The following is a 144,179-nucleotide window of genomic DNA, read 5'->3' as shown; positions in this document are numbered from 1 at the left end:
CATTTACAAGGCAATGCTTTGCTACCTTTTGGCAACAGAAGAATTTCCCATGTTTTCTTATTTGCAATACTGGACAACTCCCGTTTCATAGCATGTTCCCTCTGAACCTTATCATTGGCTAGCATAGACTCTTTGTAACAAGAAGCTCACCACTATCTGTCAGCAAAACAAAATCCACACCTGGCCGGAACAAAACCTTCTGGTGGATGTGAAACTCTTTGAGATCTCCGTGGCTGATAAGAACTTGTACTAACCTGTGTAGTAAGTGGCTCAGGAGCTGTCTCGATAGGAGGTGATACACACTTTCCAGAATTCAACCCCTTTCCTTGGTTGTCTATGCATCTTAGTCTCATTAAAGACAATATCACTGCTATGGATCACTGATCAACTTTTTGGATCCCATAAACGATAGCCAAATTGATCATCTACACCATAGCCAATGAAGATGCATTTCCTAGACTTAGGATCTAGCTTAGCACGCAACTCCTTGGGTACATGTGCATAAGCTTCATAGCCAAATGTGTGGGGTTTTTCATAAGACAATTTATGTCCTGACCATAACTCCAAAGGTACACGAAACTGTAATGAAGCATGTGGTGATCTATCGATCAAGTACACGGCTGTGTATAATGCTTCAGCCCAAAACACTTGCATTAAATTAGCCTATGATAGCATAGACATAATCTGCTCTTGGATGGTCATATTCATTCATTCCGCAACACCATTTTTTGCAAGGCTATAAGGAGCTGTAAACTCACACTTAATTCCCCTACTTGAACAAAAGTCTGTAAACTCTTTGGAGACAAATTCTCCACCATTGTCTAATCGCAAAGCTTTCAACTTATGTTCAGACTAAGTTTCGACACTAGATAAGAACTTCTTGAAGCAATCTTTCGACTTCATGGCGTAGACCCAAACATGCCGTGTTGCGTTGTCAATGCATGTAACATAATAGGATGCACCACCATGGGATTTAGAAGGCATAGGCCCACATAAATCACTGTGTGCAAGCTCTAAGGGTTTTCTTTCTTTGTCAAAATAATGTGTACGATGTGTCCATGTTTGCTTTCCATATTGACAGTACTCACAAAAGGGAAAATAAAAAAATGGCATAGACGGTAAGTAGCCCAAATGAGAGAGTGTCTCCATTCCCTTCTTTGCCATATGTCCTAACCGGCTATGCCACAAAGCAATGGTTGGCAGCTCAATTACATAAAGAACATTGTTTTTATCAGATACATATAAAGAGGATAAAGTGAACCAACTTTAGAACCATGGGCTACAATAAGATGACCCTTCGCAACACGCCAAGACTGCTGATGAATGTTGGAATTAGGGTTGCAAAGAAACACACACAGCTTGGAGAAGACGAAGGAAGCTCAAGGCACACAATAGAGAGTGTTTTACTTAGTGTGCATTGGAAAGATAGATAGCCCTAGAGTGATGGGCGTATATACAATGCACGGGGGAAAAAACCTCCTAAAGAGGGAAAAAATGCCCCGGCGGTCCTAGTGTGTTCACACACATCACTACCACATGTATATGGTAACAAATCCCCCTTGGAGTGATGCGGTGAACGAGAGCTGGCACATTAGTAAAGGGAAGTGCCATGCCCTGAGGACAGGATCAGTCCACAAAGGGGAGTAAGCCCAAAGCTTTGCGGAAAGCTTCAAGATTCTCACGAGACAATGCCTTTGTGAAAAGATCTGCAAGGTTGTCCTGTGTTGGCACATAAGCCAAGCTGATCTCTCCTGCTAAGAGCCTCTCCCTGACATAGTGGTAATGCACTTCAGTGTGCTTTGTGCGAGCATGAAAAACTGGGTTCCTCGCAACTGCCAATGCGCTCTGACTGTCAGTGTAGATAGTGTTGGCAGTGTCCTGTCCAACACCCAAATCAGCCATAAGGCGTCTGAGCCATACACACTCAACCGTAGCTGTGAAGACTGCCCTGTACTCAGCCTCACAACTCGAAGTGGCCACAGTAGGTTGCTTCTTGCTCAACCATGATATACATGAACTTCCAAGCATGAAACCAAAACCACTTGTGGACACTCGCGTGTCAAAACAACCAACCCAATCTGAGTCCGAAAAAGCATGTAGGTCTGGCAGCAATGATCCCCCCTTGGGATAAAACAAGCCAAGATGTAAAGTGCCACTAAGGTAGCGGAAAATCCTCTTGACAGCCTGCCAATGCTTAGACCCTGGGCTATGCATAAATCTGCTGACCTGTGATACTCCAAACTGAATATCCAGCCTCGTGTTGCATACATAAATGAGGCAGCCAATAGCAATTTGGTAAAGAGTGACATCAGCAGGATCACCAGCATCATGTAGACTAAACATCAAACCTGTTTCCATGGGAGTGGCAATAGGTTTGCAATCCTCAAGTCCAAACTTACATAGCAATATCTCTATGTAACTTTTCTGACACAAGGCAATACCACCATCACACTACTTAAACTGTATACCCAAATAATGATGCAACAGCCCCAAATCTTTCATCTTGAAAGTAGCATTCAAATCAGCCTTAAATTCAGCAATATGTCTCTCATTTGGTCCAGTGACCGGCAAATCATCAACATAAAGAACCACAATGAGAAGTGCATCACCCTCACGCTTTACATACAATGTGCTTTCTGTTGGACTATTACGAAAGCCCTGTTTGACCAAATGAGTGTCGGCTTTCTCATACCAAGCACGAGGAGATTGCTTCAACCCATACAAAGCCTTGTTACATTTGCACACTTTGTCCTCTTGTCCTTTTATGACAAAACCGCGAGGCTGCGTTACATAAACTTCCTCAAATATGTCACCATTCAAGAAAGCAGTAATAATGTCTGATTGATGTACATCCCAACCAAAATGAGCTGCCAATGCACATAGAAAATGCACAGTAGTCATACGACAAGTGGGAGCAAAAGTCTCTTCGTAATCTATGCCTTTTTGCTGTGCATAACCCTTTGCAACAAGTCGAGCCTTATGGCGATCAATCTCACCATCCGGCTTGCGTTTCAACTTGTAAACCCACTTCGTACCAATGGCCTTTTTGCCAGGAGGCAAATCACATAAAGTCCATGTGTCATTTTCTATAAGTGCATCATATTCTGATTGCATGGTAGCCATCCAATTTTCTTAATTTTGTGCTTCATCAAAAGACAGAGGCTCCTCAACATCACGTAAACTAGACACAGCCAAAGCATAACAATCTGATGCATAAGATGCATGGCGAGAGCCTGAACGAGTACGACTAGACAAAGGTGCATCCAATTTACTGTCACGCAAAGTGTGCACCAGCCATTTTGGCATACCTCTAGCCTGCTCATTTTCAGCCTTTTCCTCATCAAGTACATCATGTACATCTGCATCAGTAATAGGCTGATCTAAAACATTTTCAGAAACCCCCATAGGCTGTACATTTGCCTCATTGGAACTTACATTCGTATTTCCACCACTGAAAAGAGGCAAGAAAGTGTCATAAATGTCCTGTGAGCTTACATTACTGTCTCTAGTACATGACAACAAGGGCTGAACAGAATCTTCCACAAACACTACATCCCGTGAAACCAGAATACGTTTTGTTTACGGATGATACAACCTGTAACCTTTGCTTTCATCACTATAACCAACAAAATACATTTGACAGCCTTATCATCCAATTTTCTGCGCTGCACTTGTGGCACCAAAGCATATGCCAAACAACCAAAAACACGCATGTGCTCAATAGAAGGCTTTCTATCATGCCATGCTTCATATGGAGTAATAGATTGCAAAGCTTTCGTAGGACACCTGTTAAGTACATAAGTGGCACACATAATGGCCTCAAGCCAAAAAGAATGCGGCAAAGCTTGACTTTTGACCATACATCGTGCCATTTCCATCAGTGACCTGTTTTTCCTCTCAGCAACACCATTTTGCTGAGGTGTATAAGGCACTGTACATTGGTGTTTTATCCCACGACTAGCCAGAAATGCATTAAATTCATGAGACATATACTCCCCCCCTCGATCTGAACGGAGGGTGCCCATAGTACATTTCGAGACATTTTTAGCCACAGCCAGAAATTGTTTGAAGCACATAAAAACTTCGGACTTCGCTTTAAGCGGAAATACCCATGCATGCCTGGAGTAATCATCAATGAAAGTCACGAAGTACAGGTAATTGCCCAAGGACGGAGTTTGCATGGGCCCACAAACATCACTATGCACAAGCTGCAACCTGCATGTGGCCCGAACTGAACCATCCTTTGGAAATTTAGAACGCTGCATCTTACCCAAAATACAACCTTCACAAACATGTTTGACAGGTGCTTCAAGAGGCGGCAAAGAAGCAACCATATCAGATTTCTGCAAACGTAGCAAACTGGCAAAATTCAGATGACCAAAATGTGCATGCCAAAGTTTTGCATCTGAAATAGCCCTTGAATCTGCAACAGCATTTGCAAAATTTTGTCCACACTTGTCATACAAAGTGAGCTTATACAGCCCACGGCACAAAAGGCCATATACAACAATTTCATCACCAAAACTGAGATCATGAATTGTACATCTGTCATCCACAAATTTGACTACAAGTCCAACTCTAGCAAGTGCGGATACAGACAAGAGATTCTTCTTGATCCCAGGTACATAAAGTGCATCAACAAGTGTGAAGGAACTGCCATTAGCAGCAGTGAGCACAATCTTTCCAACTCCTTGAACTGGATAAGAGGCGTTGTTGGCACAAGTGACTGAATTCCCATGAGGGACAGACTCCAGAGAGGTAAACAATTCACGATGTGAGGTAATGTGCTTTGTAGCACCACTGTCGAAATACCACACATGTGAATCTGCAGCCAACTGACAAGCATGCATCATGGACAGTAGGATTGTAAGTGCACTCTGCGCTAAAAGCCTATTCTACATCAACATCAGCATTACAGTCTCCTTTCACTGAAGACTCAACAATGGCTGCATTTGTAGTGGAACCACCCTCTTTCTTCTTAGCCTCTTTGGCCTTCAACTTAGGACACGACTTGATCAAGTGATCATTGGCTTTACAATAATGGCAACGCATCTTCTTTTTGCCCTTATCACCAGAATTGCCAGACGAAGTGTTGCCAGTAGAAGCATTATGAACATAATTTTTGCCACTCGCAGCAGAACCATAAGAAGTGGTTGCATTACTGTTACCACCCTTTTTTTGAGAAGCAATAAAAGCCTGTTCAACTGCACGCTGCCTAGTCCTGTTTTTTCTGGAAAGTGACTCTTGCAATAGCAATGTGCATAATGCATCAAACTTGACAACTTCAGGATTTCCTTGGGTCATAAGTCTCCAAGTACTAGCAAAAGTCTGGTAGGAATCTGGTAAGGCATCAAGAACAGTCTGCACAAGGGAACTATCTGAAATGACTTCACCTGCACAAATAAGCTTCTCATTGATATCCTTGATACTAGCAAGGAAAGTGTCCATATCATCTTCCTTATGCATAATCTTCGACTCCATCTCTTTACGTAGCAAAGCAATTTTAGCCTCATTGCGGCTTGCATAAAGACCTGCTAAAATATCCCAAGCCTGTTTTGCAGATTTTGCTGAACGGATGTGAGGAACAATAGTGCGCTTCACAGACAACGCAATCAATGCATGAGCCTGCGCATCCTTAACATCCCAACGAGCTTGTTCTGCTGTAGGCAAAACAACTCTAACAGCTGCAATCCTTGCAGCAAGACCTGCAACATCCTCAACATCGCCTACATCCTCAGAACTAGGACGTACATCAATGCCCTGCACAATGTTCCAGACACCCTTTGACACAAGAACATGTTGCATCATATAAGCCCACATAGGGTAGTTGTCCCCATCCAACATGTCCTCAGCAGCAAACGTCTTGAACACATCTATGTTGTTGTTGTCAGCCATGGTAAATGCTGCACTTGATGTGAAAACTGCCCAAAAATAGGAGAAACGGAGCGGGAACAACCTGTGCTATATAGCACAAACCGTAGAAGACTATAAGGCACCTGTAATGCAGAAAATGGCATTGACAGAAATTCTGCACAAAATGACGAAATAGCCTGTGCAGTACGGCCTGTAGTGGAAACGGAGGCCGAAATGAGCCCAAATCAAAATTCTGAGCAGACCTAGCTCTTTGAGCTATCCCAAAATATTTTTCGACCTTCGAACGCTCACCAAAGCTCACTGAAATCGGAGAAAGTGAGCAGGCGTGTGCTGGAGCAGCTGGCGACTAAGCCCGGGAGGACGCGACCTTCTCTCATACCAATTGTTGGAATTAGGGTTGCAAAGAAACACACACAGCTTGGAAAAGATGAAGGAAGCTCAAGGCACACAATAGAGAGTGTTTTACTTAGTGTGCAATGGAAAGATAGATAGCCCTAGAGTGATGGGCGTATATACAATGCACGGGGGGAAAAACCTCCTAAAGAGGGAAAAAATGCCCCGGCGGTCCTAGTGTGTTCACACACATCACTACCACATGTATATGGTAACAATGAAAAGTGATATTGTAACCCAAGTCATCAAGTCAGATTGCATGTCAAGGCTATAACATGACGCACATTATGGATGATAAACTTCACCCCATTTGCCATAACCATGGTAATATCACCTATGCCAACAATGTCACAAGAGTAACTGTCACCAAGTGTAACAGAGCCAATGGTTTCCTCGTATGTAGTAAACCAATGCCTATGAGGTGTGACATGCAACGAAACACCCGAATCAACAATCCATGTATGGGATACTTCATCGCTATCAAGGAGTCCAGCTAGCATAGAACTCTACAAAGATAGAGTTTCATGTGCATCATAAAAGACATCATTATTTTCAGTCAACATATTAATGTCTTGCGCATCATTGTCATCCTGAACTATGTTCAGTTCTTCAATCTTAACCGAACTCTTTGGTTTCTCCTCTTTATCATCGTGATCTTTGCCTTTACCTTTGCGCTTCTCTTTGTCACGCTTCCAAGCATAACAATCCTTCTTTTTGTGACCAAACTTATCACAATAATTACATTGAACATTGCGGCGACCACAAGACTTTGATCTACCCTTTGATGCATCTCTATTGCCCTCTTTCTTGGACTCACATTGCAAAGAATGGCCCTTACGTTGCTTATCATCTCTTTGCACATAATGAGCTACGCCATAATGCGAGCTAGTCATGGTCTTCCGAAGCATCTCCTCTGACAAAAGTGCACTAGTAACATCATCGTATTTTAGCGTATCATTAGGAGCAGAGTTACTAATAGCTATGCAAAAGATATCCCAAGAGAGTGGCAACGAACAAAGAAAAAGGATTGCTTTCATCTCATCATCAATGGTCATGCACTATACACGAATCTGTAAAAAAACAGAATCAAAATCATTGATATGGCTGACAATGCTAGCTGACTCCTGCATAAGAAGGTTGAAAAGTTTTTGCATCATGAAAACCTTATTGCTAGTCGTATCCTTTTCGTAAGTGTCGCATAATTTTTGTCATAAAGCATGAGCAATCTGACATTCTAACATTGAAAAGTATACCGATTCACCAAGGTGTTGTCTAATTGTAGACCTGCATAGCTCATCAAGCTCCTCCCACTGAAATTGAGACATGTGCATATCTTCAGTTCCAGTCGCATAGGCAATAGGAAACTTTTGCTTCTTTTGGACAAGCACATCATGCATTTGGTTCTTCCAAAGCTGATAATTAGTGCCATCAAACTTCTTTATGTCATAAATGTCATGGTCTTTGCTAGTAGACATGGTAAGAAAACTACCAAAAGATTTTGGGAAAATTTCGATAGAGTCTCCTTTGTATTTGGGACTATGTCAACCAAAATACGAGACAAAATGACCAAGTATGTCACTTACAAAGCATGAAAGAGGGCAATGCCTCTCAAAACCACATTGTATAGAGACCAACTGAGGCGCATAAACTGTCAAACTGACCATAGACCGCCAACTCGGCATCAAAAGGACATATACCACTCTATACATGTCCTATGGCGAGGCCTCGTAAGGAATGCTCCAGCTACCTGTATCACCGAAGGTATCTCCACATTTGATAATACCCCAGCTCAATGAAAACCTCATGCTCTTGACCCTCAACAATGTAGGTTATGCAGAAAAACGTATAGCCAAGTCTCAGAAATGGCTATCATCCGTACCAAGTCTCAGAAATGGTCGGGATTGCCATACTAGCCAAAAGATGGCTCCACAAAAGCGTACAATGGCAGTATCCACAAAGACTTAAAAGTCTGTCACGATGCTCAAACAGGCACCAAAAGCATGTGCATGCAAAGAAATATCCTTGCGGAGAGTCAAACTGCTCTCAAAAGAGCTCAAACACTGTCAAAAGTGCCAACATATGCATGTATGCATAAAAAATTGCTCCCAATGGAACCAAAATATCTCAAGCACCCAAACCTGTAGCCTGTGAGTCAATGTCGATGCCATAGCCAAAGCCAAAATCGAGGCCAAGAAGCACAGAGTGAGCTTACTAAGCCGATCTATGTACCTGTACCTGTACCTGTATCTGTACATGTAGTCAAAGAAGACAATGCCATCAAACTCCCACTCTATGTGTGTGTATGAGGCCACTCCGAAAGAGGCTACACACTCCCGAATGAGTCGTGGGCTCTCGTAAATGGAAGAGACTACAACAATGGTACTTGAATGGCTATGGAATCTCTACAGCACAAACTACCAAAAGAGAGCTGAAAATTGCAGCTCCTAAACCGTAGCTCAAATGAGGTTTCTAATGGCACGAATGGCTCCGAAAGGGGGGTAAACCTTAAGGACACCTGGTGGAAACAATCTCGGAATGCTGAATTTGCCGATGCCGAAGTCGGAACCCTGTTTGCACGCGCAGAAGCCATTTCATGAATGAAACAGCTTTGATACCAGATGAACGAGAGGAACCGGGAGCACATCAGAAGAGGAAGATGAATACGCATACACACTCACACACACACCATCATAGCCACACACAGGCTGGAGGGGGAGAGTCGACACACACCGTGTGCCCCCTTTCTTTCTTCTCTATCTTATGCACTTAGGCACAATAAACACTCTACTTTGTGTTAGTGGCTCACACATGTGTATAGTTATACACTTAGGGTTAGTAGCAGTTACTGATGGGCGATCGGCCACATTAAAACACAATGCCCCCATAATCAAGCCAAGATTGAAGTTTAAACAGTAATTTATTCAAAACCAAAGTCAGGCTGAGTAAGCCAAAAAATTTATCCACTAGTAAGGATTGTCTTTTAGAGGTTTAAAGGAGAGCCCCCACAAGATAAAATTATATTAGGCGACATGTGTGTGTGTGTGTGTGTGTGTGTGTGTGTGTGTGTGTGTGTGTGTGTGTGTGTGTGTGTGTGTGTGTGTGTGTGCATTGGATATACACACACACACACACACACACACAAAAGAGATTTTGATGGAAAAGGGTTCAAAATTTGAATTGAACATTTTAAAAGGAAGAAAATAAATAGAAAACAAACTAGAGTATATAGCCTATCGCTTATATTATCCCAATAGGCATGCCTTCCCTCTCCCAACATTTTGAAGAAATATCGAGAGACTTCTTAAAGTAGGATGGGAGTGACGATCGCATGGGTACACATGTTATCCACTCAGTGCTTGACATTGGTGTCAACCTGTAGCACAGCATGGTTGTCATGACCTTTGGTCACTCACGTGTGACACTTTTGATGCAAAATCTATGTGCAATCAAATATACACATTTGTGGTGTGCAGGTTACATGGTTTGTGATATTGTTGAGCATTTGGCTACTAAACTTCAAGATGCAATGGAGGAAGGCAATGGAAGGGAGAAGAGGAGGGAGGGGAGAGGGAGGGAAAGAGGAGAGGAAGAGAGTTAGGGGAGAGGAGAGGAGAGGGAGAGGGAGAGGTAGGGGAGGGAGAGAGGGAGAGCAAAGGGGGGGGGGGAGGGAGAGAGAGAGAGAGAGAGAGAGAGAGAGAGAGAGTTATTGGTTTGGAGGGAAAAGAAAAATTCAAAAATTGGCAAGCTAAGGTTTTTAAAAAAAAGAATTTGATATGTATGCAGGTTGAGAGGAACTTTTAAGTAGAAAATATGTGAAAATGGGCTTTTTGAAAAAAAACATTTTTTAGCTTGGGTTTATGCACGTTTTTTATGATGTGGCATGGAAAAGGGATGGAAGTAGGTAGTTAATGCCATAGTACCTTTTTCCCTTCACTTTCAAAGAGCTAGAGAGAAAAAGGGACCTCTAGAAGGACACAACCTATATGGCTGTAAAAACAAGCCTAGGGAATCCTACTCAAAAGTAGCCTATTGAATGCACTTGTCCCCCAAAGTCCACACAAAATTAGTCTTAATCCCTTAAAATTAGGTTACAAGGCCCATGCAATATTCATATTTTTCCTAATGGACCCTTAGGAGGCAAAAGCAATGGCATCGTCTTTGTTTATTTGTCACTGCTCTCTTATGGATTATCACAATAAATCTAAATATAATGAGGGTGGTAGATAATTATTAAGCTCCACGTCATCTGCCTCATCATTGGTAGCCTTGAACTCTAAAGGGTCTCTTTGTCACTCTCTCTCAATATTTGATCCTCGTTGTCCTCCTTGCCAGAGGGTTCTTCCACCACTTTTTCCTTCCCTTTGAGTGATCGTAGATGTTTACCCTACAAGAGCATTATTTTAAGCAACTTCTTGACTTGCTAACACTAAATCAACAACATATCAAAAAAGGTATGCATTGGCATTACCTCTTGTTGTTTTCTTGTGGCTCTTCATGCCTTAGCATCTTGAAAACCTCTTGCTCTTTGGGAGGAAAAGTATCTTTGGGAAAATCAAGGAACAATGGGTAGACTTTGTATACATCTTTGTGCCATAATGTAGCTTGTTGCTCCTCGATATAGATGCGGGCACTATGCTTCATATTTAATTAGTCTTTTACAACCACTATCTTCCCAATCCATTGCAAGCTCTTTGCCTACATATGGTAATGAAAAATCAATTGATTAATTGACCTCTTTGTTCAACATTACTTAGTTTAATGCATGTAGGCTTCACCTACCTATGGAAAGCTCATTTTGCTGCCATAGTTGAGCCCTCCTTTTGTTTTTACTTGCTCACCTTATATCCACCCTTCAACCGTTCAACTCCACCTCGCACATCTTGTTGTTGTGCCATCATTGCCATTCTTGTATCGTGCTATGTAGGGTTAGGTTATGCTTGAGGTGACAGGAGACCTTCAGCACTGCATAATGTCTCTCAAACTCATTGATAAGATGATTCCACCATGTCTCACATCATATTGACCCCCAAAAGAGAGCTACATCATCTAAACATCATGTAGAGGTTTAAAAGTAATATCCAAATTAACAGTGACTTTATAAAGATATTGTTTGTATTTGAGTATTAATTACTACATGCTTTATGATCGGACAAATAGATGATGAGTCAACACTTGTTAGTGCCTTGAGCACATTGCCTCACTAGGTTTTGGGAAGGTATGCACAAGTGAGTGTGTCTAGTTTGTCATCCGTCAGCCACTTTGGCATCTTGCTCCAGTCTATACCCACATGACCAAGCTGCAATAAATTCATTATTTTGTTAGAAATATGTTACTATTCATAGCATGTGGTGACATGGTCCTTTACATAAGGATGCTTAATTCCACTTCTCCTCTCCAAGAGTGTGATCTACTATTGCCACCACCCGTTAAGTGTTCTTTTGACCTTTCTTGACCACAATGTAGAATGCATTGCAATATTCAACTGTGAACTCGTCTCACAAAACAATTTGCAAGGTCTTTGTGTACTTTACATAAGTGGGCTCCTTGGACCTAGCAATGTTTGGTGATACATAAATGGGCTTCTTGGACTTAGAAATGTTTGGTGATGCATAGCATAGGTGCATGTATTGAAAGGAAAAAGACATGAAAAAACTCACTGAATACAAGAGCTGGGATAGGACAATCAATGGTACCTTGTACCATCACCAAAAAATCCCACCATGCTTGTTCATATCAAACTCAAGTTCTTGTTGAATCCAACTCGAAACCTCGTCCTCCAATCCTCTCGAGAGTGTCTCCATGTTGGTAGTACCCATTGCTCTTATCATGCATAGCATATCTATATAAGGGCTCCTCACATACCCTTTGTTGTTGATTCTACAATATTGCAAATACACCATCACTAATAGGCCCTCTCCTTACTTGGCTGTAAAGTGCTACAATAAATATAGTGAAATCTACCAATTTAGTCGTGCAACCACCATGAGTACTTGTCCTTCATTTTCTTCTATGATGTGAAGCATGGATGCTTCTACACAATAGTGGTACTTTGGGTCATCCTTTGTGAGCTGATATGCAACATTTGATGTGAATAAAATCACATTCACTTATCAAACATGAAACCAATAGCATTGGGAGAAATGCATACCTTTGTTAATATATGCATTCCATGCTTGCAGTCAATGGTTATCGTCCCATGTGTACAACATTTTCCCATTTATGTGTGTTCACACGAAGTCCTCCAGTTTTCTTTAGAATTTTTCAGTGATCTGCATCTAGATTGGATCCTAGGTGTTGCTAATCTTTTTGGTTATGTCAATGGTGGGCAATTATCATCCCATGTGTGCAAGATTTTCCCTTTTACATTTTTCCACACAAAGTCCTCCGATTTTCTTTAGAATTTTCCATTGGCTTGCATCTAGAATGGATCCCAAGTGTTGTTGATCTTTTTGGTTATGTCAATGGAAGGCAAATTGAGGGTTTGCAAGAAAACCATGAATTTGTCCCTATGCCATTCCTTCCAAACTCAAGGGCAAGATTATTAATTCTATCCAATATTGGCCTCACAGCTAGATGTGGCATCAATCAACAAAGTGGGATAGGGGGTAGAGATTTGACATGCATAATCTATGACATTCATAAAGTGTGAACATGTATGTGCTATCAATTTTTACATGAGAAACAATTTTGGCATCGATACTAAACTCCAAGTGAGGCATCGTATCATTCACAAGGCCCCATTTGAGGGTAAACTTTGCCATTATTGTGAACAAGCCATGATACTCATTAATTATCCAGGAAAGGATGTTAATTATAACATGAGAAACATTTATGTAGAGAAAATAATTGAAGTAGTGTTTGGAAGAGCCACTCTACCTCTACAAATTTCTTGTGAGCAAGGGCCTTCCTTGCATCTTCGCTTCTTAGTGTTGTATGCAAGCTCAAAGATTGTGCCATGTTAGCACCTTTGCCAACAATCTACTTAGAGGGTCTTGGTAATACCTTGGCTTTACCCTTTGGCCACCACAAACTTCTAAGTAATCAAAGATTGTTTGTTCAAAATTCATACACTACATATTAGTCATGTGCACTATACAAATTGAACACCTTAGGAATCACTCGTGCCTGAGAACAAGATACTGACGTACTTGGATCTTTTGCCTATGGCACAATTGTAGAGAATAACTAAGTTCGATATGGAAAAATTGTAATAGAGTAATGAACCACATAAACAAGGGATTACTCTTACCGGGCTTTGTATGGGCCATGCGCAATAGTGCCTACCATTGCACCAAGCGTGTCAATCTCATCGCCTCAATAGGTAGCACATGTGACAATAGTAGATCTTGCATTGATGCAAATTTGATGGATATCCCTAAAGTACCACTAGTAAGATCTCTCCCATGTAACCTCTCAGGGGGCATTGATTGCACAATCACTCCTTTCCCAGCCTCCTTGCCCTTGCTAAGAAGAAATATGGATTCATGCTTGTGTTGGGAAGCACGGAAGAGTGCTCCCTAATCAGCAATGATTTAGCATGAGGCTATGGAGGGTGAAGCCTTATCTTAACCATGGTGTTAGGGTTAGGGTTAGAGATATGGAGGTTAGGGCTAGGCTATACCAAATGCAAGAACATAGAAAGAGAGAGAGAGAGTATAGACATAATGATGCTACTCAAAGTGCAATTGATGATTAATATATAGCCTCTTAAATAAGCTTAGTGCTTTACAATCATTGGCTAGAGAACTTGCATCCCCTTGCTAGTGGACCATGTCATCATTTATCTCTTGCTAGGTGGCTAGAGAGCTTTCCCATATGGTGCCACAAGTTGGGCTTATCCTAACAAATTCCCCCTTAAGCCAAACTTGGGGTTTACAAAGATTTCATGTGTTTTTAGTTTCTTTCATGTGTTTATGTCATGGTGCACATCACCCGTGAAATTTCTAAAGTTTGCTTTTATACTCTAGGTGATCCCAGAGGAAGTTTTCGGACAATACTTCTAAGCATTGAGGTTTTAACCTAATTTAGGTCACCTCATCCCCCCGATAACGACGCAAAAATGTGGGGCTTTCCAAATGCCAAGCCTCACTATCTTATTATAGTGATAGTGAGAAGCACGACCATAAATGTCAAACCGTGAGACAGAGTCAACTGGACTAGTGCATGAAAGCTACGAGAGGTTTTCAAGCTCTCAATAAACACACTCAATCCCTCTTCTACTCAAAACCACTCAACTACATGTCAAAGGCAACAAACACTAACTACAACACTCCAAGTAAATCTTGTGGATTCACTACGCGAACAAGACAAAACTTATAGGATGGATAGGAAACATCTAATGACACATGCCCATGCCCTCAAATCCCCATTTTGACCACTTTTCAACATCACATTTATTATCTACAAGGCAGATTTGACCTAACTATTTTTGGCCCCAAATGCAACGTAGAGCTTAGGAATGATGTCCTAACACCCCACCTATGTATAAAATGCAGTTTTGCCATGTTGCTCTTGAGTTATAAGCACATTTACAAGGAGGTTAGCTACAACAAGAACATGGTTTTACCACAAGAGAAGCACAATGTCGCAAAGATCTTTCACCTGTGCATGCGATGAAGCAAACGACACTTCAAACGAAAACTTCACGAGGGAGTTATGAGCTTGAGAAAGAAGAAATAGAGTACATAGTGCTCTGGCAAAACATCGTAACACTTATTATCCAAAAGAAACTCCCCTAGGTTTTACAAAAAGTGGCTTTTATACCTTAGCCAAACGTTTTGGTTCAAAAATGAGAAGAGTCTTTAACTCTGTTACAACCTAAGATTTAACTATTCGTGATGGTCCCATCAACACATGTCTCTATGTGATAAAATTTTACATATAAAAGTTTGAGTCAAATGCATAAAATTATGCACCCTAATTTTCAATCCGTTCAAATCAAACAAAGGGCCTTGTATGCTAAAATGGCATGGTACAACTTCTCCTATAACTCCCACATGCACCAATAACTGAGAACTTTCCATATGAGTGTATATGAGGGATGGGAGTAGTGAAATGGACTCTATGCAGATAGAGGCGAATGAAGGGTGAGAGGGATGAGAGAAGTAGAGGGTAGAGGGATGAAGGTTGAGAGGGATAAGAGAAGCAGAGGTTGGAGAGAGGGGATGTATAGAGGGTATAAAGACGAGTGGAGAGAAAAAGTGTATTAGGGAGGAGATAAGTAGAGGATAGAGGGATGAAGGGTGTGAGGAACAAGCAAGGTAGAGGGTAGAGAGAGGAGGTAGAGGGTGGAGAGAAGAAGATATAGAGCGTATATGGAGGAGAGGTATAGAGGGGATAGTGATATAGTAGAGGGTAGGGGAAAGAGAGGTGGGGAATTGGGGTTGATGGGAGGGACAAGAGGCAATGATACATAAAAGGGATAAAAGAAAGATGGTTAGGCAATTGCTATAAAAAGAGATACTAGTAATAGTAAGCAAGTGGTAAGTAGCAAATGATCCCTTTATATATACAAGATATATACTAACAAGTCTACCTACATCATTAAATATCCTACCATCAATAAATGCACATAGTTTTTGTGTCTATACTGATGAGCAATATTTTAGAAATAGAGAAAGCTAGAGCGAGTGAGAGAGATGTGCTCTCTCTCTCTCCCCCCCCTGTGATTTCTCTCCCTCTCCTCTCATGCTCCCTCTTACTCTCGTGTTCTCTCTCTCTCTCTCTCTCTCTCTCTCTCTCTCTCTCTCTCTCTCTCTCTCTCTCTCTCTCTCTCTCTCTCTCTCTCTTGTTGCAAATGTTTGTTTTGCATAGTTTTTGAGTGTTGTGGACTTGCAATGTTTTTCAATGAAATTGTGGTGACCATAATTTTATTTTTGTGACATCTATCTAAGGTATTTTAAAATGTAATTCTCTTTTGTATCTACATTGAAATTCAAATTTATGTTTTTTTGGTAATCTTTTATCCAGGTATGCTCTCTCTCTCTCTCTCTCTCTCTCTCTCTCTCTCTCTCTCTCTCTCTCCCCCCCCCCCCCCCCCCCCCTCTTGTGCTCTCACATTCTTTACTTGTCTCCGAATTTCTTATCCTTTCTTGACAAAACCACTAGGCTACATTACATGTACTTCCTCAAATATGTCACCATTCAAGAAAGTAGTAACAATGCCTTATTGATATACATTCCAACCAAATTAAGCTACCAATGCACATAGAAAATGAATAGTAGTCATACAACAATTGGGAGAAAAATTCTCTTCATAGTCAATGCATTTCTCCTATGCATAACCTTTGCAAAAAGTCTAGCCTTATAACAATCAATCTCACCAACCGGCTTATAATTCAACTTTGTAAGCCCAATTTGTACCAATGGCCTTTTTGCCAGAATCATTTTCTATAAGTGCATCATATTCTGATTGCATTGCAGCCAACCAATTTTTTCAATTATGTGCTTCATCAAAAGAAAGAGGTTCCTCTTCATCACATAAACTAGAAACAACCAAAGCAGAACAATCTAACACATATGATGCATATCAAGAACCTGAATGAGTACGATTAGATATAGGTGCATCTAATTTATTATCATGAAAAAAATGCACCAGTCATTTAGGCATATCACTAGCCTCTTCATTCTCAACCTTTTCCACATCAAATACATCATGTGCATCTGCATCGGTAATAGGTTGATCTATACCATTTTCAAAAACCTAATAGGCTATACATTTGCCTCATTTGAACTTACATGCAAGTTTCCACCATTAAAAAGAGGCAACAATGTCATAAATATCCTATGAGCTTACATTACTATCTTTGATACATGATGACAAAGGTTGATGCATTCCTAGAGTAATCATCAATGTCTGGAGTAATTACCCAAGGGTGGAGTTTGCATAGGCCCACAAACATCACCATGCATAAGTTGTAGCCTCCATATAGCCCTTATTAAACCATCCTTTGGAAATTTTGAGTGTTGCATCTGACCCAAAATACAACCTTCACAAACATGCTTAGAAGGTGCCTCAATAGGGGGCAAGGAAGCGACCATATCAAATTTATGCAAATGTAGCAGATTGGAAAAAATCAGATACCCAAAACATGCATGCCAAACTCTATGATCTAAAATGGTCTTTAAATTCACAATTGCATTTGCACAATTATGCCCACACTTGTTAGACAAAGTGAGCTTATACATCCCATGACACAAAATGCTAGATGAAACAATTCCATCATTGAAATTGAGATCATGAATTATACATCTATCATCCACAAATTTGACAAAAAGACTTAAGTCTTGCAAGTGCAGATGTAGACAAAAGGTTCTTTTTGATCCATGGTACATACAGTGCATCAACAAGTGTGAAATATCTGCCATTCGCAACAATTAGCACAATCTTTTTGACTCTCTTGACCGGATAAGAGGCATTGTTGGCACAAGTGACCATATTCTTGTGAGAAACGACCTCAAGAGACACAAACAAGTCACGATGCAAAGTAATGTGCTTTGTAGTGTCACTATCAAAATACCAAACATGTGACTCTGCAGCAACTAACATACATGCATCATGGGCAAAACGATCATAAGTACACTATGCACTAAACGCCCACTCTACAAAACGAATCACGATGCAAAGTAATGTGCTTTGTAGCACCACTATCAAAGTACCAAACATGTGACTCTACAGGAACTGGTATACATGCATCATGGGCAAAAGGATCGTAAGTACACTATGCATTAAATGCCCACTCTCCATCTACATCAATGTGACAATCTCCATTTACAAAAGATTGACAACCTCTTTCTTCTTGGCTTCTTTTGCTTTCAACTTAGGACATTACTTTATCAAGTGATCATTAGCCTTGCAATAATGGAAACACGTCTTCTTCTTGCCTTTTTCACCAAAATATTTGGACGAGTTGCTACAAGCAGGAGCACTAGACATAGGTGATTTTTCACTCACAAAAGAAACCTTGGGAACTGGTTGCATTGCTATTACCACCTTCTCTTTGAGAAACAAAAAAAATCCTATTCAATTGCATGCTATTTTGCCCTGTTCTTTCTTGAAAGTGACTCCTATATCAGAAATGTGTATAATGCACCAAAAATTGAGCTTAAGAGTTTCCTTGGGTTATAAGTCTCCAAGTACTAGCAAAAGTCTGGGAAGAGTATGGCAATGCATCTAGGATAGTCTATACAAGTGAATTGTCAAAAATAAGTTCACTGCAAAATTGAGTTGTTCATTGATATCCTTGATACGAGTAAGAAAAGTGTCCATGTCATCTTCCTCTCTTGCATAATTTTTGACTCCAGCTCTTTACGCAGCTGAATGCAATTTTAGCCTCATTTTGTGAGTTGCATATAGAGTATGCAAAGCCTGTTTTGCTGATTTTGATGAGCAAATGTGAGGAGTAATATTGAGCTTCACAAATAATGCAATCAATGCATGAACATAGGCATCTCTAACATCCCAACAAGATTGCTCAACTATAGGAAAAACAACTCTAGTAGCAATATATCTGTTAGAACCTGCAACATCCTCAATAGAGCTTGTATCCTCATAAGGCGGACGTAAATCAACGTCCTACACAACATTCTAGATGCCCTTTGATACAAGAACATTTGTCATCATGTAAACCTACATGGGCTCATCCAATTTGTCCTTAGTAGCAAACATCTTGTAAGCATCTGTGTTGTTGTTAACCATGGTGAGTGAATGCACTCAATGTGAAAATTGCCCTGAACAAAGAAAAATAAATTAGGACTAACATGTGACATATATAACACAATACAAAGAAGACTATAAGGACCTGTTCTGCAAAAAATCTCACTAACAAATATCCTGCACAAGAGGACAAAATTGCATGTGCAATATTGCATGTAGTGGAAATAGAGGTCGAGATAAACTTAAGTCTAAATTTTGAGCTCTACAAGCTTTCCCAAAGTATGACTCGACATAGTGAAGCTCACCAAATTTGGAGAAAGTGAGCAGGGGGTCCTAACGGCTATTCCTAGGAGGACACAACCTTCTCTGCTGATACCAATTGTTGGATTTGGGTTGCAGGGATGCAAACAAAGTTTGGAGAAGTTGAAGAAGCTCAAGGTACATAACATAGAGTGTATTGATTAGTGTGCAAATAGAAAGATAAGTTATCCCTAGAGTGATGGGCATATATACAATGCAAAGGGGAAAAAGCCTCGCGGTGAGGGAAAAAGTGCCCGGATGATCCTAAGTGTGTTCACACACTCCTTTTTATCTAAAGAAATAAATCTCTATGCTACAAATGCTTTCTTTCAATGATCGGGTCATAATCCTAGCTACACTTGACAAGGATACAAAGGAAGGATGCACTATGCTCTTAGAATTAATTAACCAACTTTCGATCTTAGCTGAGAAATATATACACGAGCTTGCTCACTTTTCTTCCTCTACAACTGAACTTGCCAAATTTTTGAAGAAATTATTTGCGCTTAATCAAGCTTTTGTCACTATACTAGCTACACGTGTTGTGCCCCAGTCTAGGGGTCTCTTGTGTAGGGATACGACAAGTCGGGGATGAATTCCAAAACAATCTTTGCATCCTTAGTGAAATCTCTTTGTTTGTAGTGGTTTCAAAAGTTTCTAAAGTTTTTCCCTTTCTTCCCATTAAGCAATTTGAAGTAGAGACCTTTGGAGTTGATCACCAACTCTTGGTTCTTCCAAACAAGGCTTTCTTTGCATCCATCCTTAATGAAACTTGGGTCTATTTGGCTACTCTACCTATAGTCAATGTAGAAGGGAACGGACTAAAAAGAATAGAGATACAAAAGCGAGGACAACATCTTGGTGAGGATGAGCTCATTAAAGCACCGTTCAATCTTAACTTTGTGGATCGCTCCAAATGTGCATCCAATGTAGGTCTTCATATTTGCACAAAGGGTGTCATGGGATTTGCAAAAATTAACCCCAATTACTACATTGAATTGGTATGGAACGTTTACATGCCTTACTTCAAATGTGCTTGCAAGTTTCTTGACCCATAGGCTTCTTGTGAATCAAGCATCGTGTGATTTGACCATGCTATTTGGTACATTTTTAACCATTCGGAGCTCCTCTTTCTGGATAAACCTATCGACTTCCATCTCTTTTCTGCTATTGACTCAAAGGAAAAACTTGGGCCCTAGTGGTTGCTCAAATTGCTTTTAATCACTTCATACGTTTAATGCTTGACACTCTTAAGGAACCAAAATTAGACAACCTGGGACCTACTTGACCACCTATGCATATTACAAAGGTGTCAAGCTTGTCACTAGTCTTCTTAAGCCTTGTATTGAGGAGGAAGCTACTCTCTCTCTCTCTCTCTCTCTCTCTCTCTCTCTCTCTCTCTCTCTCTCTCTCTCTCTCTCTCTCTCTCTCTCTCTCTCTCTCTCTCTCTCTCTCTCTCTCTCTCTCAGAAGCCAAATTCTCTTACCACACCAAAGAGGTCCTTCACTTCTTTCTTAACCCCTGGCTCTACTTCTAGTCTAGTTATAGTAGAGGGAAAGCTAGAAGCTTCACTAGAAGTCCAAGGGAGGAATGCCCTTGCTTGATACCTTTTTGACATGTAATTGATATGATTGCATGAACTTTTTGGCCATTGTGGAAGGATAAGGATGCTTAAGGAGGTTCATGTCAAAAAAATGCCCTATGTACATTGTTTATACCACAATGAGATTTTGGATCCTCCCCCCCCCCCCCCCCCCCCCCCTCTTAATTCTATCTTCTGTAAAAGTTTTGGGCACCATGATCTACTTAACAATGTTATGATTGGTTGGTCCTATCACCATCCTATTAAGAGTTTATTTTACAATACCGATTTTCTTACAAAGTATTCAATTTCTTATTGTAACTGCACACAATTTAGTGAATTTTGTAGAACGTTCGAAGGTCTAGGAGAGAAGGTTTGCATTTGTGATTTAAAGATCAATGATAATATGAAGGTTCAAAAGATTATTGCTAAAGGACCGAATCATATTCTTGTTTTCCCTAGGAGTCCTCAGTTTGCCCTCTCGAGCGTACTTGGTTGCTTGATTGATTCCGATCAATACACTCTTGTTGGAGTTGACAGTCCAACTAGACTTAACTATACTTGTGAACAAATTCTTTCTTCAAAAAATTGCTCTCTTGCCATCACAATGGCTATCTTCTAAAAGTTCTTGGATTACTCCAAAAATAGGCAGTTTCTTCCAAGATCTCTCACAAAAGTGGTTTATTGTTGGACTTGATAAAGCATCCAATAGCTCTACTATTATGTGCAAGAGGCTTGCTTGCTTGGCATCACATAAGAGACTCATGGGAATGGAATTTGTCCCTCACTCTTTCACCCCTACTTCCAAGACAATACCCCTGCTGCATACATGCTATATTATATCATCGATGTCTTTCAAAACCACCCCTACAAATATGTACATAAAGTGTAACCTTTTGGAGTATGTATATCCCTCTTCTGCCAATTCATGTGATATGGTATGTGTTATGAGAGTCATTTTCCCTAGAAAACACACACACACACACACACACATATTTTTTGTAAACCGATTTGATTAATGTACTAGTGGGAAACCTCGAAGCGAGGAAAACCCACCGAAAGAGTAATATACAAGGGGAAGAACACATCACTACTCAGCTGTATAGAGTAGCTAGAAACATTCATAGGAAAGCCGATGTATCTCTATGGTGATATCACCGACTTCCAAAGCAAACCGTAACGATTGCCTAAGAGAAAGCTTGAATAGTGGGAATGGGTCTACATGAGTACGATGGAACATGTAAGCGCGCGTACGCGTGCGCACACACACACACACACATTGCATTGTGTACCTGTTTACTAGCATGCACTTGTAAAAGTGCAAATAATTGTATGTAAGAGTAGATATGCACATAAGTACAAGGATCTACTTATATGTGAGCACAAACATACACACAAAAACTCTACAATTTTCACCATTTAATTCCTCACAACTTTGGAAGGGATTTAATGGTTGAGAGCCTCTCAGCCATAAATATTCCTCAACCTTATTTCCTTTTTTTCTTATGAACATAAAAATGTGAGTGTGGTGAAATGCAACTATGTATAGATGGGGAAGTAGGTAGTAGAGAAATCGCTTTCCCTTCCTTCCTCTCTTTGTCTCTCTCATTGCATTTTCTAAACTTTGCTTCATGGCCTGAGCTCTAGCCTATTATAATCACTCCGTTCTTGCTCTCCGGCTCTACCAAACTTTGTTCTAGGTGCTATGTTTTGAAAAAATAGCAGCAAGGCATTCAAGTTTCAGTTTTTTGAAGGTAGAACTTTGTTGGCACTGCCGTAAGGCAAGGTCTATGGGGAGGAAATTTGCTAGCTTGGCCATAGGGGGTCTGGCCAATGGAGAGGTTCCACGCAAGGGTGTGTTTTATAGGTGGACGACATGCATGGGTTAGCTATTTTTGTCTCTCTATCTCTCTCGTAGGCACTGTCGCTTGCCCCAAATGGGACGACCTTTGTAATAGGAGAACAGCTGAGAGGGAAGATGGCAACGGAAATAAGTGTTGTTGCCTAAGTCTCGTGCTATTTGCAACAATTATCATTGCCAATTGTTGATTGCACAGCTGTTTGCGAGCGTCCCTGAGGTGTTTCCGCCTCTTGCGTCGCACTGCGCTGTAGCAGATGGGCTGCTCTCCGCCTTGCTTCACTTCAGTTCAATCCTCCCTCTAGATTTTCCCATCTAGATATAGCCTCGGTTATTCAGAGATGTACTTTCTTTTAAAACAATGCTGGCTACCAGTTTTTCATGTTTCGTAGTGCAAATTTAATTGCTTTTGGGGTTGTTATCGAGGTGCCCATTTGTGGTTTTCTTGCCTCAAGGATAGCAAGAAAGACCTTTGGTTCATTTAGCTAGCTTCTAGTGAGGTCATTGAAAGAGCAGCGAAGCATTCCGTTCCATTAGGTCCATACATCTCATATGCATTTTTTGACATGGAAAATTCATGAAGTAGTAATTCTTTGTCTCAAGCTTGTTGCCTTCGAGATACTGTGAGTTGCTACCATGACACTGTCTGACGTATTAGGGTCCCTTGTTTCTTGGCAGGCACTTCAACAATGCATTCTATGCCAGAGTAGAGGGAATAAGCAATGCTGAATTGAACAAGCTGGAGCTCAATTTGCTATTTTTGTCTTAATTTTTGAGTTCAAGTTACGTTGTATGTGTTTGAGAGCTATTGTTCGCATATGGAAAAAGAGCTTCACAGTGTTGTCTATGTACCAGTGCAGCGCAGTTTGCCAGTTTTTGGTGACTCACAAGATTCGGAGAGTGCCGAACAACTTGTGAAGGATGGCTTAGATCATGAATGAGATGAGGTCATGTTTCTTCTTCCTGTTAGAGTGGCCCAGTCATTTCCACCTGATCAAGCACTTGGGTTCTAAGTGGTTCTCTTCATGACTGTATATTATAGCGCTTTCACAACAGTTTTTCGTCAAATCTGTACTCTGGTAACTTCCTGGATTGGCTGCCAATTTTGAGTCCACCTGTGGACACTTTGTACCTTTACACTGATGAACTATGCCAAATATATGAGAATCTTGTACTATGTCCCACTTTCCACGCTACACTCTTTTTCTCATATGGACTGGCCGCCGCACTACCCAATTTGCAAACCTGTCCAGATCGGCAGCCTCAGTTTTCTCCATATGTGATGAGGATCTCATGGTCCCATGGACTGCTAACTCTTATCACCCGTGCTAAGACACGATAATAGTCTGCAGCATACAGTGATATAGATATTTTTCCATGTGGTCGAAGAGACCCACCAGCAAATCTTCCAGCTGCCATTTCCCAGACAGGGATGCGATTTGGTAGATGCATGTCAACCAGTGGACTTGCCAAAGGTGTCTTTATCCAGCCACTGACTTTCTATAGCACTCGTGCAGCATGGCTCTCATTTCCTCATTTGAAATGAGGAGTTTGAGAATGGAGCACTTCACTATTGTTGCTCCACACAGAAGGCAATCAAGACTGCCTTGCGCAGGCCAATGAGAGACGAGGTGCAAGTTTCTATATTGATATAACGTACTATTGAACTTGTAAAGAGGAAATGGAAATTGTATCGTTTCCATTGCTTAGGTTTACAGACCTACAAACATAGAAACCCACTTATCTTGCTGCAGAATTTTATCCCTGCATTCCTAATGAGATTGAGAATCAAGTCTTTGACAACTTGTCTCATGGTTTTCACATAGCGAGTCGAAAATGGTGCCTAGTTGCGCATGCATACTCGCATGGAAGACAAAATACTGGGGCCACCCAAAGTTTTGGCAGCCCCCTACTTCTGTTCGAGTCATATTCCAATTACCATCCAAAGGCTTTGAATTTCGGACCTGCATGAGGGTGTTTATTTACCTTTATACCACCACTCAGCCCCATGCCATGATGGGCAGGGCAATGGCTACACATAGAGCGCCTGGCTATTTCAGCAAGCAAAAAGTAGATAGCCAACACGAAGAGCATATGCCATGATTGGCCACAAAAATGGGGTTTCATCATCTGCACTTCGGGAGATTTTTACCAAGTGCCGCTTAAATGTGATGCACGCGACCGTCATACATTTCAATCATGATTTATCTTCGATTGTGATAAAAATTAAAGTGCATTCAAACAATTATTTCTTTTGCAGGCCCTGGAACTCTGCTTAGAGCTCACTCCAGTCACCCTTGAATCCCCTAAACCCTGTTGAGATAGCAGTAGTCCCAATCATAGGCTTCTTCTGGTATACAGATTGACCATAGATCAGAGATTTGATGCACATGTATTTGCTGCATGTTTATGCTTGAGGGCTGAGATCCCTTCTTCCTGTCTTATGTCTGGTTGTTGTGAAAGCTTCATGCTCATTATCTATGCATGCTGCGGAGCCTATTATGGTTGTGACTCATTGGTCGTATTGCATTTCACAAATATCTCGTACACTTGCAAGCAAACCAAAGTCAGCATATGTATTAACCAAGGTAGTTCCAATGGTAGCACTTTATGATAGCCCTATACGTTCAATTTCTGCATGTATGTTTTCACCCTTTTGTAATGCCCATACAATGCAACATGCTTTCAAGCTCCAACCAAATGTCAAGACATTGGGAAAGATACTCTCTGATTCCATTTTGTCAAAATCTTGCATAGTGAGAGTGATCAAACCATGATGAGCATATGCTAATACTATCGCAATGCATGCAACCGCTGCTTCAAATTCATCCATCTACTAAGGAGGGGATATACTTTATTAAGAGCTTTGTACCTGCTGTACAGATTAAGAAGAGCATTTTTAAGAGAAGCTTTAGATTCAAAGCTGGTGTTTACAATAGAAGTATGCACTCTCATGTCCGCAATTAGGTATCCTTGAGTCCCTGACTAGCACATGCAGAAAGAGCACTAAGAAATGTCACATGATCGGGGCCATTACCACTGTATTCTACTTTGCTACATATGATCAATGCACTTTTTGGGAGCTTGCGCTGCACATAGACATTCATCACAACAATCAAAAGCACGGTATCTTTGTCAATTGTGGAATCGAACACTTCACTTGCACATTCAACCGGGTCATGTTTTTCAAATAGTTTGAAATATGATGTGCCCACTACCAAATTCACTTTATTGCTGCTGACCACAAGTCTAACGAGCATTTTGAGGCTTTCTACTACATTGGTGCAGGCAAGGAGTACGTTTATCAGCAAAATTATATCCGACAAGATGCTCTCTTACTACATTTGGCTGAACAATTCGTAAAGTCCTGTTGAAAATATCTAAAGACATTTTGCTTGTGCATGCCTGCAAAAACGTAGAATATTGTTTCTAGCTCGCCACAATTTCCATACATGATAAGAACACCAATACGTAAGAAGATGCTCGATGGAAAGTCCCTATTTTGAGAACCGGCATGGAGGGTATGTCTGATTTGAAGAGGCATCAGTTCTGATGTGCATCGATTCAAAATGAAACATTCTTGCTTCTCTCTTATGGTTCCACATGCCTTCAAGGTGCTAACCTAGATGATTTAATTTGGAGAGAAGCCCTCATGTCCCATTTTATCATAAATCTATTGTGCTTCCTTTGCCAAGTTCATGAGTAGCATAGCTTGAAATATCACAACATCCCGATTTTGAATCTTGTTAAAAATATCCTAGGCTTTTTCCACCTGACCACACTGTGTATATATCAATCACAGCACTACCAGCTACAACAATTGATTTTAATGATTCAAGCTCTGCAGTCTCCTCACACACTTCTTTGCCCTTGTATTTTTCTTTAATACTCCCATAAGCTTTCAAACTACACAAATATGAGATAGAATCTAGTGTGATTTCTTCAAGCTACATTTTTTCAAAACAGTTAACGGCTTGTTCACCTTCTCCATTTGCAGCACATATGCTGCTACAAGCTTGCAAGCTGCACACAAGTACAGATAAATCATGTGGAGCACCCTCATGCATAGGTAGTTGTGCAAGTGTCAGATCTTTGCATACATCTACACTTTTCACTAGGGTTTCATGCTCCTCTTTCTCACCATACCTCTCAAAAGCTTGCCCAACCCTTTGCTCTGATTGATGATCCAACACAATCTGATGCAAATTTTCATGCATAAGCTCAATGGCAGGCCTACCTTTCTCCTAGCACTCCTCCTTGAGGATAGATTGCTCTCCATGGCTAGCAAGCATGTCATCTTCATTTTGCAATAGACTACTAGTGGTGTCTTCCTCCCCATTACCAACTACAAGCAAAACTCCAACTTGTAGAGCTCTTTCAAGGCTTCCATGAACTACCTTATAGTTGAGGCTATGGCACAAGATACATGTACTTTACTGCCGATCTAAAAGCCAATGTCTTGATGCTATATCTCCGATTGGCTAGTTGGAATTACACAAAGGTGTCTGCTATGAGCTGCTTCCAAGCCCTCAAAATGCATTGTGGACCTGTGTCTTGAAATACACAAGGTTCTTTGCAAAGGAGAAAAAATTGCAGTAGACTTTGATCGGCTCTCTCTTAGCTTGGAAACACTGAGTTGTAGGTGTTTGTACGATCTTATTTATTGCATATAATAGCAACATGATTTACATTGAGCAGCTCCATAGTTCGGGCCAGTTTTGGCTAAAACTCTGGAATATGCAAACCACAGCTATCAATATCAAGAGTTATGAACGTGAAATAAACAAGCAAAATAATTGATGCCTATGCTTTGAAAATCATGATTCTCCTTATAGTACACTTGAGCAGTTTGAACAAAAAAGGCTCATTTTATGCAATAACCTGAAGGCTTAGCTGACTATAACTTGTGTACGAATTCCAAAGTGGGCAAAGATTAGAAAGATGGCGTGTGTTAGAATGAAGATACCAATTGTTGTAGCCCTTGGAGACCCATATTGTTCCTGTATTCAATGTGCTAGAAAATCTTGATATTGGTACTGGCTGTAGCACCCTCAGGTTCTATCGAGCGAGTTGGGCCTTTTATCAAGGTGAAATAACTCATGGTGTAACGTAGTTGGGAAGCTGCATCTCTGTTGTAACCCAAGAGAGCAAAGAAGTTGGGAAAGCCTTGTTTGGTGGTTTCTGAGAGAGGAATATTCCTCTTGATTGAACTCTAGGTTAGAGATGACCATTAAGTAGCGAGAAGAGCCGATTGAGATTGTAAATCTTGATATTGGTACTAGCTATAGCATCATGAGGCTCTATTCAATAAATTGGGCCCCTCATCAAAGTGAGAACCCATGGTGTGGCGCACTTGATCCTCAATTTCGATGAGTTGGGAAGCTGCACTTCTATAATAGTCCAAGAGAGTAAAAAACTTGGGGAAGCCTTGTTAGGTGGTTTCTAAAAGGAATATTCTTTTTGATTGAATTGTAAGCCAGAGGTACCTACAATACAAAGTAGCAAGAAGAGATTGAAACTTGTTGCATAGATGATGATGTCACTCTAAAGAGAGTGCGTCTCGTTGACGAAGATGCTGTTTTCATGCATTTCTAGAATGTGGTTGGTGATCCTTTGTACGTTGAAGCGTGTGAGAACACGGTGGAAGGAGCTACAAAAGAGGACTTCCTTGTATTCAAGTTTATATCTGGGCTCTAACTTATGTCTCATGCCTCTGCCTTTGATTACACCATGCATGTCTCAAACTAGCACTTTGGGTAATTTGAGGCCAGAAGCAAACACTTTAGCATTTCATGTGTTAGGAAGAACAACAAAGAGAGAGGGGTTCACTCCTTTACAATGTGAGCGATCTCTAGCGCAATTCATATGGGACTAGCATCAATGCCAACCACAACGACAGTCTTGCCCTGCATCTAAATTCCATTTCCTCAAGATGGAACGGCAACATACGATTTGATTATACTACAGTTATAATACCTAAAAAATGTTGCATATATCTGAGTCATAGACCTTATCTTTAAAGTGATGCTACTATTCCACCAAATGGAGTGAAGTGAAGGGCTTGCAACTTGTCTATGTCCTTGCTCAAACTAGAGATTGAGGCTTCAAGAGCCACCCACAATTCAAAGATTCCACTTAGTACTTGAGTTTTACCAATTCAAAGATTCCACTTAGAACTTGAGTTTTAGCTTAACCATCCAAAATAGCAAACTACAAGAGCAAAGAAATCAAAACCGAAAACAAGATGAAATTTTCTAGAGATTTTAGACATTCTTTATGTAAGAAACTCTGACTCCTTAGCTTCGGCTTGGACAACATGCCCCCCCTCCCCCCATCAACATGGTGATCCTTTGCCCCAACATTGTTTTAGGCCATAGCCTATGATGTATGAAAAGAAAATGTATATACAAATTTGTGATGCATAGTTAGGACTTGATAATTATTTTACTCAACCACAAGCAACAAGTTGTCAAAGGCAACAAGGCTCACGCTATAGTTCAAGGCACATGCAACAAGTTGCCAAAGGCAACAAGTCTTGAGCTATAATTCGAGCAAGCTCGAGGAACCACGGAGGAATTGCATACACTAACTAATTCTGTTAAAGTTAACAACAAGGTTAGATACCTCCATCAAATTTGAAATGGAACATTAGTTTTAAAATTTGAAAGTAATGGTGGAGAACTGTTGATGTGTCAGGCGTGCCCTCTCACTGATGTGCCATGAGCTGGCCGTGAATTGTGGCATGATATGCTAAGCTTTGAGCCCTCCATGAAGTGCGGCATGAACATCGTTTTGAGGAGTTGGATCCCAATCGAAAGTTGTCACGGTATGATTCCCAAGATGTAGCAAATGCTACAATGTTTCAAAAAGTGGTCGGTCCTCTCATTTGGGTACTCAACACCTGGTTTGATGTCATTTTGCAAGTGGGACTTCTTAGTTCTTTCATGCAAAAACCCATCAAGTCACATTTGAAGCAGACTCTTTGGACTCTGTGGTATAAGAAGGCGACCAAGTCATTAAGTATTCACTATGCAGCTAGAGGTATAGACTCCTAGATCATTCTATGAGAATGGAGTGATTCCGATTGGGGTGGAGATCCAGATGGTCAACTATCGACTATAGGGTACACCTTTTCAACCCTCTTTAATTTCCAAATCCGAAACTTCTGTCAAAAAAATACTTCAATGATGCTTTTAGCAGACCTACAGCCACTATACATTTCCTCTATAGATAGAATCAGAATACAGGTATAAAGAAAGTCATAAATTCTTGTAGATAAGTTTATGATAGAAGCATAAGAAAAATTATATATTCCTGCTTGAAATACACTAAAATTGATATTGTAAAGTACACACTCTGTTGCACACTCTAATCTCCCATTATTCATCCGGCTCTAAGGGCCTTATACTACATGGCTGGTCCAGTATCAAGAAAGGGTGACACCTGGCATCTTGTGCCGTTACAACTGTTGTTTACTAGGCACACTGGGATGTATGGGCTGGTATACTGACTGGGCTTGACTGCGCTTGCATGTCACACCTCCCCCCCACGGAAGTGGAGTGGACTGGGGATGAGGAGGAAAAATAGGGCTTGATTCGAGATACATGTGCCGTCGTGGTGGACTGATTGGAAAGGCGCTGGAGTCGGTATGTGGTGGGGCTGAGCTTCTGAATAACTGTGTATGGGCCAATCCAACAGTGCAGGAAGGATTCACTGAGGCCTGGGCGGCGGATAGGGTAATACAAGCTGACCTGTGAACTTACGGCATAGTCTCTCAGTTGACGGCCTTCGTCATACTGACGCTTCTGTTTCTTCTGGGCTTGTTGAATTTTGGTGGAGATGGCACTGCGGAGAAGTGGGAGAGTGGTGGAGAGGTAAGCCAGGCAATCCACTGCATCATGTTTGGTGGTTGTGACCTTGTTGCTCCATGGGTCAGGTGGAAATCATGGGTCTCGGCCGTAGAGGGCTCGAAAGGGGCTGACCTATGTGGATGCCTGTACTGAGGTGTTGTAGGCATGTGCTACATATGGAAGCATCTCGTCCCAGTTTTGATGTAAGGGGTCGATGTAGGCAGAGAGTGATTGCTTGAGGGTGCGGTTGAGACATTCCGTCAGGCCATTCGTATGAGGGTGGTATGGCGAGGAAAATCGTTGCTTGATGCCGAGACTTTGGGTAAGCACTCATAACACTTCCCCTTTGAATTGCACGCCTTGGTCGCATAGAATGTGTTGTGGGCAGTTGTGTCGAAAGATTATGTTGTGCATGAGGGCAGCCGCAACTGTGGAAGTTGTGCAATTTGGGATGGCTTGAACCTCACACCACCTTGTGAGGTATTCCATCATGACGAGGATGTATCGATTGCCACCCATTGATGTCGGAAAAGGGCCCATGAGGTCCTAGCCAACTAGCTCAAAGGGTTCCGAGACAAAAATGGGAGTTAAGTGCCCTACCTGCTGACTTGGTGTTTTGATTTCTTGGCAAGTTGTGCATTCTTGTAGTTGTTGGGAAATTGTCTGGCACATCCTAGGCCAATAGTGTGACTGCCTGATCTTTTCGATGACCTTGTGAAAACCTTGTTGGAATTAGGGTTGCAGAGAAACACACACAGCTTGGAGAAGACTAAGGAAGCTCAAGGCACACAATAGAGAGTATGTTACTTAGTGTGCAATGAAAAGATAGATAGCCCTAGAGTGATGGGCGTATATACAATGCACGGGGGGAAAAAACCTCCTAAAGAGGGAAAAAATGCCCCGGCGGTCCTAGTGTGTTCACACACATCACTACCACATGTATATGGTAACAAATCCCCCTTGGAGTGATGCGGTGAACAAGAGCTAGCACATGAGTAAAGGGAAGTGCCATGCCCTGAGGACAGGATCAGTCCACAAAGGGGAGTAAGCCCAAAGCTTTGCGGAAAGCTTCAAGCTTCTCACGAGACAATGCCTTTGTGAAAAGATCTGCAAGGTTGTCCTGTGTTGGCACATAAGCCAAGCTGATCTCTCCTGCTAAGAGCCTCTCCCTGACATAGTGGTAATGCACCTCAATGTGCTTTGTGCGAGCATGAAAAACTGGGTTCCTCGCAACTGCCAATGCGCTCTGACTGTCAGTGTAGATAGTGTTGGCAGTGTCCTGTCCAACACCCAAATCAGCCATAAGGCGTCTGAGCCATACACACTCAATCGTAGGTGTGAAGACTGCCTTGTACTCAGCCTCACAACTCTAAGTGGCCACAGTAGGTTGCTTCTTGCTCAACCATGATATACATGAACTGCCAAGCATGAAACAAAAACCACTTGTGGACACTCGCGTGTCAAAACAACCAGCCCAATCTGAGTCCGAAAAAGCATGTAAGTCTAGCGGCAATGATCCCCCCTTGGGATAAAACAAGCCAAGATGTAAAGTGCCACTAAGGTAGCGGAAAATCCTCTTAACAGCCTGCCAATGCTTAGACCCTGGGCTATGCATAAATCTGCTGACCTGTGAGACTGCAAACTGAATATCTGGCCTCGTGTTGCATACATAAATGAGGCAGCCAACAACAGTTTGGTAAAGAGTGACATCAGCAAGATCACCAGCATCATGTAGACTCAACTTCAAAGCTGTTTCCATGGGAGTGGCAATAGGTTTGCAATCCTCAAGTCCAAACCTACATAGCAATGTCTCTATGTAACTTTTCTGACACAAGGCAATACCACCATCACACTGCTTAAACTGTATACCCAAGTAATGATGCAACAGCCCCAAATCTTTCATCTTGAAAGTAGCATTTAAATCAGCCTTAAATTCAGCAATATGTCTCTCATTTGGTCCAGTGATCAGCAAATCATCAACACAAAGAACCACGATGAGAAATACATCACCCTCACGCTTTACATATAATGTGCTTTCTGTTGGACTGTTACGAAAGCCTTGTTTGACCAAATGAGTGTCAGCTTTGTCATACCAAGCACGAGGAGATTGCTTCAACCCATACAAAGCCTTGTTACATTTGCACACTTTGTCCTCTTGTCCTTTTATGACAAACCGCGAGGCTGCGTTACATAAACTTCCTCAAATATGTCACCATTCAAGAAAGCAGTAACAATGTCTGATTGATGTACATCCCAACCAAAATGAGTTGCCAATGCACATAGAAAATGCACAGTAGTCATGCGACAAGTGGGAGCAAAAGTTTCTTCATAATCTATGCCTTTTTGCTGTGCATAACCCTTTGTAACAAGTCGAGCCTTATGGCGATCAATCTCACCATCCGGCTTACGTTTCAACTTGTAAACCCACTTTGTACCAATGGCCTTTTTGCCAGGAGGCAAATCACATAAAGTCCATGTGTCATTTTCTATAAGTGCATCATATTTTCATTGCATGGCAGCCATCCAATTTTCTGAATTCTGTGCTTCATCAAAAGACAGAGGCTCCTCAACATCACGTAAACTAGACACAGCCAAAGCATAACAATCTGATGCATAAGATGCATGGCGAGAGCCTGAACGAGTACGACTAGACAAAGGTGCATCCAATTTACTGTCACGCAAAGTGTGCACCAGCCATTTTGGCATACCTCTAGCCTGCTCATTTTCAGCCTTTTCCTCATCAAGTACATCATGTACATCTGCATCAGTAATAGGCTGATCTAAAACATTTTCAGAAACCCCCATAGGCTGTACATTTGCCTCATTGGAACTTACATTCGTATTTCCACCACTGAAAAGAGGCAAGAAAGTGTCATAAATGTCCTGTGAGCTTACATTACTGTCTCTAGTACATGACAACAAGGGCTGAACAGAATCTTCCACAAACACTACATCCCGTGAAACCAGAATACGTTTTGTTTACGGATGATACAACCTGTAACCTTTGCTTTCATCACTATAACCAACAGAAATACATTTGACAGCCTTATCATCCAATTTTCTGCGCTGCACTTGTGGCACCAAAGCATATGCCAAACAACCAAAAACACGCATGTGCTCAATAGAAGGCTTTCTATCATGCCATGCTTCATATGGAGTAATAGATTGCAAAGCTTTCGTAGGACACCTGTTAAGTACATAAGTGGCACACATAATGGCCTCAAGCCAAAAAGAATGCGGCAAAGCTTGACTTTTGACCATACATCGTGCCATTTCCGTCAGTGACCTGTTTTTCCTCTCAGCAACACCATTTTGCTGAGGTGTATAAGGCACTGTACATTGGTGTTTTATCCCACGACTAGCCAGAAATGCATTAAATTCATGAGACATATACTCCCCCCCTCGATCTGAACGGAGGGTGCCCATAGTACATTTCGAGACATTTTTAGCCACAGCCAGAAATTGTTTGAAGCACATAAAAACTTCGGACTTCGCTTTAAGCGGAAATACCCATGCATGCCTGGAGTAATCATCAATGAAAGTCACGAAGTACAGGTAATTGCCCAAGGACGGAGTTTGCATGGGCCCACAAACATCACTATGCACAAGCTGCAACCTGCATGTGGCCCGAACTGAACCATCCTTTGGAAATTTAGAACGCTGCATCTTACCCAAAATACAACCTTCACAAACATGTTTGACAGGTGCTTCAAGAGGCGGCAAAGAAGCAACCATATCAGATTTCTGCAAACGTAGCAAACTGGCAAAATTCAGATGACCAAAATGTGCATGCCAAAGTTTTGCATCTGAAATAGCCCTTGAATCTGCAACAGCATTTGCAAAATTTTGTCCACACTTGTCATACAAAGTGAGCTTATACAGCCCACGGCACAAAAGGCCAGATGCAACAATGTCATCACCAAAACTGAGATCATGAACTGTACATCTGTCATCCACAAATTTGACTACAAGTCCAAGTCTAGCAAGTGCGGATACAGACAAGAGATTCTTCTTGATCCCAGGTACATAAAGTGCATCAACAAGTGTGAAGGAACTGCCATTAGCAGCAGTGAGCACAATCTTTCCAACTCCCTGAACTGGATAAGAGGCGTTGTTGGCACAAGTGACTGAATTCCCATGAGGGACAGAGTCGAGAGAGGTAAACAATTCACGATGTGAGGTAATGTGCTTTGTAGCACCATTGTCGAAATACCACACATGTGAATCTGCAGCAACTGACAAGCATGCATCATGGACAGTAGGATTGTAAGTGCACTCTGCGCTAAAAGCCCATTCTGCGTCAACATCAGCAACACAACTCCTTTCACAGAAGACTCAACAATGGCTGCATTTGTAGTGGAACCAACATTTGCAGTGGAACCACCCTCTTTCTTCTTAGCCTCTTTGGCCTTCTACTTAGGACACGACTTCATCAAGTGATCATTGGCTTTACAATAATGGCAACGCATCTTCTTTTTGCCCTTATCACCAGAATTTCCAGACGAAGTACTGCCAGCAGAAGCATTAGGAACATAATTTTTGCCACTCGCAGCAAAACCATAAGAAGTGGTTGCATTACTGTTACCACCCTTTCTTTGAGAAGCAATAAAAGCATGTTCAACTGCACGCTGCCTAGTCCTGTTTTTTCTAGAAAGCGACTCTTGCAACAGCAATGTGCATAATGCATCAAACTTGACAACTTCAGGATTTCCTTGGGTCATCAGTCTCCAAGTACTAGCAAAAGTCTGGTAGGAATCTGGTAAGGCATCAAGAACAGTCTGCACAAGGGAACTGTCAGAAATGACTTCACCTGCAGAAATAAGCTGCTCATTGATATCCTTGACACTAGCAAGGAAAGTGTCCATATCATCTCCCTCATGCATAATCTTCGACTCCAGCTCTTTACGCAGTAAAGCAATTTTAGCCTCATTGCGGTTGCATAAAGACCTGCTAAAATATCCCAAGCCTGTTTTGCAGATTTTGCTGAACGGATGTGAGGAACAATAGTGCGCTTCACAGACAACGCAATCAATGCATGAGCCTGCGCATCCTTAACATCCCAACGAGCTTGTTCTGCTTTAGGCAAAACAACTCTAACAGCTACAATGCTTGCAGCAAGACCTGCAACATCCTCAACATCGCCTACATCCTCAGAACCAGGACGTACATCAATGCCCTGCACAATGTTCCGGACACCCTTTGACACAAGAACATGTTGCATCATATAAGCCCACATAGGGTAGTTGTCCCCATCCAACATGTCCTCAGCAGCAAACGTCTTGAACACATCTATGTTGTTGTTGTCAGCCATGGTAAATGCTGCACTTGATGTGAAAACTGCCCAAAAATAGGAGAAACGGAGCGGGAACAACCTGTGCTATATAGCACAAACCGTAGAAGACTATAAGGCACCTGTTATGCAGAAATTGGCACTGACAAAAATTTTGCACAAAATGACGAAATAGCCTGTGCAGTACTGCCTGTAATGGAAATGAAGGCCGAAATGAGCCCAAATCAAAATTCTGAGCAGGCCAAGCTCTTCGAGCTTACCCAAAATATTTCTCGACATGCGAACTCTCACGAAAGCTCACTGAAATCGGAGAAAGTGAGCAGGGGTGTACTGGAGCAGCTGGTGACTAAGCCCGGGAGGACGTGACCTGCTCTGATACCAATTGTTGGAATTAGGGTTGCAGAGAAACACACACAGCTTGGAGAAGACGAAGGAAGCTCAAGGCACACAATAGAGAGTATGTTACTTAGTGTGCAATGAATAGATAGATATCCCTAGAGTGATGGGCGTACATACAATGCACGGGGGAAAAAAACCTCCTAAAGAGGGAAAAAATGCCCCGGCGGTCCTAGTGTGTTCACACACATCACTACCACATGTATATGGTAACAAATCTAGGTGACCCGACAATGGGTGGGCATGAAAGTACTGGATGTACAACCGTTGTAAGGCTTGAGGGATGTATAGCCGAGGATTGTGACCGAGCTTACTGAGGTAAAGCAAGTCATCAATGATGATGAACTGGCGATGGTGTGGGTGATCTTTGTAAGAGTTCAGATTGTGTATTATCTGTCGGATGGATGGGTTCGCCTGTTGAAGGGTGGGGAGTTGAGCCATGGGTACTAGTAATTGTGAAGATTCTACCTGCGCCTGCTGAATTTCTGCACGTGACAATCCATCAGCCAACAAGTTGGTTGATCCTTTTCTGAATTTGATTTGGAAATTGTATTCTTGTAGGGCTAGGACCAATCTGAGTAAGCGACAAGGAGGGTGAGACTTTTGTAGCAGAGGAATGATTGGCTAGTGGTCGGTTTCGACGAGGGTATCAGGCCCATGAAGGTATGGATGGAATTTGGCAAATGCCCAAACTATTGCTAATAATTGTAAAGAATGAGGATGCAAGAGAGCTACACAAGACAAGCACAAAGCACACAGAGATGGAAAGCTTCTTCTTCTTCTTTACAGAAAAGAGAGTACAAAATGACTAAGTGTTAAAGCTGAAAAGTAGCACATATGTACATGCAGTCACTAAGTGTGAACTCGCTAGAAGCGTACTAGGCTGGCACTATAAGTGTAGTCCAACTGTAGAATCACTGGCAGAGATCCTCCATGTCGGTCACCTAACGCGCCAGTGAGTAAATGCCGTAAGCGGACAAGACCCGTAGTGGATGCCAGCTCAAGGTGTAGAGCTCGACATCTCAACACTCCCCCTCGAGCTCTGCATGTCGCAGAGTCCAAGCATAGTCCGGAAACGTCGAAGCTTCTCAGCTCCGAGGGCCTTGGTAAAGATATCCGCTATCTGCTCCTCTGTGCTGACGTAGACCAAGTCGATGTCGCCCGCCAACACTTCGCTCTCGAACGTAGTGGTAATGGACCTCTATGTGTTTGGTCCTGGCATGGAACACTGGGTTCCTAGCCAACTGCATGCTGTTGAGGTTGTCACAATGGATGAAAATCTGCTGCTCCACCTGCACTCCCAAGTCCTCAAGTAATGTGCGTAGCCAAGCTACCTCGCACGCTGCAACTGCTGCACCTCTGTACTTGGCCTCTGTGCTCGATAAAGCAACCGTAGGCTGCTTTTTGCTGCTCCAAGTAACAGCAGCACTCCCAAAAGAGAACATGAAGCCACTCGTAGATCTCCTATCAAGAATGCTACCTGCCCAATCTGCATCTGTATACCCATACAATGCTAATGGTGCATCTGCTGCATAGAACAATGCGTAGTCAAGAGTACCTTGCACATACCTAAGTGTGCGTCGTACTCCATCCAAATGTGGCTTCCTCGGAAGCTGCATGAACTGACTCTCCAAGCCTACTGCGTAGCTCAAGTCTGGCCTCGTGATAGTCAAGTAGATTAGACTACCCACAATCTTCCTATACATGTTGACATCCTCAACAACATCACCCTTCTCTGCACTCAGCTTTGCATTCACATCCAAGGGAATAGAAATTGGCTTACAATCAGCCATACCATACTTTGACAACATGTGCAAAGCATACTGTCTCTGTGACAGCCATACACCCTCTGGAGTCCTGATCACCTCAATGCCAAGAAAGTAGCGCAACTCGCCTAAATCTTTCATTTCAAACTCCTGTTTGAGAAGACCCTTCACATGGTCAATCTCCATAGCATTGTCACCAACAATAATAAGGTCATCTACATATATGGTAATGACCACAATCCCCACATCACTCTCACGTACATAGAGTGAATGATCAGCATGAGCTCTCCTAAAACCAATACTGACAAGATACTTGGCAATCCTGTCATACCATGCTCTAGAGCCCTGCTTCAAACCATACAAAGCTTTGAGAAGTCTGCATACATAATCTGGGTAACGTGGATCGACATAACCAGGTGGCTGATCCATATACACTTCCTCTTGCAACTCACCATTCAAGAAGGCATTCTTTACATCCATTTGATGCATAATCCATCCTCTAGATGCAGCCACTGCTATGACAGCTCTCACAGTCGTCATCTTTGCCACTGGAGCAAAGGTCTCCTCATAGTCTATGCCATACGTCTGTGCATAACCCTTTGTGACCAGCCTTGCCTTGTGACGCTCAATGTTACCATCAGCCTTATGCTTGGGTTTATACACCCATTTACAGCCAATAGCTTTCTTGCCACTTGGCAATGGCACCAACTCCCATGTGTCGTTTGCTTCCAATGCAGCCATCTCTTCATTCATTGCATCATCCCAATGCACATTTCCAACTGCATCCTCAAAACATGTGGGCTCCACATCCTGTATCACCTTAGCCATGTAGGCTTGGTGATGCGCTAGATACCCATCATAAGTCAATTTCTGAACTGGATTTCTGACTCTATTAGATCTGCGCGGTCCTGGGTCACTCCTTTGCCCTCTAGCATCTTCTTGTACTTTTCTTACACCAGGTGTCCTGACAGCCGGAATTCCAAATTCCTTATCAAGACTTTGTTCAGAACCATCTGAATCCATGTCTACATGTGAAAAACCTGATGATGCATCAGCCATAAAGGGAGGTTCATCAACCTTTTCCTTTCCTTTTCATGATACATTCCCTGTACCTGTTGGTGGAGTAACCTGCGTACGTAGTCTACCATTCCATGGTTTCTCAACAGAGCCACGAGAAGAGGACTCTTGTGGTCCACTCAAAACCTGTGACTGTGGCCTCACATTTTGTACAACCACATCATCTTTTACATCAGCCCCAATAGTGCCATGTGCATTACTGTACCAGCTGCTCATCTCATCAAAGACTACATCTCTGCTCACTCGTAATTCTTGTGTAGTAGGATTGTAGCACCTGTACGCCTTTTGTTCAAGGGAATATCCCACAAGAATACATTTCTCTGCTTTAGGATCCAATTTCCTACGCAACTCATCTGGTACATGCACGTAAGCTATGCAGCCAAACACTTTCAAGTGTGCCAAATTAGGCTTTGTACCTGTAAACTTTTCCTCAGGTGTTACATCATGCACCGCAGCTGTAGGTGTCCTGTTCATAATGTACACAGCTGTATTTACGGCTTCAGCCCAGAAATGATGAGGCATGTTCTTCTCATTCGTCAATGCACGTGCAACCTCTGCAATGTGCCTGTTTTTCCTTTCTGCGACCCCATTCTGTTGTGGAGTATATTTGCATGTAAACTGCCTGCATATACCATGCATTCGCAGAAAATCTGAAAAATCATTGGAGAAGTACTCTCCCCCTCCATCTGACCTCAATGTCTTGATTTGCATATCTGTCTCCTTCTCAATCATGACTTTGAAGTCTTGAAAGTGACCAAACACTTCACTTTTGTTACGCATGAAGTAGACCCATACTTTCCTTGTATGGTCATCAATGAAAGAGACATAATACCTGCAACCATGTATACTTGCAGTATCGGTTGGACCCCAAACATCTGTGTGCACCACCTCAAGTGGCTTTTTACATGCATTGCGCTTATGTGGAAATGAGCCCTTTGACTATTTTCCAAACTGGCATGCTGCACACACTTTATGCATACCATCCACCTTGAATTTGGGCAAACCTTTTACAATCTGTTTTGATTGCATGCTGCGCAATCTCTGCTCATTGACATGGCCAATGCGTTTTGTGCCAAATGTCAACATCAGCCACAACACCTGTGCCCTGTGCAAATAATGCAGCTTTTACCTCAGGCATGTCTACATTCAGCGTAAACATTCTGCCCACACATTTGCCCTCTGTGATCAGCTTACAGCCATTCTGGAAATCTTCTACATAACAGCCATTTGGATTGAAGCGAACCTACAAACCCTGCTCAACCATTTGTCCAACAGAAAAAAGATTCTTTGTAATGTTTGGGACATGAAGTACATCTGCTAAGTACTTTGATTTCCCACTCTTCATATTTAGAGGTATGTCCCCTACATGAGTAATGGGGTGAGCTCTGTCATCTCCTGTCTGCACATAGCCTGACACATCTGGTTTGCGCATATCTCTAAACCACTCTCCACGAGACGTCATGTGATTAGAGGCACCTGAATCCCCATACCAAACATCATCTTGGGTGGAGTTCTCTGCAGTCATTGTATTCATTACATGCTGCATAACAAACATGCGCTCGTTTTTGCTGTCATCTGCATCTCTGCTAGTAGATGCATAGTTACCCTGTTCTCTCTTTCCACTTGCTTTTCCCTTTGGACAGTCACGTGACATGTGACCTCTTTCACCACAAGTCCAACATTCTCTGCTATCTGGAGTATGTTGTTGCCTGCTTGATCCTGCACCACGACCTCTTTGACTCCCCCTGCCTTGAGAATGGTTTCCCCTGCCACCTGTATTGTTTTGATTTGATTGACCTTCTGAAATTGGCCCCTACAACCCCTTGGGCCTCGACCACGACCTCTACCTCTACCTCTGTTGGAGTTATAATAGAAGGCCTGTTCAGAATTATTTCTGCCATGAGAAGAAGATGTGTCAAGGTTCTTCTCCTCAAGAATAAGCATAGAAATCAAATCTTGGAACACGGGGATGTCGTCTCTTGTATTCATGGAAGACCTAAAATGTACATACTCATCTCCTAGACCATCCAAGCATGCATGGACAATGTCATCGTCTTCCACTGAGACTTTAATAGATCCAAGAGCCTCAATGATACTCTTGATCTTCAAGGCATAATCATTGATTGAGAGGTTGTTCCTCTTAACCTGATTTAGCTCCGACTTTAGTTGAAGCTTCCTGGCCTTGGTGTTCACCTCGAACACTCTGCCTAATTTTCTCCATGCAATGGCGGGGGTTTCAGCATCCTGTAGATAGCCCATCATGCCATCTGTGATGCTCATAGAAAGCCAATACATCACTTTGCTCTGGCCTTGTTGCCAGTCCCTCAAAGCTTTCCTTTGTTTTGCTGTAGCATTTGTCTCGGGAATCTCTGGTTCCTTTTCATTGTCTCCTTCTACATAGTCCCAATAACCTTTTCCTTTTAGGAAATTTGTTATTCTAAACTTCCATGCAGGGTAGTTATTTTTCTCAAGCTTCTCAGTAACAATCTGACTGAAACCGTCAGACATCTTGAAGCACTAAGACAAAATAGCTGCAATCTGCAAAAACCTACAAATCTGATGAACCTGCTATCGTGGTACCTGTAACGCTTTCTACACTCAACGAGTGTCCACAATCAAGCGTACATACAACCACTGTACTTGTACAGTAAATCTCTGTATACTGCACTTTGGAGACCTGTTCAGAAACTTGTGCGAAAAATCCCTAAAATTTTCCCCCCTACGCGAGGCACCTTCGGCATCTGGTCGTGGATTGCGAACGAAGGGATTGTGATGCTCTTGCTCTCTTAGCCTCTCTTGCCTGCACCAGGCTCTGATACCATGTAAAGAATGAGGATGCAAGAGAGCTACACAAGACAAGCACAAAGCACACAGAGATGGAAAGCTTCTTCTTCTTCTTTACAGAAAAGAGAGTACAAAATGACTAAGTGCTAAAGCTGAAAAGTAGCACATATGTACATGCGGTCACTAAGTGTGAACTTGCTAGAAGCGTACTAGGCTGGCACTATAAGTGTAGTCCAGCTGTAGAATCACTGGTAGAGATCCTCCATGTTGGTCACCTAACGCGCTAGTGAGTAAATGCCGTAAGCGGCCAAGACCCGTAGTGGATGCCAGCTCAAGGTGTAGAGCTCGACATCTCAACAATAATTCCTTCTCTGTTGTGGAGTAATTGAGCTTGGGTTTTGATAGGGCTCGGCTGATGAAAGAAATAGAACACCATCGACCCAAGTCATCTTGTTGGAGCAGTGCAGCGCCCAGACCTAAATTAGAAGCATCAGTTTGTAAGAGAAATGGCTTTTGAAAATCCGGGTGTGCTAACATTGCTGAGTTCTGTATAGCGGCCTTCAGTTGATTGAAACTTCGTGTACAGGCCTCATCCCATGAGTATGGAACATCCTTTTTGAGTAGATGCCGAAGAGGGTGGGTGATGGTAGCTAAGTTGGGTATAAACCTTAATAAAAAAGTAGCCATGCCGAGGAAGCTTTGTAAGTTCTTGACATTAGTGGGAGGAGGGTAAGAACTGATGGCTTTTACCTTTGATGGGTCAATTTGAATGCCATCTACAGAAATTAGAAAACCCAGGAACTTGAGGCTTGTGGCTCCCCACTTACACTTTCGTAACTGGAGCTGAAGATTGAATTTATGTATTCGTTGAAGCACCTCCTGTAGAATGACTAGGTGTTGTTGCCAAGTTGTGGTATGAATCAGAATGTCATCTAAGTATACCAGCACATATCTTTGGTCTATCAAGTCTTGAAAGATGAGATTTGTTGTGCGCTGGAAAGTGCTCCCCGCATCAGAAAGACCAAAGGGCATCCTGGTGAACTCAAATAAACCACTTGGCGTTCTAAATGCGGTTTTGTGAGCATCTTTGGGGTCAAGGGGAATTTGCCAATAGCCGGACGTTAGATCTAGTGACGTGAAGTATCGAGATTTTCCAAGCTGGTCCAGGAGATCATCTAGTCGCGTGAGAGGGTACAAGTCATGTTGAGTGACTTTATTAAGGGGTCGGAAATCTATACAGAATCTGTAAGACCCGTCGTCTTTCTTAACCAGGTGGGGCTCGGATGCCCAATCACTATTGGAAGGGATGATTATCCCTTGCTGAAGCATACTTGCGACTGCCTAGTTTATGTTGTGTGTGTCTTTTGGCGATCTCCTTCTACTGGCCATCTTAATTGGGGGAGAATCACCTGTGCGGATGGTATGATAGATGGGAAGGTTGATGACTTTTGGCTGACTGGTTTTGGTGAATAAAGAGGGGAACTTGGCCAAAATTGACCGGACATCTTGAGTGCGATGGGTTGTGTCTGTGATTGTGTGCTGAGTGTTGACGAAATTTGGGCCTTTGCTAGAATAGATGAAAAGGATGGGTAGTTTGCTTGGAAGGACAAGTGTATGGTGTTCAAAATTAAGTCGTGCTCGTGTCTTGATGAACCAATCACATCCCAGTGTTAGTGGGAATAATTGATGTGGTAGAACATAGAAATCATGTACAAATGTGGATGGACCCAGATGGAAAGTGCAACGTGCTACTGTCTTGGAATGATAGATTTTCTTATTATCTCCAAATAGTACAGAAATAGGGGTAGAGATGAAAGTTTCGATGCCTAACTTAGTGACCAAATCTTGACTAATTGATGAAATGGTGCTGCCTGTGTCTAAAAGTGCTTCTTGTGATGTGTTGTGAATGAGGGGGACAACTGAACACACCATGCGGCTGGAAGTAGCCGTGGCTTGAATGTGAGAATGGGTGTCTTCCACCATCCATTTGCTCAGATGTTTTCCGGAAGAGCAGCAAGGGAGGTGGCATCAGCCAATTGTACCTGACTGTTCTGGATTTGTTGTCTCGCCTGCAGCTTCCGACAGTGTTTGCGGACATGCCCATAGTTGTTGCAAAAGAAACACTTCGGTCTCCCTTGTGCATCCCGCTCTGGCAAGCTCCTTCTGGAATGGTATTGACTGTTTTGGACATCAATATCCATTGGGGTAGGGGGTTCAGGTATGGCTCTTGTTGACAAGGTCGGAGAGAGGGTTGGTATCGATGTTGAAAACTCTGTGTCCATGCTGCTTTCTATACGCTGGGCTATTTGAATGGCGTCATGGAAGGAGGTTGGGCCTTGGTCACGGACTCGACGGGCGATGTCATGTTGAAGGCGTGGCCACAGAAAATAGAGCTTCATTTCTTCATACATGGTAGGGTTAGCGCGTAAAAACAGTTGATTGAGCTTAACAGCAAACTGAGCAATGGGTTCTTTATGTTGTCGGCGCAAAGCATTTAATTGTTGAAGAGCTGTTTGTGTGACATTTTGATGTGCAAAACTTTGTATTAATAGCCGTTTTAAAAGTGACCAATTACACTTGACCTGATCATGTTGCTGGACAAACCAGGTGGCGGCTACCCCATCCAAGAGTGTTCGCAATTCCAAGGCCTTGCGATCGTCATTCCAGTTATGGTAGCTTGCAACATTGTCGAAGTGATCAATCCATGTCAAGACATCCTCCGTTGGTAGCCCAGAAAAACTCTTGGGCCGTACCTTCGCATCTGTATGCGTAGTGTTTGCCTGTTGATTAGTTAAGAAGCCTACCAAAGATTGGTTTGTGTGGTTGAGCTGTAGCAGCATGTTGGAGACCGCTGAGAACATGTGCTGTAGAGGAGCTTGTGCAGGGTCGTTTGTGAACTCGGGATGCATCGAGGCATCGTCATATTGTGGCGAGCTAGGGGCTGGTCTAGGTGAACTGACGCGGCTCATGGTTGTGAATGCGTGCAAGGAGTGTGTACTCTACTGTGCAATAAGGAGATTCGCTCTGTGTAGTGTTTGCAGAAGAACTGAGGGAAAGAAAAGTCTGGGCAAAGAAAAGGTTAAATTGGAGCGGGGGTTGAGTGCCCGCCGCCTCCACCAATGTAAAGTACACACTCTGTTGCACACTCTGATCTCCCATTATTCATCCGGCTCTAAGGGCCTTATACTACATGGCTGGTCCAATATCAAGAAAGGGTGACACCTGGCATATTGTGCCGTTACAAGTGCTGTTTACTAGGCAGACTGGGATGTCTGGGCTGGTATGCTGACTGGGCTTGACTGCGCCTACATGTCACAATATCCTCTAATTTAGTTATGTTTTACAGTTATGATTTGTTGTTTTCCTGTACTATAGTTTACATGGTTCTCTACTGCTTGTTTCTTGGGATATAATCAAAATCATTGCATATTCTTACTTAGAATACACACCTAACAATATTCTCTAATCTAATTACTTTCACATATCAAAGTTTAGTATTTCCCCATACCACAATTTATATTATTTGCTATTGCGAATCGCTAATCATAAAGTACATCTTTATGATTTCTCACACATACAGTTCAATAACATTTCTAACCAAGAATTCCAATTTTTAACCGGAGGCAGTGCCCTTGTCTACTGTAGACGACCTTGTTTTATTAATGCAACATCTGCTCCCTAAGTTGAGTGATCTTTAGTTTCCTCTTATGTATTCAAACTTGTAAGAGACCACATTACAAACCTATGGAATAAACATGTCCTCTCTCTTCAAAAGAGAATTGGGCGCTCACTCGCTCGCTCTTCAAAAATATACGCTGCCACCCTTTCCACGAGGGGACACAACGCGCATTTGGCGAATTCGGTACTCATCTCCCATTATGGATCGCACAGGAACAGGAAAAGCAAAGCTCTAGATCACACCGAAGGCCAACATTATCATGGCCTCCATGGATTCTGCGAGATCACGACATAAAGCTCTTTCTAGCAGAGCCGATCCTCAGCCTCAAGCTTCTCAGCATTCTTACAACCCTGCAGACTTTGCACCTTCTGCACCAGTAATTTTGGAACCCATAACTGCATTTGATTCTCTGTGTTCACCACTCTCCATGTTGTGTTTAAAATCCTCAAGCTTTTTTCCTCTCATGTTGCTTTCTTCATGCAGGATGGTGATGCATTCGTGCGCACCACAGATGCCTACGATGGAACTGGTAAGTTTTGTTTTTTCCTCCAACACCCATCACAACAGCACACCAGAAACATTCAGAGCAAATGCTCTATTACATCAACTCCATATCAATGGATTATAGTTTGTAACCTGTGATTCAGACAGTGGGCTCGCCATCTATTATGAAATCACATGATCCAATAAAAATGAGGGACCTGGAGTTAAAGAACAAAAGTTCCCTTAGCTCAAAATCTTCAAGTGATAAAATGTTAAAGACAGAAAAGCTGCCTTAAAAGTATTGGGTCCAAAAGTTGCGGATTCAGGATTGATTTTTTCTAAAGGTTTGTTTTTTTTCCACAGATGCTCGGCAAGTTCTTCTAGCGATTACAGTAGAGATAGAGGAGGGTCGTATGGAGGTAATTTCAGTGCGAGAGGGAGATCGTGCCGAGGAAGTAGCAACAAAGTTTTGCAAAGACCATGCAATTCCAGACCGATATGTGACTCCTTTGACAGAACATATCGTCAATAAACTTCAAGATATTGGGTATGCCGAATTCTTTGGAAAAAGTGATTTTTAGGAGTATTTTGTTTCAGAACTGTGCATTTGGTTTTCATGTTTTTTTGGGTCCTATTGGGCTCTTTTGATTGTTTGTATCTGAAATTGGGGTGCATTCTCTTCTTTTTAATGTTTCTTCTGTTGATGAAAGGAATACCTGTAGTAAGGTGCCCCTGTAATGAAATTGCATTGCAAAAGTTTATTCAGCCAGATGCGAAAGGCTTCTGAGATATAAAAAATGGAGTTTCATGGGCTAGTACTCAATTGTCAACTTGTAAGGCTGGGCCATGAATCGATATTTGTTATTGTGCAAGCATGTGCACCTATAGTTTTCATTGTGACTTGCACATAAGGTTCTAGGGAATCTAGGTGTTTTTTTAACCCTATTTTGGTTATCTTCAATGTCAAATGGTTATAGAAGGTTATCAAACAGAGCTTTTAAAAGGTATAATCATAGCTCACTGTCATTATGAGACTAAATGTTGTATATCTTTCAAACTCTAAGAACGTATAATGTATATAAACATGTTTTGCAGTAGTTTGGATGATAATAATATTGATCGCGATATGAGTAACTCAATGGTTGATGAAGCTAGACCTCAAAATAACTTTGCTGAAAGTCGGGGGGAGGACATTTCCCCTACCAGCATTTCACAAAGGAATAACCAGACTCATTCTTTGTTTGCAAAGTCAAATCCAAAGTTGTGTGATCACAAGCTATGTTCTCTCAAGTCTTTGCTTGAACAAGAGATTCCCAGAGTGAAAACAAGGAAACCAAGTGGTCACCACGAGTTACCTTCTTTTGCAAGTTTGGCCAAGTTTCAAAAGATTGAGCCCCTGTTTGAAAAGAAGTTGGAGGCACAAAGGTCTCCACAGCTTTCTCCAAAATCGGTAAATTGTGCTAAAAATGAAACATTTGAAATATTACGAGTGCATGCGCTGTAGCATAGACACACTTTTTCTCTTTTAACAATCCAGTCCCTTCCCTTATCATTTTGGATTGGATTTGTAAGGATTCTGAATGCTAGCTGCTCTTGCATAGTTGGGCTTTGTCATAAATAAACCTATCTCCTAGAAAATTATTATGCAAGATGATGACAATCATGTGGGCTCTTTACAGAAGGCTGTGTATACAAGACTTTATGTTGAGTTCTTGCGACACAAGCAGCGAATGGAAGAAGAGAAGAAGGTGTGCCTGGAACAATACCATGAGAGGTTGGAACGAGACAAACCCACCTACACAAAGGTGTGAAATTATTGTGGTTTCTGTCTGCTCTGGACTGACTCTAATTTAAAGACTCATATGTAGGGAGGGAACATTTTCTTGTGTTGGAGTCAATATATACTGCACACATTATTTGCTATTGTTGACTGCTTTTCTTTAGCAAAAAACCGAAAAAGGCAAAGCTTTGTGTAGATTCCTCTCTTAGGATTTTTTTTTTTTTTGGGATTCTTGACTTGATGACAGCATTGCGTGCATCTAGTGAAGGAGAAATCATAGGAAGAGAATAAGTTTTTTCCTCACCTATTGAGAGAAAGTAACTTATCTTACAATTTCGAGAGTATACACCTGAAAGATTTGCCACACTTAATAAATACTGGGGCTATTTAGACAATTTGGGCCTTGCTCAACTCAATAAAAGGTGCTTAGCACATATGTCCAGGCATCCCGTAATGCAATTTCACAAAGGTCTTGCACAAGCATTCTTAAACACAATTAATGGTCAAACATCTATGTGTTGGCAGTCCAAGGACCTCATCTGCATTCATGTGCTTGTTACTAGTGTGTGCTCTACCACTGAGTCCACAAGGAATATTCCCTTTGTGATGCTTCAATCAATGATCACGTGATGCGTCCAGGATTATCCATACGTGGTAGATTGTTATGCAGGACTTTTACCAATAGTTCCCTTTTTGATGCTCTATGTATCTATCTCATGATGCACTAGGAATGCTCCTTCTAACTTTTGGACATTGGAGCCATAAATCTCACAGATAATTTTGTTCTGCATGTATTGAGAATAGCATTTATTAGTAAATAGTTAATGCTCGTAATTTCTTGTCTTTAAGCTGATGAGTTGAATTGTGCATTTTAAGACCATCTGATATGTTGATCATCTATCTAGGACGAGATGAATCCATCCTCAGTGGGACATAGAAAATGATCTCTACTTACGACACAGTACCGCACGAGGGGCTGTTCTTGAAGCTCGTTGCGGCTTGCTTGCAAGGTCGAGCGCTTAGATTTTATCAAGCGCTCTACAGGTCCACCTCTGTTAAAGTCCGACACATGTAGTAGCTATCGGATTCGATTCCGGTGTGACGGGGAGTCCGTCAAGGTTGCCCGGGATCGCGCTGTCTCTTTAACATATATGTAAATGATATTTTGGATGCAGATGGGGAAACACGGGGCGTGGAAGTACCTAACTTCCTCAAGAGAATTAAGGGACTCCTTTTTGCCGACGACCTGGTTCCGCTTGCTGACTCTCCTGAAAGCCTACAAATGAGCCTGGACAAGGTAAGTGAATGGGCCAAGACCTGGGGCACGACCTTTGGAATTGACAATGCATGGTCACGGTGTTCCACGGAGACCTGCAAGACCTCCTTATGAGGATCTTTCTTCTGGGGGGGGGGAGATGGTTGTAGTAGGTGAAACGTACAAGTACCTTGGCATCGATGTAGACTCGACCTTCTCCATTGAACGCATCGTCAAGGAGCAAGCGGACAAGGATAGGAAAAGCCTATTCGCATGCCAGCACCTGCTGGCAAATCGAGCCATCCCCATCTGGTCTCGACTAACTGTTTTTAAGGCGTGCGTGTACCTAGTGATTTGTTATGGCGCGGAATTATGGGGGCCCACGATCAACGCGTCCTTCAATCTCTGCAGCGCCTCGTCGCCATCGGGATGTGAATGTTACTCGGGAAGGGAGCAAGGTCGACCTCTGTAGGGACGGCAACTCTCCACCCCGAGTTTAACATCCCACCCGTACCTGCTTTTTGTGGGGGACAACGAGCAAGGGCATTTGACAAGTATTGCTCGGTTTCATCCACCTGGAAAGGCTCCTTGGTAAACAAGAAGCCTAAGAACCAACTGTTCAAGAAGTGGACTTGGACGACCAGAACCCAGAACTGGATGAATAAGTATATCCTAGTGGCTGACTTTAGCTCAGTCTGCTACCACGCATGGGACAAGTGGGACAAGAGGCATTCGTGCATGGCGTTGGAGCCCTATAAGACTGCCGACTTTGAACAAACACGTGGATAGAGAGTGCTGGCTCTCGCGAGAGTAGGCGGACTCAAACTGGCGGATAATTGGAGACGCGGATACAGTATTTTGCTCGCTGTGCTCCCAATTAGAGGGTCATTCGCTTTCGCATCTGCTAGTGTCTTGCTCGGCGATTGATGATTCTAGGGGGCGTTGGCTAAACCGATTCAACTCCACCTTCAACGATATCGACCTGCCGTTGAAAGGACCGTTATCCTCATGCCCTCCTGGGTACGCCGTGATCCGCACTCGAGGAATGGAACTGCAGGGCACGTCCCTGTGGCGAAGTTCCTTGGTGAGGTTGTACCCCGGCACTTGGGTGCTCTGCATAGGTGGATGGAGGGATAATGCCCTCCTTCCTATAATCCGATCCCTCCCGAGGGAAATGACGGTATTCTCCCCAAGCGAAGCCAAATGAGCTACAAGAGCGCCCAAGTGCCTTGCCCCCACGGGGGGTTCAACCTCGCCAAAAAGGGGTTGGGAGGTGCTCAGGGAGACACCACCAACCTCAGCGTACGCCACATGTGAGCCGACGCCCTTCCAAGCGGGTATGGAATTTCCTAGGGGAAAACCATCGGGGTACAAGGGCAGTTTAGCGTGGTGAGCGATAAGTTACTTGGAGGAGGAAACTCCGAAGGGAAGACCGAAGCAAGTCCCGTAGTACCCGGGCCTTTGAACAAAGGTACTTGGTCGCTGTCACGTCCATAACTAGTCAGTGAGATGGGTCTCTCAAGGGCACTTCCCTAAGAGTGTAGATAATTTTGGCCTCTTGGGAAAGCAAAGCCTCACGTAGTCTAGTGACAAAAGCGTCTGTCCTAGGAGTCTGGGTGCATAGTCTCGGTCGTTCTTCTTGTGCACTTTTTTGGTGTATGAGGATAACGACCGGGAGTGCCCAACCCGACTCCAAAAATAAAATAAAATAAGTATTCAAACTTGGCCATGTCCTAATTCTAATTGCTTCAACCTTAGCAGGATTCATTTGGACACCATCCGTTGACACTATGTGGCAAAGAAAGTGGATCTCCTCCTAGAAGAGTTCACTTTTCTTAGGATTGACAAGTAGCCTGTGATTGAGTAGCTCTTCGAACACAATGGTCAAGTGATGCTTATATTCCTCTTCATTCTTTGAATAGACTATCATGTCATCAAAGAATGTGCCGACAAACTTTTGGTGTGGGCGGAAGATCCGATCCATCATCCTATTTGAACGTAGCAGGAGCATTTGTAAGACTGAACGACATCACTAAGATCTCAAGTCAAGTAGCGTGTGACTGAGTAGCTCTTCAAACACAATGGTCAAGTGACGCCTATGCTCCTCTTCATCATTTGAATAGACTATCATGTCATCAAAGAATGTGTTGAAAAACTTTTGATGTGGGTGGAAGATCCGATCCATCATCCTATTGAACTTAGCAGGATCATTTGTAAGATTGAACGGCATCACTAAGAACTCATACAGACCAAATGTCGTCCTAAACGCAGTCTTGTGCACATCCTCTGGCTTGATACGAATCTGATGGTACCCACTCGTAAGGTCTATCCTGCTAAAATTGTAGCACCCTCTAATCGGTCAAGAATATCATCAATCCTTGGAATAGGAAACGTGTTCTTGATGATATTCTTATTCAACGCACGGTTATCAATACACATGCGCCAAGAGCCATCCTTCTTATGCACTAGAAGCATTGGGGAGCAAAAGGGTGAAGAACTAGGTTGAATCAGCCCTTTCTCTAGCAGCTCCTCTACTTGGCCGCTAATCTCTTTCTGCTGAGCCACACTAACCTTGTAGGGAGGCATATTTGGTGGGCTACAACTTGGCACCAAATCTATCGCATGATCCTCATGCCTCTCAAGCAGCAACTGAGACGGTAATGAATCAGAAAAACAATCACTAAACTCTAGCAAAAATGTTGACCTTTCTTTATCCAAAACATAGAAATTTGACTGACAATTATCTAAAACATCACGTGCAAAAATTAAGTACGCAGAAAGATGATTCTTAATTACAGAAATGATAGTTGAAGCAGATACAATAGGGACAGACTTCCCTTTAAGCTTTACATCAAGGATGTGAGTTTTGCCCCTATGTTGAAGGGTGATCTTTTTGTTGAAAGACATTGAGCACTTCATGTATACGGAACATCCACGGGATTCCCAACAGCGCATTGCACCGTTCCAGTGGCATGATATAGAATTCCTCTGTGTCTAAATATGACTGAATATGCAAACGCAACTTTCCAATGACAGACGTAACACACTTTGAATAATCAGGACATGCCAACTCTGCCTCTTTTGTGTACCTCATCTCTTCAGCTTTGATGCCCAATTTGATGGCCAATTCTGGTGAGATAAAGTTTGCTTTAGCACCAGGATCAAAGAAGATAAGTGATGTCTGGTCTTTGACTTTACCCCACGCTCTGCATAACTCACTGGCATTTGAGTTTGGCCTATCACCCACCATATCTAGCACTAACCCAGCCGTGGGTTTGGGCTTCTTTGTTTTCCTGTCATATTTGTCCTTTGAGTCAGCTGGCCTCCTCCTCTGGGGACAATCTGCAGCAAAATGGCCAGGCTGCTCGCATATAAAGCATTTGTTCTCAGCCATTAAAGCCTTCTTCGCTTCAAACGACTTGCACACAAAAGGCTTCCTTTTCATTTTCTTGGCCTTAGCTTTCCCTGTCTTTTCTTCTCGGGGCTGAGCACTTAGCTTTCCCTGTCTTTTCTGACCCTGGGACGCTTCAGGAGTCACTTTCACAACGGGCTTCTATGCTGAAATTTTCTTTTGCTGACCCCCTTTCACGTTGCCCTGAAATCCACTGTCCTCCCTTCAACAAGGCATGACCAATGTTGGCAACTTCAAGTGAGGGTAGTGTTCTTTGTACAATAGTCTTGAAGCCCTTTAGGCAGCCCACAACAATACTTCTCAATCTGCTATGTCAGTGGCACAAACCTGTAGGAGGTTATTGAGAGCAACGCTTTACAAAACCTCAGATTGTACTTCTTGTAGGCTCTTGCAAGTAGCCGCAGTAAGTTGGTTCCAATCCGTCATGACATCGGCTTCAAATTCATTTGACAGCCAATGTAGATGCAAACATTTTCTTGAAGTATACCCATGTGGTGGGTGACTTTCCACCATGTAAGCGCATTACCTTTCAAGAAAGTGGCAGCTTTCCTGACCTTGAAGGCCTTTGTAAAATCCCCCCCTGCATAAGCTGTATCAAACTGATGGAGGAAAGTAAGAGCCTTTGTCTTATCCTCAAAGCCGTTGAAAGTATCAAACTTCAGAATTGCACCACCTTCTTTGTCTGCTTTTGGCTTTTCCAGAGCTCCCAAATTGTCATAGGGAATTGTCTGCGACATGGGCACTGTGATAGGGATCATCGGCGCCCCTTGGCCATTGACATTTTGCGTCACTGGTGCCATATGTGCTTGTTGGTCGAAAAAACAAGCCATGCCAAAATTGCCCAATGGAACCCCAAACTGGCCTTGATTGTACTGAAACCCTTGTTGCATGCCGATGTTACCATACATAGGGTTTGGCATCATGCCTTGCTTACCCCCAAAGATTGTTCCTGGCATAAATTGTTGGTTTCCAGGCGCATAACTTGCCATGCTTTGAGACACAGATCCACCCCCGAAATACCGAGGATGTATCGTGGATGGTGGAAAAACCTATTGCATAGCCTGGAAACTGGTTCCTTGTCCATTGAATGCAACATTGTCTTGGAGCCCCAATTGACTCTGCAACATGTGAATGCTCCTTGCCCTATGAAGACGCACAAGGGGCCTGTGCTTGAGCCTCAACAAGCTGTAACTGGCCTGTTAACTTCAAAAAGGGCGGTAGACTATACTTCAAACCTTGATTTAGCTTTCACCCATTATTAGTCATCTATTCTACCTGTGCTATAATGACACAAGAGAGGGGAATGGGATACAGATGCTAGAATGCATCTGTATGCGAGTCAGACACTAGATTGGCCCCTAAATAGGCGTCCCTTTCGGTATTTCTTTATTCTTCTACAGTTAAGAGGAAGTACAAAGAGTGCTTATAGCACTAAATCTGTATCCCGCAGTTCTTAACCTGTATCCCGCAGTTTCTATTCTGTTTGGAGGAATTTGGGCAGCATAACGGCGTAGAACCCTGCCTAAAACAGTCTGTAAGTAGGGAATCCTAAGGAGACCACTGTCCTTGTCCTGATTCCACCTTTAATTGACCAAAACAGAGCATAACGCCTCTGTAATTTCTGGTTATTGACTGGTTTTTCTCTGTTTTCAGCTCCTTGTAGCCCCTGCACTGTTCCCTGCACCTTGGGCTAGTTGCCCCTTGAATTTGGAAGGATTTAGGGTATCGAAGCAGCCCCAAACCTGCAAAAATCAGAGTTCCGGGAATCCTAATCTGTATCCAGCAATACAACACCTGTTTTGGCTAAATTTTGGCAGCACAACGGCTCCAAAATTGACCCCAAACAATTCCCAACATTGGAACTTGATTCAACTGACAAAAACCCTCTGATTCCAACTCAAAAAGAGCAATTACAGCTCGCTGGAATTTCTGGTTTTTCACTTGTTTTGAGTCCCAACACTTCCCAGAAGTGTTCTCTGACAATTGGGCACTGTTCCCAATGCATCTGGCATCCATACGGCTGCAAAACAGTAAATTTCAGACCATTGTATTTTCTGGTTAGGACCTGTTTTTGACCTAATTTCAGATGTCAACTGTCCCTGCAATGTTCCCAATGCCTTGGACTACGTGCCCCTTGATTCTGGCATGATTCCGAGCACAAAACAGTCCCAAAACAGCCCAAAATCAGCAATAAAACAGTGCTGATTTTTGTATGTTTACTTGAGAGGTTATCACCCTCTCGTTTCCCTGCTCCTGTTCCTGTTCAGGGAGGCTCTTGCCTCAGCAATAGAGCATCAAACCACAAGACTGTACATGGTCAATCTGATGAGCCCACTAGAGGGGCATAACCAGAGCAGTGAGAGGTGTGCAGGTAATGACATCCTGCACCTTACTGTACATAGAGGGTAAGCCAGCACTCCATTGAAGCTCTCCCACCTGTGACAGCACTCAAAAACGAGCTCATAGCACGTTTTTTCCTTCTCTTTAAGTAGTAAACTGGCCTCAGAGTGCCAAGTGTCACTCATTTTGTGCATTTTCCCGCTTTAGACCCTCGGGTCTAAAAATATCTCACCTGCAGCCTCTGTTGACTTGGCCACAGAGTAACAAAATGATCCCTATGTCAAACTGCACGTAATGACGTGAAGACATTTTGCCGTCCAGAAATAGCAGTCCCTAAAATTTAGGAGTTTCTGCCATTACATTCTTCTAAGTCATCTGACCCTCTTTGTACACTACAGCCACACCTAGAACTGAAATGTAGCCTATGTAGCAAAGGATTCCGCTTTGGCTGGCCAATGACCCCACTTTGGCTAACCATAGTCCTTGTCCAACCTTAGTGCTCTTTAGCCCTCAGGCTAGCACTCTCTCTGAACAGTTCCACACTGGCTATGCAATGCAGGGCAATTAGATTTCCAGAGGGGTGTTTCCAAAAGGTAAAACAAACGAAATTCCCCAAAGAAAGAGAAAATAAACAAAAATGGAATTGCCACTGGTTGGTGACACAAGCTCTACTGCACGAGACAGCTGCCTTGTCTGTTGTGACACTGGTGGCGCTTGTAGAAATTCCATAAACCTAGGATTATGCACCACCTGAGAGAACACATTCACAAGGGCAACCAACTGTGTCCTGAACGCATCCTCGTCTAGTTGCCCAGTTATATACCCTTGACCTTGTGGAGCATTCAAATCAACAAAAGGAACAGATAGGGGTGTCCGTGAACTCTCGCCACGCTTGAACATTGGAGAAGGAACAACTTGTCTATCTCTTGTGAAGAGGAAGCCTCTTCCCTGGCGTCGTTTGTCCTGTCAGCCATAGTGTATTCCTATGCTTTGTGTCTTTGCTGCAAACCAACCAAGGCTCTCTTTAAGGAAAAAGTGATTCTATCCCGGCGACGGCACCATGAAACCGGCCCGTAGGGCGGTGGACTATAGCTCTCACCCGAATCTTTACTTGAAAAACTTTACGACACAGAGACACTTTGCAAATAAACATGTGACTAGAATTAACACTTCAAACAAACCACGGCTTGGCTGCTAGAGTGCTACCAAGCAGACAGTGACACCATATAGGCCCCAAAGAGTGGCGCCCCTTTTGGTATTCCCTTATTCTTACAAAACTTGAGATAAAACCTGCAAGTTCCTACGAGCCGTCCCGCTTTTACTGGGTGGAAAATGGCCTACTCTAGCCCGATGTCGGTAGCATAACCGTTGTAGGAGGCTTCACATATAAAATCCCCATGCAAAAGGTGACTTTCCCGGTGCATACGAGCACTTTCCCAAACCTGGTGAGAATTTGCAACACGCTGAATTCTCTGTTTTTTGCCTCGAAATGCACCAGATCACCTATACAGTGATCCCCTCGCTTCCCCGAAGCTCTTGGAGGTATTAGGGATCAAGTAGGGTCGAAACCCTAAACTTGCAAAAATACACAGTAGGCTGTATGTTACTTTTCGGTCTCCGTTTCGCGTGCCGGTCGCATCCATAGCAAGCCCTCGTACTCGCGCACTTGTAGGGCTACTTGCCCTTTGAATCGGACGAGATTTCTCGCGTGAAATCTCTCCAAGTTCACTTGTACCTGGAGGGGATTAGCGATTAGCTAGTCCAATACCTGGACAAGAGGCTCTTGCCTCGGCATACGCGCATGAACCCACACAATTGTACATACAGATGGAAAGCCCTTGAGCTAGGCATTGCGATTCTGTATTCAAAGGGGGAGAGAGGTACGTAAGAGGAGAATCATCGCGCTACATAAGACAAGGGAGAAGGCCATCTTTCCATTAAAGGTGTGATCACTTGCACCCACTACTAAGACACACTTGAGTTCACTTATGAAGCAAATCAGCCCCTTCTCTCAATTTGGGTGCCCCCTTTTCATGCAGATGTGGCAAAAAATGATCTGGAGCTGCCAAGTGTCCACTTTGTCTCTTTTGAGTTAATTTCCTAGTATCCACCGACTTATTAAGTGTAGCGAGGGGCCTAAATGACTTTGAACTGAGCCTAGACACCCTTTTACTGCTTGGATTTCAGCGCCGACTAGCTCGACTATCTTGTGGCAACTTGCCCTTCTCAACTACGGGTGAAACTCTCGGTCGTCGGCCATTTCATACTGGCCACACAATGTCCGACCATTTGTAACTTCAAAAAGAGGGTCCCAAAAATTAAATAAAAATCAAGGGAAGAAACCAACAACTAAGGTTAGTGGTTGCCACAGCCTCGTGAAACTCCTCCCCCCGTTAAAGTTTAAGCATCTCAAGTGAACTGTCCAATGTGATCCCATTATTTAATTTGGCTTTTAGGTATTTATTTTACTTATTTGTCAAAGTCTTGGGTAGGGCAATTCACTGGGCTTGCTATATAGGCAACCCCTTGCCTCCATTGTATACACATGCAGTTATTCATTGCCAAGGTTGATTGGTTCATGAGACTCTCTCTCTCTCTCTCTCTCTCTCTCTCTCTCTCTCTCTCTCTCTCTCTCGTGCTCACTCCCCTTGGTCTCTACGCTTCTGCATCGTCGACTTTGACATGGTGTCAGAGCTGTGTGCTCCTTGAAGGCCTTGGACGTGGAGGAGCGATTTTGAGCAGAGAGGAGAACCTCGTCGTCGTCATCAGCTCCCAGCGCTATCACTCCTTGGCGTAGAGGAACCACGGTCCACCCCTTTCCCTTGCGTTTTGAGAGGGGCTGCCTACCGGCGCCTTGCTTGCCCCATATCCGCTGCCCACCTCTCTCTCTCTCTCTCTAACTCGCGACAACGTTTCAAAACGTTGTCCAGACTGTCTGCCGCCAGAGAGCCCGACCCCCCTCCTCGGCAGCGCACACGACCGCCTGCTAGTGCGTTTGAAACGCAGCAGGCAGTGACAATGACCCCAAGCATGGCGTTTTGAGATGTAGGAGGCAGAAGGGAGTTTCCCATAAGCGTGTTTCAAAATGTTGGCAGAGGTGACGTGGGCAGAGCTGAGTTCTCTCCTGCGTTTTGATATGTTGTTTCCGGCAAGGCCATGCAAAACGACAACCCTCTCCCCATCTGCAGCGATGATGACACCCCCCCTTGCCACTCATAAAGTCACCATTTTGAAACGCTACAGATGTGGAAGAGGACGGTGGTTAGGGACGGCGAGAGGGAAAAGGTCCCATTGTATCAGTGGCTTGGAAGGAGGGATTCTGGAGCAGTCTTTAGAAAATGCTTTGCAAAACTTCTCGAAGGTGCTTTGGTACGGCTTGAGGACGACTTTTGGAAAACCTTGGGAGGCAACTTGCAAGAGTCCATAAAGGGGCCGTGTTGAGCCTTGAAGAGCATCTTGGAAGGTGGGATTATGGAGCCCTCTATGCAGTGTCTGGAGCGGCTTAGTGAAAACCTTGCGGCCACCTTGGAAGCCACTTTTGTGCAAGGACTTGGAAAGTTTTGGAGTTGCTTGGATGGAGATGACCTCAAGACTCAGATTTTTGGAGTGCGAGAAGGTATCAACTCCAGATCTTGTAACTTCAACATGGGACCCCCTTGCTCGAGCACGCCCCACGACATCGACCAAAACCGACCAAAAGCTATGGATAACAGATCGTCAACCATCCATTTAGTGGCCTATGCATCGGCACAGTTCTCAAGGAACCTCACAAATTGTTTGGATCGAGTTTGTGAGGTCAAAAGAAAATGGAGGAGTTCGCTAGAGGACAGCGGCAAAGGTCAGTTGGACAAGGATGGCAGTACCAATACTCAATTAGCTGCCTTGGTACCCGAGAGGTACGACCACAGTTATGATTGTGATTCTATGCTTTGTTTGGCTCGGGAGTTGGAAGCCAAAGGCAAAAGCAGGAATTCACTTGAAGACAAGGATAAAGGCAAGCTGGACAGAGATTACGGTAATAAAGTTTTGACAGTGGAGATCGACATGGCACACGTGGCTGTGGCCACAGTGGCCTCGACGTCAGATTTCTAGTCAAATGACAGTTGTCATCACTAGCTTCAGCCAGAGAGAGGCTTGTGAGTGGTAGAGAGGGGCAAGCAATGCTCCCTATAATTAATTTGGACCCTTGTGTTGGAGTTCAAGTTATTGGAGTTCAATGCATAGGCATCTGGCAGGGAACCAATGAGATGTCTAAAACACTATGGATGGGCTAGCCAATTTATTGTTGTTGGTCAGATTATGGACAGGATGTGTTTCAATAGTTCATTATCTTGGAGTTTTATATTTTGGACGTGATGTGTTCATAGTTCACGAATGGGGATTATTGGACGTAGTGTGGTCTACAGCTCAAAGTTTCTTCAAAGGCAACCGATGCTCAAGATGGCATTACTTTCAGGTACAAAGTTGATGAGAGCAACATCGAGGTGTATCCAGTATCCCGGCCGGTCCTGGGTGTACATGGTAGCTTCTTCATCGACTTGGTCTCACTATTGATGTCCACTATGAGCTACACAGAGGTGTTAAAACTTTAGGCATCTCAAGTGAACTGCCCAATGTGATCCCATTATTTAGTTTGGCTTTTAGGTATTTATTTTACTTATTTGTCAAAGTCTTGGCTAGGGCAATTTAGTGTGCTTGCTATATAAGCAAACCCTTGCCTCCATAGTAAACACATTCAGTTATTCATTGCCAAGGTTGATTGGTTCAGGAGACTCTCTCTCTCTCTCTCTCTCTCTCTCTCTCTCTCTCTCTCTCTCCCCTTGGTCTCTATGGTCCGCATCGTCAACTTTGACACTCCCCCTCTCTTGTGTTCCCTCGTCACCACACCTTCTGTTGCACCATGACAATCACCATATTTGAGCCCTCAACCCTAGCTGATAGTATCCTCGGCCGCAATTGGGCAAGCCTGCAGCAAGTCGTGAACTTCGCCTCCATTGAGGTTCATGCTACCAATCTTGGGAGGTCGCTTGGAGAGTGTCAACCTTAGCAGCTAGGTCCGCTTTCTCTTTCTGGTGAAAGAAAAAGTCGAACGGGTGACTTGAGGGGTCGGTCGGGGGGGACTGCACCAAAGCTTCTGTGTTAAGGTGTGATAGAGTCCTACCGTGTCTATTGCTGCACAGTGACGACGAAAAGTGTTGAAGATGGAATGGGGATGCGAGTGAGAGGGAGTGAGCGAGTGAGTTAGAGGGAAGGGGGGCTGCAATGCAGGGAGAGAAAGCAGCAGGTGGGGAGGGGATGGGGTGTTTCGGATGCAGGGAGAAACTACGAGAGGGGAGAGGGGGGGGGGGGGGGGGGGGGTAGCAATAGCGCCAAGTGGGCCTGTGTACTAAAAGTTGAAGAGATCTCCACAACTTTTTTCACTTCTCTTTCTTCCTCCTTTTCTCTTTGTCTTCTTTTCTTCTCCTCCAACCTGAAAATAGCTACTAGGTCAAGAAACTTGTAAAATGGTATTTAGTCAATACTATGCATGATGGAGCTGATGGTTATATTGTCTCGTGGGTGACTACCATGAGTCTATACCTTGCACTTTCTTTCAAGGGTGAATCTGGGTATATCCTGGATTCATCTAGGTATATAAAATTGTTCTACGATTTGCACGACATCTAGGCTGGTCTTGACAGTTGAAAGACGGTCACTAAATAAGTCTTTTAAGGAATCTTTTTATCTGTCTCTTGTGAAGAAAGAGAGGAATTTTTCTCGTAAATTGCAAAAAATGCAATAGGATACGTCTACTTTTCCCAAGTGCATTCCACAAATCAATGTCCTGGGGCCCTCTTTTACATATCTGAGGTGATGATGGTACAGACGAGTCTCCTCTTGTTTATGCCTACAAACATGACGTCTGAAGTCCAGAATTTGTCTAAACAGAAGTATGTGTTGTATACATCAGTGGTGCATTTTTTTCTTCATATGCACTTGCGCTCGCACAGCTGGACATGATTATGTGTCTGTTAAGTGTCCGTGTTTCTTTCCTTGTTGGCATAGTTTTATCATTTTGTTTGAATGGAGATAGATTAATTACTTTTTTCTTGCAGAGAACAAGAAGGATAATGTTGATGAGAGGGAGAGCCGCAAAGCAGTTCAAAAATTATGGAGAGCTTCTCTACCAGGAGGCATTGAGCAAGGAGGCAGAAAGGAAAAAACTTGCAGAACAAAAGCAATTAGAGGAGCAATCTCATGAATTGAAAGGCATTACTGCAAAACCTAGGATTAGGTCAGTATGCTCTGTTTATTTATTTTCTTAAACTGGAAATTGTTCAGCTGTGCATTGACATTTTTTCTTGTCTGAGTATTTATTTGCAGCAAATATGCAAAACAATTGAAACGTCCCAAAAAGTTTTGGGAAAGGCTATCAACTGATGATTCAAAGCATCATCTACGTGAGCTACAGCATGAGGTCTGCTTGTGTGCACCATTGACACAACTGATTATAATTTTGCTTGAGCTGACAATAGACCTATGCTGTGACAGTCGTTGGAGATGAAACTCATGGAATGCACCTTTCGGCCAAGAATAAATAGGAATTTTTTGACGGATCAAGATGGCAATAGCTCAAATCGCTTCGATCAGTTATTCTGGGATGCAGAAAATCGTCGCCGTCGCCAAGCTGAGTACATGCAGTGGTATCCTGAAGGGTAACAGTTTTATTACTATGCTGCCTGTATAAGAAAGGCTTTATGGTCGTCTTTTCACTATTGGTAGTTAATTGTTTAAGTGTATGGAAACTTTTCTCCTCGTGACAATATCAGTAAGTTCACTTTAGCTTGGAAGTGATGCAGTATTCCTTGCTTGAAGGCAGCTTTTGATCCAGTGTTGGTATACAGGGCTTGCTAACTCGTAATTTTTATGGGGATTATAAGATTCTTTGCAATCTTTTAGTTTGTAGGAATACATTTCATACAGCGTGCTCTGCTCAAAATCCCAGAATGTCGAAGTGATGTTTGGCGGATTGGCTGACTGAAGAGGACCCTTTACCAGTGTACAGCTTCATGACTTCACATGGTTCTGATAGAATTGTGTCAGATACCTTGTGTGCTCCAGAAGAGCTTGTTCTGCATTTCCAGGGACTCGTTGTGTTAATACTAAGGCCATGTGCTTGGGTTAAAATGCATTTGATTCCAGCTTTGTTTGACAGCCCCATTAGCGCTAGGGTGTCTCCTTGCCTTTCCACATCCTTCTAAGGTCAGCAAGCTCCTCTTGTGATATTTGCGCAAAAAGTCAAAAACATTAGACACAACTGATTGGTTAAATGACACAAAGACCAGGGTTCTTCCCAATCTAATTTTACAGATAATTGCTTATGCTTGCTGGTGAGCTAGCAGCATTCACACTCTTGTGGATCAGGTGGGCCTCAAGCTGTCAACCAGTACGGCTGCCAAGGCAGCATTTGACAATTTTCACTTTCAAAACAAATACACCATGCAAGTAGAGTAGAAATTTTTATGGCTGGGCACGATTCTTTACCTATTTGGATGTAGTCTCTCTGAAGCTCTTTACGTTGTGTAGCTGACAAATATCAGGTCCTTCCTTGCGAATGACTATGGGGTGTGCCGAGAGCAAATTGTGGAAATGTTCTGGGTTGTAACTGGGGTTTCAATTTTGAGCTTCAGTGCACTCAAACAAAACACATGATATTCTTGGCAATTCGGTCATTCAGAGAGCATATACATGAATTATCAAAGCATACTTGGACTCAAGAAAACTACCAGCCATAACAAGGCCTCTCTGACAAAAGAAATGTACATTTCATATTTTGAAAGTGTTGGTTACGCAATGCAATTATTGACTATGCACAAGGCAGTGTTGGGGTATAGCCCCTGTGCTCGTCCACCTGTCTTCTGGCCACTAACCTAAAACTCACGGTATACACTCACAATTTCCATTATCTTATTCTTTGATAACAATGAATAAGGGTCTCTTATCCACTGCATGGTTTTTGGTTATTGTTTGTGTGCAGTGACTGCCTCTCTTGCTGGTAGTTTGACCCATGTATGATTTTTAGTTCATTTGCAACCATTTGTGAGGATGGCGTTAAGATTTTTTGAAATCAAGTGTCCATGTATGGAATTTCCTCGTTAGCCTTGATGGCTTGATATATACTTTTTGGTAAACACATGAAATTTCTTCTATTATGTAACTGGCAAGTCACTGGTGAGGCGGTGAATCATCAACAAACACACGTTGGACTTGAAAACTGATAAGACTTCAACTTTACAACAACTGAAAGTCGAGACAAGGTAGAGCGTAGCTCTCTGCCCAGATGTACTGGCCTCGTAAGTCAGGCGCCCTGTCAGTATATCAATACAACTGACGGGGAATCCACTCTGCAGCTGTGCAACCATGCACTGAATCTGCCAGAGTGGGCTCCCAAGGTTCACTTATAAAGGCACTGAAGCCCAAAAGCAAAAGCTTCAAGCGCCCCTAAAGCTTATTTGCCAATAAAAAGGCACCAAAAAGCTTCGCAAGTCAATGCTTTCCAAAACCGGCTGAAAGAACAAGCCCAGCTGCCATGCCACCTGCTTGCGATACATGGCAGAAAACGTTGTGCGATTTGTTGCGCGTTTCTCGGGCCACGTCAGCACGTCCGTACTGCCATGTCATCAATCTGGCTTCTCTCTCTCTCTCTCTCTCTCTCTCTCTCTCTCTCTCTCTCTCTCTCTCTCTCTCTCTCTCGTCAAATGTTCACCACTGGTGGCTTTTGGTGGTTCAAGTTTTTGATATCCAGCTGCTGCAGAGTGTGCTTTTAGTGGAAGTGCCTATCTTTCAGAAGTTGATCTCATGCTGTCTCCACTTAGCTTGCCAGGGCACTTTTTTACTCTATAGGAGAGACAAGGGGTTTAAAATTTGGGGTTAATTTGGGGAGGCTGGCCAAGTTGGGCACCCTTAATAATTTAAAACTTATAAGTGGGCTGCCATCAATGTTAAAATGACTCCAGCGAAGAGGTTTTTACTTCTAACGAAGGGGCAGCAGCCAGCGCAAAATTTCAGCATGCAGCGTTTCTAGAAAACAGTCCAGCAAATTCAGAATTCAGGCCAGCATTTTCATAATTCAGCCCTTTGCTGCAGATTTCAGCCCTTCGGGGTGTGTGGGGAAGGGTGCCGCGAAGGGGCACATCGACTTGGGAAAAGGTGTGACCATTTGCAGGAGAATTGGCCGATCGCGATGACCTTTCGTTAGAAAGGGTGCGAGCACAGAGAAGCGAAAGGGTGCATAATTATGCCGGGTACATTGCACACACTCATGGCCGTTCCGTTCTGTTTATGTTGCTGTTGTATGCGTAGAATTAAATAAGTTACCTCATACCATCGGCGAAGAAGTTGAATTCCATCTTTCTTCTGCTTCCATACAACTCCGGGAGAGGGGTAGAGTGTAGCGGCGCGGGTGAGAGGCTCACAACCTTCGGGTCCCGGGGAAAAAAAAAATTGCTCTGATACCACTGTGAGGTTTAGTGGTGCTAATCCTATATTTAAGATTAAAACTTCATACTTAAGATTAAATTGAGACTCAAGAGACTGAATGTGTGTTTGATTGATTGAATGAATGCTTGAAAAGTGAGTACAATAGGCTCCTTATATAGGAGACGAAGAGATACAAATGAAAAGACACGTCTCATGGTGAAGAGACGCAACTTTAGACGCAAAGACACATTCTTTCGGCAAAGAGTTGCAACCATTGGACGAAGAGTCGCAACCGTAGAGCGAAGGGGTGTGACCAGTTGTTGTCGAAGGAGTGTGGCTTTTGGTGAAGAGGCACGTCTCTTGAGGGAAGGGTCGTGACTATCCAAGCGTAGGGGTTCTCCTTGGCATGGCACTTTGCGTATCTGCAATCAGGAGTAGATGTAATACTGCAACATAGTCACAATCGTGACACTGTCAATAGCTTTCTTAACCATCTCAACGGTAAAGACAATGCATGTCTCTGGACATGGTATTGGGGGGTTTGGTAGAGGCAGCTGTCCCGGAACTGTGTAAAGAGATGCTGCATACTCACCCCAAGTCTCAGTGGATGTGATAGCCGGTGGAGGGGAGTGCTCATGAAAGAATCTCCATGCCTCCCGTGAGTCGTGGCTCGAAAATAGCTTATACAACTCCTTCTCTAGCTGAGCGAGATAAGCCCTCTTCTTCCGTCACACCATCCGTCGAAAGGAAATCTGTGACTGTCTATGAGTAATGACTCCCAAAAGCTCCTCTCTCTGAAGTGTGGCTCTCATCTCTCTACACTCCTCAACATACCAACTGTCCTAAGGCATGCTCCCAGAATGGGGTGTGTGCTCAGGCTGGCTATGTGGATATGCCTCTGCTGATGCATCATGTAATGTCTCTGTCAGTATCTGGGTAAGCTCCTCTAATGGAAGTCCCGGCTTCCTAGTAGCTAAGCGTCTGTATATGCCATCTATGTAGACAGAATCAATCTCTGATGTGAAATTGTATCGAGTATGTATAGATGTTTGTGCCAATTGAGCTGTGCTGAAGTGAAAAGAGACGGTAAACGTGAGAAGGGCATGATCCACTGCTACCCCAATAGGCCTGGGCCCAGGTAAAATCCTGAATACAGGGGTATGAAACTGGGCCGAGCCAAAACATAATCCACTGTGCTAGCCCCATGTCTGTGAGGAAGACAAGTGAACTCACTCGATGCTGGAAATCTCTGTAGGCCATTCAAAATGGCCAGTCCATGTGCAATCCCCATGTCTATAAAATATCCCCCATAACCAGTGTGCTCCTCATCTTGCAAACACTTGGCCAAACCCATGTCACTGACATCCAGTTCTCTCAACATCTATTCTGAGGTATCATAGAAGACCGTATGAGAGTGGCCCATCCTGGCATTAAAGTCTCCTAGAAGGATAACATCCCCATCTCTAGAGAACTCCCATATGTTCTCATCCAAAATCATATACGGTGACTGTCCCTTGGGGGATACATAGTGAGATGTGCTTGGTGGAAAATAGCATATTGCAATGTAGTGTGGCCTCCTAGTCTCCGCTCTCACCTTGACCCATATATACCTGGCATGCTCATCTCTACGGACAATACGAATGAGGGACTGCAACTCCTCCCTGAATAAGACTGCCACACCTCCTCACCACGTCCTCTATACTTTGATCTCACCTCCCGTCTACAAGTAGTCTCCCAACGATACCCCGACTCTCTCTAGGTAATGTGCCACTAGGAGTCTGGTGCGTCTCTGAGTAGAAAAGAATGTCTTTTCCTCTGAAGCTGTCTTCAAAGGCACCCACATCTAGCTTCAATGACCCATTACAATTCCATGCTGCTAGTTTTAGGCTTGTTGCATAGGTCTCGCACCGTCATGCGGTGCTTTTTTTCCAGAATCACTACTCTCCCTCCTCTGTAAAAAGCAATTTTTCCTTTCTCTCTGGTTGCCTTGATCTCCGACATCTTCTCTTGCATGTGCGCTATTTGTGCTAGGGTGAGATCATCCCCCAAGAAAATCCCGGTCTTCTTGAGTGCTGATCTTTTCTTCAAAAACTCCTTCCTAGACTCCCAAGTAGGAAAGCGTATAATGAGCACTCTTTCTTTGGAGCTACCTGTCCAATCCTTCCCTTTCTTCCCCACTCTCCAAGCCCTTGTATGAGTAGGCTCGGGGATGTTCATTCGTTTCAGAAGCTCCTTAGCTTCTTCTTCCACATTGTTAGTGTCCTTGAGACCAGTGACACGTACATGAAGAGCTCTCGTCTTCCTCTTTTGCTCCTCCTCCAAGGTCAAGTTAATGATGGCGGATGGAGGTGTGGTAGTAGACATTCCACCTTTTTCTTTCTTTGTAGTCTCAATCCACTTCTCCGCTTTGTCCGCCTTCTTCTGCGTTTGGAAGAGCCTATCTGCCCACGAGCAAGCTTCCCGTGTTTTTTGTTGCTCCTCCTCCTTAAGAGTTTTTACCCGCTCTTTGATATTGCTCAATTCCTCGATCAATGTGGGCTGGGCATCTTTATCTTTTTCTGATTTACTTTTGCACTCTGCAAACTCTCTCTTGAGTCCTTCAATCAGGGCATCCTTTTCATTCATACGCTTCTCCATCTCTGATTTCCAAACCGCAAAGGTGGTGATTGTTCATCCAATTACATTCTCCAAAGGACCTGTGCTACCTCTATTTCTGCCTTCATCCTGTTCTACATTTCTGCTGTCAGTTCGTTATACAGCTGGACTTTGCATGCCTCCTTGGCTTTGACAAGTTTTTTTTCCATGTCTGCTCTCATGAGATTGAGTTCAACCCGAATCATCATCTGAACCTTTTCATACATGGTTTCATCCTTGCTCTTGCTGAGCTTGCTTGCTCTCTGAGAGTTCGGTGACAACACATTATCAGGCATCTTCCGCCGGAAGGTGGCTGTCGCCTTGGGTGGAGTCATCTTAGCACACTGCATTGCTCAGGTTGCAGCAGAGAGGGGGGAGAAAGAAGGGCGAGTATGCAATAAAAAAAAGGATCTCACCTTGCGGTTTTGGACGAAAGGATCTCCCGCACAGTGTCAGGGAAACCACATTATGCATACATCTCTGTCTGCATTAGGCATCATTGTGTTAATCCACATTATGCATACATGATTGCTATACTGCTGTCCTGCGCGTCGTCCAGCCAGAGGAAAGCGTATCGTCCTGCTGTATATACTGCGTGCGTTGCTGTACAGAGAGAGAGAGAGAGAGAGAGAGAGAGAGAGAGAGAGAGAGAGAGAGAGAGAGAGAGAGAGAGAGAGAGAGAGAGAGAGAGAGAGAGAGAGAGAGAGAGAGAGAGAGAGAGAGAGAGAGAGAGAGAGAGAGAGAGAGAGAGAGAGAGTTACAATGTGGTGGATCTGATACAAAGTCAAAGTAACAAGATGACAAAACGACAGAATGACAAAATGACAAAATAAAATACTATGGAATCCTAAACTGCTAGGTAAGCAACTAGCTCGGATAGCTAGATCACAGGAGATCCAACATCGGTTGCTGGCGGATCTCATCAATCTCCTCCATGGTCAGTAGTCTGACCGGGCGTAGTAGTCTGATTGGGCGTCGTGCATGTCGAGCCAAAGTGATCCGAATCCTCTGATGCAGCCTTCGTCGATGCTGTGTAGTCCTCCGCAGTCGTGGGCGTCTGGATCTCCCCAGCTCAGTCGCTCGGTCGATCAGTGTGCCTCTGGTGTAAGGCGACGAGCTCTGCTGTGGTAGTAACTCCTCCGGGTGTCTAGTGGCAGCTCTAAAGAAGTTTGTGATCTGTCTCTCTAAAGAAGTCTGTGATCTGTCTCTGAGACTGGCTAGTCTCTCCTCTCATCAGGCTCTCTCTGCGTTTGCGTAGCTCGAGCAAAAACAAACCCAGGCATCTCTGATCCTCGTACTGCATGACTCTAGAGAATGGTCCAAAGCCCTCTCTGAACAAGCAATGGAAGCGGCCTCGTATCTCGTAGTAGACGGGGTAGTGGCATAGTAGCGCAACTCTGTCTCAGGCTCGATGTCACATAGGGGGCATGTCCTGGCCTCTGCTAGTACTCCGCTATATCTCACAGTCTTGATCCGCAGTTGGTGTGAAGATGTGCGTATCAGGCCAATAGCACATCGTATCCCATGAGACAAGTGGGTGTCCATGTATCTGGGCCTCGTTACAAAACCATTCTCCGTAAGCTGGAGGAGATGCTCTCTGTAGAAAGCCATCTTCGTGCCCAGCTCCTGTGCTGGTTGTATCCATGTCCTCTTGGTGTCTAGCTGAGTCAAGTCCTGGCGAATGAGCTTGGTGATCTCGGACTATCTAAGAGTCAGAGAGGGCGCATCCAGGAGTATTGGAAGGGAGGCAATCTATCTATGCTGAACCCATGCGCCTGAAACCATGATGTCATCTCCCCATACCAGCATGCTATATCTCCCTGCATGGCTAACTGTCGAGAAGACTCAAGTGCAAGGCGTGCATATCTGTCTCTGGGAAGTTCCCACATGCGGTGTATGAAGGAGACAGATCTGGAGAGCGCCTCAACCACTATTGGGGGGGCAACTAGCTCTGCTTGCACAATAGCACGTGGTACTGAAGCCTTGGCCGTATGTGAATGCGGGCGTTGACCTCCTGATCCACTGTGGGGTGGTATTAAATACCATGACCTTGGTTTTACCAAGGTTGACGGACAAACCACTTTCCTGGGCAAACCTATGCAAAGCATCCAAGTGACGTTGCATCCCCTCCGGAGAGTCAGAGATCAACACAGCATATAACAATAGTGGAATCCATGTGCCTGCCAGCTGTGCACCTCTATCACCATCTCTCTCAATGTAGTCAGAAACCTCATCCACATACATACCAAATAGAGTAGGAGAGAGCGGGCAGCCTTGCTTCACCCCAATAGTGGAGTAAACCGGTGTGGATAGACCCTCTGGGGTGCGTACATGCCCCACTACTGACCTGTATAATGCCATGACCCCCCAAATGATCTCTGTGGGTACTCCCATCTGCTGTAATCTGTGCATCAATCTAGCTTTGGGCACTGTGTCAAATGCTTTGCGGAAATCCACAAAGCTACAATAGATCCGTCTCCCCCGCGATCTGCCCTCCTCAATGATGGCTTTGAGTGTCAAGATATGGTCAAGAGTAGAAAAACCCCTCCTGAAACCTGCTTGCCCGGCTGCGCGTATCCCCTCCCTCTCTGCCCATCTACTCAGCTGCTGCTCAAGGATAGATGCGTACAACCGTGCCAATGTGTGTCCAATCATGATAGTGCGATAATTCCCAGGCTCCATAGGGTCTCCTGACTTGAAGATAGGTACAATAGGCTCCAAGTATCAGGCAAGCCCTCACACATGGCCCAGTTAAACAAAACTGCTAGAAGTTCTGCTAGTAAATCTCTGGCATGAGAGAGAGAGAGAGAGAGAGAGAGAGAGAGAGAGAGAGAGAGAGATATTAATGTCTTCAAAAGGCCAAAATGACCTATGAGACCAATCCATTACAAACTGGTGAATTTGATACCATGTTTGGGTACAGAAAAGAGATCCTAAAATGAATCTAGAAGTGCTACTAGCTGGAACTGTGTAGGGTATGTGTGACCATTGATACAATGGGTGCCCAATTCAAGAGGTCGATATAATGGGTGATGAATCCATCCTCATCTGTACTCTGGATTTCAAGATAGTATGGCATGAATCCTCTATTGTAGCCTCCATCGATGCTGTGAAGCTCCTCTCCTCACTTGTGGGCATCTAGATCTCCCTAGCTCCAATGCTCGGTCAATGAGAGTACCCGCGAATGAGAGTACTGGGGGTGTGAGTATGAGCTGAGCTTTGCAGTGGTGGTTGCTCCTCTATTTGTCCAGTGTCTGGTGTGAAAAAATCAGTATTTTGTCTTTGGGATTGTCTCTCTCCAGATTTACTCTGTATATTATCTATGTGTCTGCGTAACTCAAGTAGATACAGTCCAAGACATCTCTGGTCCTGATAGCTCATGACTCTTGAGAAAGGTCCCAAGCCCTCTCTGAATAGACAGTGGAAGCGAGCGCGTATCTCGTAATACACTGTGCACTGACATATATAATGCATCTCTGTCTCTGGCTTTGTATGGCATATGCGGCATATCTTGCTAGCTGTTGGTATCCCTTTGAATCTACCAGTCTCTATATGAAGCTGGTGAGGAGATGTCGGTTTTTTGACCAATGGCACATCGTAACCCATGAGACTGATGTATATTCGTATAGCTGGGTTGAATCACAAACCCATCCCCTGTGAGTTGGAGAAGATGCTCTCTATAGAAAGCCATCTTTGTGCCCCACTCCTATGCTAGCTCTATCCATGTCCTCCTGTTGTTCAATTGGCGAATGAGTCTAGTAATCTCCACCCGTGTAAGTGACAGCGATGGTGCATCAAGGGAGTACTGGAAGGGAGGCAAGCTGTCCATGCTAAGCCATGTATTTGGAACCATGATGACATCTGTACATACCAGCATGATGTGTCCCCCTGTAAAGGTAACCGTCTGGAGGACTCAAGGGCCAATTTGGCATATTTGTCTTTGGTAGTATCCCATAAGCTATCATAAAGGAGACCGATCTGGTCATTTCCCCACAGGATGCATGTTTCCTTGTTGACCCGTTCACTGCCTCGGGATTGCACAGTGCGTTGCTTGCTTTGGGCCGTTGGCGGTCTCCCGGTTGGGATGGGCTTACTGTGGAATTCATCCTCTCCTTTTGGGAGGCTCTTGAACTTCCATTGCCTTTGATGATAAATGCAGCATGGCAGACACAGGATTTGCCACTATCCTGGAAAGAAGGTTTACTTAACTTGTTGCCTAAACAAGCGCTTTGTGAGCGATTCTCTCATTGGCGCCCGATTACTTTGATGCCGGTGATTTACAAGATATTGGCTAAAATGCTGGTGCACCATATTAAGGACCATCTTTTTGCAGGACTCCATCAAGCTCAATATGGTTTCATTCCACGTTGCCAGATTATAAACAATTTGGCTAATGTTATGATTGGCATGGAGTATGCTAAGTACACTCATCAGGATGTGCTGGTTATGCAAGTTGATATTGAAAAGGCCTTTGACACTGTACAGTGGGATTTCATTGCTGCCACGATGAGGTGCCTAGGGTTTTGTCCTAACATTCGCCAATGTGGTTTATTTCTTGTATGCATGCAACACGTCTTTGGGGATCTTGGAAGGCGAATTAACAGAATCTTGGCCTCTTGGTTGTTCGGTCAGGTAGGGTTGCCCTCTTAGTGCTCTGTTGTATGCTATAGCCACTCACCTGCTCTTGATTGGTTGTTCGGTCAGGTAGGGTGGCCCCCTTAGTGCTCTGTTGTATGCTATAGCCACTCACCCGCTGTTGATTTACCTTGATCACTTGACCTTTGTTGAGCGTCTTCATGGTTTGCGGCTACCTTCGGGTCATACCTTTGTTGGCCAGGCTTACGCAGATGATTCGTTGTTTATGCCTCGTAATCAGAAGGCTGATGTCAAAGGCTTTATGGAAGCCTTGGAACTTTTTGGCATTGCGGTTGGGCTTAAAGTCAACTTTTGTAAATCGAAGCTTCTGTCTCTTTGCTCTTGTGATTGGCACAGTCTATTGTGGCCAGGTGAGATTGTTTCTCCAAATGTGATTACTAGGCATTTGGGTTATCCAATCGGATGGAATGTCACTCATTTTCAGAAAGTGGATTGGGTTATGCAACGTTTGAATGTCAAATTGCACTACTGGAAGTTATCCACTTGGCCATTACATGTTTGTGTGCGAATTGTTCAGAGTATCCTATTGGCATATATTCAGTTCTTTTTGCCACTGATTCATTGGCCTCGTCGTTGTCTTGATTCTCTTAAGTCGGACATTCTGTCCCATTTGTGGTGGACGAATGCTAAGATAAAAGGCTTGCGCTTGATGTCTATGGAGAAGCTTTGTACTCCTAAACGCCAGGGTGGCCTTAACATCTTGGATTTGTGCAGGCATGTTCTTGCTCGGAAAGCTATGTTGTTACCTGCGCTTGGCAACAAATTCAGCCTTGGACTCTTATGTTTGCACACCTTGGTCAGCATGTTGTTACTTCCTCTTTTGGCCATTGGCAACCCTCTATCTGGGAGGTGGTTTTCGGCAAGATGGAAGGGTACATTCCTGGATGTCCTCTTGCTTCCACTTTGGTGTCTGCTTGGAAAGAGGTTACGATTCATCTTTCATGGAATCCTCGACAGGAAGGTGATTCGATTCGTTTGGAGAGTCTCCATTGGAGCCGAGCATTCTCTCTTACTTTGGTCGACCTCTCCCCTCGCCAGGCTTACTTTCTCTCTGGCCGTGGCATTCATGTGGTTGAGGATGTAGTCGATGAGGCTGGACATACTTTTGAGTTTCCCTTCGCCGCTCGCCGTTTTGGATTGGGCATGCATTACCGTTAGTTTTAGAGAGAACTTCAAAGTATGTTGCTTGACTTTTTGCCAGTTTCACTTTTACCTGATGGTGATCGCATGTCTGATTGGGATCTTCGGGAAACGCCTTTTCGAGATGTTTCTGCGGGTCGAATTTATGCTCTTCTTCTACCAAAATCATGGCTTGCTGATCATTGCAATGCCCTTTGGCACATGCATAAATCTGATCTCTGGTGGAGGAAACTTCTCTCTGCCTTGTGGAAAAGCCACTTGCCCTTGAAGGAGCGACTGTTTCTTTGGCGTTGATTGCTTGGAGTGCTTCCTGTTGGCACTTTCCTTAGGGCACGTCATATTCGCCCCTCCTCTTGCGTCCGTTGCTCCACTACAGAAGAGGATATTTGCCACTTCTTGTGGGATTGCTGCATTACTAGAGACTTCCTTCGCCGTGTATCTGCCTGTATGTGGCTCTGCTTTCCTGGGGTTGCTTTTTCAAAAAAGGTTCTGGGTATTTCTCGCTTTGAGGTTTCCCACTAGTAAATTAATCAAATAGATTTACAAAAAAAAAGTGTGTGCGCGGGGGGGGGGGGCAACACAGCGCGAGGAGGTGGAGAGTGAGTAGCGCGCGGGGCAGTGCAGCGTGAGGGCTACCCAACAGCGCGCGCTAGCGAGGGTGGGGAGGAAGCGGGCGCTGAGCGATGGCGAAGGCAGGTGAGGGGTGCGCAACAGCAGCGAGCGTTACTCTCTTGTTTCTTTAGTCTTGCCTTTTCAAAATTGAGTAAGATCAATTGGCCGACTGCTTTGTCCAACACATAGCATTTTAATATATCTATTAATGTGGAATTGGTGATCTCACTTTGCCCATCCGTTTCGGGATGGTATGTAGAAGAAAAATTTAACTTTGTGCCAAGGTTGTCAAACAAAGCATGCCAAAAATTTCCTGTCATGCAAGGATCTCGATCACTCACAATAGACTTGGGCATCCCACGATGCTTGAAAATTTGTGCTAGAAAAACCCTAGCCATATGATCCGCTTTGATTGTTTTCTTGACCAGAATAAAGTGAGCTTGCTTGCTAAATCTATCCACAATGGTCTAGATTGCATCTTTTTCAGTGTGAGTCTTTGGGAGATCCGTAATAAAATCCATGGCAATACTCTCCCAAGGTTGATCAGGCACAGAAAAAGGTTGGAGTAACCCAGGCGGCTTATGTTGATCGTACTTGACTTTTTGGCAAACCAAACAATCCGTGACATACTGATCGATGTCTTCTCTAAGGCTTGGCCAAAAGAAATATATTTCCAATGCTAAGGTCGTAGGGAGAATACCTCGATGACGTGCACAAGGCGAAGCATGTGCTTCATCCATGATTTTCTTCCTCAATGGCACCGCCACACAGATTGCTTGGTGGTGGTAGAGGTAACTATCCCGAATTGAATAAGGATTTTGATTCTCTCTGTTATGTAACTTGCTCCAAATGGAGGAGAACTCTTGGTCGTTCATATACAAGTCCGGAAGTGATTCCAATTCCCGGTGATATACAAAAGTAATTGCATTCACCCTTGGTTGTCTAGAGAGTGCGTCCGTAGCCACGCTCTTACTCCCAGCCGTCTGAAGGATCTGGAAGTGAAACATAGACAAGAAGTTGGCTCATCTCATCTGCTTCTCAGATAATTTCCGTTGCGTGAGGAAATATTGCAAACTCTGATGATCGGTCTTGATCACAAAATCCACTCCTAGAAGATAATGCTTGCAGGTAGACAAGGTGTGAATCACAGCCATAAGTTCCTTCTTGTAGATCGAGGCATGCAATTCTGCATCCTTAAGCCGTCTACTTTCATAACCCAATGCATGGGCTTCTTGGTTAGGCACTACACCAATGCAATCATCTCAAGCATCGCAGTGGACCTCAAATGGTTTCCTTAAGTCTGGCACTATCAAAATAGGGCCATGGCTTAATAAATACTTAAGTCTCCTTGTTGTCTCTATCCCCATCAAAATAGGGCCATGGCTTAATAAATACTTAAGCCTATCAAAGGCTCCTTGTTGTCTCGATCCCCATCAAAAGGGAATCTTCTTCCTTGTTTGGTCATGAAGTGGTCCTGCTACGTGAGCAAAGCCTCCGATATAAATAACACAATCCCAAAAGGCTACATACATCATGTACCGTAGTGGGAGTTAGGCTAGTCTTGTACCACTTGGATCTTTGCGGGATCCATACTCACTTGGTTGTGGGAGACCATGTGGCCGAGATAGTGTATCTCCGTGAGAAAGAACTCACTTTTCTTTGCATTGACATGCAACTCAAGCTTTCGCAGTTCTTAAAACACCATATCCAAGTGCTTCTGATGTTCCTCCTCGGTCTTCGAAAAGACGAGTATGTCATCAAAGAACACTCCTGTAAAAGCTTGGTGTGGGCTGAAAATTCAATCCATCATTCGATTGAATGTGGCAGGAGCATTGGTCAAGCCGAAAGGCATTACCATAAATTCATAAAGTCAAAAGATAGTGCGAAAAGCGATATGAGGAATCGGAAAGCGATTCTTGATGGTGATCTTGTTGAGAGATCGATAGTCTATGCACATTCGAAATGTGCCATCTTTTTTCTGCACCTTCAGAATTGGAGAGTAGCAGAGCGAAGAACTTGGTCGTACTAGACCTTTTTCCAAAATCTTGTTAACGTGCTTCAAAATTTCCTCTTGCTAAGCAAGACTTACCTGTAAGGGGGTTGGTTTGGGGGAGAGCTACCCGGTAGGAGATTAATGCGGTGATGCTCCAAACGTTCCGGAGGTAGCCTATCCGGAAGAGTGTCCGTGAAACAGTCCTTATACCTTTCAATAATTTGAAAATGTTCAATTTTCAAACTAGAGAGCGAATCCTCGCTAGTTTTATCCTTTTCCTGTGCAAAAATCAAGTAAGCAGAAATGCACTTCTTTATTTCCTTTTCAATGGAGATACGGATTACAGAAGGGAATAGCCAATCCCCAACTTTAGCAAAAAATTTAATGTTCGTGCCCTCGTGCTCAAAAGCGAGGGTCTTTTCCACATAATCGGGGACCGGTTGCATATGGAAGTGCCATGGCATACCCAAGATGATATCACATCCCTTGATGGGTGCCATCAAGAATGTTTCGTGGTCCTTGTACTCGCCAATCCGAAGCTTGACCTGCCCTTGCACGTGAGTTGCATTGGTTGTCAACCCCTCGAATGCTGATCCGGAAGTGACCGGAGTTCCAAGTTGAGCCGGTGTGAGGCCCAAGCGTGCTGCAGTTGATCCAATGAGATAAAGTTGTCGGTTGATCTAGGATCATAGAGGATCAATACCCGATGGTTATTCACAGATTCCCAACCCTTTAGAAGCTGATGCTTTCCTTATTCCGTTTCCGTATGCTTTCGAACATCAGGAATAGAATTCGAGCTTGGTGGAGGGGGTTCCTTCTTTGCTTGTTCTTCCTTCGAAGATTCTGGTTCTTGCCAAATAGGGCAGTCGGTGTGTCCTTTCTCACCATAGTTAAAACATTTTCCTTGCTCTTTGAAGGTTTGTACTTGGTTGGGCGTGAGGTGCTTAAGCTGTTTGTTGGTACCCTCTGGCTTCTTAAGCTGGTCCGGGTCCTAGTATAATCCACACAAACAAATTTCAGGCTGGAATCAAATATTCTGAGAGAAAATCTGCTATTTTGTGATCATATGCAAGAGAATAATCACTTTTGAAGGTCCTATTATTACTTATAGCTCTGTCATAGATCTATACCTTGTGAAGAAAGTGGCTGAAACAACTTTTCTTCATGAGAAAAGTGAGCCGAACTATCTTGGTGCTGTTGGGGAGACCCAACAATAGAAAGAAGAGGGACAAAATCTGCCCATGTAATTGCACATTGATGCCCATGTAACACATTTTATATCATAAATATTAAATGATGTTTACAGTGTACACTATCGACGATGGGACATTTAGATAATAGAAGGCCAAAACGTTTTAAACTCATCTGAACCATAAAAAATTCTTAGGAATTGGTGGTTTTATCACCCAATTATTATGCATGTCTCAGCAAAGGGTTAATTTGTTGTGGGCAGATCACATTCATACCTGTTTGGGCATCCGTGGGTGAAGACTCATGCGGATACATGCTTAAACACAAATCTGCAGGTTGACATATATGTTGCATGGTCTAAGGACCCCATGTTCATCACCGAATTCAACACCAGTCTGCCCTTCCCAAATTATGAAATATTCCCCTCACGATACTCTAGAGTCTAGTCAATTTTTGATGCATGAGAAGTACCCTCCTGTGAAATAAACTGTTTGAAACCTAACCTGAGAATTATATTCTAATTGACTAAAAAGAAATAGCAAAATTAGCGAGATTGGGCAGCCAAGTCTTTGGGCTATCTTATCCATCATTGGATGACTTTGAACTTGAGTTCTTGTACAAACTTTCATAAGTAAGCTTCTGTTAGCTACATTGCCGATCTCTTCTGTCAAAGTGCTTTCTAAGGGAATCATTATTTTGTTTTTGTTTATTTATGCTTGTCAGAAGTTTGTCTTTCTTTATTATGCTCTTTCTTTGTGTCTTGATTTTGTGTTTTGTGCACGTGTTTCAGCCTCTTTCGTGTTCGTATCTTTTTAGACCTGATTTCAGATAGCAATTATCTTGTGCTTGAATGTCTCAGAGATAATATTAATAATGAAAATATGTCAGATTATGTGTTGGTCCTTGGATTTTTGATTATTGGTATGTTTGCAGTGTAACCTTTCGACCTATGATCAACCCACAGTGGAATTCTGGGAATGTTTATCGGCAGGATGGGCCAAATAAAGGCAATGTGTTCAGTCGGCTGCTCCAGTATGCTTCAAAGTTAGCTGAGAAAAAGCAGAAGTGGCAGGACAATGAGCTAAAACCTGTCGATCCTACAACAGGACAAGAGCTGTTTCATCCTCAAACAGGGCGAAGACCCTATGCTGAGGTGATTGTTTAATTCAGTGTATAGGTTTTCCATTGAGGCCCTTCAAAAGATATAATTGACTTTTGATTGTTTTACAGAGGAATGCAGATGCAATGCCAATAGGGGACTTCCTTTATCAGCTAAAGTTTACACTTGATAATAAGAAGCGCACATTAATAGACAGAAATGTTCAGAAAGCTAAAGAGTTGGCCAATTGTCAATATGTTGGCTCACGGTCCTCCAAGTTACTTGAGAGCATCAAAACAAGAAGTGTTCAAGAGATCTTCGAGTATCTTGATGCTGACAAGGTACACAAATTGATTACCTGGATATGTCAGTGGAGTTATCAATCCTTGTGAAAGGCTTCTGTATGATATGACCTATCCACAACATGCGTGAATGTACAGCGCGAGTGTGCACGCGCAGGATGGACACACAGACAGGGCTCCATTACTCATACCAAGAAAACATTTTTTTGACAAAGCAAAAGTCGATAGTAAGTAAAACAATGGAGGGATGCAACAAGGCATAAAGCCAGTACAAGCATTGATAACCATACAACCAAGGCCAAAAGGTGAAGTAAACTGTATACAAATCAATAAAGGGGGGAACCCTCTCCTAAAGAGGGCAAAGGAAGGAGAAGAGTTTCTAGCGTCTCTTAAAAATAGATTGTCAAAATGATTTAAGATATTGAATCATCAATGAGTGGAGGAGAAGACTAGGTCTGGGATTAGGAAAATTACCCTGCCAAGGGGAAAAATAGCTGTCTCAGAACTCGCCAGGATGAGGAAGAAGAAACTTGAAGCCAACCAATCGGTACCCCACTCAAGAGAAGATGAAATTACAGAGAAACCACATAGAACTGGCCATTAAACTGAACTCTTCTATCAATGTGAGACCTAATTCTGGTGTATTAGGTGCTTTAGAAGTCATGGTTTACTTGGAAGCTCAAATAGAAAGATGGAAACCACAAAATCAAAAATTTTGTTCTTTGAAGAAATGCAAGTTCCAGAGACGCAAGGTTCTGGAAACGTTTTCTCAAGATCTTTTTGGGGGCAATGAGTTCTTGGCAACTGTGGTTGTTGTAAGGTAATCTGTGCCTGTTGGTGTCTGGTGTCCCTTGTTGCTACCTCTCTTTGTAATCTGACTGTAGTCTCTCAACATTTATCGTCATACCAGTAACATGTCTCCTTGCACCACAAGAGAAGGCTCTAGCTGCAGTTGCATAAGTAACGCCTGCAAGCTGGTTTGTAAGCTTTGTCAAAGCTGCCCAAGGTAGGTCGATGCGTACGATACGGTGCAGGACGATATGTAGTATGGTATGCTCTCCAAAAAAGAGTAGGTAAAGTACGACTAGATCTTTCTATGTTAAGTATCATTGAGAATATAGAACTGAAAGGACCAAAGGAAAGATAGACTATTTTCCCAGTCACTCAATCTGCAATCAAAACCAAACATGTTTTTCCTTCAGCAAACACCAAATCATCGTTGAATTTGAATTGTGTACATTCAATCATGACTTAGACTGTGCGTCACAATGTATGAGTGCGGGGAAATGAGTATGGGGTGTTTTCTCTTTTTTTTTAATCTTGTTTCTTGTGTCTTTTGATCTCTTTTTTAGCGTTAAGGTCATTGTGGGCTCTTATATTTGTGGTCCAATAATCCCATACGAATCATGACAATGGATATCTTACTTAACAGAGATATGAGGAAAATATAAAAAAGTATGTACATCACGTATGTACTGTACGAGTACGTATTGATTCAAAAGTACAGCCAAACCCAAAAGTACGAGTATTGGACCCAAACTTGAAGCTGCATAGGGATCCACATCTAATAGCAATTTAAAGATCTCAGAAGTGTAGACATCATTTGTCTCTTTAGAAGATTGGTATCTAGGATAAGAATGTCTTTGTGGACTATCAATGGGGGGCAGTCTACTGCAACTAACATGATACCTCCTGCTCTCAAGTGCTCTAAAATATCATCATCCTTGATCACATAAGGAGATTGCACATTTGGACTAGCACATTCAGAGGTAGAAGGTGCAAAGTAGCATATGGCAATAAAAGAGGACAACAATCCTCTATTGAATTGTTTGATCCACATATAACGAGCTTACTCATGTTGTAACTGGCTTGGCATTGACAAGACGGTAATCTCTTAGTAACACTTGAACAGAATAGAAACTTTTACACTTGAACTTACAAAACTCAAAGTAGTCGAGACGACGCGGAGGAGTTCCGCTTCCTGATGCATTGATCCCAATGTCTAGCTCCCCTTCCGGTACTTCTTTTTATATATATTTTTTTTCAAGAAAAAAATCCTTCCATTAGTTAATAAAACTGCCCATAGGGCTACAAACCACCTCTACTAGAGAGGGCTACATCAAAAGCATGGGGAGACTCTCCCAGTGAGTAAACAAATATGTACAATGGGGCTAAATCACAAAATGGGAGGAGGAAAGAGCCACACAGGTGGTCTGTAGTGCCATTTGGGTGCACCCTGGACCATGGTGAAGAAAGGCCCTGGGCGCGGTCAAACCTCGAGGGACTGCTGCAAAAGGAGAGGTCTGAAGGTGGGCTGTCCCTCTCGAGCCATGCGACTTGTAGCGAAAGCACTAGCAAGAGATCGTCTCGCTGCAGATGTGTGTCCAATCCCTTGCGGCTGAGGAGGAATGTGGGATGGGTCGGGTGATGAGGTTGAGTGCTCCACGGGGGGGAGAGGAGGAGCGGAGCGGGAGGTGTGGGTGGGGGTGGGGGTGGGGGTGGAGGAGGCGGCGGCGGAGCGGAGGAGTCTGAAGGTGGAAGGGGGGAAGGCGATGGAGATAGGTGGAGGGGCCTCTTGTTAGAGAGGGTCAAAACGATTCCTTGTCGAAAGAACCCAATGTTGCTGAGCTGTAGGAGGTCGGTCACCAAGGGGGGCAGTGTGGCGAGCCCGTCCTTGTCGACGGCGGTCGGGCAGCTACTGCCAGTCGTTAGCTATCTGATCGCTGGCCTCTGTCGAGGTACCAGCCTGTGTGTCCCGGGTACTTGTCTGCTGGGCATTCAACCTTGGGAGGCTGCGCATGTGTTGTGGGTCGAGATCTCCTGCGAAGACAAGCCTTCGCTAAGTGGCCCCATCTGGCTGCAAATGAAGCACTGGTTTGTGAATCCCGAATACTCCACCCTCTCGCGTAACCATCCCCCACTCACCCTAGGTAGAAGGACCACCTTCGGGAGAGTGAGTGTCATGAACCAAAACTCGTATTGAAGGCACACCGGCTGCCTGGGCTGCATCTGAAGCTGTTGTGAGCAGGGTCTCCAAGATTGTCCTGATCTCGGAACCAATCTTGGAGAGAAGCGGTAGGTACTCCCTCCGCAGGCCGGGGAAGTAGACCGAAATAGGCAAGTCTGCCTCCTCGACAAGAACATACGATGCTGGATCAAACCCATGGCGCCACTGTCGAAATTGAGCTCTGACCGCTTGGATGGCCAACGGGCTCATCGAGATGACCTTGGCAACCGTCTCGGGAGTCTCAAACTCTATCTGATAGTATCCTCGCCTGAGAAGCTGGATGTCAATGATCTTTCCCACCTCTACTAAAAGGCGGGCTTGCAGAAGGTTGCATACCTCTCCACGATGAGGACGACTGCCATAAATGTTGCAGATGACAAAGGTGGCTTGAAGGCGCTCCACCTCTACTGCGAATTGCGCTTGCTTTGCTGGCGACAGAGCAAGTCGGATGGTGCGCTCGGCGGGATCGGGCAAGGGGGCTTCATCGGAGTCCCTCTACAGCGGAGCACGAGCGTCCATCTGTGTCATCTGCTGCTGGTGGGCTAGGTACCACTTCAACCTTTGCTGCTATAGAGCCCTGTCTCATGGGAGAACCAAAGCAGGTCAAGGAGGGTCGACATGACGGAAGCAAGAGGGATTGGTGGAGCGGGATAGGAGGGAAATGGGTAAATTGGAGGGGGGTGGGGGGCTGCGGGTGAGGTGGAGGGTTGAAGGGCGGGAGTGCTGTGGGAGACACGGCTAAGGCGAACCAGGCAGGGCTGTGGGAGGACAGTGCGAGCAGGAGGGGGGTGAGGGGGACGGGAGGGCGATGGCGGCGCGGGGTTGTAAGCAGCATGAACGGGGGAGAGAGCTCAAGGGGGAGCAACGCAGCGAGCCATTTTCCTTGTTTTATATTTATAAGCATAGAGTACAACTTCCAGGGAGTCCCCGTGTACTGTGTAACCATACACTGCTTTGCAAGTTTCTCTTGGGGTTTTAGATGCCAAGGTGGGCATCTTTTGGAAAGATTGGAGTCTGGAGAGGTTCTATAAAGATAATGGCCATTGGGCAGCAATGCGAGGGGGTGAGCTCTTTATTTTAGCGGGAACAATGCTCTCTGATCATGCCCCCATTTCTTTGCACATTACTACATAGATTTGCTTGAGCCTCGGCTCCTCGCCGTGGATCTTGCATCCCTAATCATGTACTTTTTGACCCAGAGCTGAAAGAGCATCTACTCTCCCTTCGGAGTGATCCTCGGGAGCCTACACGCAATCCTGTTGACCATATATAGCTTCTTGCGTTATTTTGTCCACTACCACATGTAGGGCAGCTCCCTCTTCGCTCAAGGAACATTTGCAGAGACATGAGCGTGGGTTATCATACCCCTTTGGTGTTAGGATGTTTTTTCATTGACAGAGAATGGCAACAATTGAGATCTTAGTTTGTCCATCATGCCTCAGTTTCTACATGGATTCTTAAGGCAGATAGGATGAACAAAGATTCCTTTCATTTATATCAGGAGAGAGATTCTGGAAGTAATGTTAATTGCAGCGGAAGTGATTGATGGTGAATGCTCTTACTGAATGAGAGAGTTCCTCTTACTGAATGAGAGAGTTCCTTTTGCTTCAAAAGAGATGTGCAAAGACTAGAGTGAATGATACTGTGTGAAGGTTTTGAGAGAGAGAGAGAGAGAGAGAGAGAGAGAGAGAGAGAGAGAGAGAGAGAGAGAGAGATGAAATGTTATATTAACGTCTTCAAAAGGCCAAAGTGACCTATGAGACCAGAAAGTTACAATGCGGTGTATCTGATACAAAGTCAGATTAACAAAATAAATTAAACTAGGATAACAAAATATAAATACTGCGGGATCCTAAACTAAGCAGTACAATGTGCAGACAATATGGGAGGGGAGTAGAGATCCATCTTCATTTGAATTTTGCACTCTGGACGACGAAAGAGTATGGCTTGAATCCTTTGCTGTAGCCTCCTTCGAAACTGTGTAGCTCCTCTTCTCCATGGGGGTCGTCTAGATCTTCCTAGCTCCAATGCTCGGTCTATGAGAATGCCAGTAGTGCGGGTAGACCTCTCCACCGTTGGCTGCTCCTCTGTCTGTTCTTCTGGGTGTACAATATCTAGTGTAAAGAAATCTGTGATCTGTCTCTGGGGATGTCTCTCTTCAGCTCTCCTCAATAAAGTTTCTCTATGCCTGTGTAACTCAAGTAGATATAGCCCAAGACATCTTTGATCCTCATAACTCATGACCCTAGATAGAGGCCCAAAACCTTCTCTGAATAGACAATGAAAACGGCCTCGTATCTCATAGTACACTGTGCAATGACATATGTGATGTACTTCTGTCTCTGGCTCTAGATGGCATAAGCGGCATATCCTGTTGTCTGTTGGTGTCCCTCTGAATCTGCCAGTCTCAATGTCGAGCTGATGTGCGTATCTGGCCAATGGCACAACGCAAACCATGCGAAAGATGCGTGTCCATATAGCTGGGTTGAATCACAAACCCATCCCCCGTGAGGTGGAGAAGATGCTCTCTATAGAAAGCCATCTTCGTGCCCAACTCCTGTAACGGCTCTATCCATGTCCTCCTCGTGTCCAGCTGAATCAGATCCTGACGAATGAGTCTATTAATCTCTACCCGTGTCAGAGACCTCAAGGGTGCCTGTAGAGAGTATTGAAAAGGAGGCAACCTGTCCATGGTGAAACCATGTGTCTGAAACCATGATGCCATCTGTGCATACCAGCATGATGTATCCCCATTAAGAGCTAATTGTCTGGAGGACTCTAGAGCCACCTTGGCATATCTGTCTCTGGTAGTATCCCACAGACTGTGTACAAAGGAGACTGATCTGGTAAGCGCCTCAATCTCCATAGGGGGGGCAGCTAATTCCGCTCGAATGATATCATGCGGTACGGAAACCTTGGCTCTAATCAGCCGAGAGATCATAGATACCAGGGGCTTCTCCATACGCCTCCAACCATCCTGGCCTATAGAAGGTCCCCAAACTTGCACCCCATATAACATAGTAGAGGCAACCAAAGTATCAAAGAGCCATAACTTTGTCCTAGGTTCCTGGAACTGAACCTGCGAACACATCCTCTCCATTCCTCCCAGAGCCGCACCAGCTTTAGTTAGTCTAGTCTCTGCTGCTCTTCTCAAAGAAAATCTCGGCCCAGTAAAGACTACCCCCAGGTAAGTGTATGCATCTGTATACTCCACAATCTCCTGACCATATTTGAAAGTAGGTACTGATCTCCTGACCCATTGCGGTGTGGTGTTAAACACCATAACCTTGGTTTTACCTAGATTTACACATAGTCCACTATCCTCTGCAAAACTGCGTAGTGCATCCAAATGTCGTTGCATACCTTCTGGTGAGTCAGATATCAGCACAATATCATCAGCATATAGCAACAATGGGATCCACGTCCCTGCCAGTTGGGCACCCCTGTCACCCTCTCTGTCAATGTAATCGGACACCTCATCAACATACATACCAAATAGAGTAGGAGACAATGGGCAGCCCTGTTTCACTCCAATAGTAGAGTGAACTAAATCAGATACCCCTTCCGGAGTGCGTACACGTCCCACCAATGATCTGTACAAAGCCATAATCCCCCAAATCACCTCTATGGGCACCCCCATCTCCTGCAGTCTGCGCATCAATCGAGCTCTTGGTACCATGTCAAATGCTTTGCGAAAATCCACAAAGCTACAATAGATCCGTCTCCCATGTGCTCTGTCCTCCTCAATGATGGCCCTGAGTGTCAGAATATGATCAAGAGTGGAGAAACCCCTCCTGAAGCCGGCTTGACCCTTTGCTCGTACACCCTCGCCCTCTGCCCAATTACTCAAGTGTTGCTCCAGAATAGATGCATACAACCGTGCCAATGTGTGTCCAACCATAATAGTGCGGTAGTTCCCAGGCTCTGTAGGGTCACCAGCCTTGAAGATGGGCACAATATTAGACAACCTCCAAGTCTCAGGTAATCCCTCACACATGGCACGATTGAACAACACTATGAGAACCTCCATCAGCATATCCCTTGCATGTATAAAGTGCTCCGCTACTAGACCGTCGTGATCATATGCCTTCCCGGTCCTCATCCTGTCGATGGCCCTTTGTACCATCTCAGGTGTAAAGAAAGTGCTCGTAGCTGGGCAAGGCTTGGTAGGGTTTGGAAGGGGTTCCTGTCCAGGAACCGTATATAATGATGTCGCATATTGGCCCCACACATCAGGTGAAGTAATCACTGGGGGAGGGGAGTGCTCATGGAAGAGTCGCCATGCCTCTCCTGAGTCCCTACTCAAGAACATCTGATATAAGTCTCGCTCCATCTGAGCTAGGTAAGCTCGCTTCTTCCGTCGCACAAGGCGTCGGAAAGCAATCCGAGATTGTCTGTAAGTGATGACTCCTAAAAGAAGATCCCTCTAAAGCTGGGCTCTCATCTCTCTGCACTCCTCATCATACCAACTATTCTGGAGCATAATCCAGAATGTCGTCTCTTGCCCAGTTGAGTGTGTGGGTATGCCACTGATGCAGCCCCATGCAGTGTCTCAGTGAGTAGAGTGGTGCACTCCTCCACTGAGAGGCCTGTACCATTTGTGCCCGCTGTACCTTCCAATAGACGGTCCCAGATCTCCTCTGTATAAACGAAATCAGTCTCTGGTGTAAATGTATAGCGGGTGTGTGACCTGCCTCCTGATGTCTGAGTTGTACTATACTGAAATTTAACGGAGAGTGTCAAGAGAGCATGATCTCCTGTTATGCCCACTGGCCTGGCTCCCACTGTGAAATCCTGAATGTAGGGGACAAAGCTCGGTTGTGTCATAACATAATCCACTGTACTGGCCCCATGTCTGTGTGGAAAGCATGTGAAACCGGTTGCTTCGGGAAATCGCTGTAAGCTATTAAGTATGGCTAATCCATGTGTAGTCGTCATTTCCATGAGGTATCTCCCATACTCCGTCTGCTCTCTGTCATCTGAGCATCTGTCAAGTCCCAACTCACCCACATCCAGCTCTCTAAGCATCTCATCTGAAGTGTCGTAGAAGACTGTCTGCGAGTTGTCGTTCGGGCACTGAAGTCCCCTAGGAGAATGATATTACCATCCCTAGAAAACTCCCATATGTCATCATCTAGAATAGAGAAAGGCGACTGCCCTTTGGATGCAGCATACACGGATGTACTGGGAGGAAAGTAACATATGGCAATATATAGGAATCGACCTGTGTCAGCTCTCAGTCTCACCCACATATATCTAGCATGATCATCTCTTCGTACAATATACAGTTGGTTGTAGTTCCTCTTTGAATAGCATTGCTACTCCTTCTGAACCTCTACTCCCATGCTCAGACCTCGCATTTGTCCTGTGAGCTGTCTCCCATCTGTATCCCATCACATGTGGCATTACCTGTCTAGGGGCTTGATGAGTCTCTGAGAAGAATACAATATCCTTGTCTTTGAAACTGTCCTCAAATGCACCCACGTCCAACCTCATAGACCCATTACAATTCCAGGTAGCCATCTTCAGTGTGGTCCCATAGGTCTTGCATCGTCATGCAGTGCGCCGCTCTAAAATCACCACCCGTCCATCTCTGTAAAAGGCTATCTTTCCCTTCTCCCTTGCCGCTGCAATCTCTGGCATTACCTCTCTCATATGTGCGAGCTGTGAGAGAGTCAGGTCATCCCCGAGGAAATTACCTGTCTTTTTGAGAGCAGGCCTATTCCTCAAGAATTCCTTCTTCTCTTCCAACGAGGGGAAGCGTAGTATGAGAGCTCTCCCCTTTGAAGACTCTCCCGTGCCGTCACTTTTCTTACCTACCCTCCATGCCTTTGTGTGCAAAGGCTTCTCCATCCCCATCATGGAGGTAAGGCTTGTGACCTCTTTCTCCACATTGTTTATGTCCTTGAGACCGGTCACTCTCACATGTAGTGCTCGCATCCGCCTTCTTTGTTCCTCTTCGAGGGTCATGTTGATAAGCGTCGGTGTACAAGGGGTTTCTTGACCTTTCCCTTTCTTGGCGACCTCAATCCATTTTTCGGCCTCGTCCGCCTTTTTCTGTGTCCTTGTTATCATCTCCGCTCATGAAGATGTCTTTGCCACACTCAGTTTCTCTTCCTCTGTGATCATCCTAACCTGTTCCTTGATTTCCTTGATTTCATCTATTATCGAGGGCTGAAATTCGCCTTCCTCTAGTCCACTGCTTACTCTATCTGCAAGCTCCTGTTTAAGGGCAGAGACTTCTTTTTTGAGTGTTCGTATCTCGGCGTTTGGGTTCTCTTGTTTGAGGGCTGAGACTTCTTCTTTGAGTGTCTGTATTTCTGCGTTAAGGCTCTCTTTCTCCTTCTTCCATTGTGCGTTTTCATTGAAGACTATCTGAAGGAGGTTGGCCTTCTCCTTCCACCATCCTTCCATCTTTGTTTTCCACTCCTTCATTTCCCTCTCCATCTGCGCCATCCGCTCAATTACTCGCGGCCTATGCAACCAGCAAACACGCGGCCCCCTACTGGGTCAGCTCGTGGCGACAATTTCGCATCTGCCAGAGCCCTGCAGGCTCCCTGTATGTCTGACCTGTTGCCCCCTCGTGTACTCGTGAGGAGGACCTGCGCCACAGCCAAGTATGGGCGCCTCTGATAATCAGGAACAACCTCTCGCTGTCCCTCTGTCTGGCTGTAAACAATAAGTCCCGCAACCCCCTGTGTAAGGTATCCGCAGGCAGCACTGCTTGCTGCCGAGTGTACATTAACCAGCCCCTCACGCGACCTGTCTCTTCTGGAGCATGGAACCCGAGAGCAGCCCCCACTGTGGGACGGGCTTGCTGTTCCCGCACCTGCAACCTGTAAAGCTGAGGGCGTTGCCTAAGGTTTGCAGCCCCGAAACCTGCTCTAGTGTGATGGCGTATCTGCTCACGGCCCGCAGAGAGAGAGAGAGAGAGAGAGAGAGAGAGAGAGAGAGAGAGAGAGAGAGAGAGAGAGAGAGAGAGAGAGAGAGAGAGAGAGAGAGAGAGAGAGAGAGAGAGAGAGAGAGAATGAAATGTTATATTAAGGTCTTCAAAAAGCCAAAATAACCTAAGACCAAAAAGTTACAACGCGGTGAATCTGATACAATGTTTGAGTACCAAAAAGTACCAAAAATCAAAGGTACCGAAAAAAAGGGGTACTATAGAATCCTAAACTGCTAGATGCGAGCTAAGCAGCTAGTTGGAATTGTGTAGGATATGAGTAAGGGGGTGAGAGTAGTGAAAGAGGGCTAATACAACACAATGTGGGTGTATCCTCAAAAAGAGCTAAATCACAGGAGATCCATGAGAGAGAGAGAGAGAGAGAGAGAGAGAGAGAGAGAGAGAGAGAGAGAGAGAGAGAGAGAGAGAGAGAGAGAGAGAGAGAGAGAGAGAGAGATGAAATGAAATGAAATGTTATATTAACGTATTCAAAAGGCCAAAGTGACGTATGAGACTAGAAAGTTATAATGTGGTAGATCTGATACAAAGTCAAAGTAACAAGATGACAAAATGACAAAATTAAATACTATGGAATCCTAAACTGCTAGGTGTGAACTAAGCAGCTAGCTGGGATAGCTAGATCACAAGAGATCAAGCATCGGTCGCTGGCGGATCTCATCAACCTCCTCCATGGTCAGTAGTCTGATCGGGCGTCGTGCATGTCGGGCCAAAGTGATTCGAATCCTCTGATGCATCCTCCGTCGATGCCGTGTAGTCCTCGCAGTCGTGGGTGTCTGAATCTCCCCACCTCGGTCGATCAGTGTACCTCTGGTGTGAGGCGACGAGCTCTGCTGTGGTAGTAGCTCCTCCGGGTGTCCAGTGGCAGCTCTAAAGAAGTCCGTGATCTGTCTCTGAGACTGGCTAGCCTCTCCTCTGTAAGAGCCAAAGATGGTGCATCGAGAGAATACTGGAAAGGGGGCAGCTTGTCCATGCTGAAACCATGCCTCTGAAACCATGAGCTCATCTGTGCATACCAACATGATGTATCTCCCTGTAATGCCAGCTGTCCCTGGTGGTGTCCCATAAGCTGTGTACAAATGATACTGATCTGGTAAGTGCCTCAGTCTCCATAGGTGGGGAAGCCAGCTCCGCTCGTATGATGTCATGTGGAACTGAGGCCTTGGTTCTAATCAGCCTAGAAATCATAGATACCAAGGGCCTCTCCATATTACTCCATCCAGCACTGTCAATAGATGGTCCCCAAACCTGAACCCCGTAGTGCATAACTGAAGCGACCAAAGTGTCGAAGAGCCAGAGCTTTGAGGTTCCTGGAACTGAACCTGCGAACAAATCCTCTTTAAACTGCCTAGGGCTGCATAGGCACGAGTCAATCTAGTGTCTGCTGCCACTCAGTGTGAACCTCGGTCCACTAAAGACCACCCCAAGATATGTGTATGCATCAGTGTACTCCATACAGTCCTGATCATATGTGAATGTAGGTGCTGATCTCCTGACCCACTGTGGCGTGGTATTAAATACCATGACCTTGGTTTTACCAAGGTTGATAGACAATCCACTATCCCCTGCAAAACTATGCAATGCGTCCAAATGTCTCTGCATACCCTCTGGTGAGTCTGATATTAACACAATATCGTCAGCATATAATAAAAGAGGGATCCATGTCCCTGCAAGCTGAGCACCTCTATCTCCTCCTTTGTCAATATAATCAGAGATCTCATCAACATACATACCAAATAAAGTAGAGGACAATGGGCATCCCTGGTTCACTCCGATAGTGGAGTGAACTATGTCAGATATCCCCTCTGGGGTGCGTACACGAGCCATCACTGAATTGTACAATGCCATAATCCCCCATATCAGCTCTGTGGGTACCCCCTCGGTACTGTGTCAAAAGCTTTGCGGAAGTCCACAAAGCTGCAATATATCCGTCTACCATGTGCTCGACCCTCCTCAATGATAGCTCTGAGTGTAAAGACATGATCCAGTGTGGAGAAACCCCTCCTGAAACCAGCCTGTCTAGGTGCCCGTATGCCCATAGTCTCTGCCCAACTGCTCAGCCTACGCTCAAGGATGGATGCATACAACCGTGCCAATGTGTATCCTACCATGATAGTACGTTAATTCCCTGGCACTGTGGGGTCTCCTGTCTTGAAGATAGGTACAATAGTAGACAATCTCCAAGACTTAGGAAAGCCCTCACACATGACACGGTTGAACAACCGTGCAAGCATCTCTGCCAACAAGTCCCCAGCATGTATAATGTGCTCTGCTACCAAACCCTCATGATCCTGTGCCTGTCTGGTCTTCATCCTATCAATGGCCTCCTTTACCATCTCAGTGGTAAAGAAGGTGCTCGTAGCCGGACATGGCTGTGGTGGATCTGGTAGTGGTGGCTCTCCAGGTACAGTGTATAATGATGCTGCATACTGCCCCCATATCTCCGTAGAAGTAATCACTGGTGGGGGAGACTACACATGGAATAGATGCCAAGCCTCTCCTGAATCTCTACTAAGGAAGAGCTGACATAAATCCTGCTCCATCTAGACCAAGAAAGCTCGCTTCTTCCGTCGTACTAGTCGTTCTGTAGCAATACGAGACTGTCTATAGGTGATCACTCCCAATGCAAGCTCCCCTGGATCTGGGCTCTCCTCTGTCGACACTCCTCATCATACCAGCTGTCCTGAGGCATGTGCCTAGAACGACGTCTTTGACCAGGCTAAGTGTGTGGGTATGCCTCTGTCGCTGCCCCATGTAATGTCACTGTCAGCATAGACACGATCTCCTCCACTGTGTATACTGGCTCTGATGTGCTTAAAAGTCTATGTATCTTCTCTGCATAGACTGAGTTAGTCTCTGGTGTAAAAGTATAGCGTGGATGTCTACCACCCCGAGAGGCTTGAGATGTATTGTACTCAAAGGAGACTCATAATGTCAAAAGTGCATGATCTACTGCTATGCCAACAGGCCTGGGCCCCACTGTAAAATCTTGTAGATGATGGGAAGGTCGGTAAGCCATTGAGTATGGCTAAACTGTGAGTAGTCGTTATCTCCATGAGGTATCTCCCATACTCTGTATGCACTCTGTCGTGTGAGCATCTCTCAAGCCCCATCTCCTCTGGCTCTAGCTCTCTGAGCATCTCCTTTGAGGTGTCATAGAAAACCGTCTATGAAGTGCCTGTACGGGCATTGAAATCCCCCAATCATAGTAACAGGGAATGGCCATTTTCAGGTCTCCATTCCCCGTTCCCATTCCAAGTTCCCGTTCCAAATCCCCGTTCCGTGTTTCAAACGTGAGTACCCGTAACAGGGAATGGCATTTTGTTCCACGTTCCCGTTCCCCGTTCCCGTTCCCGTTCCGGTTTCCCGTTCCTGGTAACTATGCCCCCAATAGTATGATGTCTCCATCCATGGAGAACTCCCAAATATCATCATCAAGTACAGAGTAAGGAGACTGTCCTCTAGGTGAAGCATATACTGAAGTGCTGGGAGGAAAATAGCATATGGCGATGTACAAGAAACGTCCAGTCTCTACCCTCAGCCTCACCCACATGTATCTGGCCTGATCATCTCTCCGAACTATGTGCAGTAGTGGTTGGAGGTCCTCTCTGAAAAGAACTGTTACACCTCCTGATCCTCTAGTCCCATGCTCAGATCTGGTGCATGTCCGGCAAGCTGTCTCCCATCTGTATCCTGATATATGCGGCATCAACTGTCTTGGAGCCTGATGAGTCTCTGAGTAGAAAACAATGTCTCTGTCTTTGAAGCTGTCCTCAAAGGCCCCCACATCAAGTCTATACGAACCATTACAGTTCCAAACCGCCATCTTGAGAGTGGTCCCATAGGTCTCGCACCGTCATGTAGAGCGGTGCTTTGTAATCACTACTCGCCCATCTTTGTAAAAGGCTAACTTTTCCTTCTCCCTTGCTGCTCTAATCTCGGGCATGACCTCTCTCATATGTGCAAGCTGTGAGAGGGTAAGGTCATCTCCTAAAAAGATACTTGTTTTCTTGAGGGTTGGCCTCTTCTTTAAAAAGTCTTTCTTTTCTTCCATGGAGGGAAAGCGCAAAATGAGAGCCCGTTCTTTTGAACCCTCCCCATTACCTTCATTCTTCTTGCCCACTCTCCAAGCTTGTGTGTGTGAGGGCTTCTCCACCCCCATCATTGACATGAGGCTCTTCACCTCTTGGTCCACCGTATTTGAATCTTTTATGCCGGTCACTTTCACGTGTAGAGCGCGTACCTTTCTTCGTTGTTCATATCAAGTGTCTTGTTGATGATGTCGGGTGTAGCCGGAATGTCCTTGCCCTTCCCCTTCTTGACAACTTCAATCCACTTTTCAGCCAGAGAGAGAGAGAGAGAGAGAGAGAGAGAGAGAGAGAGAGAGAGAGAGAGAGAGAGAGAGAGAGAGAGAGAGAGAGAGAGAGAGAGAGAGAGAGAGATTTTATTATCGTCCTCGGAGGTCAAATATGACCTATGGGACCAAAGTTACATGTGATGTAGTATGTGTATGGCTGATGAGTGACTCTCGATGCTCCAAAATTGTAGTGATGAGAGTCGCAATGGAGAGCCCACACTTTGGCTGGGAGAGGAAAGTGTGTAGGTCTAAGTTATGGCTGAAAATGTGAGAGAAGCAAGTTCGGATGTGATCAAAAGCTGAGCACTCTAGTAGTGTGTGGTACTCAGACTCTCGAACTTGCAGTGAGCATAATGTGCACAATCGATTTGACTCTTCTCCATTGCCCCAACGCCCTATCTCGCATTGAAGAAAATGGGAGCTAAGCCGAATTGCTGCGATAGTGCGTATCGCGGACAAGGGAATAGGCTCAAGCATGTAAGTGTGAGTACGGTTTCCTCTCTCAGCGAAGAACAAGGTTTTGTAGTTGGGGGCAATATAGGTGGTGTAATGTATGAAGCGTGACCCACCGGATTTCTCCCAAGCCGTAATACATTGGCGTTGTAGAAAAGCTTCATTCACTTGAGAGTCAATTGAAGCATCATGTAGCAAGTGTAATGCATCCCATCTCCCAAACCACTTCTTTATGTCTTGCATCCATCCCGTGCTCAAGATCTTGCTTTTATGCGTCTTTTGAACTTTTTTGCTTGCTTCCCATGCAATTGTAGGAAGTCGATGTGAGGGGTTTTGACGCATCTTTATCATGTACTCCACAACCCTTTCCATGCCCATAACCTCAATTGGAAGAGATCCCGACTCAAGAAGTAGGAGCATATATGGTGTTTGTGTCTTAACTTGGAGAAAGTTTGTAAGAAAACGCTTTTGGACATTCTCAAACTCTTTCCAAGTAGACTTTGAGATGCTCCCGCCCCACACTTCAACTCCATAAAGAAGAACCGGTGTCACCAATGCATCAAAAAGATACTTCTTGAGAACCCAACACTTGATGTTTCCCGCATTACACATGTTCTCAAATGCATAATATGCTCTCTTTCCCGCTTCCAAACGACGCATAGCACATTCATGCCACTTGTGATTGGATGGAACCTCAAGGCGAAGGTACTTAAAGCTCTCAACAACTTCAAGTGTCTCGTTGTTGTACACAATGCATGGCTTCTCCTTATGGTTGGTTTTCACAAGCATAACCTTTGTTTTGGATTCATTTACAATCAGCCCACTATGCAAGCAAAAGTTCTCAAGGACAACCATAAGCTTTTGTGCATCTTCTAAAGTGTGTGCTAGAAGCACTACATCATCCGCATACAACAAAAGCATGATTACCGCATTGCAAATAGTGACCTCTTCAATGCCTTCTTCTTGCATAAAGTCAAGTACCATTTGTTCCAATTGATCGATGCATAGACCAAAGAGAGTTGGTGACAATGGACATCCTTGTTTAACCCCAATAGTGCTTACAAAAATTTCTGAAATTTCTCTTCCCATGCGCAATTGACAAATCACCTTCTCATAGATTCGAGAAACCGCAAGCATAAACTCACTTGGCACTTGGAGTTCTTCCATCCTTCTCCACAAATTGTTACGTGGAATCATATCAAAGGCTTTCTTAAAGTCCACAAAACAACAATACAATCGCTTGCCTTTCAACCGACTTTCCTCCATGAGAACACGAAGAGTGACAAGATGATCAATGGTGCTATGGCATCGACGAAAACCCGCTTGTCCCTTTGCACGCTTGTCATTCTCTTCAGCCCAATCACTCAATTTCATTTCCATTATGCACCCAAACAACTTTGCCATAAGAGACCCAATCATTATAGTCCGGTAGTTGCTTACATTCTTTACATCCCCTCCTTTATGCAAAGGCTTAACCCAATTAGTACTCCAATCATAAGGCATACCATGTTGAAGTGCAAGGTTGAACATATCACATATCCACTCATGGGTAAAATCTCCCGTCCATTTGATCATCTCCGGCTTGATACCTTGAAGATCTCCTGCCTTGCGAGTGGCCAACTTTTCAAGCTCACCGCATACATCCTCAATAGTAAAAAAAGACGGCATACATGGGAGTGAACCATAAAATGGCATTTTTTTCAGTATTTTCTTGCTCATATAATTGCCTACAATGTGTGTACATATCCACTAGACTCAAGTTACCAAAATTCTCAATCCGCTTGCCTCTCAAGTTTCTCCAAAATCTTCCACATGCATGTGCCTTTTCTTGGACTTGAAATTCTTGTTGCTTTACTTCCCATCTTCTTCTCTTCTTTTGAATCAATGCCTTGTATGTATGCAAATGACTTTGATAGTTGTCTTTGTCCATAGTTGCATCAAGCTTTATCAAGGACTTTCGAGCATCTTGACATTCTTTATCAAACCACCTTTTGCGTGATCTATCTTTGTTGATACCATGGAGATGCTTTATGGCAAAGCATTCTTCCGCACAAGAACAAATAGCTTTTTTGAAAGCTTCCCATTTAGTTTCCAATGGTGCATCACATTGAAGCGTTATATGATCAGCCATCGCTTGCGGCCGTTCTTACCAGATATTATTCATACTTCTCAGACAGGCTTTGTCATGGATCGATGCATCTTGGATAATATCTTCACTTTTTATGAGGCAGTGGAGTGGGCCAGATCATCTTCTGAGCCTCTCTCTTTTTTCATCCTTGACTTCGAGAAAGCATACGATCGTGTTGAGTGGGACTTTCTCGAAGGAACTTTAGCCAGGATGGGTTTCCCTTCGAGATGGATCTCAAGCATTTCACTCTCTTTAGGATTGCCAGCAGTGCTATTACTATTGGTGGTTGTGTCAGTCGCAGTTTTGAGCTTTCTCGATCTGTCCGTCAGGGATGTCCTCTAGCAGCATATCTGTGTTTGTTTGTAGGAGAGACTATGTTCGACTTTCTTCGTGCTTAGAGTCATGCATTTTGTGGCTTGACCATGCCAGTACCTACAGCGCCATACCTTATCGATCAGGAGTTTGTTGATGATACTATGCTCATGTTACGCTATTTGTTAGCTGCTCTTGATGCCATGCGGGAGGCCCTAGAGGTTTTTTGCATTGCGAGTGGTGCACGCATTAACTGGCATAAATCCTATGGGTTACTGGTTGGCAGTGATGACATACCTACTTGGGGGGTAGCTGATGGTTTCACATGGCTGCGACTGGGTCAGACATGCAGATATCTGGGCTTTCAGGTTGGACTAGATGTTACCTCATAGCAGCAGTTTGCGCTCGTACTACAGTCTATTCGCAGGAAGCTATGCCATTGGTCTCACGTCATCTGTCGTTGGCTAGCCGTGCATTGGTCGCCAACCAGGTCATTCTGGCTACAGTATGGTATACGGCTTCTTGTTGGATGTTACATTCTGGTGTGATAGCTCCGCTCCGCCGCCTAGTGCGGAACTTTTTATGGAGTGGCACAGATGGGACTACTGATACCCGTGCTCGAGTTCGCTGGTCCACGATTATTCGTCCTAGGTCAGAGAGAGGCCTTGGCATTACTGATCCAGAGTTACAGAGCCGGGCCCTTCTTAGCAAGCTTATTGTTCGGGGTCTTTTTCCCGGACAAGAACCTTGGAAGATGCTTCTTCAGGCCGCTCTTTGTGCAGTGACTCCACGACTTGGCACTAGAGATGGTCATACTTGGCAGACAGGGTATCGTTTTCTTTTTACTGATGCCCCCTTGTCCACCACCTCCCTCTCCTCCTTCATCCGATCACTCCTTCAAATTTGGGTTTCCATGCGACGGGCTATCATATGCTCACCTCCCTCATGTCGTGAGGGGATTGAGCGCCAGCCTCTCATTTGGAATACTGCAATTCTTGATTCTTCGGTTAATCCACCCCGTCAGCTTGGAGAGAGGACTCACATTGATTGGGCTGCCTGGGACGCTGGCCCTGCTGCCTCTATGCGGTTGTTTCATGAGACACGGATGCTGGATGTTGATTTTGTGGCAGAACATTATGACATTGGTCGCGGGGTGACAGACAGACTGCTTGAGATTGATTCCGCCATTCCTTCACAGTGGGATGCAGTCATGAGAAGCACGGTTCAGATGCCTCCCCATTGTGGCTGGGAAGGCCTCTTTGCTCAGAGCACTCTCTTATTAGTTAGTTTAGACACCATGCTGTTCACAGTTGATACTGACCAGTCTGAGGGGATTCATGCTAGATTGACATATGATGCCACCTCTCCGCACCTTGTCCTTCCCGGAGCTCGATGGGAGGCCATCAGAGTAGTTGGCTCCCGCGGGAAGCGTCGTTGTGTTGACACCCGTTTCGCTTCCGTTGATGCTGCACTTTGGAGGCTCTGGGTGTGGGAGGGTCGTGCCCTATCTCAGCTTTATTGGGATCCAGGAGAGTGGCATTGGCCTCACTCTGACCCCACTTGTGCACCTGTATCCTTCTTTGAGTACAATGTCAGGATTGGACGGTTAGCATTGATGAGATAGCAACCAGAGCAGCTCACTCGTATGCGTTTCTGGTTACATTCAGGCCTCTCTCATGCCTATCTGCAACAGTTTTGGTCCGCCATCTGGGATTTACATGCGGCTCGTCGTATTTCTTTTTTCATGTGGATGATTGCACATGCGGGACTTCTAGTTGGGACTTGGCTAGCTACTATGGGTCATGGTCCGTTATGTACTCATTGTCCTTTGCGACTCCTTGAGTCACCTGCATACCGTCTTTGGTCATGCTCAGCTTCCCATGTATTGTGGCTTGCAGTTTGCTTTCTACTTAGCAGAGTAGGTGTTCAGCATGGATTTCTTACTTGGGGATCTGTCTCATGGTTGATGCCAATGCCCGGCCCCCATCTTTTTTACGAGGGCTCAGACACAAATCCAGCCTTTATGCTTACCTCGGCTGGTTATCGGTGAGGGACTTTGGCTATGCTACCACAGATTGCTTGGCAGGGGGATTCTCAGACACGTGATGAGGTTTTTTCAGTCATCACTAGTATTACACTATGGAATGTTTGGAGAGCTCGTTGTCTCCACATTCTAAGTGCGGCTCCACAGCTCCTTCAGGATACCCTCACTGCCATTTGGCTGGACATCATTCACACCCTGATTTGGCAGTGGGATTCTTCCTCAGGTGCATCTCGAGCAGCCAAGGCTCGCCGATTTGCCTTCCTTCGGCGTTGGGCACGATCCCCACTCTTCTTCACACTTACAGGTGGCCAGATTACGTGGCATTATGCCCCTCCTCGGTGGTTTCTCCTCCACTCGTCACACCGACCACGATGAGATTGTTTTAGTCGAGTTGTCACTATAGTGGCTCTCCTCCTTACATTTAGCTTGTACACCCCACGTGATAGGCTATTTTGGCATCCGTTGGGGATTATATTGTACTCAGTAATATACAGCCCTGACTTTTTCCCCAAAAAAAGAGAGAGAGAGAGAGAGAGAGAGAGAGAGAGAGAGAGAGAGAGAGAGGAAGAAGAAGAGGAGGAGAGTTTGAACGTCGTAGGAAACTATCCCAGGAGACCTTGAAGATCTAGCCGACGAGAGAGAGAGAGAGAGAGAGAGAGAGAGAGAGAGAGAGAGAGAGAGAGAGAGAGAGAGAGAGAGAGAGAGAAGCCTAACACCAGATGGGATCCCAAAACCCCCTCCAAGGGCCCCCCTCTCTATCACTAGAGAGATATTTGTTGTAGATTGCACAAATGCTGATACAATGGTCGTATAGATGTTGAGATGCTCATGGGATCTTGTTGTAGATGCTTGGTTATGCGAGGCTAAGGGTTGAAATGCAAAAGCGCTGGTGGAATTGATGGGATCTGCAAGTGTTGTCGAGACGATGGGCTGAAATCTGAAAACGCTGGGCTGATCTGAGGTATGGATCTGAAAATGCTGGTGTGAATGGCGGATCTGCGGCGATACGGCGAGGATATGGCTGAAAACTGCTAATGCTAGGGCTGATCTGTCATTGCGGTCTGAATCTAGTACGGTAGGCTGATACTAGGCAAAAACTCCAGGGAATTGTGGATGCTGATGAAAAACTCCATGGATGCTGAGGTACCGCGGGTACTTGGTGCTGGTACTGAGGGTATTAACTTATGCTTGAGAAGTGACTACTAGGGTCACTTATATATGGGATTAAAGCTGGATCGGGCAATGCCAATAAAAATCCCACGATTTCTAAAAAAGGCAATTATTGAGGAGTTAATAAACTCACTTATAATAGGTGCTTTACATGTAGATAAATTCCTACGCTGGGTACTAATGCAATTGTATGGAAACACTCCCCAACGCCTACACGTAGGAGACACTGGCTATGCTCATGTGCAATCAAAGGGTATGCAACTAATCTAAAGTGCCTGGACATGCGGGTCCTCCTGCCTACAGGCTCACAAGGGTGCCATAACACTTCCTATGCTGTCCTAAACCCTAGAAATAGGAGTTACAGCTTGTCCACATGCACATAAGAATATATGTGCACGTGACAAGTACTGTTTGTTCTCTGTTGGACACGGGACATAGACGGATATGTATGTAATGATTTGGACAGAGTTTTGGAGATCGCTATGGAGTTGCTGTTCACAGCGTTGCCAGCCACAATGGACACGCTTCGTGCCATAGAGGAGATTTGGTCATTCTCTGAGCCCGGAGTCCCTTCGTTGAGGAGTAGTTTGTTGTTGCCACTTTTACACCTAGAGAGATGCATGATGCTCTTGTAGGTATTGATGTTGCTGCTTGTCCGGGGGATTATGACCTCACTAGGCAGTTTTTCCTTGACTATTGGGACGTCTTGCACTTGTCTCTTCTCCGGGGTTTCCAATAGATTTTGACACTGGTCAAATGCCATCTTTGCTTAGCTTGGGGCTCATTACACTTACACCAAAGGGGGAAGATCACACATTGCTTTGTGAGTGGCGTCCATTACTCTCCTCTCTTTTGTGTATAAGATTCTTGCTCGAGTGCTAGACTTTGGCCTTTCTTGTAATATTTTTAGCTACGGTTATAGATAAATGAAAATGATTTTTGTGCACAGAGAATAAATTTATGAATTTTTTGGTACCAATTATGAACTGTAAATTTCCTAGTTCGCTCAGAAAAGCTATAATTCAATAGTTTTGTGGTGGCCGTCCAAGAAGTGATCGGCCAAACACAGTGGAAATATGTCCCAGTGGGAGTCGGCAGATTGAGTCGGGAGAGTCATAAAATTGGCCGAGTTATAAATGCTCCAGATTGCCACAAAACTAGATTCTTACGCTCATTTTTAAGCCTAAGGTTTAAAACCTTTTGAAAATGAGTGGCTTGGTCAGTATGAACACGGTCAAGTGACTTAACGTTAAAATAAGACTAAAAACTACAGCAAACTAGCGTAGAAAATTTAGAAAGGCCAACGTTGGCAATTTGCGAGCACCTCTGTCTCTCTCTCCATATATGGCAAGGAATCAGCATGTGCAAGGCTTATAAGGAGAAAGCGCTACCAGTTTGTGGCTCTCTGTAGTAGTTTCACCCACACACAGAGTCCTCTCTCTTGGCTCTCAGTTCAGCCAATTCTCTCTCTCCTCACGATTTTCTTGCTCGGGTGTCCATGATGGCCATGCAAAGGCTGTGAAGTGCGCGACAGAGGTAGAGCAGCCATAGGAGCTTGTGTGCGTCCATGCGGGAAACAACTCCACTCAGACAAGCATAGTACCAGTTGCGTGTCTACGGGGAATACCTGCACTCAGACAAGCGCAGTACCAGCTGCTCACGAAAATTTCAGCACTCTGACGCATTCGAGAAGCAGATTGCGCCAAGGAGAACTCATGTGGACATCCCTTTTTTCTTTTCTTGTGTTCCTTGCTTTTATAGTTTTATGAGTGCTTTATTCCCTCTTATGATTCGTGAGTTCAGACTATTCTGAACTTATGAAGGTGTATTAGTAGAAGCTTCTCCCGCGAAGAAAATTCCAGTACGAAGCAGACATCCGTTTTCGGCTACAAGTACGATGAATTTCAGCCAATAGACTTATGAAACCATGCATCTTAATGCATTAGAAAAGTAGTTGGGACATGAGTAGTGAATTCTATTTCGGGTTCTCGTGCCTGTAACAGTTCAAAAATTAATAATAATCTCTTGGGGGGGGGGGGGGGGGGGGACTAGCCCATCTTGTGGTCCCTAGTGTTGTGTCGATTTTCTGCATTATTTTCTCAATTTTATGTCGTTAGAATCCTACAATAAATAGTAAATTAACTCTAAAGTATTAAGTGCACGCTTCCGTTTCTGTGGAAGTGTTATCAGAGCAAGGTCCTCTCGTTTCCTTTACTAAGGAGAGACGATCCTTTGCAGAAAAATAGCCATCATAGTATGACAAGCAAGAGAGCTCGAGCGGTTCATGCAACAGATGGCAGAATTGCAAGCCGCCCTTGTTGAGCCAGAAGTACAGAAAGTGCTTAAGACCCTTGAAAAGGGGAAAGCAAAGATGGTGGAGAGCCACCTCATAATCCCTCAGTGCCAACTCATGGAATACCTCAGACTGGGGCTCCAACACAGTCTCAGAGGGATCCTGCAATAGGAACCTCCCGACAACACAAAGAAGAAGAAATCCTTTCACCAACTTACTCGCCAAATTACTCTTTTATAAAGAACCCGGATAATATCATTCTTGATGAGAAACTTGAGTTACCCCGGACGAGGCTGTAGATAAACCATTGAAAGCAGAAAAGCAAGATGAAGATCAAAGGAAGAGTCGACGCAAAATTCCAGCACACAAAGATTCCAAAGCCATCTCTGTCACGATTGTGACTATGCTACATTATTACAGCTTGTCCTAGTTGCAGATACGAGAAGTGACATGCCAAGGACAACCCCTGCACTTGGATGGTCATGACTCTTTGCTCTAGAGACATGCCTCTTCGCCAAAAGACACTCCTTCGACGCGACTGGTCACACCTCTTCAACCAATGGCTGTAGCTCTTCGTCCAAAGGATTCGTCTTTATGTCTAAAAGTCATGTCTCTTCACCATGAGACATGTCTTTTCAATTGTGACTCTTCGTCTCCTATATAAGGAGCCTATTGTACTCAATTTTCAAGCATTCAGTCAATCAATCAAACAACAGTCTCTTGAGTCACTGTTTGATCTTAAGTATGATTTAGTCTTTATAGGATTAGCACCACTAATCCTCACAGTGGTATCATAGCAATTTTTTTCCCGGAACCCAAAGGTTGTGAGCCTCTCACCCTTGCCACTACGCCGCTAGCCCCTCTCCCAAAGTTGCATGGAAGGAGAAGAAAGGTGGTACACACACGATTGCTACGCATGAGGTAATTTGAATTTGTTTTGCTTAATACTTTGCATATAACAGACACGATAGCGATGTGTGTGTACCGCGAGAATTACATGCACCCTTTCCTCGGGTTGCACCTCTTCGCCCTCAATGCTCGCACCTTTTCTAGTGGAAGGCCATCGCGATCGGACACTTTCCATGCGACAGGTTGCACCCCTTGGGTAGCAGATTACCTGGCAGCACACCTTTTCCCAAGCGGCAGCCCAAACAGTAGCGTGGCAAATTTTTTACGGCGGTTCAAGGTTTACGCTGTTGAAGAGTTACGATGCAGAGTTTTTGATGATGGCTGAAAATTAAGCCTTTGAGACTTAATTTTAAGTTTTATCTGCCGGACCTAATTAGGTGCACGGCCAAAGTGGGTGACTTGGCATAATTTTAACACAAAAGGACACGGACTAAAACATGGCAGCCAACGAATTCTCCTTAAGTAAGTTGCAGATTATGCTGTAGAGAAGCACACAGCGCCAGAGTTGCTTCACACACACGCCCTCGCGGTGATTAATCCATGCCGGCTTCACATTTCCCATGGACAACGAAGCCTATGATGTTCCAGTCCCGTACCTGTCCTACGTAGACGAACTGCTTGAAGAGATCCTTCCCGAAAATCCTCCTCTGTCTCTCCCGGCTCCGGAACCACTTCCATTGCTTGAATTGGTTCCAGTTCCCGTTCCTGTTCTCGAGCCTTAGCAAAAGGAGGAACCCGCTCCAAAAATAGTTCCTGCTCTTGAAGTATCAATTCGTGAGCTTATTCCAAGTTATCAGTTACTTTCGCTGAGCAGTCAGCATGGCCGGATGACAAGATGGCGACGACCATATTATGCCCGACGGTCCTTTAGCAATTTTAAAAGGGCAGATCCAACAAGCTATCTCTATTGTTACATCGATGGGATCTCGTTTGGACTCTTCAAGATTATACTTCTTCGCGCTCCGCGAGGCCTAGTTTCCTCATTAGCGGCTTTACTGGCCGACCAGGAAGAACCACTCAAACCAAAGACTTTGGAACTCAAATTTCCTCACCCAAAGCATGGATTTTCGGAGACAACTAGAAACAAAGTACCTTTATGCGGGCAGCAAAAGTTTCAACATGAATATTCTTGGAAATGTTATAGTTCTAAGCAACCAACTTCTTATTGGAATCGTCAGCAATAGAAGTAGCAACATGAAGCTTCCAAAGGATCTCATCTTAAAAAGAAATCAACCATATCAAGATGGGCTTACTTGGTGGCACATGTATCCGACCCTAGTCAAGTACTTGGTCGTGAATGCCGCGACGTTGGACAAGTTCCCCTTTGAGAGCCATGCCCTACATTTAAGTCTTTCTTGTCTAATGGTGGTAAAATTGAAGATTTGTTGATCCTTTCCTTGTGCAAGAGGATCCTTTGGAGGTCTAAGAAGCAACAGCTCCCTCAAGCTTCCCCTTCTCAATTGGAAGCCTTAATACCCGCTGAAACAGTTGAAGATGCAGAAGATTCTGGTTCTTGTGTAACAACCAACAAGCACGTAACCCCTTCTTTGGTCATGTTCCAGGCAGAAAAATTCACCTCGTCACCATCCTTGCAGAATAAGTCTTTGTCTCTGAACAGATACCAAATGCAGCGGTCAATGTTAATTTTTCAAACTTGAAGATTCCAATCCTTACCTTCAGCAGTGCAAAGGATAAATCAGATGAGACTCTTGTAGCATGACTTTAGTCGCTGCAATTGAATCTTTGGACACAACTTGTTCCATAGATAAACCTTTACAAATGGATATACCTTCAAACACTACACTGTCTCAGTCTACGACATCCCTTTACGAGGACTTCGTTGTTCCAGATAAACCAATGGAATACCTTGTAGATTTCCAACCAGTGGTCATCACTCAACAGAAAACTCAAGTCACTTTACCAATAGTTTCAGTTTATGCAGATAAAGGTTCAATCTTTTCTTGGACAAAACTCAAAGTTACAAATAACTTTGACAAAGCCACAAATCAAGTTGCAGATATGATCAGTTTTCAGTTTGGCAAAATAGCTATGGTCATTAAGAGTGCCATGACATGGGACTTAACACCTAGAGCTTTGGATGCAGAAGCAAGCAGAAATACATTTTCCTTCTCCCGGAGTTTCTACAACTACCCTAGGTTTTATTTTAAATGGGAGGGAATGTCACGATTGTTATTGTTACATTATTACATCTTGTCCTAGTTGCAAATACGAGAAGTGACATGCAGAGGACAACCCCCGCGCTTGGATGGTCACGACTCTTCGCTCTAGAGACATGCCTCTTTTCCAAAAGCCACACTCCTTCGACGATTAGTCACACCCTTCAACCAATGGTTGCAGCTCTTCGTCCAAAGGATGTGTCTTTACGTCTAAAGTCATGTCTCTTCACTATGAGACGTGTCTTTTCAATTGTGACTCTTCGTCTCCTATATAAGGAGCCTATTGTATGCAGTTTTCGAGCATTCATTCAATCAATCAAACAACAAGTGTTCTTGTCTCTTGAGTCTCAGTTTGATCTTAAGTATGAAGTTTTAGTCTTAATTATAGGATTAGCACCATTAATCCTCACAATCTCCAAGAAGTGGTCTTGACACCACAAGAAGAAGAAGAAGGCGTTCAAAGCTGGGGATAAAGATGTCAAATTCGAATGCTGTAATGGAAAGAGGGTTGTTACGAAGGCTCTCGCTTTCATTCAACAATTCTAGGTGGCCTTTGCAAAAGGTAATTTCTTGAAACGCTCGAAACTATGCCATGCTAGCATGTATCTGAAAGATACAGCTAGCAAGTGGTGGCTTACTACCATTCTTGAAAAACGCAAACCCAAAGATTGGGAGGAGTTCAAAAAAGAGTTCTATGCTCAATTCCTTCCTCCCGACGTCAACACCGATGTGAAGAAAGAATAGGATTGGCTCTCTTAACGAGAGAATGAAGCTGTGTTTGACTATGTCGTCAAATTCTGGGAGGTCCTCCTCAAGGTCACTTCTTCTATGAAAGTTTGTGAGGAAGAGAAGATGCACAAGCTTGAAGTTGGACTCCAGCCAGTACTTCAAAAAAGTATGAAGTTGTACCCCGGAAACACTCTTCAAATTATGATGCAGTCCGCCCTGGTAGCTGGTAACTTGCATTCGAAAGGAACTCCTTGTAAGCAAGAGTTTAGTACCTCTCATGCAAAGTAGAAGGCTCTTACTACTGAGGCAAAAACCTCCACATGAAAGCGGCCTTCAGATCAACCCAAAGGCCCAAAAAAGAAGCTAGAGGGAGCAAAGAAGAGTAAATTCCTCACTCCCTCTTAGTTGAAGGCCTATATGGAAGAGGGTAAATGTTTCTATTGTGGCAAGAAAGGCCACAGGAAACCAGATTGCCCACAGCTTAAGAAAGATTCCCCCCTCTTGCTTGAATTTTCAGCCGCATAGATTTCAAGAGCGGCTACCATCAGGTTTGTATTGCTTCTAAAGACATACATAACACTGCCTTTTGAACAATTTTTGGATTGTACGAATTTTTAGTAATGCCTTTCGGCCTTACTAACGCTCCAACAACTTTCAATCCAATGATGGACCGAATTTTTCGTCCTCATCGACAGTTCGCAGGAATCTTCTTTGATGACATTCTAGTCTTCTCTCACTTAGAGGAGGAACACAAACAATACCTACAGAATGTGTTCGAAGAATTGCAACAGTATAAAATGCTAAGAAGAGTGAATTTTTCTTGACAGAGATTCACTATCTAGGACACATCTCCCATAATCAAGTACGCGTGGACCTAGCCAAGGTTCCAGCTATTTCAGATTGGCCACAGCTTGCTTCGGTTCATGATGTCCGAAGTTTCCTTGGCCCATGTTCCTACTATAGACAATTTATTCGCCATTTCGCTCATGTTGCTGCACCTCTCCACGATCTTACTAAGAAACAAATATCTTTTGTATGGGGAGCTAAGCAGAAGGAAGCTTTTGAAAAGCTTAAGTACCTTCTTACCCATGGACCCATCCTCATTGTACCTGATCTTCGGAAACCATTTGAAGTGCATTGTGACGCTTCAGACGATTGCATTGGCTTGGTTTTAAATCAAGAAGGCCATGCGATCGCTTATGAAAGTAGACGACTTTTCGATGCGGAGCTTCAGGCTTCCATCTATGAGAAGGAACTCATGGCAGTTATTCATGCTCTCTTAGTTTGGAAACACTACCTTCCGAGAGCAGATTTGACAATCAAGACAGATCATCAAAGTCTTTGTTACTTTCTCTCTCAATGCAAGTTGTCTTAGAAATAGATGCGGTGGGTCAATTTTCTCTCCATGTTTCACTTCCAAATTCTACACACTTCTAGAAGTAACAATGTGGTGGCAGGTGCTCTCTCTCGATGGCCTCAAGTAAATGCCATAACAAGTATACATCATCAAGAGTTGGAATCTCTATCCGAGATGTACCTTGACGACCCCGATTTCGGTGAAATCTTGCAACTACAAACTGGTACTGAAATTTTTTCCTACTCTATTAAAGATGGTTACCTTTATTTTCATTATGCTCTGTGTGGAGCGCTCACTTAGAACAAAGGTGATGGATAAAGCACCAAGCTGGTACCAGACGTGCTGTACGTGGCGTATATGTACGTACTGTACGTTGTTCCGTACAAGAAAAGTTTTATGTACGTAAAAATACGTACTCTTGTAAAAAAGAACCGCAAAGTACTAAATTTTCTATGACATTTCCAATAAAAGACAAGAGAGAAGCCAACAACTTAGACATTCAAAGACATGTTTTACAAGACAACCACATACTCTGTAACTACTGCAAGAGACTTAAAAGTTAAGACGACATTGATAATTGAACAAGAACATCAAAGCTCAAGAGTCAGATGAGATCTGAAATAACAGTGAAGTGAACACACCAATACTGAGAACATCAAATGACAAAGTACCATAGGTGATAGCCCTAAGCCTACAAGGCGCAGGCCATAACAAAAGGCTCATCATAAAGCGTACAAAGGTCATAAATGAAATCATCTTACTCAAAAAGTCTGTCTTTATAATAGTAGAAAGCACTAAATAGCTAGCTCAAAGCTAGCCCATCATCCATGTGATGGCCCCATCCTCAAAAATCATCATCAGATGCAGATGAAGACTCTGTTGAAGAGACCAAGTCCCCATCCGTTAGGACATTGCCCTCTTCGTCGTACTCTTGCTCTGCCATCACGGACACCTGTGTCTGATGTAGATCATCCTCTATTGCATCTGTCGTTGCCTCAACGAGGCGAACAGCCTCGTTTGCCTGTTTCTGAGAAGAACGAACAGGAAGCTTCCCTTTACGAATGCTCTCCATTCGAGCACTATCTAGGTCTGGAGCATGCTCACGTAGAGAAATAGCCAAAGCTCGTGCGCGTGACCTCGTCACACACCGATCAACACTCTCCAACTCCTTGTGAAGCAGTCGAATAATCTCCTCCTGCTCATTTCTCATCTGTAGCTCCACCTCGTCCATAGTAGTAGGATCTGCCACCATCTTCACGCGTGCTGGGTGTGCCTGTTGAAAATTGAGGAAATAGTATTTAGTATGCACTAAGTACTCAATGGTCGAGTGTATCATGATTCATGATTCAATCATTCATGTGAAAATTAATAGTGGACCTGCTTGGGTGTTCCCAAAGCGTGGTAGGCTCGAAAAAGCCTCATATTTGCTCGGCAATAGACTAACTTCTCTAGTTGAGAAGTGCTGAGACGATTGCGGATCTTTGTATGTATTGAGGAATAAGCGCTCCAGTTGCGCTCGCATGCACCAACCGAGCAATCCTATAGCAATGAGCATTGAGATTTAATATATGGCAATAGTAAGTACAAAAACTTTAAGTCTCAAGATTTTCAATTACCTATGAAAGTACTTGTAAAGCCAGACGTGTAAGCGTTGGAAGACCTTGTCTCGGTTGGAAGATCGGCCGAGCAATCCTATAGCAATGAGCATTGAGATTTAATATATGGCAATAGTAAGTACAAAAACTATAAGTCTCAAGATTTTCAATTACTTGTGAAAGTACTCGTAAAGCCAGATGTGTAAGCGTTGGAAGACCTTGGCAATAGTAAGTACAAAAACTATAAGTCTCAAGATTTTCAATTACCTGTGAAAGTACTCGTAAAGCCAGATGTGTAAGCGTTGGAAGACCTTGCCACCATGTAAGAGGAAACTTGGTAGCCTCTGGCCTCAACACCACAGCTCTAGCAAAGGATGGTCATAGATTGTTCATGAAGCTAATCATCTCTGCATCAACCTCCAACTGATCGTCAATGTCGTACATCATATTGATGTAGTCATCCTTGAGCTTCAAGAGACTCCTCTCATGGAAAAACTCTGGTGTCTTGTAGAAAGGATGAAGCAATGCAGCCATCCCATGAATGGGACGACTCATGAAAGTCCATCTCCTTTCTACAATGGCCATGATGTCATCTTGGCTGAAATTTATAAAACAAAGTTGAATTGGCAAATTCAAATGACAACAAGAAGATTTGCACCGAAAGCAATAATCAATTTCAAAAGACAAGTACTTATCAATTCTGTGTCAAAGACTTGCACTCTGTAATGTGTCTCTTCATCTCCATGAAGAGATGATATACTAAGCCCAATGTAGAGCCCTCCATGTCTGTGACTCGAAGAAGCACATACACTGGCTACAATGCCATTGTCAAACTCTAAACCTGTGTTCAAAAGGACTCATTGAGCACCCGTCACTGTATGTATTTAGTGGGCTCCGTTTGCGAGTGATGCATCAATCTCCACTTCGGGTCCACGACTGTCTGAAGAAGTGGATTCCTCAATTTGAAGAGTCTCTGTAGCACTAAATACATATAAGCAAACCTGGTCTTCGAGGGCCACACCATGTCAAGTGTACTGTGGCTCCTGAAGATAGCTAAAGCTTGATGTTTTTTGCTGAAAAAGGTGGTCATCTTAGTGGCATCTGTAGCAATAGGCTATACCCAAGGCAACTTCACTATATCCTCCATAAGTAAGTCAAGACAATGCGTAGCACATGGAGTCCAAGAAATCCGAGGGTAAGCTTCCTCGACCATTTCACCCATAAGCATACATTTTGAGGCATTGTCAGTCACAACCTGTATCACATTCTCTGGCTCAATCTCATCAATAGCTTTCTTGATGTGCCCAAAGATAAACTCACCATTGATGTGCTCTACGGCTTTCCGTGCATCCACAGCGAGTAAGAAGTATGTGCCAAGACAAGACGACACAAGAATATTAATGGTGCCGCCTACGAACGTCACTTCAGCCATCTGATATGATGGTGTGCACCCAAACTGCTGCCAACTGGCCTTGACCGTGACCAGAGCCTTATCTATCAAAGCCTTCTGCTCATGAAGCACTGTAGTGTGCATCTTCTTATACTCCAGCCCTGACCATGAATCTGTGTGGCCAACATCAGTTATAGCCCGAACCATCCTCTTCCACTGCTCAGTCCTCAAAACATTGAAGGAGATGTTGCACTCAATGAGAGTGCGAGCAATCTCCATCTCAACCACCTTTTGACGCTCCTTCACCCAAGAAAGAGAGTTCACATGCGAAGACAAGGTGCTTTGCCTACGTGCATCCATATCACCTCCATCCTCCTCCTGCACAACTCAAGCCCTCTTTCTACTAGAACCAGTAGTAACCTCGGAAGATGAACCACCAAAATCCGCAATAAGAGCATCATGAAGAGCATCCTGTGTGCTGTCCACCTGTATTTCTTTTGGTGTTGGTACTTCCGAAACATTCTCTGTTGTCCCTAATATCCTGTGGAACCTTTTTGCACCCTCCACAATTGTTGGTCGTGCCAATGCCTGTCAGGTGCTTGACGACACGAGAAATTTTACTCGTGAGCTTAAAATTGCAGTACTTGCATTGCCATTGTCGATTGCCAGAACTCGCTTGGCTTGGAGTGTTGATAATGCGGATGACATTGGTATGCTCCTTCTAGTACGGGTTGCATGGCTTAGGCATGATGATTCTGTCGCAATCAGCAAGATAGACACGAGTGAGAGAGAGAGAGAGAGAGAGAGAGAGAGAGAGAGAGAGAGAGAGAGAGAGAGAGAGAGAGAGAGAGAGAGAGAGAGCTTGTAGGAGGAACTTGGAGAAGAGAAAGAGGAGAGAATATTCAAGAGAGAGAATTTACCTGCACACCTGTTTCTGCTACCTGCAATTTCTGTGTAGTGAAGAGTTTCTGCAACTACTCCTGGTGTTCAAACGCCTTAAAACTATGACCCCAAAACTGCTTGCCCACGCTTAAAGCCGGACAATTTTTTTTTAATAAGACAACACCGTACGGATCGTTCCGTATGGTACGGATTCGTACAAAACGTCCGTACGATACGGAACAGAGCCAGACACATGTGTTGATCCAACCTTGTGAAGCACATGCTTCTCCTTAAGCAAGACACAGAGGCATAATGTCCACGACACAGGCCTTAGAAAGATAATTTTATTGGCCAACACTACGAGCTGACATAGACAAATATGTCAGAGAATGTGTACCATGCCAAAAAGCCAAGTATGATCGCCATAAGATTCTTGGCTTGCTTCAGCCCCTACCGGTACCTCATGTACCCTGGGAAAGTATTGCCATGGATTTTATAATGGATTTGCCACGAACTCCAAATGGAAATGGTGCAATCTGGACTATCATAGATAGATTCAGTAAGCAAGCTCATTTCATTCCAGTAAGAAAGACCATTAAAGGTAATCGCATGGCCAAGATCTTTCTGGCTGAGATTTTTAAGCATCATGGCATGCCCAAAACGATTATAAGTGATCGTGACCCACGAATGACCATTAATTTTTGGCAAGCACTTTTTACGAACTTAGGAACTAAGTTGAATTTTTCTTCAGCTTATCATCCTCAGGCAGATGGACAAAGAGAAATTGCTAACTCCACACCCTAGACATTTTAAAGTGCTATGTCTCAGGCTACCAACGATAATGGGAGAAGTATCTACCTCTTGTAGAATTTGCCTATAATAACACTGTACATTTCTCTACTGGAAAAGCTCCTTTTGAGGTTATTTATGGCAAACCACATCTTCCTCCAACTCTTCTCACCAAGGATAAGATATTCACTGTTGATGAATTTGTTCGAGACATGGATACGCAAGTGAAATGCGCTATCCTTAGGTCTCAAGAAAAACATAAGAAAGCAGCGGATAGGCATGGTCGTGATCTCAAGTTTGATAAAGTGCGACTTAAGAAACAGACCAATCAGAAAGGGAAATTTGTAAAACTTGAAATGCTTCTTTCAGAACAGATCATTCACCATTAGGAGAGCCGACTAAAGTCTGGGAGAACTCATCGTAAGTATTTAGTAAAGTTTAGGAATTACTCCCCTCTAGATGCTCTATGGATGACAGAATTAGAATTGCAAGATTTCCAGACATCTTGCATTAGTATTATGAAGCCCTATAGTTGAGGACAACTGTTTAGAAGCCAGGGATATGTAATATTTTTATCTACAACCACATATAAATGAAAATGATTTTTGTGCACACAAATTAAATTTTTGAATTTATTGGTACTAATTATGAACGGGTAAATTTTCCAGTGCAATGTGCCATCTGAACTTGTCCATGTTTGGACATAGGATGAGTAGAACAGTAGCCGGGCGCAATGCAGAGTAGTTTCGAATAAGCACATGAAGAAGGTGGTGTCCCTAACTCGCTCAGAAAAGCTATAATTTAATAGTTTCACGATGGCCGCCCAAGAAGTGGCCGGTCGAACAAAATGGAAATACGTCCTGGAGAGAGCCGACTGACTGAGTCGCCCGAGTCATGAAACCGAACGAGTTTTAAATGCTCCAAATTGGCCAGAAAACCGGGTTTTAATGCTCATTTTTAAGCCTAAGGTTTAAAAGCTTTTCAAAAATGAGTGGCCGAGTCAGTATGACCGCGGTAAAATCACTTAACATTAAATTAAAATAAAACTAAAAACTACAGCAAACTAGCGTAGAAATTTAGAAAGGCCAGCATTGGCAATTTGCGAGCGCCTCTCTCTCTCTAAAACTTCGGCAAGTTCTTGATCAAACAAAGATTTTCCAAAAATCTCCCAGATCTCTCTCTCTCTCTCTCTCTCTCTAAAACAGACCTGCACAGTTGGTGACAAAACCCTAAAACAGAATTGCAGCAAGTGACGAAACCCTAAAACAGAACTGCCAACAGGTGACGAAACCCTAAAACAGTGCTCAGCAGGTGGCGAAAACCCCAAAGCAGGTTCGCAGCAGGTGACAAAACCCTAAAACAGGTGGCAAAAACAGGTTCGCAGCAGGTGTGCAGGTCGCACATCTCTCTGCAGCACGAGGTGTTTTCCAGCTCTTTGCAGCACGGGGTGAGCCTGTGAGGGCAACGCTTTGCAGCGTGAGTGTGTAGGTGGAGGGTGTGGGCAGCAAACAAGAGGTCTGCAGCCTCTGTCGAAAATGGCAAGCTGAAGGGCCGTTGACAGCAGACACGCAGGGCTATGGAGACGCAGGCCCTTGCACGCGCTTAGAGAGGAGTTCCTATCAGATTGCTGCTCGCTGACATTTTAGCCCTGCCTTCGGATTGTTTGCTCACAACCCTCCTATTGCAGGCGTTTTGTAGTATGTATCATCAGGTTATTGGCTGTGAGGATATGCTAGCTATATGCTGATGTGAAGAGGTGTGCATTGATCTCCTTCGCCTTTATGTTCATGTGAAGAGGTGTGCTTTGGCCTCTCTTGGTTGCGAGCAAGGGACACCTCAGCCTTTAGCACTTTGGCAACAATCGCAGGAAACTCCTTGTGCGCAACAGGGCCCGTTACGATGGAGGTCATGAGAACTTTACCAGTTTGCAAGTCCCGTACGAAGGCGACCTTCATGCTTACAAACAAGCGGATAACACAAGTGGAAAGGGAGATGAAGAAATGTAAAGCAGAGATGGAAGGATGGTGGAAGGAGAAGGCCAACCTTCTTCAAATGTTCCTCAACAAAGGCACGCAATGGAAGGAGGAGAAAGAGGACCTGCATGTAGAGATACAAGCACTTAAGGCAGATTCACAAGCACTCAAAGAAGAGGTCTCAACCCTCAAACGAGAGCTTGCTGATAGAGCAAGCAATGGACTAGAGGAAGGTGAATTCCAGCCCTCGGTAATAGAGGAAATCAAGGTCATCAAGGCACATGTACGGATGATCAAAGAGGAAGAGAAATAGAATGGGGCAAAGATGTCTTCATGGGTGGATGTAATCACGAAGACACAAAAGAAGGCGGATGAGGCCGAGAAATGGATAGAAGTCGAGAAAGGGAAAGAAACCACGTCTATCTCCACTCCTACAATCATCAACATGACTTTAGAAGAAGAGCAGCGAAGGAAGAGTAGAGCTTTGCACATACGAATAACTGGTCTAAAAGGCGAGATGACGTGGGAGGGGAAGTCAAAGAACTTCTCCGCATGATGGGTAGTGGGCTACTCATACAAAGGCATGGAGGGTAGGGAAGAAGACACAAGGAAATGGGGAGACTTCAAAAGAAACAGCTCTAATCATTCGCTTCCCGTCCATGGAGGAAAAGAAACTTCTTGAAGAAGCGTCCTGCACTAAAGAAAACGGGCATATTCCTTGGAGATGACCTCACACTCACATAGCTTGCTCATATGAAGAAAGTTATGCCCGAGATAATGACAGCTCGAGAGAAAGGGAAAGTGGCCTTCTACATGGATGGATAAGTGGTTATTTTGGAGAAGCGCCCCGCATGATGGTGCGAGACCTGTGGGACCACACTCAGAGTGGCTACATGGAATTGTAGTGGATCTTTGCACCTTGATGTAGGGGCCTTTGAGGATAGTTTCACAGGGAGAGACATCATTTTCTACTCTGAGACGCATCAAGCCCCGAGGCAATCCATGCCCCATGTGAGCAGATACAGATGGGAGACAACTTGCAGACAAGAGTCTCGATCAGAGCGCAGAGGACGAGGTTCAGGAGGAGTGGCAATCTTATTCATGGAGGAGCTACAGTCTCTGATACATATAGCTTGGAGGGATGAGCATGCTAGATACATGTGGGTGAGACTGAAGGCAGAGACATGCAGATATCTCTACATTGCTATTTTCTATTTCCCTCCTAGTACGTCAGTATATGCATCACCTAGAGGACAGTCCCCCTTCTCTATTTTAGATGATGATATATGGGAGTTTTCCAGAGATGGCGACATTATTATCTTGGGGGATTTCAATGCTAGGACTGCCCATCACCAGATAGTATTCTATGATACCTCAGAGGAGTTGATGTGGGAGCTTGATATTACAGAAATGGTCCTGTCTAGATTATCACGGGATGAGGAGCACACTGAGTATGGCAGATACTTGATTGATATGGGGATTGCACATGGATTGGCCATTTTGAATGGCCTACAGAGATTCCATGCACACAGTTGGTCGTTTTACATGCTTTCCACATCGGTATTGTGCTAGTACAGTGGATTATGTTATGGCTCCGCCACGACTCATTCCTTCCTTTCAGGATTTCGTAGTGGGAACTAGGCCGGTTGCGGTAGTAGTCGATCATGCTATTAAGTCTTTCACCCAGTTCAACACAACTCCATTGGGAGAGACCTCTACACATACTCGGTATACCTTCATGAGGAAGACGGATCACATATACACTGATGAGATATACAGGCAGCTATGCACTCAGGAGCTAGGACGACCACTAGATGAGCTCACCCAGATTCTAATAAAGACGCTACATGATGCAACATCAGAGGCATATCCCTACAGCCAGCCTACACGCAGACGATCTGGGAGCATGCCTCAAAACAATTGGTATGATGAGGAGTGTAGAGAGACGAGGGTCAGATTACAGAGAGAGGTGCTCATGGGTACTACTACACATAGACAGTCATGGACTATCTTCCGCCGCCTAGTAAGACGAAAGAAGAGGGCTTACCTATCTCAATTAGAGCGTGATCTATATCAGCTGTTTATGAGTCAAGACTCTAGTGAGGCATGAAGGATTTTCAATGAGCACTCTCCATCGCCAACCATCACTTCCACAGATACATGGGGGGAATATGCTACATCTCTATATATAGCATCGGGGCAGCCACCTTTGCTTGACCCTTCAGAGGCATGCCCAGAAACATGTACTTTCTTTACTACTGAGAGGGTAAGGAAAGCCATTGACAAGATGAAGACAGGAAGAGCACAGGATCATGGTGGTTTGGTAGAAGAGCACTTTATCCATGCCAGAGATATGCTTGCAGAGCCTCTTTGTTAGGTGCAGCGGAATGAATGTTTGCGCTTTGCTCAAGATGAGTGCTCCGAACTGTGCTCAAGGTTCCTTTTGTTCTTATGGAACGTAGAGCCTTCCGTTCTTAACGAGAGAATGCTATGATCACAAACAAAGTGAATGGACACTGCGCGTGCAATTGTATGAGATCGAGATATAGAGAGAGAAGAGAGACGACATCAGAGACGTTGTAAAACCCTCCTCCGAAGGCTCCACTCTCGTCGGCGAGAGTGGTCTACTTATGATTGCACAATCTAGTACAATGGGAATGCATGTGACTGATGCAAGTCTAGGCTATGTTAGGCGATGACGACGGGGATGACGAGCCCAACACTAGGGCTGAAATCTGCAATCTTCCTACTTCTGTCCAAAAACGCTATGGGCTGAAATCTGCGATTGAGCCAAAAACGCTGATTTTGGGGCTGTTTTCTGTGGGTCTTTGACGCTGAAATTCTGCAGGTTTAGGGCTGAAAACTGAGGTTCTTACCGCGATGAATCTGCTACACTTTAGGCTGAATCTTGTTGGTCTTTATCTACTGCTGAAATCTCTGCATATGCTGAAATCCAAAAACGCTAGGGAAGCTGTTGGCAAAAACGCTAGGTCAGTTGGTTTCTACTGCGGGGAGATCTGATGCAAAAACGCTATCTGCTGGGACTTGCTGGCGATGGTGTGCTGGTGCAAAAACGCCAGGCTATGATGCTTGATGGAAACGCTAGAGGATGAAGTTCTTGCTTGGAGGGAAGTATCGCCAAGGGTCTTGTTGAGAAGTTGCCTGCTGAGCTTGGCTCTTGTTGCCTCTTCTGCCTTTTAGTGCTAACTTTGGTTTGCTTATATATTTTCTTACCCAAATTGCCCTACCTACTTTTGTTGGACAGTCACTTAAATTAATAAGTGAAAAATGTAAAAAATAGGCTAAAATCATTGGAAAATTCCCCTGATGGAATCTGATGGATTCTGGTGGGAATATTGATGATCATGTTGTGTGCAACCAGAGGATATGCATCTACACTAAGTGTTTGGGCATGCACGGTCTACGAATAGACTCACAAAAGTGCCAGATCACTTCTAATCTAAACTGACTGGACTGACTGAACCCTGATCATGCTGTAGCTTGTCCACGGACACATAGGGTTGGATGTGTCACGTGACATCCCCTCCTTTTCAAAGTGAGGTACTGGTACCGAACTGTATGGCGTCGAGGGAGATCGCCAGTAGCATCCGGAATCCTGGAAGGGACTCTTCGCCGGTCCACTCTGATGTGTGGGTCGTGCGATGCTTGAACTTCATAAAGGTCTGCAATGCTTGCTTCTTTGGGCCGCGCCAAAAGCGACACAAAGTCTTCTGTGGCTCCTTCGATGCTTCAACTTCGTCTAGAGTCATGCTTCTTTCTTCTTCAAGAATCTCCATGGCTGAAAATTCCTGAACCCATTTCCAACACAAAACCATCAACATACCCATTCCGTGTTAGGTGCAGCGGAATGAATGTTTGCGCTTTGCTCAAGATGAGTGCTCCGAACTGTGCTCAAGGTTCCTTTTGTTCTTATGGAAGGGAGAGCCTTCCGTTCTTAATGAGATAATGCTATGATCACAAACAAAGTGAATGGACACTGTGCGTGCAAGTGTATGAGACTGAGAGATAGAGAGAGAAGAGAGATACGACACCAAAGACGTTGTAAAACCCTCCTCCGAAGGCCTCACTCTCGTCGGCGAGAGTGGTCTACTTATGATTGCACAATCTAGTACAAATGGTATGCATGAGATTGATGCAAGTCTAGGCTATGTCGACGACGACGACGGGGATGACGAGGCCGACACTAGGGCGATAATCTGCAATCTTCCTAGTGCTGTCCAAAAACGCTATGGGCTGAAATCTACGACTGAGCCAAAAACTCTGTTTTGGGGCTGTTCTCTGCGGGTCTTTGACGCTGAAATTCTGCAGGTTTAGGGCTGAAAACTGAGGATCTTCAAGGCTGAAAATTGACGGTCTTTCTGGGGCTGAATCTGCTACTCGGTCTTCTACTGCTTGGGAATCGGGATCGCCAAGGCTGGGATCTGCAAGGCTGGGTTGATCATTCAAAACCGCTAGGGAGGCTGGATCTGCAAAAACGCTAGGGAAGCTGTGAATTCTTCTGGCGATGAAGGCTGATGCAAAACGCTGGTGTCTGAACTTGCTGGCGATGGGTAGATCTTGAAAACGCTAGAGAATGGTTGATGCAGAAAACGCTAGCATGGGGTTCTTCCTTGGAGGAAGTCCACCAAGGTCATGTTGAGAAGTTGCCTGCTGAGCTTGGCTCCTGTTGCCTCTTCTGCCATTTAGTGCTAACTTTGGTTTGCTTATATATTTTCTTACCCAAATTGTCCTACCTACTTTTGTTGGAAAGTCACTTAAATTAATAAGTGAAAAATGTCAAGAATAGGAAAAATAGGCTAAAATCACTCGAAAATTCCCCTGATGGAATCTGATGGATTCTGGTGGGAATATTGATGATCATGCTGTGTGCAACCAGAGGACATGCATCTACACTAAGTGTCTGGGTATGCACGGTCTACGAATAGACTCACAAATGTGCCAGATCACTTCTAATCTAGACTGACTGGATTGACTGAACCCTGATCATGCTGTAGCTTGTCCACGGATACATAGGGTTGGATGTGTCACGTGACATCCCCTCCTTTTCAAAGTGAGGTACTGGTACCGAACTGTATTGCGTCGAGGGAGATCGCTAGTAGCATCCGGAATCCTGGAAGGGGCTCTTCGTCGGCCCACTTTGATGTGTGGGTCGTGCGGTACTTGAACTTCATAAAGGTCTGCAATGCTTGCTTCGTTGGGCCGCGCCGAAAGCGACACAAAGTCTTCTGTGGCTCCTTTGATGCTTCAACTTCGTCTAGAGTCCTGCTTCTTTATTCTTCAAGAATCTCCATGGCTGAAAATTCCTGAAATCACTTCCAATACAAAACCATGAACATACCCATTCTATGTAAAGTGAATGGAAAAAATCTTGTCTTTGCTAAAGACTGTGCATGCAGTGTAGATGAACAAAGAGACGGAGTACCAAACCGTTCACTACACACCCGCAAACAATGAGATCGAATCTTTCTCTTTTGATCTAGAGCAATCAACTTTGGCAATTCACAATGAAAATGCCCATGCTTGGTGCTCATACTTTCATGTGCTCTTTCTAGAACTGTGTCGTGCCAAGGAAGAGACATGGAATGTGACTTCCTTACATACATACTTTTCAACTTTTCATGAGAAATCCGCATACATGCGTGCTCATCCATGAGTGAAACATGCTCAATGTACAATATGTCATGCCTAGGAAAAGGGATCACATAAAGACACTGACTAAAATACAGGAAACGATCATGAATGAAACACTCGAACAATGCGTGCGTATCAATCATGCAAACACATAATACTTCCTGTGAGGGTTCTTTGGACCTAGTCTCGAGAGCCAAGATCAGTTCTTCTTGAGGGGGTGCTTTGGACCTAGGCTCGAGAGCCAAGATCGATCCTTCGTGATTGATCGAATCTGCAATGAGGTTAGCTTCGCTAGAAAAAGCATCAACTAACACCTCATCCTTGTGAACAATCACATCATCTTCATGCAACTCATCATGCTTGTGAGAAATCACATTTTGATCATGCAAATTATCATGCTCATCATTAACATCCAAATCATCATGCTTATCATTGTCAATCAAATCATCATGCAAATCATTGTCATTCAATTCATCATGCTTGTCATTGTCATTCAAATCATCATGCTTCTCATAATCATGCAAATCCTGTGTGTTTTGCTTTGGAGAAGAAGAGACTGAGAGAGTCTCCTTTCCTCAAATCTCTTGCATCTGTGCCTGAACTTGAGAATAGAGTCGCCAGAACTCATGCTGTGTGCAACCAGAGGATATGCATCTACACTAAGTGTCTGGGCATGCACGGTCTACGAATAGACGCACAAAAGTGCCAGATCACTTCTAATCTAGACTGATTGGACTGATTGAACCCTGATCATGTTGTAGCTTGTCCACGGACACATAGGGTTGGATGTGTCACGTGACACTGTTGCTATGATGTTTAATAGAGCCATGTATGAGGGTTTCCTTGAGACTTGGAATATGTCCACTATTGTGCCTATCTTCAAGTCGGGAGATCCTATGCTTCCCGGGAATTACCGAACCATCATGGTTGGTCACACCCTGGCTAGGCTATATGCATCAATTCTTGAGCATGATTTGAGTGGATGGGCAGAGAGAGAGAGGGCACGTTGCAGGACAGGCAGGGTTCAAGAGAGGTTTCTCCACTCTTGACCAGATTTTGACACTCAGAGCCATTATTTAGGAGGGTAGATACCATGGCAGGAGGATATATTGTAGCTTTGTGGATTTCCGCAAAGCCTTTGATACAGTGCCACGAGCCAGACTCATACGCAGATTGCAAGACATGGGGGTGCCCACAGAGTTGATATGGGGGATCTTAGCTTTATACAGGACAGTGGTAGGACATGTACGCACTACTCAGGGCTGATGTTCAACATGGTTCACTCCACCATTGGGGTGAAGTAGGGTTGTCCCCTATCTCCGACTCTCTTTGGGATATATGTAGATGAGTTTTGACATTATGTACATACAGAGGGTGTTAGAGGTGCTTAGCTTGCAGGGACATGGATTCCGTTGCTATTATATCCTGATGATATTGTGCTGATCTCCGATTCTCCAGAGAGGATGCAACGTCATTTGGATGCATTGCATGTATTTGCACGGAACAGTGGATTGTCTGTGAACCTTGGTAAGGAGGTCCGCCCCCACTTTTACATATGGTCGAGAGACTGTGGAGTATGCAGATACATACACTTAACTTGGGGCGTTTTTCAGTGGTCCAGTATTTTCCCTGAGGCGTGCAGCAGATACGCGATTGACCAGAGCCTATGCAGCATTGGGGAGACTTGAGAGGGTATGTTCGTAGGTTTAGTTCCAGGAACCTCGCACAAAGCTTTGGCTCTTTGACACTTTGGTCACTTCGCCATGCTGTACGGAGTGGAGATATGGGGCCCCTCAATTGATCATCATAGCAGAGCTGGCAGTACTCATGGATGGAGAAGCCCTTGGTGTCTATGATTTCTCGGATGATTAGGGTCAAGGCCTCAATACCACATGACATTGTTAGGGCGGAGCTCGTTGCTCCTCCATTGGTAGTGGAGGCACTCACTCGTTCAGTTTCATTTATGCATAGCACTTGGGCTCTCCCTAGAGACAAATATGCTCGGTTAGCACTAGAGTCTTCGCGACAGCTGGCATTGCAGGGAGATAAATCATGTTGGTATGTAGAGATGGCATCTTGGTTTCAATTACATGGCTTTAGTATTGACCGGCTACCCCCATTTTAGTACTCTCTGGATGCACCCTCCATCTCCCTCACTAGGACAGAGATTACTAGGCTCATCAGACAAGACTTGATTCAGTTGGATACGAAGAGGACATGGATACAACCTACACATGAGGTAGGTACGAAGATGACTTTCTATAGAGAGCATCTTCTCCAACTCACGGAAGATGGGTTTGTGATCAAACAAGGATACATGGATACTCATCTATCCCACGGGATACGATGTGCTATTCGTCAGATACGCACATCCTCACATCAACTAGAGATCGAGACAGGCAGATTTAGAGGAGTACCCGCTGAGTCCAAGATTTGTCAGGTGTGCCAAATAGAGCCAAAGACAGAGCTACATTACATATGTCACTACCCAGTATACTATGAGATACGAGGCCGCTTTCACTTCTATTCAAAGAGGGTTTTGGGCCACTTTCTAGAGTCATGAGATACCAGGATTAGAGATGCCTTGGATTATACTTACTGGAGATTCGCAAACACAGAGAGGACCTCTTGAAGAGGGGCACAATGAGAGAGATCTTGTGACAACGAAAGATTACGTTTTTCTTTCAGTCACAAACATAGGAGTTCGAGCAACCCCCAAAGCATAACAACACCAGAGGCACAAGAGGCATGCTGCTTGATCGGACGATAGAGTTGGGGCGGTCCCGTCGCCCACGGATGAGGGGGCCCTCTCGATATCGACACAGATTGCGACAGAGGATCCATACCATACTGGCGTGACATAGGAGCCATCTCGGATACTGATGTATATGTATATGATGCCTCGACTATTAGAGAGCTCCATTGTATCAGCTCACCCTTTGTATTTCCTATTCCCTTTGTATCAGCTTTCACCCCACCCCTACCCACTATTTTATTTTCTTTTCACCTTTTGGTCTCATAGGTCATTTTGGCCTTTTGAAGACGTTAATATTACATTTCATTTCATTTCTCTCGTGCGCCATTCAGCAAGGGATTAGCATGTGCAAGGCTTATAAGGAGAAATCGATACCAGTTTGTGGCTCTTTGAGGTAGTTCCACCCACACACAGAGTCCTCTCTCTCTCGGCTCTCAGCTCAGCCCATTCTCTCTCTCCTCACGATTTTCTTGCTATGGTGTCCGTGATGGCCATGCAGAGGGTGTGAAGTGCGCGACGGAGGTAGAGTGCAGCCATAGGAGCTTGTGTGCATCCCTGCGGGGAATAGCTGCACTCAGACAAGCACAGTATCAGCTGCCCACGAAAATTGCAGCACTCTGACGTATTCCAGAAGTAGATTTCAGCCAAGGAGAACTCATGTGGGCATCCCTTACGCAAGTAGATATCAGAACAAGCTTCTCACGCAAAAAATCCTAATATGAAGTAGACATAGCCGTTTTCAGCTACAGGTATAATGAATTTCAGCCAATGGGCTTATGAAACATGCATCTCTATGCATCAGAAAAGTAGTTGGGACATGAACAATGAATTCTGTTTCTGGTTCTCGTGCTTGTAACCTAGCATAATGGATTCGCGGTGTTTCAACGTTATACAGACCTGGCAGTAGTGCAATTACAATTGGGGGTTTTGTTGGAGTGACTTTCCCATCGTCACAATGTGTGCGACAGGGTTGTTCTCTAGCACCATAGCTGTAATGGGATGGCACCACATGCCAACAGAAAAGAACATATTGAATAGACTTTAGATAGGGTTGTTCTCTAGTACCATTGTAACAGACTTGCCCATCCCAAGTTGGGAATCTACCATAACACGAGAGAAAGCTGAAAGAACTGAACAGACTGAGAGAGAGACGACATGGCACGGCGTAGTTCCACTCCCAGAGAGATTGGCTCCAAAGACTGGCGCCCCTTTCGGTATTTCTTTATTATTAATGCTTCACAAAGTACAATGCCTGAGGATGCTCGTCTCAGCAGTGCTCCCAAGCGTATCTTGCTGAGAATTGGGCCCTGACACTTTATTTATAGGCCCTTGGCCTTCCAAAAGCAGTGTACATGACAAGCTTCAAGTCTAAAAGCATATGGGTCCCAAAAGCTAGTGCTATTGCTGTCAGCGCAAATTGTGGAAATCCGTGCAGGTGCCACGTCAACAGCCTGTGTGAATTGTGGAACATCCGTATAGCACTGCCACGTCAGCATCTTCATGCGATTTGGGGGTTCTTGCTTTATTTTAATTTTCTAGTGTCCCTCTAGGCCCTGTCTCGGACAGGAGCCCATAAGTTGGGACAACTTTAAAATCCTTGGTCTTTATTTTAATTTTCTAGTGTCCCTCTAGGCCCTGTTGGACAAGAGCCCATAAGTTGGAACAACTGTAAAATCCTTGGTCTTTATTTTCAAGTCTCTCGGCTAGGCTCTGCAAGTTGGTAGCACTTCTCTGGATCTTTCAATAGGGCCCTGACCTATTTCTGACCGGAGTCTGTCCCTAAGGTCATGCCATGTTATCACTTTTGTGACATACCCCCCTCTTGAAAGAAATGTAATCACCCTCTATTACGCCTTCAAAACCAACATTAACGAACAACCAGTTCAGTAGACACTGACTTTAAGTACCGGTGCACTAGACAACACATATCCAATACTTGCACGAAGACGACAGTCAGTGAACATCCACATCACATTCACATCACTATCCCCGTCGAGTTCTTTCATGAGAATCATGATCATCGTAGCGTATTTAGCAATCACATCCAGGTCTCACCGATCTCTCGTGGATGTAAACATCACACACATGAGAGAGCATATTTATCAAATTCATTTAAGGAATTCCCATTTCAAAGTACTTCTATTCTTAAAGTCAGACAACAGAATACTTTTTGAGTCTCGGCCAATAGAAAAACCGTTTCACACCTTTCAAGGTGGTGTCTATGCTGTGGTGGCCTGAAAAAGGTGGACAGTGGCATTCTGTCAAAACCTTATTTCTCAGCGCTTGTGTAACACACAACAAGTTCTTCTGCATCAAATAGCCTTCCTTGAGCGAATAGCCCGCAATTACTTGCCCACTCTACAATCGGTCAAAGATGTCTGCAAAATCCGGATCTGTGGCGTACTGTTCTACCATATCCTCGATGTTGTGATGATGAACTGCGGAAATAGCCAAAACCGAAGGCTTACGAGAGAATGCATCCGCCACCGCATTCTTCTGTCCATGAACATGCACACTCTGAAAGTGAAATTGTGACAAAATGTTTGCCCACCTCATCTGCTTGCCCAAAAGCTGTTTCTGAGACAAGAAATAGTGTGAACTCTCTTGATCGGTGAACGCTGTAAAATTGGCTCTGAGTAGAAAGTGTTGCCACTGAGCAAGAGCATGGATAAACGCCAATAGCTCCTTCTCATAAATCTGTGCAACCCGTTCTGCTCTAGAAAACATTCTGCTCTCATATGCTACAACATGGCCTTCTTGCGTCAAGACCGCTCCTAGACTGCTGCCACAGGCATCATAGTATACCTCAAATGAATTTGGCAAGTCTGGCAAAACCAAGAAGGTACGGGCCATGAGATATTCAGACATCATCAAGCATTAATTCTTCTCTTCAGTACTCCTCCCGGGACCGCCCGAGCCATGAGTAAAACACAACTTAGCGTCACAATTTCCTCTTGAATACTCCTCCCAGGAAAGCACGAGCCATGAGTATCCAAAAGTGTTCCCAAAAACATTGAAACCAATATCAAAACCCAAATCAAGCAATCTCAAATCAGCACCAATACAAGTTCAAAACAAATAAAATCCATTTCAAACAATTTCCAAGGAGTATTTTCATACAATATTTCAAGCAAATGGTCCTCCTCGTTGGAAAAGAGTGGGTTTCCAGCTCCATGCTCCCAAATGCTTCAAGTATTACTTGATTTCTTTATATTGCTTCGACGACGTACAACTCTGGTGGCACTACTCTACATCTCCCGCTGGAAGGATGCTAGAGTGTGAGCCCTTGGTTCATATATAAAGGCCCTTGGCCATCAAAAGCAGTTTACATGGAAAGCATCAACTCTAAAAGCAGCTGGTCCCAAAATGCGCCCCATGGGCCATTTGTATCATACACCACGTTAGCATTTGTCAACACAATGCGCGGAAGCGTGCGTACAACCTACCACGTCCGCGTGTATCATGGAAATCCGTACTGCAGGCCATGTCATCAGCTTTTATGTATCTTTACTTATCGGACGGGGTCCCCTAAGTTGTTGAGGGTTAGGATTTTAATCCTAACCCATAGGCAACGTGGCGAGGATCTATAAGTTGGTGAGAACTTCATCTTCTTTTGCTTTTGCTAGGGTTTAGGCCCGTCGGCGGGGATCTGCAGGTTGGCTAGGGAGACCTAACCCTCTAGGGCTTCAGTGGCTTGACACGTCAACAATTTGTGACAATACCTATTTCTTTTCTTTGTTGAGACCATGTCCTCTTATATGTGATGTAGGATTCCACAGATTAGAGGACTCCGTTGCCCCTTCCAAAGGGTGAGTGTGCTAGGTTCCTTGATCAGGGGTATGAAGATGATACCATGCTTTTTACCGAGGATTCCTTGCCAGTCTTGGATTCTTTGCTCTAGGCTTTGGACATATTTTCTATGGGTAGTGGTGCTCTCATCAATTGGAGCAAGGCGCATGGGATTGCCATTGGTATGTGAGCGAGTGCAAGGTGATGCACGGCATTGCTGATCTGCCTACTCATGATGGATGGTGGGGTATGTTTGATGCTAGTCTTTTTTCCTCGGGTGCTCGTCTTGGTTGCATACTGTTTGGGCTGGATTCTAATATAGTGATATAGGGTACTCATGTGAGACTGGAGTTTGTTGCTATTCTGTTTGAGGATTATTGCTTCTTGGGTGGGTGGGACCCTATTCATGTGGTAGGCTCATCTGGCAAACTCCGAGTAGTGGACCCCGTGTTCTCATATGATGATATCCTTTTGTGGAGGTTATGGATTTGGGAGAGCAAGCCTCTTTCATAGTTATCATGGGACCCTTGGAAGTGGTGCTTGTTAGAGTTCAGATTCCTGTCTAGTGGTGGCTCCAGTATCTCCCAGGAGCAGATAAGGGAGTGAGGGCTGTTTTGTGGCTGTGCCTGGCCGTATCTGAGGTAGACATACCTTTTCTTGGCGATGCACTCCACAATGTTGCTCACCTGGTAGGCTGGCATGAGGTGGGACCCCCGTTCCTAGGGTTTCCCGGGGCTAGAGTCTCGAGTGTTCTGCAGTTTTTCTGCTACTAAATATGTGTAGTAGGTCACTTTCAATGAGTTGACATATTTATTAGCATTTTTAGGGCCATTTATGAGGATCATGGGGTTTTGCAGTAGGTAGGGAAAATTGGCAATTCGCCTATATATGCAACCCTTCCCCTTGTCTTTTGGCATGTTGTGATCATTGCAGAGTTCCAGCGTTTGGGCACTCTCTCTCTCTAGCGTTTCCTCTTGCTAGCATTTTTGTTATGCGCGGCTACACCCGCTCTCTAGCGTTTGCTCTCACCAACGATCTCTCTCTTCTCTCTGCAGCGTTTTTCCCTTGCGATCCCTCTCCCTCTTGGTAGCGATCCCTTCCCTTGCTGTGTACATGCCCTCTTTGGTGCGTGACTGCGTACAGATTGTTCCCGTGCTTGTACGGTGGGCAGTTCACGCAGGAGCTTGAGTATGAGGAGATCTATCGTGATAGATCCGAGATCCATTGGCAGCCTGGTCCGAAGAGGAGGTTTGCTCGCGGTTGAACACAAGTTTATCATCCGATTTACCCTTTTCCCGTGCACCTTTGACAGTGCTGGCCCTCAATAGCGGATCAGTGTCACACAATCTCCTCTAGCATTGGTTGCGACAATAGAGTTTGGAGCGTCGGCCTACATGATTGGACTCCTGGCTGGATGCTGGCCTTCTCATGCTTTCATGTACAGATTTTGGTCCTTCCTTTGGATTTGCAGATCAGTATACTCTGCTTCATGTGGTTGATGGCTCATGCTGTTTTTGCTGGTTTGTCAGTGGGGACATGGGCTCCCAATGTTCGGACTTGTTTCTGCTGAACCTTACATGTGGATGAGACTATTAGCCAATGCCTTTGGGTTTGCGACATGAGCATATGGTCTGACATGCAGTTTGTACCCTACGATGTTGGGTAGGCGTTTGCTCATGTTTTGTCTCTTGGGGTTCGGTTTGCTGGCTGTTATGATTCCCGGGTTCTCACCTTACTTTTGATGGGGAAGGAGAGGATCCCATTTTCCTGTTGACGGACCTCCTCTATTGATGGGACACATTGTATATGTTGCCAGATACTGTACATGCTTTTGAGCCTCACCCCCTCCAGCTGATTTTTGCCTCTGTAATTGCAGTCACCTTGTGAATGATTCGGAAGGCTAGATGCTTGCATATTATTGGCGGTCAGCCTTTCACTTCCACGGACATGCTTAGTGGTATCTGTAAGTTTATAGTCAGTGGGATACTTCAGCCGGCTCCTCCATGGCAGTAGAGGAGCGCCTCCACACTTTCTTGAGAAGATAGGCACGCACCACTATGTTCCTTACTGTTATGTACCCATATAGCAGGATGGATGCCTGAGCTATGTTTTCCCAAGTGTGAACATGGCTCTATGTTAGGGCGGTTAAGGCCTGAACCTGGGAGCCTGTAGCAAATGGGCTAGCTTCTACCACAAGGACTGGTGTCCCATACCACCACAGACAAGTGTGCAGGTAGAATTGCCAAGGGCATAGAGTCGAAGTGTGGTGATCAGACCAGATAGCTCACAAATGAGCCAAGGGTCCTATTTATAGGACTGGTGAGCCCGTATTAGAGAGAGAGAGAGAGAGAGAGAGAGAGAGAGAGAGAGAGAGAGAGAGAGAGAGAGAGAGAGAGAGAGAGAGAGAGAGAGAGAGAGAGAGAGAGAGAGATGAGATGAAATGAAATGATATATTAACATCTTCAAAAGGCCAAAATGACCTATGAGACCATCAGATACAAAGTGGTGAATCTAATACAATGCCTGAAGTACAAGTACAAAAAAAGTACTGAATGTAAAATGTGAACATGAAAATGAAGTATGAAATGTGAAATGTGAAATGTGAAATGTAGAATAGGCCCTCAATCACACTCTGGGTGTCGTGCTAGAATGCCTCTGATCCTTTGTTGGAGTCTCCGTCGATGGAGTGTGCTCCTGTGTCTCGGTCGTGGTCGTCTCAATCTCGCGAGCTCAGTCGCCTTGTCAATGAGGGTGCCTCTGGTATGAATGTGGGTATAACTTTGTGTTGGTGGTTGGTCTCCTGACTCCCTCGATCCAAAGAAATTTGTGATCTGTCTCTGTGACTGTCATAGTCCATGTCTCCTCAGCAGACTATCTCTATGTCGATGTAGCTCAAGTAGATATAAGCCAAGGCATCTCTGATCCTGATACCTCATGAATCTATCTAGGGGTCCAAAACCCTCCTTGAATAAGCAATGGAAGCGCCCTCGTATCTCATAATACACAATGCAGTGGCATATGTAATGTAGCTTTGTCTCTGGCTCTCTATCGCATAGTTGGCATATCCTATCCTCCGGTGGTATCCCTCTGAATCTACTCGTCTCAATCTCCAGCTGGTGTTAGGATATGCGAATCTGACCAATAGCACATCGCAAACCATGATACAAATGAGTGTCCATGTAGCTCGGACGAATCACAAACCCATCTCCCGAAAGTTGGAGAAGATGCTCTTTGTAGAAAGCCATCTTCGTGCCCAACTCCTGCATCGGCTCTACCCATGTCCTCCTGGTGTCCAACTGTATAAGATCCTAACGAATGAGTCTAGTGATCTCCGTCCGTGTGACTGGCTGTGAGGGTGCATCCGGGGAATACTGAAAAGGAGGCAATCTATCCACGCTGAGACCATGCCTCTGAAACCATGAGGTCATCTGCGCATACCAACATGATGCGTCTCCCTACATCGCTAATTGTCTAGAGGACTCAAGAGCCAATCTAGTATATCTTATGTGTATCCCATAGACTGTGCATAAAGGACACTGATTTGGTAAGAGCCTCAGTCTCTATAGGAGGGGCGGCTACCTCCGCTCGAATAATCGCATGTGGTACGGAGGCCTTGGCTCTAATCATCCGGGATATCATAAATACCAAGGGTCTCTCCATGCTCCTCCAACTGTCATGATTCACAGATGGTCCCCAAACCTGGATTCCATAAAGCATAGCTGAAGCAACCAAAGTATCAAAGAGCCATAGCTTTATTCGTGCTTCTTGAAACTGAACCTGCGAACACATCCTCTCTAGCCCTCCCAATGCCGCATAGGCTCTGGACAGTCTAGTCTCTGTTGCTCTCCTCAGAGTAAACCTCGGTCCCGTGAATACCACCCCCAGATATGTATATGCATCTGTGTACTCCACAGTGTCCTGACCATATACGAGTGTAGGTGCCGATCTCTTGACCCACTGTGGTGTGGTGACCTTGGTTTTACCAAGGTTTACAGACAATCCACTATCCTCTGCAAAGCTGTGCAATGCATCCAATTGTCTCTGCATGCCCTCTGGTGACTTTGATATCAACACAATATCATCAGCATATAATAACAAAGGGATCCATGTCCCTGCTAGCTGAGCGCCTTTGTCGCCCTCTCTGTCAATGTAGTCAGAACCTCATCTACATACATACCAAATATTGTAGGGGACAAAGGACACCCCTGTTTCACTCCAATAGTGGAATGAACAATGTCAGAAATCCCCTCAAGAGTGCGTACATGGCTAGTCACGGAGCCGTATAAAGCCATGATCCCCCATATGATCTCTGTGGGTACTCCCAACTTCAGTAGCCTGCGCATCAATCTGGCCCTCGGCACTGTTTCAAATGCTTTGCGGAAGTCCACAAAGCAACAATACATCCGTCTCCCATGTTCCCGACCCTCCTCTATAATGGCTCTGAGTGTAAGAATATGGTCCAAAGTGGAAAAACCCCTCTTGAATCCAGCCTGTCCTGCTGCTCGTATGCCCTCATTTTCTGCCCATTTACTCAGTTGCTGTTCAAGAATGGATATATACAACCGTGCCAATGTGTGCCCTATCATAATAGTACGGTAGTTCCCTGGCACTGTGGGGTCCCCTGCCTTGAAGAGAGGTACAATAGTAGATAATCTCCAAGACTCGGGTAGTCCCTCACACATGACACGGTTAAACAAAGATCGCAAGAACCTCTGACAATAAATCTCTAGCATGTATTAAGTGCTCTGCCACCAAACCATCATGATCATATGCTCTCCTAGTCCTCATCCTGTCAAGGCGTTCTTCACCATCTCAGTGGTAAAGAAGGTACTAGTGGCTGGACATGGCTCTAGACGGTCTGGTAAAGGTGGTTTCCTAGGTACTGTATATAATGATGTTCCATACTGACCCCAAGTCTCAGGAGAAGTAATCACTGGAGGAGGTGAGTGCTCATGAAAGAGACGCCAGGCCTCACCTGAATCTCGACTCAAAAAGAGCTGATACAAATCACGTTCCATCTGGGCTAAAAAGGCCCGCTTCTTCCGTCGCACTAGACGCCGAAGGGCAATCCGAGACTGTCTATATGTAATGACTCCAAGTATAAGCTCGCTCTGAATCTGAACTCTCATCTCTTTGCACTCCTCATCATACCAACTATTCTGAGGCATGTTCCCAGAACGTCTTCTCTGATCTGGTTGAGTGTGTGGGTATGCCTCTGCTGTTGCCCCGTGCAAGATCTCCGTCAATAGAGTGGTGATCTCCTCCACGGTATATACAGGGTCGGCTGCCCAGATCCGATTGTAAATCTCCTCCACATAAACTGAGTCTGTCTCTGGTGTAAAAGTATACCGTGTGTGTGCAATCCTCCGTGGTGTCTGAGAGGCACTGTACTGGAAAGAGATTGAAAAAGTCAAGAGAGCATGGTCCATTGCTACTCCAACAGGTCTAGGTCCCACACTGAGATCCTGAATACCAGAGATGAAGCTCGGTGAAGTCATGACATAGTCCACTGTACTGGCCCCATGTTTGTGTGGAAAGCATGTGAATCCCCTAGACGAAGGAAAAATCTCTAAACCATTAAGTATGGCCAAACCATGCGTAGTCGTCATCTCCATGAGATATCTCCCATACTCTGTGTGCTCTCTATCCTGTGAGTGTCTGTCAAGCCCCATCTCCGATATATCCATCTCTCTAAGCATCTCCTCCGAGGTATCAGAAAATACCATCTGGGAGTTGGCTGTCCTGGCATTAAAGTCTCCCAAGAGAATGATATCTCCATCTCTAGAGAACTCCCATATGTCATCATCAAGTATAGAGAAAGGGGACTGCCCTCTAGGTGAGGTATAGACTGATGTGCTAGGGGGAAAGTAACATATAGCAATGTATAAGAATCTGCCCGTCTCAGCTCTCAGTCTCACCCACATGTATCTCGCCTGGTCATCTCTCCGGACAATCTGTAATAGCGGCTGCAACTCGTCCCTGAATACGACTGCTACCCCTCCTGAACCTCGACTCCCATGCTGGGATCTAGTGTCTGGCTGACAAGCTGTCTCCCATGAATAACAAGTCACACGTGGCATCAACTGTCCAGATTTCTGATGTCTCTCTGAGTAGAAGACAATGTCTCTATCTCTGAAGCTATCCTCAAAGGCACCCACATCCAGCCTATACGATCCATTACAATTCCATGTTGCCATCCGGAGTGTGGTCCCATATGTCTCGCACCGTCATGCTGTGCGTCTTTCCAAAACCACTACTTTCCCTCCTCTATAAAAGGCAATTTTTCCCTTCTCCCTTGCTGCCTTGATCTCTGGCATCAACTCTTGCATATGTGCTATTTGTGCTGGTCTCTTCTTCAAGAATTCCTTCCTTGTTTCCAAAGTCGGGAAACGCATGATAAGTGCTCTCTCTTTGATGTTTCCCTTCTCATCCACTCCCTTCTTTCCTATTCTCCAAGCACCTCTGTGCATAGGAGGGAGAGAGAGAGAGAAAGAAAGAAAGAAAGAAAGAAAGATTTTTAACGTCTATGTCAGGCCGAAATCGGCCTATGAGACAAATCAAATGTACATGGTGTGTATGTCATCCGTCTATCGGAAAGACAAATGAAACAAAACTGATACAACTGAACTGAATGTAGGTAATGGAGTATCTGAGGAGGGATGGAGCTCTATCTCTAGGGGTATATGCATGTCTATATGCTCAAGGTAGTACAATCATGAGAATGCATCAAGCTATCTAGCTCCATCCTGTACAAATGGGGGGATGTAAGATGTGGTACATGGGTGGGGCTGGTGCCAAGGCTACCCGGATGAAAGCTGTCGGGTCGGCCCTCATCTGAGCTACTCGCTCCTCAGTGGCACGGCGCTCCCGGGCTCGGATCTCCTCGATCTGTCGGTGGTGGGAGCTCACGCCCCTGTAGCCTGTGACTCGTGGTCGTCGTCTAGCTCGGTTCACCTCTGCCTGTGGGAGTGTCACTCCTCTCTGAGTATCTGGTGAGGTAGGGGTGGCAATCCTCTGAAAGAAGTCTGTGAGCTGCGACTGTCTCCCCTTTGTCTGTGTAGCTGTGCGTGGCTGTAGTAGTGTGTCCCGATGGCTTTGTATCTCTAGTAAGAAACGTCCGAGCTGTCTCTGATCTCGAGAGTCCATGATCTCTCGGAGAGTGGGCTGTCCTCTGAATAAGGCCTCATACCTGCCTCTGATCTCAGTGTATGCTCTGCATCTACATAGAGAGAGAGAGAGAGAGAGAGAGAGAGAGAGAGAGAGAGAGAGAGAGAGAGAGAGAGAGAGAGAGAGAGAGAGAGAGAGAGAGATGAGATGAAATGTTATATTAACGTCTTCAAAAGGCCAGAATGACCTATGAGACCAAACTGATACAAAAGTGGTGAATCTGTTACAATGTCTGGGTACCTTAGTACTAAAGTACTAAGTGTGAAAAGTGTGAAAGTAAATGTGAAAAACTAAATACAAAGTATTAAATAAACTTCTTAGGAGCATTCTGGGTGTCTGGCTAGAATGCTTCTAATCCTTTGTTGTAGTCTCCTCCGGTGAAGTGTGCTTCTGCATCTTGGTTGTGGTCGTCTCGATTTCCTAAGCTCAATCGCTCTGTCAATTAGGGTGCCTTTGGTATGAATGTGGGTACTCCTTTGTGTTGGCTGCTGGCCTCTTGCTTCCCCTTCCACTCTTGCTTCTGTCGATCCGAAGAAGTCTGTGATCTGCCTCTGAGGCCGTAGTGCTCTTTGTCTTCTCATTAGATTATCCCTATGCCGATGTAGTTCCAGTAGGTACAAGCCTAAGCATCTTTGATCTTGGTATTGCATGATTCTATCTAGAGGTCCAAATCCTTCTTTAAAGAGGCAATGAAAATGCCCACGTATCTCATAGTATACTGTGCAGTGACATATATAGTGTAATTCTGTCTCCGGCTCCATTCCGCATAACTTGCAAATTCTGCTCTCAGGTGGGATTCCCCTAAATCTGCCAAATTCAATTTCCAACTGGTGTGAGGATGTACGAATCTGACCAATAGCACATCTCAAACCATGAGACAGGTGGGTATCCATGTAACCCGGGCGAATCACAAATCCATCTTCAGATAGTTGTAGGAAGTTTTCTTTGTAGTCGGCCATCTTCGTGCCCAATTCTTGTGGAGAGAGAGAGAGAGAGAGAGAGAGAGAGAGAGAGAGAGAGAGAGAGAGAGAGAGAGAGAGAGAGAGAGAGAGAGAGAGAGAGAGAGAGAGAGATTGATTGCATCTTCAGGATGGGTACATTGATTTGACCAAAGTTGATACAAAGAATTTGTCAGACGAGATAACAGAGGATCTTGAGGATGTTAGGGAGCTTGCAGCTGGGTTTGAGAGACACTTGTCTTACGATAAATTTTCGAATTTGATGGTGTCTGTTCAGGTAAAATCTGTACTGGAATGTTCAAAACCTGTTTTTATCAGGACATAAACTTGTTTGCGCTGTTCTTTCTTTCTACAACAAGAGAAAAAACATATCCTGTTTTATTAAAGTAATCACAGAACAGATATTTTGTGCTTTTGCGCACGTATTTGGTTGACCATGCTTGCTGAATAATCGACCAAACTTCCAGAAGAAGAAAAAACGTGGACCGCATTTGGTCCTGAAGCACTGTCGAAAGCATCCAGAAATTGACAAGTTTCCATTTAAGTTTAAAGTGGACCATCATTCTTGTCAACTAGCACCTGGACGAAGAAAGCCAGGGTAAGGTGCTGAAACAAATGTCAGAAAGCCTCTTATAAATGTATGTCTGTAATGTATTCAATCGATATAACAAAGAATGAGTCCCTTTTGATGCACTCATGAAATATTCTCACATTCTTTCTGTTTATTAAAGAAAATACTTAGCCCTAAACCCTAACTGCTTTTGATTGTCTATTGCTAAAGACTTAGTGAAAGATCATGATTTTGCCCCTTGCAGTAATACCAGGCATTGGTACAGACTGGTGTTGTCAGATAGAGAGAGAAGACAAGCCAAGATAGAGGCTTTACGCAAAGAAAAGGAGAATCAAGAGCTTGCCGAATGTACGTTTAGGCCGTCATTGCATAAAAGAGATTGCCATAGACCGGCTAGGGTAAATTTCTGTACATCGGAATCTCTCATCTTCTTTCTGAGTTTGGTTTATTGGAGTCGAGTGTTACCTTATGATTGGATTAAATTAGAAGTAATCCGTTTTGTTTTATAAGTAACCAGAATTTTTGGTAGTTTAAATGTTTGTATGTGCGTGATGTATTTCTGTGTACAAGCTATTAGTTATGGTAGGATGTGGATTTGTACACACTTACATCAGTACTTTATCTATATTGTGCTCGCATGCATGGGAGCATTTGTTGGAAGCCTTATGTAGGCAAATAGCATGTACTCAATTGTACCTATGCACGCACGTGTGTGTGTGTGTGGGTGTGGGTGTGTGGGGCACGGGGGGGGTGTTACTCACAAATATGGAAACATAGCGCATGAGTTCACCAGAAGGGGTTATTTAGCCCCATTTTTCTATTCAGTTTTAACATACAGAAAGGTATCATCAAAGGGGACATCTATAAATTGAACTAGAATAAAATGTGTTATATTCATGAGAAAACTATAGATATGAACTAAAATAGGGTGTGAGGAAACTTAAGATATGGAGTTTTTAATTAGGCCTTCATGACGGGTTCAGATAGAGTGAACGCTTCGAGCTGGGCACTGCATTTTTGCCAATTTCCTTTCTTCAGTGTGTTGGTTGTGTCAGTTTTCTGTTTACTTAATTTTTTTGGTTTTAGTGTCATGTTTACAATTTGTAGTTTTCTGTTGTGTTGCTGTATGATGAGTTGGAAAGCTAGTGATGATGACGTGACATGTCTCTTGTTTTTTGAAAAGTTCATTCATGGAGGACAAATTATCAGTACGCTCTCTCCCCAGTCTACTGTAGTGGAGAAGGAACAGCAGGAAATCCATGGCTTTATATTTCAAGAAGTCAACATGGAAGAGCCTGGTATGCTGTCTTAAATTCTCCAAACAATTGGAATCACAAAGATTAGGCAATAACATTTTCAACATAAAACCTGACACATCACGTGAATGAACGTTGGGCCTAGTGATATGTCAATGCCACCACACCTACACTTGCGTGTACGTGCCAGTGATTGGGAAAAATCATTTTGCTAACCATACGCAATCCTTTTTAGGCCTTTTCAAAGAGGAACTATGAGCTAATTTTTCCAATTCTACATTATTTTTGTTAGATTTTAGGTAGAATATCTCCTTTCCTCTTGCTCCTGAGCGGCATCATTGCATTTTCAAGCTGCACAATTGTAAGCTGAGAAACTTTTCGCAAACAAATGCGCGCGCGCACAAATGTATGTACATGCAACATTTCAGAAAAGTGTCTCCAACTTGAATTGTGCCACTTGAAAATTCACTGATACCTGTTTAGGAGCAAGATGCAAATGAGATATTTGCCTAACATCTAAGAAAAATAGTGTAAAAATATGAAAAATCAGCTTTAATTCCAACATTTTCCTCTTTGAAAAATCATAAAAAGGAATCGTGTATGGTTAGGAAAATGATTTTCCCGATCAGTGTGTACATGTTGTCAACTACATATGATTTATATATAAACATGCACACACATACAAAGCACAAATGTACATAAAATATATGTGCATGCACATGTAGACAAAGGTTTTCTCATGAGGCTTCCCTGCCCATTTATGAGAAGATTCTTTCTAACATCCATCGTATTATGCAACTGATTACTTCAAGCTTCTGCCTCTTTTGTGCAGTACATCCAGAGTCAGCAACTACGTCCGAATCCTCTTCCCCAATAAGCTTGCTGAAATCATTGAAGCGAATAGTTTCAAGATCGTCAGAACGGCAAGACGAGAAGTTCTCATCCAAAGGTAATGACTTTTATTTGAGTGATATGCCTGAGGTGTAGCCAGCTGATCTTACATGCTCGGGGAGCTCTTTGAGATCAAAGGACAACTCGGGTAGTTTTTTTGACAAGGACATAGTGAGGCAGGTTGATGTAGAGAGAAGGGCCACTCTTGCCTTGTATAGAGCAATGGCCTCATTGGCACTTTTATTGTAGAGGGTTACTGAGAGAGAGAGAGAGAGGGAGGCACCCTTTGCTTGAAAGATGCAATCCACTCGCTGGTAATAGCCTTCTCAACAACCTTCTCTCATTATTTGTGCCTTGTTGCTTGTGGCATTACGCCATGACACCATGTTAATGAGCATGGCCTTTTATTCTAATTTGATGTCTAGAGCAAATTCTTTTCTTGCAAACTCTCCACACAATGCTCTCTCTCTCTCTCTCTCTCTCTTTGTGTGTGTGTGTGTGTGTGTGTGTGTGTGTGTGTGTGTGTGTGTGTAGATTGGCTGACCGATGTTGGATTTACTCTGAACTGGAGGATTATCCCCTTCTTAGTAGCTTAAGCTTCTTGCATCCCTCATTATTTTGCACCTTTGTATTGACTAGAGAGTCTCTAATCTTCCCCCACTTTCACTTTCACTACAACATTTTGTTTAGGATGTTAGTCTTTCTTTCAACACACATACTTTGTATTAGATTCACCGGTTTCTAACCAGTTGGTCTCATGGGTCATTTTGGCCTTTTGTAGATGTCAATATATCATTTCATTTCATCTCTCTCTCTCTCTCTCTCTCTCTCTCTCTCTCACACACACACACACACACACACACACACACACACACACCCACACATTTTCTTGTGCCAACATTAGAATGTTGCAAGTGGCTTGATTATTCGGTTTTGTAAGGCATGTGACTGAGTGTGTATGGGTTTTTTGTGGATCCTCTTTGATGTACTACTTTCACCACCTTGTAAGTTGAAAATATATTTCAAGGGTTCAATAATCCCTTGTGAAACATACATTCAATTTAGCATGGTTCTCAAAGAGAGGACATTTTTTATAATTTGTACAAAGTGGTATTACTATTTTTTGATATAGAATGTCTTGCATTTTGAATGCTTTGACAATAGTGTAATTAAAATTTTTTTGCTCCGAAATATATATATATATTTTTTGTAAACACCCCGACCGCCCAAATTCAGGGAGTATACCTCTTGTAGTCTGTCCAAAAGGACTCAAACGTTTCCATATCTAAACGAATAAAAATTAAGTAAATTGTGGTCATTTGAATAATATTGTTGTAAAAATAATCCCCATTTTAACATGGTTTTAGGCACTTTTTTTTTTGCTAATGTATCTTTGATGAAGTTTAGTACAAAGTAAAATTTGTGAAGAACCATAGGTTCACATGTGAATTGAAGGGATTGCGTAACGTAGGTTTACATGTTTGGGCTCTCATGAAGCATTCAAAATTTCAGCTTTGGCTTATGTTTGATCTTGACCGGATGCTTCTATTTCAAGACCACTCAAAACCGGAGAGAATAAATCTTGCAAAGCCTATGAATAATTGTGCAAAATTATTGTTGGATTGTGTATAAAGCCTACCCATACTTCCTTTGAAGGCGATGCTTATGTATAATATAGAGAGAATGGTGGGAACACATCTGCAAAGAGTTCCCCTTAACAAAGACTTCATTAAAAGCTTTCTATGGCATATGCATAGATTGTGCTCTCTTGTTTTAACTCAAAGTCATAAAGAACAATGCCAAGGTATTTAACAACTCCTAAGAGACATTACAAGATTGCATTGGCTTGAGGTATTGGTGTGAGTACGGTGCAGGTGAAAGATATACCAATAATAGGTAGATTTTGAAAGGAGACAAGGCATGTATTATTATACGGCTATAGTTGTCTTTTTTTACAATGGTGCCACTTTGAAACTCAACATGCCAATTGCTAGTGATAGGAAATGGAAGAATTTCATACATTTTGAGAAAAATAGTACAAGCATGTTTTGTATTCCCCAATGTAGGGGTTGCAATTTACCTAGGCAAGATGTAGCTAGTGATTAGGTCAATTGTTGAGTAAGCCCCAACACTGTCCTTCTCTTTATTATAAGTTCCATGTATTCACTTTTATCAATGTAATGTGATTTTGGTGTTGTGTGCATTATGAATAATTCTCTCGTCAATCCTTTCTAACTTGCAAGTGGTTTCAAAGCGCCTCTAAATCCTACCTTTAATTATTAACTAAACTCTTATCCAACATAATTCTAGTCTAATCCTTGCTCAATTAGCAAAGCTTGAACACATTCTTGAATTGAAAGTGTACTCTACAACCGTGCTCTTGGCTTATTAGGCTTATAAGGTGTTGAGTGTGTTAAAAATTAATTCATTTGCATTTGTAATCACATTGGCAAAGTTTGATTTGGCATTTCAAGAAACATACACACATATTATTGTCTTACTCATTCGCTTGAGTGAACCTTTGAGATCATTTCTTGAGTCATTTGCTCATTGGATGACATCGTTTGTAATAAACAAAAGTGAGGATTAGGCAAAAAATCTTAATAATAATCTTGTTTGAATCCCAATTTGTTTATAAATCCTCCAACAATTAAACCCTTTTTCTTTCATGCTTTGCGTGTGGGTGGTTAACCCATTTGGTTTTTAGTAGTAGCAACTTGACGGTCATAAGTTTAATGCAACAAATTACTTTCTAAGCAATTGGAGAATTGATCTATTGGAAATGGACTTCGTTGGCAGTCTTGACAGTGCATATGATTCTAGTGTTGCCAGTCACTTGGAACAATGGTGTCGTCACTTTGATGCCTATTCTAATGAATATCCCCCTAGGCATTAGTTGAATGGTTTGTTAAAAATTCAAATCACCTTTGAATATTTTGGGTCCATAAGTGGTCCTTTACATTGCAAGACATCAAGTGCCTAGCATGAATCTAAAAGCCTGCTCCCATAGAGGTACTTGGTAAACTTAGCATCAACAATCTAAGGGTCATGTCACAATTATAGTGGTGGGTTTGCAACGGCTATGGAGAATGACTTGCCACCTTGATGCAGCCGCCACCACCTTGAGCACTTCAAAATGTTGGAGCTGCGAAGGTTGTGCTCAAGGTAGGCGATGATTCTTGCACAACATTCTAAAACGTTGAGCTTTTGCAAGAACTCGCCAACCAGTGGGAGATGCCATGTGCCCGTGGTTAGGCAAAAACTTCAACATATTGAAACACCCTCATTGTTTTCCTTTATCAATTGTTGCTTTGGGTGAAGAAGATCAACCGTCTTAGAAGGTGCTCCAATGAACAAAGCAGAGGTTAAATTTTTCAAAAGACCATTTATCAAGCCTCCAAGAGGAAATGCACAAAGGAAATGTCCTCTTTACACACTTTTTAACACACATTTTCTTTATTAATTATTGAGCACAACATCTTTAGGGACTATAAGTTCCTATGCATATTTTTGGGGATGCTTTGCTCATAATTATGGTCTAAAATTATTAAGCAATGGCAAGAGCATTCCCTTGCTCATTTAGTTTGCACCATGGGGAAGTCTTTTAACACTTGGAAAATCAAGGCGAAATACTACTTACGGAAAAAAACATAAATCAACTATCGTTAGAGCATCACCTCCAAAATAACAAGTAAAAAGTGACGCCACTCCAGCCCAATTATCCATTTAACAACAACAAGAAAAATATTTGAGTAAAGATGAATTGGCATTTTAAAGATATCCCACGCTGACCATTATGTTACTATGATTTTTAAACATAACCGATGAAACACATAACAAACTTGAAAAAATGTTTGAGCTAAATCAAAACATAGAAAATTAGGCATAGAGAATCACTCTATAAAATTGCAAAGAAAGAAGATGAACTTGCAAGTATAATCAATAGAGTTAAAAGCAAAGGTAACTCAATTAAACAAATTCCAATGCCCAGTAGAAGAGGTATAAAGTTTCCATATTTGTAAAGCATATGCTTAGTTATCATGTAGGTACTCTTGGCCTTTCCACGTTCTTTCCAAGTGGAGACCAGTGCCATATTCATACATAGTATCTTGGTTCAAGAGGGTTGGTGATTTTGACATACCCAATTTAATAAGTGATCTGTTTCTTGAAAATGCATATAATGCTATTAAAAGGTATACCTAATGGCTTCAAAATGAATATATTCACTACTTACATAGTGAAAGGACACTCTAAAGAGAAGAAAACGCTAAAGGGAAATGAAGCAAAGAAAAGAAAAAATGTAATAATGTGCAATTGACCATCTCTCTTTTTATATATATATATATATATATATATATATATATATATATATAAGTCTTTTTACTTTCCACTTCCATGAGTCTTTTCATTTCTTAAACTCACCCTTCACTTATTTCCTTTTGATGTTTGAAAAGGCTTTTTAAATTTTTGAGATTGGGGAGACTTAATCATAGCTAAGCAAAAAGTAGCCCACTATGGCAAGGCCAACTTGTGAAGTTGAGTATAGGGAAACATTCCTAAATGACAATGAGTTGTATGGTTAAGAAGGATAGTGTTGAATTTTCATGTGTGCTAGATTTCTTTGTTGATAATAGTCAATGCTCTATTATGGCTCTTCAAAGAGAGATTCACTATAACCACAATAACTTGAATATGATTAAAGGGATATACACCAAATGATGAGAGCAACTCTCTCTCTCTCTCTCTCTCTCTCTCTCTCTCTCTCTCTCTCTCTCTCGTTGCTCTGTTGGCACCTGCCATCACTAAATTTGTTGCCACGTGCCCCCCTTCACCACCCTCTCTCCTTGTTAGCAGTTGCCAATCCTTACTCTTAGATCTTCACCTGCTCTCACTTGTGCTTCTGATTCATACCTTTCTCTTGCACATGTGCTCTTGGTACATCGCTAGCGCTCATGCATTATGTTGTTGTACTGTTTGACCACCTAGCGCTACTGTGATCACCTATTCCTACTGTTTGCGTTGATCGACCACTTCATGCTCCTACAACCACTTGCAACTGTTGGGTGAAAGCATGTTAACATTTTATGCTTTTTGCCGTCCCGAATAGTGCTAGTTAGCACAATTTTGACATATGCTAACTAGTACAATAACACAAGCTAGATCTCTAAGATCTATGACCTATGATATATCAATAGAAATCTCCTGAAACAAGGAATCCAAGTGTAAAAACTTCAGCAGAATTTGATATTATTTGTAAAAATTTCACCGTGTGCCCGAGTTTTTAAAGATATGCTAACTAGCACAAAAAGTGTGTAACGTTAACATGCTTTTACCTTGTTACGTGCTCTACCTCAACAATAGCCGGGGGTTGCCTATGCTATGAAGTAAGACTCCGCTTAAGAATTTGAAACATAAAAAAATATGCATGCTTTTTTTTTTTGGGGGGGGGGGGGGGGGGGAGAGAGAGAGAGAGAGAGAGAGAGAGAGAGAGAGATAGATAGATTTTATTATCGTCCTCGGAGGTCAAATATGACCTATGGGAAATTATGCTAGATTTTGACACGGGTTGTTAGTTTGAGGATTTTTGCAAAAAAAAAAGTAGTTTTTGGCATTACTTTATGTACCTTGTATAGGCCCCTTTTCAACTTCTTTTGGAAGGTAACATCCGAGTAGCTCTCATACTTCATTACCAAATCTCCTTCTTGGATACCCATTTTCTAGCAAACTCCGGTTGAACTTGGAAACTCTCTTATTTCTTTGCTTCACATAAAAGTCTGGAGCAACTTCCGTGTTTATTTACAAAGTCTCAAGGCAAGGGATTCTATCCTTTAGAATATCCCTTCGAATCTTGTTAGCCCTCCATATACCTTTCAATGCTCATAATTGTGCATGTATAGGCAAAACCTCCTCTTTATCATAAACTAGATCAAACGGTGTGAAATTAATAGCCACCTTATAAGAAGTCCTATAAGCCCACAAACATTTAGCCACATTAGCTTCCCACTTTTTCACCTACTTGTAGATATACTTTATGAGCATCTTGATTATTTGTCCATTTCTCGGGGGGTTCACCATTCAGTATCCCCGTATATAACGTGCGTTTACGAGGTATTAAAAAACCCCTCATTTAACATGTCTGAATTTTTAGGATTTTTTTTTTCAAAACTGAATATAAAAACCCCTTATTTTAATGTATCTCTGTTAAATTGCCTAAAATTTTTCTATTTCAAAACCCCTCCTTTTGAACTCACGTTATACATTAACATAAGTACATAGTGCAACCCCGAGGTCCATTTGCACTCTCAACCGAACCATTGCATTGAGGATGGAACACTAGGGAAAACCTATGTTGAATTCCCAACTTCTCAACCAAACATGCATTAGTTTGCTACGAAATCCTTGACCTCTATTAGAGATAAGAACCCATGGACACACCAAAACGACATAAGATATATTAAAACATAAACTTCACCATCGTATGAGCATTCACTTCTTTGACTACCTTCCCATCTGGTACAATAGTCAATGGAAAAAACAACATATTTTTACTGCTTGATGGGGAGAGGATCAATAGTATCTATTTACTACTTCTTGAATGTATCATGAGCAATGCTTGATCCCTATAATTCTGCTACATTCTTTGTTCTAACACGCATGGCAAGTTTTGCACCATATTGAATATCTCGTACAACAAAAGGCTACCAAAAATCTGTTCTAAGAACACAAAAAAGTACTTAATATTTTCCTAGATGTCCGCTTTCTTCATGACACTTCAGATGTCCTCTTTGTAGAGCACCCTTCTCAGCACCCAGTTTCGACCATAAACCATATCAACGAGATTGAGCACACAGATTGGGTGTTGCTGATTATAATAGTGCCCAAGAAAAATGAAAAATTATGAGTATGTGTGAATCTCAAATAGAGAAACGCAGCTACTATCAGAGAAAAATATCCCTTGCCAATTATTGATCATGTGATAGAGCAAGATGCAAGAAAGGAAACTTACAGCTTTCTTGATGGATTTTCAGGCTACAACCAGCTTGCTATAAAGTGAGAGGATCAACATAAGACAACCTTTGCCATAGAATGGGGCATGTTCTCTTATTGAATAATGCCATTTGGCTTAACCAATGCACCTACCACATTCTAGAGGCTGATGTGTCATGCTTTTAAGGAATATCTAAGATAATTCTTAGAAATTTACATGGACGACTTATGCATGCATTCTCTTTTGAGAAATGAGCACATAGAACACTTGAAGAAGATCTTTGAGAAGTGAAAAACCTATCACATTTTCTTAAACCCAAAGAGATGTGTTTCATGGTATATGCCTATTGAAGCAGCATTATGGTATATGGGTCAATCAAAGGTGGTTTCAATTTTTTGAAGTGAAAATCCTACTGTGGTAAGGCCAATGGTCTCAGTAATGATCCTTTAAAGTTTCCTATTTATAGTATGTCCATACCAATGGTAGATGAGCTCATCAATGAGGATGCGAGTTTTATAGAAGAGGCCACAAATGCAAAAGGTAGCCGATGCCAAGTCTCAAGAGCAGCATGAAGAGGTAAAAGGGCATGTTCTCATGAAGTTTATGCATGAAAAGGTAGCAGAGTGTATCCAAGTTGCAGATGCCAAGGCCTTGGAAGTGGATGAAGAGTGTGTGCAAAACCAAGATAGTGGTCAAGATTTTGTGGACCAACAAGAAGATGAAGATGCAGATATGAAGTAAGAAAGAAATCAAAGTGGTGGTCTCGACTATGACTTCAAAGGTTTTGGGACATGAATGCCTCTCTATTTTATTGTCGAGCGGGAGGGTTGGATACAATCTCTTCATGTGTTGATGCGCGAGATGATGTTATAGCTGAAGGTAGCTGAGAGAGCAAGTTGATGGTTGAATGAGGAACTATAAAAGGGTGTTGTAGATGGATGGCGAGGCCTATATTTTCTTGTTTGACCTAGGAGCTGATGATGATTGTTTGCACGAGGTAGCGAGTGGTTGGCCATTTGATCTAGGTGGTAGCCATGTTATGATGCAAGTGGTTGGGCAAACCACCTGAAGAGGAGTTGCGGGTAAAAAAGACTTTGTACATATGGTAGCAATTTTTTTGTGTGCTCAAGTGTTTGTTTAGTTTTGTAGTTTCTAGGTGAATAAGCATCTCTTGTGGTTGAACATGAATGTTCAATAAGGGGTTTGGGCAACTGTGGTGCAACTAAAGTGGGTCGCGATGCTAGGAAGGGCAAAAAGCTAGGCTATGGTGATCTACAGGTGGATGCCAATGGGTTCAAGCAGGTATGAAGATCTAGGGCAAGCAAGGGTGTCCATGGAGGTATGCTTGAGTTGGTTTTTGAGGCCAAAACATTTTGTCTTAGGGCTAACTAGGGTGGGTTCCAAATGGTAAAAAAGGATAGGTTTAAAGATGTATGCAGTTCCCCTTTGGGTGCTTTCCAAGCTGGTCCAAATGGCTCTTCAATCAGAGCTATAGTGAGCAAGGTATGGCATTTTGAAGAAAAAGGTGGTTTGCAAATCCTTGCCGGATTGGACGGGTGCAGATGGATGGTGTCAGTGGAGGGGAGTGATTAGGTATAAATTTATTAGTCTACAATGCATAGCGGCCTTTTTAGATTGTCAATCGGAGTCCGAACGACCAAGTTATGAGAAGTTAAAGATTTGCTGGCGGGTTGCCTCAATAGGTGTGCCATCAAGATTTTTTGAGCTCACTAGGGTTCTCAAAGGTACTATCAGTGTGTAAAGCCCA

The 144,179-nt window shown here is 43.9% G+C and overlaps 2 protein-coding genes and 1 pseudogene across 2 annotated transcripts; 1 reads left to right on the top strand and 2 right to left on the bottom strand.

Moving 5' to 3' along the window:
- Window positions 1-43,816: 43,816 nt before the first annotated feature.
- LOC147435412 (uncharacterized) lies at window positions 43,817-44,794 on the bottom strand. Its single transcript, XM_086487955.1, has one exon. The coding sequence runs from the start codon at window positions 44,792-44,794 to the stop codon at window positions 43,817-43,819; it is 978 nt and encodes a 325-aa protein (XP_086344081.1).
- An 841-nt stretch (window positions 44,795-45,635) lies between these two features.
- On the top strand, window positions 45,636-135,869 carry LOC147435410 (uncharacterized). The gene is made up of 15 exons (XM_086488475.1): window positions 45,636-45,880; window positions 45,988-46,033; window positions 46,351-46,534; window positions 47,083-47,437; window positions 47,667-47,792; window positions 60,870-61,048; window positions 61,138-61,231; window positions 61,306-61,469; window positions 77,393-77,612; window positions 77,690-77,899; window positions 132,836-132,982; window positions 133,173-133,303; window positions 133,521-133,674; window positions 134,460-134,574; window positions 135,365-135,869. Exons 1-15 carry the CDS (start codon window positions 45,764-45,766, stop codon window positions 135,517-135,519), a joined length of 2,397 nt encoding a protein of 798 aa, XP_086344601.1. The 5' UTR covers window positions 45,636-45,763; the 3' UTR covers window positions 135,520-135,869.
- Window positions 86,220-103,046, bottom strand: LOC147435411 (uncharacterized; annotated as a pseudogene).
- Window positions 135,870-144,179: the final 8,310 nt, after the last annotated feature.

This window comes from Adiantum capillus-veneris, chromosome 18 (genome assembly GCF_014529385.1).
Source record: "Adiantum capillus-veneris isolate H3 chromosome 18, ASM1452938v2, whole genome shotgun sequence".
Classification (NCBI taxonomy): Eukaryota; Viridiplantae; Streptophyta; class Polypodiopsida; order Polypodiales; family Pteridaceae; genus Adiantum; species Adiantum capillus-veneris.
Note: the sequence above shows the minus strand (reverse complement) of the source record. Positions and strands in the feature narration are given on the sequence as shown.

Coding starts and splice junctions, on each gene's coding strand:
- LOC147435412 (XM_086487955.1), bottom strand. CDS start 44,794: ATGAGCCGCGTCAGTTCACCTAGACCAGCCCCTAGCTCGCCACAATAT.
- LOC147435410 (XM_086488475.1), top strand. CDS start 45,764: ATGGCCTCCATGGATTCTGCGAGATCACGACATAAAGCTCTTTCTAGC. Junction 77,613..77,689: donor GGCGAAGACCCTATGCTGAG/GTGATTGTTTAA, acceptor ATTGTTTTACAG/AGGAATGCAGATGCAATGCC. Junction 134,575..135,364: donor AGTCAACATGGAAGAGCCTG/GTATGCTGTCTT, acceptor TCTTTTGTGCAG/TACATCCAGAGTCAGCAACT.